Here is a 126,195-nt window from a genome sequence, read left to right on the forward strand (position 1 = left end):
CGTCCGCCTTGAGGCGCAGGACTCTGCCTACTCTGTTAGAACAGGGGAATAATTTCTCCTGAGGTTTGCTTGACGGCCAGGGCACTAGGCAAGATATCCGGATGCTTGATGCCTGAGGTGGGCAGAAGAAACCACTGAGCGGGAGCAAGTTTCCAGAAAAGGGAAGCGGAGGAAAAATTTCCCAGATGTGCCTCGGACAAGCCCTGAGATCTGAATCCTTGACAGAGTCAATGACTTAATGCATGTTTTGCAGCTCCCAGACTCCTTCCATCACCTGTTGTGGTCCTCACAGTTACTCTGTGAGATGGGGAGCTTGGTCCCTGTTTTACAGATTTGAAGACGGAATCCAAGAGGAAGAGCAACTTGCTTAAGGTCATGCAAACAGGGGACTCAGACAATGCCCTCCTAAACCAAACTGGAGACTTCTTCCCCATACTACATATACTCCCTCTCTGGGACCTAGAATCCCGATAAATTACTTAAAAGTACAGGCACGCTAGAACAATCATAAAGGGGTTTCGTGTTTTGTTTGCTATCAGGTAACCACGACATTAGCAAGTTCCCTCATGGAAGCCCAAAGGCCACTGGGAACCAGCAGATCCACTGACCACATCTTCCTTTGGCAAATCCGCCAGGCTCCACAGGGACGGTGGAGGCCCCTGTGCCCGAGTCTCCTGGGCCCCACATCCACAGGCAGGCTCCGGTAGCAGCCTGGTGGGATTCAGTTAACCTGCCCACTCCCCTAGCCCTTTTCAGGGCAGCCAGGATGTGTGAATTCTGCTAGGGGCCCTCTAGGAAGAAGAAAGGCTTCTTCTTAAAAGAACTTCTTTAGAAGCTGAGTTCTAAAAAAGCCCCAAATGTCTTTCACAAGGTGAGGGCTTTTCTCTGCCTAAGAGATCAAGCTTTGGCTGCTGGCGTGGGGTGAGGGCAGGCACACCCTAGGGTCTCCACGGAGGGAGGTGCGGTGGGGTGTCCACGACGTCTTTCCTTCCTGCCAACCACGCACCCCTGCCGCTCCCCACAGGCCGTTTCCTGAACTGTGAAATGGGAACAACAATACCCACTTCAGGGGTGTTTTCCTTTGAGTTTGAAAACCGAGCCTGGCGGATCTTTAGCTTTAGTCTCCTCTAATCCTGTGCCTCCTTTGAAATCGGAATCCACAGTTCTCAGAACATTCAGGTTTGGGCGTGTGGGGTAGGGAGGGGTGGAGAGGGGGCTGGTCACTGGGTTAGAACTTTGCGGAAAGGTTGGAGTTGTCACAGTGACTGTCAGCAGAGGTGTGTGAGAAGCTCAACCGCAGAGCTGTCCTCGCAGGCAGGGCTGGGCTGGGCGAGGAGAGGCTCCTCAGAGAGGTGGTGACGAGGACAGGCTCCGAGGACGAAGGGAAGGAAGAGAGTGGGAGGGAATTTCTTTCTGGCCCCCAAGGGAGCCTGTCTCTGAGGAGGGGAAACACACAGCTGAGCACTCAGTAAGTAGCTCCATGGCACACACGGCGTTCAACATTCTGGTGAGATCGGTAAAAAGAGAAAGGGAAGAGGCCACGTGTATCATGAAACTAAGCCATAAATAATGAAAGTACCAGTTACTCCCGAGGAGTATCTGTTTCTAACTGACTTTTTGTTAGATGGGGCAGGTAGAAGCAAAAACAGCAAGACCAGAGCAGCAGTTATTTCGCGTGCCTCATCATCATCGAACATGAAAGGGTATTTACATGGATGTGTGTGCAGGGCCGAGTGCCCGCTGAGGGCTCGCTATCCTTGAGGTGTGTTTTATGGCTCCGGCTCTTTATTCTACATTCCGTAGGAAGCCTAGTGGCGCCGCAGGACACAGGGACTCTCCTGGCCACTGCTGGGTCCTCCTCCAGCTCTTTATTCTACATTCCGTAGGAAGCCTAGTGGCGCCGCAGGACACAGGGACTCTCCTGGCCACTGCTGGGTCCTCCTCCAGCTCTTTATTCTACATTCCGTAGGAAGCCTAGTGGCGCCGCAGGACACAGGGACTCTCCTGGCCACTGCTGGGTCCTCCTCCAGCCCGCCCTGGGTCATAATTTCCCTTGGGTCTTGGTTCCCACAACTGTCCTAGTCCCTCTGCTCCACACAGATCCAACATGGGGCTCATTCCTTTGGTGTGAATGCCACACCCCACACCATAGCCCGTGACATTAGGTGTGCTGCAAAACATTGCAGGTTCAGTGAGAATGGCACCATCAACATGCGAGCCCAGATGCCAGCCTGCAGCTCGATTCACAACCCCTCTCTTCCCACCCCACCTGGCTCCTCCCTCGGCCCCTCCCACAGCCTCCCATCCTCTTCGCAACTCAGGCCTTCCCTTTGCTCATAGAAAGCTCAATTACAACCCTGCTAAAATGAATGGCTTTATCCTTCAGTAACAAAGAAAGATTTGCAGATCTTTTCACATTTTCAGATTTTTCTCTCCTCTCCCTCCCATCAGTCTCTCTAAAAGCAAGAGCAAAGGGTAGATGTTAGCCAGTTGGTGATTTCCACTGCGCCCTGTCTTCTTAGAATGCAGAGCATAGAAAATAGTATTCGTTGTGTTTCCTTCTTGTTTGTTTGGTTTTTTGGAGGGAGTGCCATGCCTGCATAAGGAGGAAGTTCCCAGGCCAGGGACTGAACCCACACCACAGCTGTAACCAGAGCCACAGCAGCCACCATGCCAGATGCTTAGCACTTTAAGCCACCAGGAAACTTGATTTCAAATGGACTAATTAAGGCTTCAAGAATTTTAAGCTTTGCGGTCATTTGCAAATCCATATACCAGCAGTGATGTGCCCTTGGTTATATCATCCCATCAATCCAAGGGTCTGTTTCCTCACCTGCAAAAAGGAAAGGAAAGTGACGTTGTGAGGGTTAAATGAGACTATACTTCAAAGAGCTATGCACAGTGTTGACACATAAAAAGCTCTTACTAGACATCAGCTTTTGCTGTGCTGTGGATGATGATGAAGATGGAAGACATGAGCAGGGCCAGGAAGATGAAGAGAAATTGTCCAAGTCAGTGAAATAACTTTTTGGTCAAGGAAGGGGAAACACATCAGCCCAGGCAGTGATCTGAATTATTGTAAATCAGGGAGAAGCCAGGTTGTTGGCTTGATTTTTTGGTTTTGCCGCTTATGAGGGCAAGTTTTGCAGACAATATGTTTTCTTGGGAGATTGTTCTTGGAAATATGTTCACCAAGAATGGCAGAGAGTGTCTCCTCTACAAAGACCACTCTTGGCCAACAGTGAGAACAGGAAGTGATGACAACGCTCAGTCCACTGGCCAACTGGAATGGAAGGGGAATTCTTCCACAGATCACTGTAATTCCCCAAACCGAAAACTTGACCAAGTAGCCAGAAGGTTCAAAAGGGGCCTCTGCTTGTCAATCCATGGCGGTCTGGTTGGGTTTCAAGCAGGGTATCAGTATGAGATTTTTCTGCGGCTCAGGCTGGCATGTTGCTTCTGTCCTGACTCAAGGAACTACCCTTGACCTTCTGACTCACCAGCACCTCTTCCTGCAGCTTCTCTATATGAGACTCACCCCCACAAGGGCCAACAAATGATAAAACTCATGAGCGACAGTTATTAAACATGTACGAGGTGTCAAGTGCTGTGTTATTATATCAGCACAACAGCCCTACGAGGTGCCTCCACCTGTTATCCTCTTTTTACAGAGGAGAAGACCAGCCTGGACATTTGGGTGAACTGCCCCAGGTCACATTTTGTGGTAGCAAATGCAGACCCAAGCTCCATGGCTGCAAAGGCCACATTCTTAACTGTTGGACAGTGAGACTGAGCAGATCACAGCTCATGTAATTTAGGGTTAGGATCAGTATCAGTTAACAGTTTAAATAAGTTCATATCTGGTGTGATTTTAAAGGCAGTAAATGGCTACTTAAAACAAGCAAACAACAACTAGAATGTCATCCAAATTTCCTGAAATTCTTTTTTTTTTTTCCTATTTATGGCCACACCTGCAGTATATGGAAGTTCCCAGGCTAGGGGTTGAATCAGAGCTGCAGCTGCGGGCCTACACTACAGCCATAGGAATGTGGGGTCTGAGCCAAGTCTTCGAACTATACCACAGCTCTTGGCAACGCCAGATCCTTAACCCACTGAGCGAGGCCAGGGATCAAAGACACATCTTCATGAATACTAGTTGACTCCCCCAAAATTCTTAAATTTCTTGTCTCTTTATATCAAAGCCTTATGGCTCTATGCAAACATTATCTACAAGGGAAGGGACTTGAACCTATTAAACACGTACTATGTGTCAAGTAACTGTGCCAGGGCTCCTGGGTGATCCTTGGGCTCATGAAAGGGTGAGACCTTCTGCCATAGGCCATGTCTCCACCCCACCCCACCCCACCCCGCTTCACCTTCTCCCCGTGTGATGACTCAGAACCCTCTCCATGTCATTCGTGAGCTGTGTACTCACGCTTCTGGTAATCTGAGAGTATCTGCACCCAGCTATCCCTCTGGCACTCAGTAGCCTCAAAATCAGACCTTTTAAAAATCCAAACTAGATCCTCTCTGATGACTGCATTCTGGTCAGTGTTGGCACCATCTCTCCACCATCCAGGCTAGAAAACTCAGTCTTCAGGGATTCTCCCTTTCACTTGGGAGAAGCAGCTGAGCCCTATAGATTCTGCCTTTGCAATGCTCATTGAACTGCCTCCTCTGCTTCCCACTCCTGTGATTCTTCTCAGGAGCTGTTTATTCCCCACTCTAGCCACCGCCGCCCCCCGTGGCCAGTGCTGACAGGCCCCTGTGTGGCCTCCTACCTCTCTCCACCGCCACCCCACTGCTGCTCTGATCACATCACTTCTGGGAGCTCATGAAGTTTCCCACCATCGAATGCTGTCCTCAAAGCTGTCCACAGGGGTGCTCTAATGTACCCCAGTGCCACCTTCGCTAACTCCCAGACAAGCCCGAGCCCTTCCTGCCCTGACAGCCCATGGTCCCATAAACGCTCCTGAGCTTTGATTAAGACCCTCCCAAAGGCACACTTTCTCCAGGGCCTTGCTGGTGGTTCAAGCTACTCTGTCCCAGGAAAGAACAGAAGGCCTTGGGACAGGACATCTAAGCCTCATTCCAAACCCATTGCTTAGCAGTTGGGAGCTCAGAGAGAAGCCAGCTTTACAGAATGGGACTGAACTGGGGTGGTAGGTAAAATAGGGAATAATGGGAAACAGGATGTTTCGGGTACCAGAAAAATAGTGCTGGAATCTCAGCTCAGCCCATCGCCAACTCCATGGCCATATTCAGCTTATCTGGACTTTACTCTTTACAATTTGATGTTTTGACCTGCAGCAATGAGTACAAGAGGATCTCTTTTAGAGAATTTTGTAAAGATGAGACTTAACAAATGCCAAATGCTGAGTACATGACCCATGACAATGATATTTTTATTGCACTTAATATGCTTCCTGCCCAATAAGCATCACACGCAGTTGCTGTGATCATTGCCCTGCACCCCCTTAAAGCCTCTTCTTGCTTTTTACAGCCACACCTGAGGCATATGGAGGTTCCCAGGCTAGGGGTTGAATTGGAGCTGCAGCTGCTGGCCTACACCACAGCCACAGCAATGCAGGATCCAAGCCGCATCTGCGACCTACACCACAGCTCATGGCAATGCCGGATCCTCAACCCACTGAGCAAGGCCAGGGTTTGACCTGCATCCTCACAGACATATCTGCTGAGCCACAACAGGAACTCCAAAAGCCTTATTTTTCTTTGCTGTGTTTTCTACTTATTTTAAGATTATCTTTCCTTTGACTAAACTTGGAGCTTCTGGAAGAGGGACTTTCTTACTTATCTCTCTGTTGTAGAAGCTAGCGAAGTGCCTAAGCAGAAAGAACTCAGGAATATTGGATTTGGTTAAATTTGAAGAGGAAAAAGGAGCCCAGGGCAGGTGTGGAGGGTGAGGGTATCACTTGAGGCACAGCAGTGGGAGCCTCAGGGACAGCTAGGGGGCAGCCTGGGCACAGCGACAGTGGCCAGGGCCATGGGTTTGCCTCGTGGGGAGGGTAAGATGCAGTGTTGCAGGGCAGTGTGACGTGCATGAAGGGGCTGGCAGGACTGGCCGTCACCCAGGCTTGGGTTCAAATTTGGGTTCTCCTCCTAACTAGGTCCTCGAGCTTCAGTGAACTCATCCAAAGGCCAAACGAAAATAAGCTTTCTAGCTGCGGATGGTTCTGAGCAGATTAATTCTAGGCAGAGTGCCGCGCATAAAGGTTTTCCTCATTGAACGAGATGACTGAGATGTGAGGGAAAACATCGCAAATCCCGTAGAAACCCCACATGACGCCATCCTTTGGGTTGTAGGAAACCCCCCTCCGGGTCCCTCCCATGGGCTCGTAACACCCATGCCAGCTACTGGCACTGACGTTCTACACCATGTGTCATAACCACCTGGGTTCAGTGTGTGCACATGGTGTGGAGGCACACGGGGTGGCGGGATGTGGGGGACACGGGCTGCGTCCACATTACTTAGCATTAGAGTGAGCTGAGAGTCCGACCGTGGTCAGAAGATTGCCAGGTTAACGCTGAAGGAAGCCTCAAATCCAGGCTCTCTCCTTGAGGCCACGTCGTCTCAGAGGTGAAGACGACATGGTTGCAGTTCTTGGATGCTTGCAGTCTAATCCCAGCTTTTGGAGAAGAAATGAACTCACTGATCAATATGATCAGGAGGGAGTATCACATGTCCTTCATGACCAAACATCAAAACCCCCAGTCCCTAAACTCTCGCTGATCAACTGCCTGCCCCATGCCCCCGCCCTTTTCTCCTCCCTGCTAAGCAGAGGAGAGGGCCCGGGCCTGGCAGAAAGCCCTCCCCTTGCCCGTTTCCCCGCATCTCTGTACTTTGAAGAGAGGGGCCCTCCTGCCTGAACTGAGGTTCCAGAATCAAAGCAACTTGAGCCGTGAGATTTGAAAACCCCCTCATCAGAGGCGGCAAGTGTGTGTGTGATCATGTGTGGTGTGGCGGGAGATGCCCTTTCAGCCCAGCCCACATAGTCCAGGGAGGCTGCAGCAGCTCACCGCCCTGAGGGACTGAAAGGGGCAGGAGGGCTGGTCCTGAGCTCCCCTGGGGGAGGGTGTTGGCCCATGGTTTTGTGCTGATCTGTTGACCTGAGAAACAATGAATGTGGGACACCAACTTTGCTTAAGACTCTTCCCTGGGTTACTTTCTGAGGGTTTAACCTGGAAGAAAGGACCAGACTGGAAGAAAGAGGGGCCTCTGGTGCCTACATGGGAGGCCCATTAATAGACTATAGAACCAGAAGCAACCTTGGAGATTTAGTCAACTCACCCTCTCAGCTTACGCGTAAAGAGACTAAGGCCCGGAGGAGGGGCATGCCTACGACCACACAGCCAGCTAACGTGGGGACCCGACTCTCTTAGCGGCAGTTCAACACTCTTTCTCCCACATCAAGACACTGCACAATGCATTACAGCCGTGACGGGAAGTGAGGAGCCCGAGGCAGCCGTGAAACCCCAGACCCTCTTCGCAGATGCCAAGTCCTCCCCTTCCCAGCCTGGAGGAGTGACTTAATGCGTCAGCATCCCTGCAAAGAAGACCCGCGTGTTGTTCACATCTGTGCCTTGGCCAGTCCTGCTTCTCTCCTGTCAAGCATCACGCCCTTCGGGGAATGGGGAATGGGTGCTGCGGCCGTGGGTTGCTATGATGGGCCCAGTATGATGAGTTAACTGAGCAAATGAAAAGTGAAAGAATAAATGAATAAATTGCCTATATTTACTGTTTACAACTTAAACTAATATCCTCCCTAACTCATAAAATGAGTGAGCCTTTAAAAGATAAACAGAAGAAAAAATTTGCATCTGTTCACTCTTATAATGATACATAACTGTTTTCATGTATTCAGATTGTTTTGTATATCCTTAAATATTCCTGTATCCTTGTTCATAAAAGCCCTATATTTTAGTTAAATTTATTCCTAAGTATCTTTCCCAATTAAAAAAATTTCAAAGCCACAGAAAAGATAAAGGAACATCAATTTACCCTTCACTTTGGATTGATCAATTGTCTGCCATATTTGTGTTCTCTCTCCTTTTCTGACAAACCATTTAAAAGTAAGTTGCACAAATCAGATCACTTCATCCCTAAAAGCTTCTGCACGTCCTAAGAACAAGGATGTTCTCCTATATAACCCCAAAAACATTATCACGCCCAAGAAATTTAACGTAAAAAGACACATACTTTTTTTTTAAATGTGATTTAATTTGGAACAGAATGTGTTGAGAGAAAACTGAATGTTTGCAGCCTAGTTCCTTAACCTCACGCTACTTCAACCCAGTTGACCTGAATCAGCAAAGTCCTGATCTTGCATTATGCCCCTCTGAGTTTTGCCACAGCCTCCACCACCTTGTCCCCGCACCCTCGCAGATGCTGAACTTTCCACACGTTAGGCAGAGGGGTTCTAAAGAAACAGGCACAGGGGAGGCTGCAGCCTTTCTCATGCCAGGGCTGGCTTCTAGGCTCCTCAGCCAAGAAGCCTAGAAGTGTGAAATAGTGGTATTAGACTAGCTTTGGAGATGCCTGGGAGCTGCAGGGAGGAAGACAATTCTTGCTGATTTGAAAAAAAAAAAAAAAAATCAGTCTGTTTCTATTCATGGAAGCCTCTTGTTTTCAATCAGATGGAGCAGAGCACCATGCAGATGTATTTTTCACATTTCTTACATGCTCTGCCTTCTGAGGTGGCATTTCTAATTGAGGGTGCTGGCGAAGCACCCGAGTTCCTGTAAATGCCCCCACAGGCTCCCCAGAGCTGGCTGTGCGAAACTACAGCTGAGGGTAAGGGCAGGCACAGTGACACAGAAAGAAGAGAGAACAAATGCACCAAGGAGCACAGCCAACGCTAAATCTGAAAAGAGCCACGAGAAACATCAAACAAGAGGCAGTCACTCACGAAGAGAGAGACCAGCAATTTCAAAAAAAAAAAATTCTCAAAGTTGCCGAAGATACGAAGAAATAATTTGCAACCTCCAGCAGGACCCTTGGAACACTCCTATCTCTGAGCTGCCTTAAAAATGAGAGCTACAGCAAGTTTAGAATAAATCATATCCTGCCTTTGAGGCCGGCGATGCTCAGCAAGGGACTGAGGAACATCTGAGGGTGGACTACTGCTTGCTGCTAGCTTGTCCGCTTGCTGCCCTCAAGTCATCAGTTGCGGTTATTTAAACATATAAGTGGCATCTGGGGAGAGGATACACTTTCTGATAAGAAAAGAAACCTACTTTAAAAAAAAAAAAAAAAAAACTGGCAAAAATTTTCGAGTTTGTAATTCCCAGAGCTGAAAAAGCTGTATCACCAAAGGAAGTGAAGACTCTGTGGTTCCGTATTTGTAAGATGACTAACAATAACAAGAAAAAATGAATGAATTCTCATGCACATTGACAAATACGAAACTTCTACTTTGGCTTCATTCCTAAAAATTGTTTTTATTTGTCCAAATATTTTCCTCAAAAGAAAAAAAAGACAAGTGGGCTGTAAAAATAGATGGTTGGCATCTGTTAGGGTGGAAACTCCTGTAAGGAGTATTTTGTAACTGTCAGAATGAAAACATTAAGTGATGTATGCAAACTAGAAACTTTGCATCAATGCCCATATACTGCAAGTTCACTTTTTAGGTGGATAAGCAAAGATTTTAGAATTTTTAAACATAATAGATCTTTTGAGGGTGGATATCTAGACCGCTGTGTGTTTCTCGGTCACAAGATAGACACTGGCCTCAGGCGCTGAGCGTGTGCTTCTCAAGTTCTCCTCGAGTGCATGAGGGTCAATGTTCTTTTCCTTTTATCTGATGGTGGAAAATGCCATAATGACACATCCAATTATATAATTTGCTGCCTGTTTTTCTGTCTTATACGTATCTGAGATCACACATTTGACTTTCCATGTCCCCATCTGGTCCAAGGAGCGGAAATTCCGAGAAGTCTTATGTGGGGAGTCCCCTGCCCTCCCGCCCCCTCACACTCAAAGGCAAAGGATGAGGTGCCTGCAGCCTGACAAGCTTGGCTCTAAAAAGAGATGCTTTTTATCCAGCACAGTTTCTTACAAACAGGGGGGTATCATTTATTTGGGGTAAAAGACTGCACAGAAGTGGCATAGGAGAAAGCACATTAGAATCGAGCTTCTCGTGCTTTCATGCTTGTAGTTTAATTCCTAATTTGTGGTTGTCGGAACTGAAGTTACTGGGTTTTGAAACCAAATTCCTCTCCTGCTTCTCCATCAATTTCTGGCAATTCGGGAAGAGGGACTTCATTTTGCTAAGCCTTGCATCCTCTGCTTTGGGCAGTCTCTCTACAGCCAAACACAACATCCAGTTACCAGGACAGACTTATGTTCCCACTTCAAACATAGACTCTCTTTGTTAATGTTTATTCTGGCAGTTGGTGACCCTCTTGGAAGTAATTCTGAAGAAAGTCTTCCAGCCAATATGGCCCTTATAAAGCTTACTTGGCTATTAATTCATGGTTAATGGTTTTGTCACTATGTCCTGTCTCCACAATACTGTTTCTTGGGTCTCATTTTTTCTGTCTCTGCACCACCTGCAGCATGGGAGAAGGAGGGCTTGGCCACAGTCAATATTCTAGAAGGTTTGTGGAGCCCCCTATATAGTCTAGGTGGAAGGGGCACCACTGAGGAGGGGTGCTGGCAGTGCCGAGGGGTGCTGAAGGCTACACAACTTTGGGAAGCAAAGATGCTCTCTTCTGTGTGTAGTCAGCTTATAACCCAGGGCAGAGGGGCCCCCATGTGTCAGATCCTCAATTAGGCACTGTGGATACAAGCATTCATGAACTCTTTGCAACAAGCCTATGAGGTATATGAGATTACCAGACCATATCAGAAGAGGAAGGCCAGGCCCAGAGAAGGCTCCCAGGGATGACATGGGGCTGGAACCGTCTTTGCCATACAGCACGGCAGAGGGTGGGTGCTGGGTGCCCTCAGGAGGCCCTGCCAGTACCATGGTTGAAAAGCCACCACCTGTCTTGGGCATCAGGTAAACAAAAGATCTCAACTCTGCTTTTCAAGTTTTTATCTGAGAGACCTCATCACAGTTGCTTAACTTTGACCCTCATCTCTTGCACAAGTAAAGTAGGGGGCAGAAAATCTATTCCACATTTACTCTGTGAAAGCAATTGACTGAGGGGCCCTTCTGCCAGAGGTGCTCAGCCTGTTAGCTGTCTTTTTAGGGCCACACCTGTAGCATATGGAGGTTCTCAGCCTAGGGGTCAAATCAGAGCAGTAGCCTCTGGCCACAGCCACAGCCACAGCCACAGCAATGCTGGATCTGGCCATGTTTTCGGCTTTCACCACAGCTCATGGCAACACCGGATCCTTAACCCACTGAGTGAGGCCAGGGATCGAACTCACGTCCTCATGGATGCTCATCAGACTCCTTTCCACTGAGCCACAACAGGAACTCCCCTGTTAGCTGTGCCCTGCTCCTTCCATCACCCTCCCACCTTAAGTGCCTGAGAGGGAAGGTCGTGCCAGATGCTGCCTGCCTGGCACCCATGCACTCTGCCAGCCTGGGACCTGCGTGCTCTGCCAGCCTGGCTGGAACCATGCCAGGTGCCCTCCCGCCAAGAGGTAGTGTCAGGGGGTGAAGAGGAATGTTTTCTACAGAGCATGATGTGAAAATCTACCAGGCGCTGATTTCCTTTAGCTCTTTTCACCTCAGCTGGAGTGGAATGGCTCCTGAGTAGTGCTTCTTCCCAGGGCCTGGGTTATCCTAAGTCAAAACTGCAGGAGGCCAGATAGCAAAGCATGAAGTTCTATAGCTCCGACTATGGGACCCTTGGAAAATATCCAAAGACTTGAGTGTGTGGCTTAAGAGCCACTTCTCCAAGAATTACTTGCCTGTGTTTCTTCCAGTTATGCTGTGCCAGTCTTTAAAATGAGAAAGAATTCTTACTTTGTGAAGTCTGTTTCTGCCAGGCCCTACGTGAGAGTCTTAACCAACCTTACTGCTAATGTTCACACCACCCCCACGAAGCAGACTTGCTATATCCATCTTAGAGGTTAAGGAACTAAGCAGAAGTGGAAACAGAAAGATTTAGAAAGTGGCCGAAGCAGCTTCAGGTCTGGGGCTACGTGAGCACCTGTAACCTCGTCCTATCCACTTCAGCTTTGCTTCTCACCTCCAAAGACTGCCTCCCCGCTTTACCTCCCTGGCTTGGGCAGAAAATCAAACCCTCTAATCCCAACTCCGGATCTTCACCCAGTGCTCTGAACACTTACGCCCCTCTCCCAGGGACCATTCACGCCTCTCTTGAAAGAGTAACTACGTCCAGAGCGATTGCTCTCTGCCCTCACCTTTCTGAGCTCCAAGTCACCCTTGCCTTCTCTGCTCTGCCACCATCCCTTGGCCCTCCAGCCCTAAGCCTAGTGAGTCAGTTAGCACATTGGCCCCCATTCCTCCCTAGATGCAGCTTAGGGCAGGGAGGTCACTTCATGAAGCTGTGACTCCCCTCGCGGAGCCTCAGAGATGGGCTGGAACCTCCTCTGGGGCACTGGCTCCACCCTGCATCTCCACTGACCTCAGGTGAAGGGCACTAATTCCTGTACTTGCTGCTCAGGTTCTGCTCTCACAGGGACCTGGGCAGGCAGCCAACTGCATTCATGCTGGGAAACCTGGGCCAGCAGGGTCATCAGGAGGAAAAATTTTAAAAAGTAAAATAAAAACCAAACAAAAACACCTTATTTGGCATCTCTCCCATCACTGAAGGTTCAGTAGATGGTAGTTATGATTATTTTCCTGTGTTACTCTTTTCTCTGAAAAATGGGATTTGAGCAACAGTGGAGCCGGCACAGTTGGCCATGATACCGTGTCCTGTGATGGGGTCACAGTAACAACAATGAGCTGTCTCTGGGGACACAGCTGGGAAGCTTTGGGTTCTCAGATGTCTTCATCCCTGACCCCCAGCTCCCTCTTGAACAAAGGTGGGCATCTTCCTCATGGTCCATGTACGTGGAACAAAGAGAAGAGCTCTCTGGACTCTGGATTGGAGACCCTGGCACACAGGCCTCTGCTGCAGGGGCCAGGCCTGCAGCGCCTCCCATGCAAGCCTCTCCCACATAGAAGCCACCTCTCATACATGCAGTGACTTCCCGGCTGGGCCAAACAACATCACAGGTGAAGGGCAAGGCCTCTCAAAAAACCGCCCTCACTTCTGATGCCAACGACAAGCTTCAAGGTCCACAGGCCACCTGCACTTCTGACCAACAGGCTAGAAATTCAGAGATTTCCACAACTCCCTCAGCCTTGATAATTCAATGGATGACTCACAGATCTCAAGAAAACTGTTCATGCATGATTGTACTGTTATTATAAAGGATACAACTCAAGACCAAAGAACCTGGTGTCCTGAATGCAGAGCTTCTGTGTCCACAGGATGTGTCCCCTCCTGTACACCAATGCGCTCACCAACCAGGATGCTCCACTGAGTTTATTGGGGGTTCATTCCACAGGCGTGATTGGCTGAATCACTGGTCATGTGGTTGAGTCAATCTCCGGCCTCCTTCCCTCCCCAGACATTGGGCTGACCTCATGTGGCTCAAAGCCTGATCCTCCGATGGCACTGTTTTCCCTTCCAGAATGGCCAGCCCATATCCTGAAGTATTTAGGGCCCATCAGGAGTCACTTCATTAGCACAAACAACCAGGACCTACCATGAATGGCAAAGTTACTCCCGTCACTGGGGAGATTCCAAGGATCTGGGGCCACCCACTCAGGAACTTGGACAAAGGCCAGCTGGATTCTTTATTAGGCAGGAGTGTGTGTGTCTACATGTGTGAATGTTCACACACATGCACGTGCATGCATCCCCTGTCATCCAGACAAAAAACCCTATCTCCTTAACATGCCATGCAAAGTCCCGGCCCCATTCCTCCTTCCCAGTGCTCCCTCCTGCCACACTGAGCTTCTCACTCTTTCCTGAACGCCAGCCCTTCCACTGCTTCCCAGATGCACGGGTCACCCTCACTGCCTGACTCGAAGCTCCTTCACAGCCAGCATCCACGGCCCTCCCCAGGGACGCTCTCCCCGGTTTCTTTGAGAAGGGCTGATTGTTCAGTCTTCAGTGTAGCCAAAGCCCTCTGACTGTATTTCTGTAATCATAATTAACATTATTGGGAGTGCCCGTCGTGGTGCAGCGGAAACAAATCTGACGGGAACCATGAGGTTGCAGGTTTTATCGCTGGCCTCGCTCAGTGGGTTAAGGATCCGGCATTGCTGTGGCTCTGGTGTAGGCCAGCAGCTACAGTTCTGATTAGACGCCTTAGCCTGGGAACCTCCATATGCCACAGGTGTTGCCCTAAAAAGACCAAAAAAAAAAAAAAAAAAAAAAAAAAGGACAAAAACAAAATGAAACAAAACAAAAAAAATTATTACTTTTCTATTTAATTTAATAGTTTCCCCACTTGACCTTTAAGCCTGTGTATACATTAAGTTCTTTTTTGGCTGAAAGTAATAGAAAAATCTGGCTTAAAGCACAAGGACATTTCTAGTTTACATAAGAAGTCCAGAGGTGGCCGGAGTCGAAGTGTTTCAGCCACTCAGTGATGCAGCTGAGGACCGGGTCCCCTCTGTCCTGCTGCTCTGCCATCCTTGGCGAGCCGTTCATCACTCAATGTGGAAAGATGGCAGCTGCCACATCATGTGCCTTCCCAACAGTCCCAAGCAGGAAGGGAAGGAAAGAACAAACGACTCTGCTCCTACGTTTCTCTCCTCCATCAGGAAGGAAAATGATTTTAAGGAGCCGCCAGCACACTTCCTCTTGGATATTGTTGGTCAACACTGGATGACAAGCTGTCTCCCAGGCCAGTCCCTGGCAAGGGGAATAAACTGCCGCCATGTTGGGGGCCATTCCCAGAGCTGTTGTTTGTTCTCTAAGCACAACTGGAGTTCTTTCAGGAAGGAAGATGGTTGGGACGGCTTGTGGGTGGGAACCTTTGACATGGAATAGATGTAGAATGTGTTCTCAGACAAGAGAAAGGCAGTCAAGATGCGAGGAAAGGAAGGAGGAAAGAAAGAAAGGAAAAAGGAAGCAAGCAATAAGCAAGAGTGGGAAAGGGGAGGAAGGAAACAAGCCCGAAAGAGTTAAACAAAAGTATGCAAGGTTCAAGCATGCAGAAATTTTAAAAATGATTTATGTTACACCTAGACCATGTCATCATGACTGACTATGGCTTAATAGTTTTTAAACTTTCTGAAGCAAGCAAATTTTCTGTCAAACAAATAAAATACTTATTTTTCTTGTGTTCATTCTATGGGTCAGTCTAAGACAAAGATAATCCAGCTTCCATCTGGAGGTGACTTGCACCACATACTTTTCCTGGTTTGCTCTTGGGAAAAATGCTCCTGCCTTTTAGAGTGAGGATAAGCCCTTTCTTCGGAGACTGGCAGGGAGACAAGACAGAATTAAACAACAAGCTTATGCAAATTTAATTTCTTTCAAAGGAGTAATTTCCCCTGCGCCCTCCATGCGTGATGTTCTCGATGAAGTCTCCCTTGGATTCTCTGGCAGTGTTGGTGGAATCTCAGCAGCCAGGCTCTGGAAAGGCTGACGAGCCTTCCTTCCATGGTGCCTGTGCAGCAGGAAGGCCAGGATGAGAGACACACATTAGAAGCTGTGCCCCAGAATGCAAGGCACAAAGGTGCTCCTCCCTGCGATGTCCGAAAGCAGAGAGGGGCTCAGCCAGGCAGTGAGGGTGACGTGCACACGCCTTTCTTGCCTCCCTGCTGCCGGGTGGATCCAAACCAGTTTCAATGGTTTCTAAACGAAACTCACCTGGTGTGTGTGTGGTTTGGCTTCATTCTTAAGGTTTAGGGCTTCCCAAGATCAAACTGAAACCCTTGAACTGGTGCCTCATAAGAGGCTGATCCTTATAAGATATATAATGTGTGCTTCAAACTCACATCACCTGAGACAGGTGGACTCTCACTGCCCAACAGGACCTGCCTCCCAGCCAATGACCCCTGGAATCCGGAGCTAAGACAGCCTCATGCGCAGTGCTGACACAGAATGAAGTGATCTTGGGAGTTTTCCTGAGGCACAGCACGTTAAGGATCCAGCGTGGTTACACTGCAGTGGCTTGGGTTTCATCTTTGGCCTGAGAACTTCCACATGCTACAAGTGCAGCCAAAAAAAAAAAAGGAAGAAGACAGCTCGGACCCCCAAACAAACTCCATTTACTCCTAACCCTGCCCCTTAAACTGATTTCCAATGCAAAGAGATATTGTAAATCCTTTAAATTTATACACAGATGGAATTGTTTCAACTAAATATACATATGTATTTAAATATACAATACAAATGTCCACACATTTTTAACTGTATGTGTATGTGGTTCTGAATCTTGCTTTTTCACTAATGATATATATGACTTGCAGAAATTTCCACATGATCGTATTTCGATCTGCCTCTTTCTGTTTAATAGGTAAAAATATTCCATGGCATATATGTGCTATAGTTTATCTAGTCCTTCATTCAGGAAATAGGAGGTTTCCTATCCACCCCCTCGCCCGGCTTTTTAGGACTGATAAACAATGTTGCGATAAACAGCCTTAGACATAGGTATCTATAGGCAGATAGACGACCACGATGATATAGATACACACAGACACAGACATACTTAAAAACACAAACCCACGGAGTATAGGGACTTGCCTGATAAATGATATATGAATTTTAAATTCGAGAGGAATTACCAACCAAAATTATTGTAGAAATTTACCCTCCCACCAGCACTGCAGGAGACTGCCAGGTAAACCTCACCCAAAATGGACTTTATCCCACTTTATTTGATGCCACTGTTAAATAGATGACTATTTATATTTCATTGTTATTTTGGTTTGCCTGTCTTTAATTATGAGTGTAACTGAAAAAAATCTCTCCCATGTTTGGTGGCTATTTACATTTTATTGACATGAACTGGTTGTTGACATACTATTTTTCTATAGAATTATTCAGTTTTTCTTACTGATGTGACCAAGCTCTTTGTGCAGTAAGGAAAGGAGCCCGTGGTCTTTCATATGTCATCAAATTTCCCCCGTATGTTGTTTAGCTTCAGTTTGTGTATTTTTTCTGTAAATTTTTTTTTAATTTACAAATTAATCAATTATTTTTCTTTATTATTTATGGCCTCTCTTTAAATCAACCATATTTTCTTAGAACTTACAGTTAAAACTAACTTTAATATACTGCACAGCCTGTAAAAGATGACTCATAATCTCAGGGACTCCTCGATGATGTCTCTGTGGTGGGTGGTGGGTGTAAGTGACCTTCTTTCAAGGATGACAGAGCCAAATGCCATCAGCTACTTGTCCTTCCCATTATTTGTAGGTGAAAAGATGACTTTTTGAGGACGCTGAAAGACAGTTAAATAATTATATGAACATTCATGGTAATAGGTGTTGAGTTTCCTAATTTTTTTAAATTGTGAAATTCCTGGGCTGTTACTCTCCTCAATAAAACTACAACTTATCTTATTCATTGGCAGTCTCATTTATTTTCATTTAATTAGAGTAATATTTCTTTTTTTTTTTTCTTTTGTCCTTTTTGGGGCTGCACCTGCGGCACATAGATGTTCCCAGGCTAGGGGTCTAATCAGAGCTATAGCTGCCGGCCTACGCCACAGCCACAGCAACACCAGATCTAAGCCATGTCTGCGACCTACACCACAGCTCATGGCAACACCAGATCCTTAACCCACTGAGTGAGGCCAGGGATCGAACCCGCAACCTCATGGCTCCTAGTCGGATGCATTTCCACTGCGCCACGACGGGAATTCCTAGAGTAATATTTCTTTCGCTGAAATACTTTGAAGGAGTGTTGTACAGGCTGTAGAGGAAATTGCAGCAAAAAAAAAAAAATTAAAGATATTTGGTTGGTGACCGTAGTTATTACATAATTAGAAAAACGTTAGCATGCTTTTTCAATAAAGAGAATTAAAAATATCTGGCCTGAATCCGAAAAATCCCATCACATGTTTTAAAGAACTGAAAGGTACCAGGAATTCTTTCAGCTGAAAGTAACAGAAAACAGGAGTAACAACAGAGTATTTGTTAGTTTGCCAGGGCTGCCATAGCAAAGTATCACAGGCTCAATGGCTTAAACAGCAGAGATTTATTCCCTCACAGTTCTGGAGGCTGGGAGTCCAAGATCAAGGTGATAGCAGGGCTGGTTCCTCTGAGTCCTCTCTCCCTCAGCTGGCCCATGGTCATCCTCTTGCTGTCTTTTCACGTGGTCCTCCCTCTGTGCTTAAGCATCCCTGGGGTCTCTTCCCAGAGGACACTGGTCACATTGTGTTATGACCTACTTTGATGGTGTCATTTTATTTTAACCACCTCTTTAAAGACCTGTCTCCAAACACAGATACACTCTGAGGTACTGGAGGTCAAGCCTTCACCAAGCGAACTTTGTAGGGACACAGTTCAGCTCATAAAAGTATTTAATCATCAAACGACACGAAGTGCAGAGCTAGGGAGCCCAAGGGCTGGTGCGGGAGCACGCCAGTGTTGGAGGCAGTGCCATCCTTCCCTCATCGTTGCAAGACAGCTCCTGCAGCCCCAGGCTCTGGATGTGCAGAGAAAGAAGAAACAAGGAAGCTGCTGCCTGTGTCTTCTGCTCCTTCCAAATGTTAAGAGCTACGATGGCAGCTTCCTGCGGGGCTTCCGCTTCCGCTTCTCCGGCCAGGACTGTACTGCGTAGGCCACTCCTGCATGCCAGAGATGCTGAGTATGCTCACACACGGGTCTACGTGGGACCTGGGAAAGGGAGGTGGAGGACGGGGCTTGGGCAACTCACCGGTGGCTGCCATCAGATTCTTCTCTGCTTCTCTTTCTTTTTGTGTATATCGCGTGGTTCTGGTGCCTTTCCAGAATGGGGCAGGTCATGCTAAAGATTGCTATGGTAGATACATATCCTACATCCAATGGGAGATTTTTCTTCAATTGCTCTCCCCAATGCGGCATCATTTTTTTCCATTTACTTTTCTGTAATTTCAATCCTTATGTAACGAAGATGTATTCATTTTACTTTTTAAAGGAACAATAGATTGTGAAAATTAAATAACGATAGTGTAGAAATTGAACTCCTGTTGTGTAAACAGAGAAGATTTCATTCTTCTATTCTATTCTTTTCCACACTGAGCCCAGGGAAGGCTAAAGGGAATTTAAACTTGGGGCTTCTTCCAAAATCCTGATCGGTGAACATAAATATTTTACCATTCAAAGAAGAAAAGGGAAGGGAAGGAAAGGAAAGGGTTTAGAGACTCCTTGGGTGACTTGATTTTCCTTTACCTGCTATACTCTCTCTCTCTCTCTCAGTCTCATTTTTCATTTTTCTTCAGATATCACGAAGCAGAAAAGAAACTTATCTCACATAGACTCATCCAAGACGAGGAACCCACCCACACACTGAAGGCCATAGGGGAATGTGATTAATCATTTCCCAGAGAGAAACCTCTCTCTTGGGAGAGCCAAGAGAGAGGAGGTTGAATTCTTTGCTCACTTGAGATTTACAAAATAAAATTTGAGAATTGGGGTTTGTAAGACCAAGAGGAGCAGAGAAATAATAAAAGAACAGCCACATAGGATATCCCACCAAGCTGTGTCTTTCACAACCTCTCTGCTCTCCTTTCATGAGCCTGGAAACACAGGTCTCTGGGGAATCTCATCTGGAATGATGGCAGGGAAAAAAGAGGGTTCTAGGAAAAACTGCTACACTCACTGAAGTGTCTCACATTTCCGACCTCAAACTTGCGTGGACAATAAATGGAACTTCCTATAACCCTCCTCCCCAACTCCAAGATTGTGTTAACAAAAGCCAAGCTCTCTTTCGACAGCCCTGCCTACCTCTGGACCACTCAGGTATGCAGGTGGTCTCTCTACTGCTGGCTGCTGATGCTACACCTGGCGCCCAGAGACCTGAAGAGCTTCCCTGGGCCATCTTCCTAGATGCACCATTTCTACTTTCACTTTATAGGTAATTCTGTCCTACCTTGTGGTGGTTCCCCTGACCCCCATTAACACTGTTCCACAAAGGCGTCATTGGAAAGAATTTTGTGACAAAAAATGCAGTGAAAACTCTACACTCATGGTGCTCTTTGATCCTATAAAGAGAAGGACACCTCCTAAGTTGCTGCCAGCTTATTTGATTTTTTGTCCTCTTTCATGTTGCTTCAGGACTCCAAAGTATCAACTAAAAATAAGAGTCTCACACAGAACAAAAGTAAAAATGCCACTTCTGCCTATAATATTGATGCACCCTCCCCCCCCCACACACATCACTCCTCAATGTTGGACATGCTGCAGGACCATGCATGTCACATTCACTAATGGCAGAAACAGAAATGCCATACAGTCCTCATGTTGAATAATTTGGCAGTAGGCATTAAAAAATCTTATGCTTCTGAACACCCATTAATTCTACTTGGAAAAATTTTAATTATATGTTAAAAATGATACACATACTCAAAAATGTGTGTACACAATATTAAACTATTGCTTAAATAGTGAATAATTTCAAACCATTTTAAAAGTCCAAAAATGGACTCATTAAATATTTTAGGGTATTTTCATACAATGGAGCCATACAGCCATTAAAATTTGTTGAAGATGAATGTTTAACAACATTAAAAAATGTCAAGGATATGTTGGAAAATTCATACTACAAAATAAGATTATAGTATTTTTTGTAAAAACTTATACCATGTATATAAATAAAACAAAGACCAGAAAATAACCCTAAAAGCTGTAATGTTATCATTAGCATTCCTAGATTATGGGCAATTTAAAAGTTTTTCTTTTTCTAGAATGCTTACTATATATTTTCTGTATTTATATTATTTATATTTAAAAGAAATTCACTGGATGATCAGTGACAAAATACCTTTTAACATTTTGTTTTCTCCATCAAAATGTTCTCTCCAACATAAAGCCCAAAAGAAAGCAGTGCAATGCTCAATTCTACAGGCTTTACTCAAGCTTGAAGAAGAAACTTCACAGAAATGAAAACCATGTATGTTTCACACACCTGTTGTAAACCAGAGGCTAAAGATAACAAGATAACAGCTCCTGCTGTATTCAAAATAAATTCACAAAAAACAAAAACAACCTCCTCAAAAAAAAAAAAAAAAAACTAACGAAACCCAGCACCATATACCACAAACTATTTCAGTGAGCATTAAATTCCTTTTCCAGTTGATTGTCCAATTCCTCCCCATCACTATTCTTGTAAAATGAATCACTAGATTCATGATCACTCAAGCCAGACAACTTCTACTGATCATTGGTGATACTGAAATCCAAGAATACAGAAATTACGCAAACCTGAGACCAAACCTGCAAAGGACAACAGAGAGGATGTCCTAACACAGGGCACTGCATGTCTAAAGAAGAGGTATTTGAATACATTTACTGTATATGTTTATATACATCATAAAGAATCTTAAAGAAAAAAAAACATGGTTGTAAAGTCTTTTAGTAAATTAAGAGGCAATTCTTACTATATATCATTACATTAATATTAATAAGCTTTTAATTTGGGGACAACTACATTTCACAGAAATAAAAAAAAATCATCTGGTGTTGAAAATGGAAACAACTGATGAAATGATATATTTATTTGACCTGAGTGGGCACTATCCTTGCTCTCTCCCTCTGCACACTCCAGAGCACCAGTATCTCCCAGAGAGGCGATTCTATACTGGTGCCCCAGTTTTTACGTCTGATGCCTCACTTTTTACTGCTGCTGCCTAGAAGACACCTGTCCAGCCACCCCACACCTTGCTCTAGAGGTCAGGGGGGGCTTAAGTTTCTGGGTTGCATGAGACTGTAATAATTGAATGGACAGTTCTTGGCAGACTACTGCTCCCAGGGCACTGCACCGACAGCAGGCTGAAACACATCTCAGTCTTTCCAAGAAAGAGGCCTATTTGCTTGTCCAGAATCTTTGGCCTGATGGGCAGGCTTCCGCTTTGCCACACTTACAGTGGCCTACAGAGCTGCTCCCAGGGAACGGAGGCTGGTGGAGGCAGTCTTCGTGCTCTGCTTCTGCCTTGCCCCAGATCACGAGTACCTTACAGAAAAGAGCCTAGACCATTCTTTGGCACCTTGATTTTTGTGGTTACTGCCAAGGAACATTTCTACATCTCCTGATTCTGGTGACCAGCAGGGTTTATGCTTGAGGTGCCACAGGACTGTAACCAACAGCAAAAGATTTCTTAAACAACAACCATACCCAGAGCACAGCACGAGGCAACAGACCCAGGAGCTCAGTCTTTCCGAAAAGAGACCTATTTGCTAATCATCATAGCTGTAGCCTGACGGGCTTCTAATTAAACACACAACTAAGGGCTGACTATAAACCTCTCCTGAGACCTCAGAGAGTGGACACTGTCTTCAAGATCTCCCTCTGCTACCTGCCAAAGGGCCAGAATTTCTCAGAGGGAAGCTCTTAAACATGTCTGGTGCCCTAGTTTTTATGTCTAGTACCCTGTTTTTTGCAGCTGCCATTCAGGAGATGCCCCTTGATTGTCTCACTCTGGGGGCTGCAGGGCTTGCGTTCTTGTGTCCCATGGGACTGTGAGGTGAATAGGGATGGTTCTCAGGAGCTGTACTCCCAGGGCACTGCACAGAGAGCAAACTGAAACACCATCCCAGGCTTTCAGTGAAAGATGCCTAATTTCTTGCCCTGGAGCTTCAGCCTTAGGGGCAGACTTCCTGTCTGGTACATCTAGAGGCATTTGGGGTGCTCTCAGGGAACACAGGCTGGAGGGTGCCATCTTTTTGCCCTTCCCCGCCTCCCTGTAGCTCACCAGTAACTCCCAGAAAGGAGACTGTACACTCATCTGGAGCCCCAGTTTTTGCAATTGCTCCCCATGGGACAACTCCAGAACAGCTGGCTCTGGGGGCCAGCAGAGCTTGCACTTGTGGTTCCACAGGACTATATATATTTGCCTTCTTTAAAAGCTGATGGCTCTGGGTCTGGCTTCCAATCAGCCTAAATCTAAGTGCTGACTGAGATCCTCCCCTTTGGGACACTGCCTGGTCTTGGCGTACCTTCAACTGCTGGAAGTTATTAAAACATAAAACAGGTTGTTTGGACAATCACAAAGGCTTGATAGACATCTAAAGGCATGACTGAATGATAAGGTTCTCTGACATAAGGCCAACCCTTCAAGACTGGGAGAAGTGGCTGTTTCATCTAATGTATTGAAACTAACACAGAGTCAAGCAAAATAAAGAAACAGAGGAATATATCCCAAGTGAAAGAACAAGATAAAATCTTAGAAAAACACCCCAGTGAAACATAGATAGGTAATTTATTTGATAAAGAATTCAAAGTAATGGTCATAAAATATTTCACCGAATTTGGGAGGAGAATGGATGAACACAGTGAAAACTTTAACAAAGAGAAAACATAAGGAAGTTACAAATAGAAGTCGCAGAACTGAAGAATACAATAATTAAATGAAAAAATACACTAGATGGGTTCAACAACAGAATAGTGAAGTAGAAGAAAGGACCAGTGAACTGAAATATAGGGTAAAGAAACTCACCCAGAGCAGTAAAAAGAAAAAGGAAACACCCTGAAGATAGTTGAAAGGACTTACGGAACGATATCAAGCAGACTAACGTTTGCATTACAGAAGTATCCGAATGAGAGGAGGAAGAAAGGGGCAGAAAATTTCTCTAAAGAACTAATGGTTGACAGCTTTCCTAACCTGGGGAAAGAAGCAGAAATCCAGATCCAGGAAGCTCAGACAGTCCCAAAAAAGATGAACTCAAAGAGATCCAAGACACATTAATAATTAAAAATGTTAAAAACTGAGGCTCTGAGAAACGAAGTGGTCCATACTTCAAGGTTAAGCAACCAGTTAATATCAGAGCCAGGGTCAGAAGCTAAGTCTTCTCATTTCTAAGCAGAGGAGTTCTCACCTCCACCACACTCTCCTACATCACATTTCAGAACAGTGGCACAACTTCTACTCCCTAGAAATGCTTCCCTCTACACTGCTTGGTGCTTGAGGGTCTTGACTTACCTCTGCTGCCCAGAAGAGGAAGTGGAGTGGCTCGGGGCACAAACACACTGCAGGCCAGGGTTGGAGAGTGCTGAGGAGTCTAGTGGGGATAACTTCCCTATACCTTGAGTTACCACTGTCATCATTTCAGCACCTCTGCACTCATTGCTGTGGACAACATTATGAAAAATGGCTTACAACTGTTTGTCATTTTTAAATCCATCTGTTGACGTCCCCTTGTAGATTCTTCAGGACCATTTTCCTATTTCTCTGTGGCCTTAGACCAGGAATTTTTAAAATAATATTAGAGACAGATACGTTATTCTTGTGCTTGGAACAAGTTCCAGAGACTGTATTTTCCAGAGCAGGGAATCAGGAGGGTTGATTTGGCCTAATTGGAGGTAGAGGAACATTATTAGGAGCTGGGATTGGGTTCAGAGCAAGCACGGACGTCCTTGGAGATGCAGCTAAAGGCACTACTAACTTTGTGGCTCCCTTATATACAGGATTTTTAAAAATTACTTTATGGTTATATTGACATAATGACAAAATTCATGTTGGATTTATCATTATAAACTCAGTATTATCACGTTTATTATTTCTTTTACATTTAGAAAAGTAAAATTAACTATTTTTGAGGATCCTGAAAGTAGCATGGATTCCAGGCCCTGTGCCTCCCATGCTTGGTGGAGTTGGCTCTTGTCAGAATTAGATGGGCTGAGGCAAGTCGTGAGTTCCCCAAACCCCTATTTCCTTTTTTCTAAAAGGGGGACCATCAGTGTTCTGCCCATAACTGCTGGGAGGACACAGGAGATAACGCATGGAAAAGGGGTAGCTCCCCCATCCCTCCACTTCCCTCCCTTTCCTGGCCAACTAAGCTTCAGCATTTGTCCTGGATGTCTTCTTTATGAAATTACAGGCAAACCACTGGTTAATGGCATGGCTATTAGCAGAATCCAGTTTTCCTAGACAACAGGGCATTCTTCTCCCTCTGCTGTTGTCAGCATATTTAGAACATCACAAAAACCTTCCTCTGATGGTGTCCACTTCACCCCAAGGGATCCGTATATCCCCATTTTGCACTATCACAAGCTAACTTCCCATCCAGAATAATTCACCTTGAGCATCTTTTAAAAAAAAAAAGATTAGCTAAAAAACAGAGTTGCCCTAACCATTGGAAACGGAGGAGGAATAGACATCCAATCAATGGTTAAAATAACCAAGACTGGTGCATATTCTATAGTATCCCGAACTCCACCTTGTTCAGCTATTCATTTGTCAGGAATAATTGTGAAAGATTTAAAGTGGGGGGATAAAATGGGTGAGTATATGGTGCAAATGATTCTTGTTCATACCAATGCAAATTAATTGTGCCGCTGCTGGAAAACAATTGATCATTGCCTTGTGGAAGAAGGAAGAGTTTTAAGGCCATTTGCAAATTCATTTCAGAGTTGCTTAATCCTCCCTATACGTATACTGGTTCTTAGAATTCCCCATTGAACTGGTTGTAACATCTTACTGGTTTCCCTATTTAATTAGTGAATCCAATAAAATCTTTGACGTGTGCTCATTTTATATTCGTATGAGAGTCTGACTTTACCTTTTTTTGTGAGATTATTCTTGGACACCTTTCATTACAAATGGTGTGATAACTCTTGTCTCCTTTCTACAACCTCATCATCTTCTGACAAAGCCTGAGACAAGGTCTTTAAGTCAGAGGCCCATGATAGGCCTAGATTATCTGATAGAAGAAAAGGATATAAGATAAGATAAATGCTATATGATGAACAACCTCGCTATGAGAAATCTGGAAACAGAATCTCTTGCTTACTGGTTTGAGTTAATCAGATGTGCATACTCTCCTTTGATAAATTTTAAATGTGTGTGTTGTGTTAGGCTGAATTATATGAAAGTTCTATCTAATAGGTTAAAATGATCAAATATTAGCACATTCAAGTCATTCAATCTAGTCTAATACACACGCACATATATGTACACACACACACACACATTTATACAAAGTAAGATCCTAAATGATAAGGAGATTTTCTGGGCTAATTTAGTGAAAAACAGAGAACCACATTTCTTCGTATTTCTCTGGTTTTTTACATTCACATTTCTGAAACTTTCTATGAAATGTCAAGAGGAGAGGCCATGCAGTATTGTAAGAAACATTTCATTCAGGAATTTGAAGACTTTTGAGTCTAACTCTTGCTCTAAAAAGTGTTCATTCCATTGGTAAACATCACCTTAGAAAATTTTTCTTTGAGGCTGAAAGAGCTTTCAGTTTCTCTGGAGTACCATTCTTAAAAATTGTTTTATTAAAGTACAGTTGATTTACAATGTTGTGCCAATTTCTGCTGTACAGCAAAGTTACCCAGCCATGCACATATGTATTCTTTTTCTCACATTATCCTCCGTCATGTTCTATCCCAGGAGATTGGATATAGTTCCCTGTGCTATAGAGCAGAACCTCATTGCTTATCCATTCTAAAGGCAAAAGTTGCATCTACTAAGCCCAAACTTCCCGTCCATCCCACTCCCTTCCCCCTTCCCCTTGGCAGCCACAAGTCTATTCTGTATGTCTGTGAATCTGTTTCTGTTCTGCAGATAAGTTCATTTGTGCCATATTTTAGATTCCACACAGAAGTGATATCATATAATATTTGTCTTTCTAACTTACTTCATTTAGTATGAGAATATCTAGTTGCATCCATGTTGCTGCAAATGGCTTTATTTCATTCTTATTTATGGCTGAGTAGTGTTCCACTGAATGGATCAAGAAGATGTGGTACTACTGTAGCTGAAAACCAGCCTCTGTACACCAGCATCAAATAAGACTTGGAGGCAAGAGTTTGGGGTGAAGTAGAGAGGACAACTTTATTGCTTTGCCAGGCAAAGGAGGCCACAGCAGGCTAATGCCCTAAAAACAGTGTCCTCTCTTGAGAGGGGATAGCAAGGGATTTTTATAGGTTTAGCTTGGAAGACAAAAGGGCTGTTGATAGGGATCAAGGTGCCTGTATTCTTCTCCCTCCAAAGACCACCTCAGAATCATCAAGGCTCAAGTCATGTGTCCAGTGATGGTTTCTGGTGGTCTTTGGGGTTATCTCGCCTTGACCTTCTCTCTGCAGAGAAGATGGCTCATGGAAGGAATGGGGACTTAGGGAGTGTCTCAAAGGAAAAGAAAACACTAGGCATACAATATAACCTTAACTAGAAAGTAATCATTAGTAAAAGAAAGCAATTAAGCAAGGAGGAAATCATTTGTGAAAGGCTAGTTTGAGTAAGTTAGTGGGTCAAGGCAAGTCCTAGCATAATGGAGACTGTTTCAACTAGTTTGTAGCTGTATCAGTATTTCCTCATTTTCAAATCTTGAGGCCTGGGAGGCTAAAGGCTTAAATGAAAAGGTTTTTGCTTGAAAACACAAGGACATAGGCTTGTACGCAGTTCAGTACACATACACCATGGAGTACCACTTTGACGATCTGTTTTTCCTGACAATCTGGAATGAACAGGAAGTAAACAAGTAAGTTGAGTTGAAGCTTGAAATTCTCTGTTTTACTTATGGTTGGTTTGTTTCAGGTTTTGAAGGAAAAAAAAATTCTTGATATGAACTTTTTTTCTCTGACTGATCTCTTTCTACCAAGGCAGGAAACACAAAACCTAAGATTCCTTTTCACCGGGCTTCAAATGATTCTGAGTTTGGCTCTCTTATATTTCCATTTTACAGAACACACTCCCCCACAGAAACCCACACTCTCCCACGTCCAGCATGGTGAGTGGTCCATTCATGAGGATCGTGACTCAGGCACAGGGGGAGGACAAGGCCCTCCTCAGAGTCCCACACGTGCTCTTGGTTCCAGTTGTGGCAAAGATTTGCACTGAGTCATCTCATGTTCTCATCTCGAGCTTGGCGATGCATGTGATCTTCAAGCACAGGCTTTAGGAGAAGGACCGGGATGAAGGAGAGACAAAAAAGGAAAAGGGCTCTCACTTTTTTATGTAATAGCTTAATTGAGATATCATTCATACACCATTAAGATTCAACCTTTTAAACTACTAGATTCAGTGATTTTCGTACATTCAAAGGGTTGTATAGTCATCGCCATTATCTAATTTAGGACATTTTAATTCACAACCCCCCCAAAAAAACCTCTCTTACTCATTAGTAGTCATCCCCTATTTCCCCTCCCTCAGCCCCTGGTAAAACCACTAATCTACTTTCTACACCTATGGACTTGCCTATTCTATATATTTTATATAAATGACTCACACAGTATGGGGTCTTTTTTGTCTGCCTTCTTTCACTGACCATGTGTTCAAGGTTCATCCATGTCGTAGCATGTGTCAGCCCTTCATTCTTGTTATGGCTCAATAATATTTCGTTGTAGGAATATATCACATTCTGTTTATCGGTTTGTCAATTGATGGATATTTGAATTGCTTCCACTCTTGGATATTATGAAAAATGCTACCACCTTGAACATTCATGTACAAGTTTTTATGTAGACATATGTTTTCATTTCTCTTGAGTGTATGTCTAGAAGTGGATCCGGTGTTGCTGTGAGCTGTGGTGTAGGTCGCAGACATGGCTTAGATCTGGCATTGCTGTGGCTCTGGTATAGGCCGGCAGCAACAGCTCCGATTAGACCCCTAGCTTGAGAACCTCCATATGCCGCAGGTGTAGCCCTAAAAAGACAAAAGACAAAAAAAAGGGGGGGTTATTTTTTCTTTATTATTACATTTAAAAAGTTCTATATTTATTCTGAATACAAGTCCCATATAAGACATATGATTTGCAAATATTTTTCCATTATGTGGGTTGTCTTTCCACTTTCTTGATGATGTTTTTCGCAAAACAAAAGTTTTAAAATTTGATCAAGTACACTGTATCTATTTGTTTTGTCACTTGTAATTTGGTCTTGTACCTAGGAAGGCAAGGTTACAAAACTGTATTCCTATAATTAGTTCTAAGAGGGTTAGAGTTTTAGCCCTTACATTAAGGTTTATGACCTACGTGGAGCTAACATTTGTGTGTATAAGGAAGGAGACCAGCTTCATTCTTCAGTGTGTGGACGGCCAGTTCTCCCAACACCATTTGTTGAAAAGATTTCCCCATTAAATTGTCTTGGCACCCTTGCCAAAAGTCAGTTGACCACAAGTGTGGGGGTTGATTTCTGGAGTCAAAAGTCTTTCCATTGATCTGCATGTCCATCTTTGGCCAGTACAACACTAACTTGCTTTCTGCTGCTTTGTAGTAGACTTTTGATATCAGGAAGGATGAGATCCTCCTTCAACTTCATTCTTATTTTACAAGATTGCTCTGGCTCTTCTCTGTCCCTTGATTTCCATATGAGTTTTCTGCCCAAGAAAAGGGGGACAGGCCAGCTGGGACAATTGTAGGCATTGCATTGACTCTGTGGATTAATTTGGGGAGCACTATTGTCCTAACAACAAATATTAGATATCCCAATCCATAAACATGGAATGTCTTTACATTAAGGCAGATCTTCTTTAATGTGTTGTTGTTTTGGGTTTTTGGTTTTTTTTTTTTTTTGATCTTTTTTCCTCTTCTAGGGCTGCTCCCGTGGCACATGGAGGTTCCCAGGCTAGGGGTCTAATCGGAGCTGCAGCCACCGGCCCATGCCACAGCCACAGCAATGTAGGATCCAAGCCACGTCTGCGAACTAAACCACAGCCCACGGCAACGCCAGATCCTTAACCCACTGAGCGAGGCCAGGGATCGAACCCGCAACCTCATGGTTCCTAGTCAGATTTGTTTCTGCTGCACCATGACGGGAACTCCTGAATTAATCCTTTTTATATGTTGCTGGACTCAGTTTATTAGTATTTTGTTGAGGACTTTCCTGTCTATATTCATAAGGGATTTTTAGTCTATAGTTTTGTTTGCTTGTGGTGTTTTAATCAGGTTTTAGTATCAGTACAATGCTAACTTCATAAAGTAAGTTGGAAAGTATTCCCTCCTCTTCTGTATCTTGAAAAAGTTTGTGAGGAATTGGCATTAATTGTGCTGAAAACATTTGGTGGAATTCATCAGTGAAGCCATCACAGTCTGAGATTTTAGTTGTGGGAAGGTTTTGATTACTAATTCAATCTCTTTACTGGTTACATGTCTATTCAGATTTTCTGTTCCTTCTGTCAGTTTTGGTGGTTTGTTTCTAGTGCACACATATAAAAGAAAAAATTTAATTTGAAACATCTTCCCCCCCCCCCTCTTACCTACAAATCTTCCTTGTTAATCAGGTTCACCTCCCTGACAGTGACTGTAGGAAAAATGAGAAAGAAAAAAGACTATCTCTTTACACATTGCAGATGCCTTTAGATTTTACTGCCACATGATTTCCCTTCACATATATGGCTTCCTTCTAGCTACTGTTCCTCCTTTTGAAAATTACTCGATATAAAGAAACTTAAGAGTGTGTGCGGGGGGGGGGGGGTGATGGTGGAGGAGAGACTGCGCCAGGTGATTTGAGTCTATTTTGCTTAGCCACATGGATAAGAAGTGGGCACATCAAATCCCACCAATGGGCCTGGTCCATGTGGGCATCTTAAAGCCCTTACAATGAGAAACTGTCAGCAAAGGTGTGATGATTCATAACTTTAGCAGAATTGAGAACATGAAATTCTATATTTCCTTTCTCCTTAGAATTGTTCAGAAAAAGAGAAACACTGTTTCTTCTATGAAAGGTAGTTACAAGTTTCTTTTCTTTCTTTCTGAATCAAATCTCATATTTATTGATGGAGAACCACTTTCACAAAGAACTAGGTAACAAAATGACAATTCTCATATTAATTCCAAGGTGGTTGAGCAAAGAGGTCTCAATTCTGTTATTATTAGGAGATAAATTGTTTTTCCCTCAATGTACTTTAAAAAACAAAACTAACCACCACCACCACCAACTACCCCTTGAACTTGTGTTCAAACATCAGTGAGAGAAACTATTTTAGAAAGTTAGCATTTTCTCAGTAGGGTGCCCATCTTGGACCTGAGTTGTTTAGTGGTCATATGCAGTGTCTTTTCTTTTGAGGCACCTAACAGCCTTTTCTGCTGGCCCTTTCCTCCAACTCTATCCTATCGTTTCTGCTGATTTTATTTTATTTACCTGGAAGTAAATATCTCATGAAATGAAGAATAGCAGCTTCTACCTGGATCCTGGCTTACGGTTTTGCAGTTAACAGTGCATAACCCTAGGGTAATCATTTAAGCTCAGGTCTATAATTTCTCTTACATTTTCTTATAAGCAGCTGGTCTTTTATCTTTATAAAAATAATACTTGATTACTGATGTCTAAGTCTTTGAATGAAGCTTTCAGATTGATTGCCAGTCTTGCTACTTTGGCATTTCTATGTCCATATTGAAATTTTGCTTATAAAATTATTTTGAAAAAATTTCAGGCTTACAGAAAAGTTGCAGAAATATCACAAAGAATCCCCATATTTCCTTCATCAGCAGTCCCCAGATGTTAACATTTCACCAGATCTGTTTTACCTATGTTAATGTTTTTAAGCAGTGATTTCTAGGGTGGATTATGGGACATGGGGTCTCATTTCATCAAGTGGCAGGCAATCGACCACCAATAAAATGTAAAGCATTAACAAGGCAGCTTCGTTGCTTTTCAAAACTCATCTCCAACTTTCTTAATCAGTTTTATTTTTTTCTTGTTTTCCTTCCTAGTTTTGTTTGCTTCTTGAACTCTGTTTCAGAAAGTCTGAGAACACGCATTCTTGTCCATTTGATAAACATTGCGGGACCTGAAAAAGTCTGCCCTCAATTATTTCACAACTGAAACTGAAGTTTTAGAATGTCAACTTGATATTGTAAGCCACACACAGGAAGCCACGTTTATCATAGAGCGTCTTAGTATTGAATGTAAGCAAGAAATTACTGCTTCTTATAAAATATTCTATAAAGGCTGACACTCATTCATTAGCATGTATAGCTTAACTCAAGTATTAAACAAATTAAAGAGACTTTTATTTTCTACCTGACAATGACAAAGTCATTTTCACAATAGGTAGAATAATAGCAAAACAAAAATATTGGATATGCCATAAAATGCTTTCTAGTTTGAGAGAAACAAGCACATTATTTTGTTGCTGTTGTTCTTTTCCTTTCTCTTCTTTTTGGGCCACACCTGCAGCATATGGAAGTTCCCAGGCCAGGGGTCAAATCAGAGCTGCAGCTGCTGGCCTATGCCACAGCCACAATGAAGGACCCAAACTGGATCTGTGACCTATGCCACAGCTTGTGGCAGTGCCAGATCACTGAGCAAGGCCAGGGATTGAACCCACATCCTCATGGATACTAGTTGTATTCTTAACCCGCTGAGCCATAACAGGAACTCCCAACAAAGACGTTATTTTGACACCATAATTACTCTTTCTTTTCCATTTTCTTTCTTGTTCATGGAACTTGTTTACACAGAATTAGATTATTCAGAATCCTTGGTTCATGACATACTCACCATGGGTCCAATATGTGTCTCCTCTTTTAGTAGTTTGTTCATTTATTTATTTTTAATAATACTAAAAACACTCATGAACCCCCTACTCATCACCCCCAATACACAAGCCAGTACTTTGGCAATAATTTACTTCTAGTGTTACGGTCCTCTCCCAATTTAGACCTCTGCCTCTCCCCACCCTACATGTAGGACTGTAGCCGCCTTCCTGAATTCTTCATCATTCCCTTGCCTTTTTTTCCAGCATGTAGACATTCCTGGGCCAGGGTTCTGTAGCCAGAACCACAGCAGTGACAATGCCAGACCCTTAACCCACATGAGGGAACTCTCTTTTCCTTTCTTTTTAATGCAAATTTGTTTCTTTGCTTCTCTTGATTAGCAGATCAATTTATTTTCTTTAAGGTCCTCCCAGGTTTCACTCAGATATGCCTTTCACATAATGCTTCTGTTCATCAGTGGTGGGGTAAGTGATTCTTCATTTATTCCTATGACTGGCAAGGGCCGAGGAAAAAGCCCATCTCACTGGCCAATAAAACCAGCAAGCCCTTCTGGGAGTTGTCTCGGTCACCACATGTCGGGTCTGCTCAGGACACACAAGGCTTGGGGGGCTCCTCCTCCACTCGTCCTGGAATAGTATCTGTGGGAGCCAAGCGCAGCCATGAGCAACACCGCAGGGTTCCTTTTCAAGGGCTTTTCTGCATGACAGCTGACTTGTGAACTCCTACTGAGGAAGTTTTAAAGAGGCGAGGCTGACTTGGGGGGCTTTTGGCTGTATTATCCATTGAGGTCAATGGAAGCTGGTCCAACGGGAAGGGAGTACCACAGGGTAGTAGAAAGAATACCGGCTTCAGAGCTTAGAGACATGAATTGCAGTTTCAGTTCTGCTACTAACGAGCTGTGTGACCTTGGGCAAATGATTTTTACCTCTCTGGGCCTCAGCTTCCTCTTCTGTAGAAAAAACACTTAAACCAAATAATTCCTAAGGGCCCTTTCAGATGAGGAACCTGGAGAAAGCGTGGTAAGTTAGCTCCTGAGGGTTTCAAGGCTCTTCCTTCACGATTTAGTTGTAGAGTCAACATTCAATCCCTTGAGTTCCAGCAATGTGTCAGGGATAGAGGGACGGTAAAACACTTCCAGCTCCTGGCCCAAGAACTCAGAGTCCTGCCGCACTGGGAGGTATCCTAAGACCTTACTAAACGGAGATTGCTATGGGCAGGCCACCATGTTAAGGCTCTTTTGAATGTAAGCAACACAAGCCCACTCGTACTAACTTCAGCAAAAGAGGAGATTTATTGTAAGGGGTATGGAGTGTTTCATGAATTCATAAGCAGAAATATAACTGGGACTCAGCAAAAGACTGGAGACATTAGCATCAGTGTGACGGGAAACCAGGAGGCCATCTCTCTCCGTCTTTATCTCCAATTTTCCTGTAAGCCTGCTTCAGTCTTCATTTTTCCAGCAGCTGCCATTTGGCAGAAAACAGCTTTGACAATCACACTGTTTTTTTATGGAGGGAGACAAACTCTTTTCCTGTCTCAATTCTGAAGTCCTAGGAAAGCACTGTGATTGGCCCATTTCAGGTCAGCCACTCCCCCCCCCCCCCAGTCCAATCCACTGTGGCCAAGCTGGAGAGAAGCTAGGTTAGAAGGCTATACACAAGTATGGCCTCCAGTTCTTCCACCACAGGATGGGATTGGGCAGACATGCCTGGGAAAGGCATTCTGCTTCCACCTCTGACAGAGGCCCAAGATCAATGCTGGCTGACTCATGTCTCCATACTGGGCTCCGGCCCCAAATACATGCTTTTTGAATAAATGCACACATGAGTATTATCAGTTAAGAGTGAAATTATAGGGAAAGACCAAGAGAACCCCACTTTTGGCTTTAAAGTGAAACGAAAAGCATGTTAGCTCACTTCATTGGAAACGTGATGCTAACACAAACACTGTGCATCAACTTTACCAGGATAAAATAAAGTTTAAAGAGAGAATATTAGCCCAAGAGAGCAAGCCACACAATTCTGAAATCGAAGTTCCTAGAAGGCAGTGAAACTTGACACTAGACACAGTGCACACAGAATCACTATCAATCCATGTGATGGAAAAAAAGGCTGATCACGACTCTTGGGATGAGTGCGAATTTTCTACAAGAAGGCATCAAACAAGAAGGAAGGGGAAAGAGAATGACATCTTCTTTGAGATGGCAGTGACTTAGAGATCTTTGTTAAAGCCCCTCACATCCCTTTAAAAACATGGACACCTTCATACAATTTTTTTTTTTTTTTGGTCTTTTTTAGGGCCTGTGGAATGGATTAGCAGTGAGATCCTGCTGTGTAGCATTAGGAACTATATCTGGTCACTTATGATGGAGCATAATGTGAGAAAAAAGAATGTATACATGTATGTGTAACTGAGTCACCATGCTGTACAGAACACTGTAAACAAGCTATAACGAAAAAAAATAAAAATCATTATATTAAAAAAAAAATACGGACGCTGAAAAAGAATGGCCAAGAGAGACGGGAAGCCCATTTGTAGCTCATCTTCTATTGGTCGTAACATTAAAAAGTCTCTCTTTCTCTCTACATATGTGTGTATATATATATATACATATGTGTATGTGTGTATACATACACAGAGAGAGAAATAAAATATTGCCGCTGCCATATAAGTAAACCAAGGCTATCACAGTCGTCAACAACCACAGCAAAAGGTGGTGAGAGCCCCGAGGAAACTGAGGAAGGAAGCAAAGAACACCTACCGTCAGAGTTCCCGCTGTGGTGCAGTGGGTTAAGAATCTGACTGAAGTGGCTTGGTTTACTGCAGAGGTGTGGGTTTGATCCCCAGCCAGGTACGGTGGGTTAAAGGATCTGGCACACATCGCAGCTGGAGCTTGGAGTCAATCCCTGGCACAGGAACTTCCATATGCCTCCAGTGTGGCCATTTAAAGAAATGAGAAATGTTTCAGCATGAGAATTCCACTTGCATTACGGAAAGACAATATACCCATTCACAAAGCCAACGTGTTTTCCTCTAAAACACTGAATGTGTCCTAAACAAACAAACAAAACACTTCCTGGAGAAGTGCTTTCCTTTTGAAAATGTATTTCTTTTGCTCTGACTGTCACTGGTTGACTAATGATGAGAAACCTTCCACTGGTGAGGTAATTCTAAATCTGATGCTGTCACCAAAGGGGAAAGAAAACTTCTAATTTCTCTCTAAGAGGAAGGAAGCCAGTGCCTAGGACAGACAATCATTTCTTTGAAAGAATACTACCTCTTGATAAGTTGAATTTTTTTAAACTTAAAAATTAATTTTTCAATGCTTAAAAATTAAAACGATTGCTCACATTGATAAAGAGGGTACAATTTAAAGATTACATTTGTTAAAGTAAGCATGGAGAGTAAATTTTATGGAAATACAATTTCTAGGATATTCCTCAGGTCAGCAGAAAGTGTGGGGCAGGTTTTTTGAAAGCAGACTAGAAAATGTTCCATATTTCAAATCTGCGGAGGTTATGTGAATGTCTACATAGAGAAAGTCAGCAATATCTTACACTTTACTGTATGTAATTTTTACTTCATTAATGAAGGCAGAGCAAACTCGTGAGCCAGTTGGTGAGCAGTACAGACAGCTTCTTTTCACATTCCCATCAGCTTCAGCTGTGCCCAGCTCTGCCCCTGGCTCTGAACCAGCCAGGTACTCACCTTAGCTTGGGCAAGTCGCCTGAAGATGCCTGTTAAGCGGTCTATACTGCTCCTACCTCCGCTTTTATGCTGAAGGGGGAATGACTGTTACCCACTCCTGATTCGACTCCTCCTCCTCATTTGCTGGAATTCAGAAGGAGGAACCAATGGGCAGCTGTGCCCCTTGAGCCTCCTTCCTCAGAACAAGATGCTCATGGGAAGCCCGGGTTGGCCGGTGGTCCTCCATGCTGCAAGCCCTGCAGAGACAGCGCTACCATGAACGGAGGGCTCTGACATTGCCTGTGACTCGTTTGGGAAGCTCACACTTGCCTGCAAATGTGAACGATCCCTTTATTTATACAGCACCTCATCCATCTTATTTCTTAACTGGTTCGAGCCTTAGGTGGGAATGAAATGTATCCATCACTAGGCTCCCACAAAGATCTCGACACTTGCCTTACAGGAAAGAACAGATTGAAAGCTCCCCGCTTCTCTGAAACTAAAGCTGGCATGCTTGATTTAAGACTTGCTAAAACTTTGTAGAATTATTATGTAAAAGCGTTGGCTGATTTTATTTGCTAACTTTTAAATACCTTTCATTTTTGAGGAAAATGAAATCCATTATTGTTTTTGAAGTTGGAGAATGCTACTTTATCATACTCCTCTCATGAGACGGCTTTGCGAATTAGATGACGGGCAGACACAGAAGCTAAATGTGGAGCAAAACGTTGGTTTTGCTCCTGGTAAAATTAGATTAAGAGTCTTGGCTTGCACCCAAGGCCCAAATGGTCTTCAAGTTACCACCCACTCACAGGCAGAACAGCTGTAGGCCTCCCCCAGCAAGGGCAGCACCTGGCTCCTTGGGTTTACTTCAGGAGGGGAGGGGACAGGTGCATCCTGTGGCCAGGCCATTTTAAAAAATGTTGAGAGAGAGAAAGAGAGAGAGCACACCAAGGGGAGGTGGAGGAGCAGAGGCCTTTATATGCTGAACCTCATTCATAACGGGAAGCATAAGCAGTTATCCTCACCAGGAGTTAGAGAAGGGGAAAAAGAGGACAGGGAAGAAGCTCTTTCCGATACTTCTGCGAGTTGGGTCGAGGCAGGAGCAGGTGGAGACAGGGAGACGTACGTGGCTTGATGGCCCCTGCAGGTCATGGAAGTGTTACCGCAGGCCAAAACAGAACTAGGCTTTGTCCGAGGGACCCTTCCTGACAGTGTGCAAAATGTGAGAGCCCAGCAAAAGTTGCAAACAGTTATTTGAAAAGACTGTGCATGCATTTAAAACTCACCTCTCCAACAAATACTCTGCCACCAGCACTATGACCTCATCAAAAGAGGTTATGAGCCCAGATCCTGCCTCAGGCCTGGGCACCAGCAAACATTATGGGACTGGAGACTCAACATCTCTCTATGTATGGGACTGGTGACTGTCCCTCTCTTCCTCTTTTCTTCCCCTTTCCTGTCGCATAACCTGGTGCTTCTTGGATTTGAGGGATTTTCCTTGTTGCTTGCCCATTGCATCAAAATTGGTAGTTAAGAAGCTTCATTCAAATAAGCGTTAGAATTCTTCCGGCAATTTACTGAGCACTTACTATGTGCTATTCCAGGTGCTAGGTATGCTACACTAAACAAAGGAAAACAAACAGCAAAACACCTGTTTATATTCTAGTGGAAGGAGCCAGCAGTGAACAAGTTATCAATCTGGGGGATAATTTTGCTTGTAGGTATTTGCCTTTTACATGCTTTCAGATAAACTAGCACATTCATTAACATTTTCAGATACTCATTGAGACAGTTCTTCAAGAAATGATTATTGTGAGACGGCATGAGTGACAAGTCACAGACAACATCATAGATACACACACAATTGATTTTCTGACCATTCAGGCTGTGCAACAAGCACTTTCATTTTTTTTTATGCCACACCTGTGGCATGGGGGAGCTCCCGGGCCAGGGACTGAACCTGTGCCAGAGCAGCAACCCAAACTGCTGCAGTGACAATGCCAGATCCTTAACCTGCTGCACCACAAGGGAACTCCAAACACTTTCATTTTAAAGCTTACTATATTGTAGGAAGTATATTATAAACACAAGCCGATTCCTTTTTAGTGATGGATAATAAAACTTGAACCCACATCTCAGCTTTGTTTTAACCAGATAGCCAAAAACAAATAGTAGAAGATTTGGGCCTTTTTTTTTCTTCCAAATAAAGACAAGTTGGAGGGAAGAGGTTTCAAGCTTACTCTTTAACTAAGTCACTTTACTGAGCTGTGCCCAGTGATAATTTTTTCTTGGAGCCCACATGCTCAGACTGCCTACACCTTTGCCCACAGTGGCTCTTCGTAAACAACGATTTATTTATTGTGTAATTCAAAGAAGAGACACTTTCATCAGATCGCAGCTTGTTTTCAGTATGTACACTTAGAGACTCAGAATGGGAGGAGCCTGAGGCCCCGTGAAGTCCAATCGTGCCTGTAACATAGCTGAGAGATGCTCACCTACACGCTGGCTGCAAGTCCTCAGTAAGCCCATGCACTTCTGAGAAGGAACAATTATTCCATTGTTGTCCAGATGTAATTGTCAGAAAGTTCCTTCATACGCTGTTATTAGAATCAATCTCCATGCAGCTTCAACACCTGGATTAACTCGGAGCCTGTGTCCTCTGGAGGATACAGGCCCTTCTTAAATGCGGCACGAGTTGCAAATTGCTCCTGTTGGAGATTTCCTTCTTTCTGCATATGGTTTTAACTTTTAGGATCATTTCCAACATGTAGAAGTTGAAAGATTTCATATATAGTCCAGATTTCTAGCTATTCTTCATAACCTACAGCATCTAGTAACCCCAGGCCTTCAACAACCTAGGAGAAACCGATAAATTCCTAGAGACATACAGTCTCCCAAGACTGAATCATGAAGACACAGAAAATCTGAATAGACCTAGTATTAGTAACAAAATTAAACAGGTAATTTAAAAAGCTCCCAATAAACCAAATTACAGGCTCAGATGACTTCACAGGTAGTCTAACCAAACATTTAAAGAAGGCATAGTACTTATTCTTCCTAAATTATTCAAAAAAGTTGAAAAGGAAGAAACATCTCCAAGCTCGTTTTATGAGGCCAGAATTGCATAAAAACCAGGCAGACACCACACACACACACACAATTACAAGCTGACATCCCTGATGGACATATATGCAATAATTCTCAACAAAAAGCAAACCAAAATCAACAGTGTATCTATATTTCTCTGCCAGTATCACATTGGGTTTCTTTTGTTTGTTTTTGCTTTTTGTCTTTTTAGGGCCACTCCAGTGGCATATGGAGGTTCCCAGGCTAGGGGTCTAATCGGAGCTGTAGCTGCCAGCCTACGCCACAGCCACAGCAATGTGGGATCCGAGCCGCGTCTGTGACCTACACCACAGCTCATGACAACGCCAGATCCTTAACCCACTGAGCAAGGCCAGGGATCAAACCCACGTCCTCATGGATACTAGTCGGGTTTGTTAACCATTGAGCCACGACAGGAACTCCCACTATCACATTGTTTTGATTAGCGTAGTTTTGCAGTAAATTTTGAAATCAGGAAGTATGAGTTCTCCAACTTTGTTTTAGTTCTTCAAGATCTTTTGGCTATTGGGGGCTCCTATGAATTTGAGGGTCAATTTTTCCATTTCTGCAGAAAAGGTTACTGGATTTTATTGAATCTGTAGATTGCTAGGGGTAGTAGTAACATCCCAATAATATTAAATCATCCAACAGATAAACACAGGAAGGCTTTCCACTTATTTTTGTCTCCTTTAATTTCTTTAAGCAATATTTTATAGTTTTCAGTGTAAAGTTTTTAATTTCCTTGGTTAAATTTATTCCTAGGTATTTATTGTTCTAAATGCCACTATAAATGAAATTAATTTTTAAATTTACTTTTTTGATTGTTTATCACTGCTCTATAGAAACACGACTGAATTTCTGTGTGTTGCTCTTGCAACCTACAACTTTACTGGACTTTTTTCCTTGTGTGTTCTTTAGGATCATGTCCTTTGCAAATACAGATAGTATTTTCCTTCTTCCTTTCCAATTTGGATGCTCTTTATGCTTTTTTCTTGTCTAATTGCTCTGGCTATGACTTTCAGTACAATGCTGAAGAGCAAGAGTAAAAATAGGCATGCTTGTCTTGTTTCTGATCTTAGGGGGAAGCTTAGTCTTTCCCAATTAAGTCATATGCTAAGTTTTCCCCATGCTTTTCATCACGTTTAAAGAGTTCTCTTTGATTCCTAGCTTCTTAGTAATGTTTTAACCATGAAAATACGCTGAATTCTGTTAAAAGCCTTTTTTGCATCAACCTAGAAGATCGAGTTTCCCCTTCCGTTAGTGTAATCAGTTACACTGATTGCCTGAACCACTTCTGCATCCTCAGCATAACTCACTCTTGGTCGTGGTGTACTGTCCTCTCAACATGACACTGGATTCCATTGGATAGTGTTTTGTTGAGAATTTTTGCATCTATGTTCACAAATGATATTGGTGCATAATATCCTTGTAATACGGTCTTCTGACTTTGATATCAGGGCAATTCTGGCCTCACGGAGTGAATTAGGAAGCATTCTTTCCTCTTCTATTTTTTTGAAAAGTTTATAAAAGATTGGTTATTAATTATTCTTTAAATATTTGGTCAAATTCACTAGTAAAGCCATCTGGTCCGGACATTTCATTGTTTGTACAAAGACTTGTACATAAATATTTGTGACAGCTTTATATGTCATAGCCATAACCTAAAAAACCCTATATGCCCAACAACAGGTAAATGGATAAACAAATTGTGGTATATCCATATAGTTGCACAGTACTCAATGATAAAAAAGAAATCAATATTTATATATGCAAAATATGGATGAGTTTCAAAATAACTATGCAAAGTGAAGGCAGACAGACAAAAAGTGTACAATCCCACTATTCCATTTATATAAAATTATACAAAATACAAACTAATCTTTAATGACAGAAAGCAGGTCAGTGGTTGCTTGGGCAGAAAAGGGAAGGAGAGAGAAACTGCTAAAAGGTTCATGAGGAAACATCTGGGGATGATGGATAATTTATTTACTCACTTGATTGTGGCTATGGCCTTAAAGGCAAAACAAGAAATTATACAGTTCAAGCATGAATTTACTGTATATCAATTACACATGTCAATAAAGTTGTAAAAATGGGTATGTAAGTTGAGAATTGATATTTGAGTCTGCACGCAATAGATGAGTCACCGGAAGGTTTTGAGAGAAAGGTGATGCCCATGATGATACACGTAAAATTATAACTGCATTGATGAAACATATCTATGGAAAATATTTTAAAATATTACTCCCTAGAATGAACTATGTGGTACCAGTTAAGAGTCAGAGACATCAGAATGAACTCATGCTTAGCTTAATAAGACATACATGGATAGATACATACATGTGTGAAGAAAAGGAAGGAAGGAAGGGAAGGAGGAAGGACCTTACTTACAGAAGAATGACAGTTATGCAGACACTTGGCCCTCCAGGAGGTACAGCTTTATCTTGCCTCCTGCCCCAGCTTCCTGCTGTGTGTGGGCTCCGCTTGATGACTTGCTTCCTAAGAGAGGAATAAAGATGAGGAAGGGGTAACTTCACAGTCCGGATACCTGGAAAACACTACGGTCACGTGGCCAAGACCGTCGTGTCTGGTAAGACACACAGACAGCTCGGAACCCTCGTATGATACCATGTGAATGGCAGTTCACCTTTGTGGTCTTCCTTCTGAAAACCTATAACCACAGTCTAGCCATGAGCAAACCCAAATTGAGGAACATTTCTACAAACAGCTGACCAATAATCCTCAAAACTTTCAGGGTTATCAAAAACAAAGAAAGCCTGAACAATTCTCGCAGGCCAGAGAGATGACTAAATGTAACAGTGAGATCCTTGATGGGATTCTGGAACGGAGAAAAGCTATTAGTGGAAAATTAGTGAAATCTGGATAGAGAGTGGAGTTCAGCTAACAGCAACGCTCCAGTGTCTGTTTCCTAGTTGTGACAAATGTACTGTCATTTATATGACGTTAATAATGGGGAAAAATTAGACAGAGAAATACTATATGATATCACTTCTACATGGGATCTAAAACATACAATAGCGTACAATCTCATACAGTGATTATAACAGAAAAGAAGCAGATTCACAGATGTAGAGAACAAACTAGTGTGAGTAATGAGAGAGGGAAAGAGAAGGGGCAATATAAGATTGGGGGGTTAGGAGGTACAAACTGCTAGGTATAAAATAAGCTAAAAGGATCTACTGTACAACATGGGGAACAGAGCTAATGTCTTATAATAACTATACATGGAGTATAATCTTTAAAAATTGTGAATCACTATATTTCACACCCATAACATAGAGTATCGTACATTACACATCAATAAAAAGACAGATTGATAGATAGATAGGTAAAAACAATGGGGAAAGACGCGACAACTTTCAGCTCTATCTTTGCAACTTTTTTTTTTTTTTTTTGGTCTTTTGTCTTTTTAGGGCTGCACCTGAGGCATATGGAGGTTCCCAGGCTAGGGGTCGAATCAGAGCTATAGCTGCCAGCCACAGCCACAGCCATAGCAACACAGGATCCAAGCCATGTCTGTGACCTACACCACAGCTCACAGCAATGCCAGATCCTTAACCCACTGAGAGAGGCCAAGGATTGAACCCGTGTCCTCATGGATTCTAGTTGGGTTCATTAACCATTGAGCCACGACGGGAACTCTCAACAACTTTTTAATAAATCTAAACATATTCTAAAATAAAATGATTATTTTAAAAAGTATTACCCACTTTATTCTGATCTTTAGGCAGACTATTATGAACCAAAACAAACAAAAAACATTAAAAACTGTGGCCAAGATCAACCTTTGTCCATCTCAAAGTGATTTCTCATGAGAAAAGAAGAGAAAGTCCTCCTTCCCCCAATCTAACACTTGCTCTGGGTGTTACCAACAAAATTCTCAAAGTTGTATAGCTTAAATCTGAGGTCTCAGGATTCCCAACCTGATAAATGAAGTTTCGTTAAGGGAATGATGACTGGGCTGGCAGGGATCTAGTGAACTTGTTGAAGGTCCCCAAAGATGCAAATTACACTGCTGGCTTCTTCCAGTTGGAGAGAGAAGCCCCAGCAGAAAAGTCCTGGGAGAGTTCCTGCCGAGGCTCAGCGGTAATGAACCTGAGTAGTACCCATGAGAATGCGGGTTTGATTCCTGGCCTCGCTCAGTGGGTTAAGGATCCAGCATTGCTGTGGCTCCAATTTGACCCCGAGCCTGGGAACCTCCATGTGTCACAGGTAAGCACTCCCTTGTATTTTGGGACATAATGGGGGAGACAGTAATGTCATTACAAAGCCAAATACAAACGTTTTTAGACTGACATTGTTCTGGTCTGTACTGTATGCAAGTTGTGCATCGATGAATCAGGCCAAGCTTTGCCTCAGACTTCCCTGCTCCCTTCCAGGGGTACTGCCTGTGTGAGAGGTGAAGGAGAAACACACCCTGACTTCCTGTGAGCTGAGCACACCTTGTGTTGCAGTTGCTCCTGTGTTAGTTGTTGGGTGTGCAGATCTGAAGCTGAAGCCCTGCATAGAAAGATCACACAGGTGTGACATAGATGGTGAAAAAACAAACAAACAAACAAAAAAAAAAAACCACAGGCCAGAAGGCACAGAGAAGGGGCCAGTCTTGAAACACTACGCGGCTCTGTGTGACACTGTCTTGTCTGGGGTGGAGGCAGGTGGTCTCCTGCAAACCAAGACGTGGTCATTAAGGAAATACAAACGTCCGGTTGTGGATAAGAAGGAAAATGATCCTGGTCTTGTCTAGTTTGAGCAGCACCTTCTATATGACGGTCTTTCCATCATTCGCAGAGTCTTAACAACCAATGACTAATCAAAACAGTGATGTCCACATTAACAAACTGGCCAACAGCGTGTGGAACAACGACGCCATCATGTCATATGAGGCGGGCTTTCCCACTCACGGTAAGTGAGATTTCTCTTGGGACATTCCATTCTCTGAGGAAACCCCCTTCTCCCTCCAGCCCCTACCCAGACGCTTTTTAATGTCTTCAGATCTAGTTCAATTTCCGTTTTACATAAAAGGGGCGGGGCAAACAAAACTAAACTACATGGAGGTCTTTGGTAGGAAGAGCCGGAAGCAGCAGTTCGCAGAGGAGGGTATTTCTCTAAGGAGGTGGCCGCACCTGGGGCCTCCCTTTGCCATCTTCTCTGACGTCTTCACTTCAGGCTGTCCCCTGCCCCAAAGGCATTTGAAGAGGCAGAAGTGTGCCTCTGGGCAGCTGGGTGTGCAGGTGCTGCAAATGCAGATGGATGGAATCCGCTGACCAGGGACATTTAGGGACCTTCCCATTCTCCACTAGATTACAGGGCCTGTGGTCACTTGGAAAAGGGTTTTATGAAGGTTGGGACACCATGAAAACAGTCCTATAGAGAAGGCAACTTAGTACGTCCGTGCCCAGGTGAGTTAGGGTAAAATGCAAGGCTCATCTTGGATCTTATACCAGACATGTCAAATACAGATGAAAAAGACAATTATTCTACTGAATCTAAAAATACGTTAGTTGTTCAGATTTCGTCAGCTGTTTTGGGCTATAATCACCATTCATGAAAAGTTTTTTTGTGTGTCTTTTGTCTTTTTAGGGCTGCACTGGCAGCATGTGGAGGTTTCCAGGCTAGGGATCTAATCAGAGCTGCAGCCACGGGCCTGCGCCAGAACCACAGCAACACAGGATCCAAGCCGCATCTTCAATGTATACCACAGCTCACAGCAACGCCGGATCATTAACCCACTGAGCAACCTCATGGTTCCTAGTTGGATTCATTTCCAATGCGCCACGATGGGAACTTCTGTTTTGTTTTTTGTTTTTTGGGTTTTTTTTTTTTCACCATGGAAAGTTTTAAAGGACCTGTCTGCTGTCTTAGGTAGAGCCTCCCTTGGCAGAGGCAGGCAAGTGTGCAGGTGGAATCAAACCATTCCAGACAAGAAACAGAATCCCAGCCAACCTGCAAGATGGTGTTCAGAAACCAGGAATGGTTCCCTCACCCAAGCTCGAAGACCAACATGCTGCCAAAGGCAGAATGACAGAAAGTACCCGGCACAGCCAAACACAGCTGTGGCCGCAAATCAGGAGGAAGAGAAAGGGTACAGCAATACGTGAGGGCCCCACGAGAAATCTCTCGCTCTGTCCGTGTGTCTTTCTGTCTTTGTCTCTGTCACAGTGTATATCATATCAGCTTCAAAAACAAAGCCCAATGGGGCTTGGGTCACTCCTAGATCGCAGCCATCCCACATGGAAATTGCATTGCTCTAGGAAAGGCAGGCTGGATAGACAGGGTGACTTCTCTGTGAACCTCACAGCTGGATAAATGCAACAATGTCCCAGTTGTGTTTTCTCTCCTTAATTAGCAAACGTTTGACTGCTTCCCCACAAAGTAGGTGCTGACTACTGAGACTGATGGGAACTTGTCCTTGTGCTCATGAAGCTTACAATTTTGGAAATGAGGTATACTGACAATACACAGGAGTAGACGTAAGCTGACCACAGTGTCACCTTCCCTCAATCTTTGGGAAACAAGGCTCTGTCTTATCTCCCTCTTTGCCTGATACGCTGCTCCATAATCTGCCTGACCGCACCACGTCTCTGCCAACCCTGCTGGGAACCCACATCCACAGGATCTATTCACTCGCAACCACATGCCTGCTAGTGTCTCCCCATTCACCTCCTCCCAGCCTCTCCACCCTGTCTCTGGCCGGCTGACCTACCTGGATATTCATTCCTCTTGCTGTTTTTCTGACTCCACACTCTCCAGATACCTGTGCTCTGAGATCTAAGGTCCCCAAACCTCTTAAATAGAAGAAGGAAAACAAGTTCATAATCAGAATACTGCTCGGAGGGCTGGAAATTGGTGGTCTTTCAAAGGGCGAGGTCATCGAAGGGCCCATCCCCACAGTCCTGCTGCGCTGCATGGCTTCAAGCAGCCCACTGGACACCCATGTCTTCCAGGACGGCTCTGGAGAAGCAGAGAAAAGGTTTCAGGCTTTTGCATCAGTAGTTACAGCCTCCACCTTTTTTCTTCTTTCCACAATTCCATCAGGTTCTAGCTTCTTTTACTTTCAGTCACACTTTGGCTAGATTAGTGCTTCATCTTAACTTCTTGCTCTTAATTTGCTCTTGTTTGACAGCGTGGCCCGAGACTTCTGCAGGGGCTGATACTATCTATATTAGTGCAGACTTAACTGGTTGTCAAGTGAGAGAAAGAGAGAGGGGAACGGTGACATAGAGAAAGAAATCTCATCCCTACAAGATCTCATCCCTGTGGCCTCACTGCACACAGGATAGTGGCAGGAAGTGCCTTTGTTCTTGGAGGGCTGGAGACATTGCTCATTATCATGCCTGAGGGAATGCCACTGGCATATAGTCACAGAGGCCAGGGTACTGCTAAACACCCTGCAATGCACAGGACAGCTCCACAGCAACAACAACAACAACAAGAATCTAGTCCCAAATGTCAACAGTGCTGAGGTTGAGACACTCGGGATTACAGCTACATTCTAAAGGCCAAGGAAAACTACTTCACTTCGCACTAGAGTTACCTTAATTCTCTGAATTATCAGCAACACCCCTAATGACTGGGCTGTCTCTACCAGTTGAACTTCTGCTTGTGGGCCTTTACACAGTCCCACCTTAAAGTTCAAAGTGATTACTCACTAAAGGCATCACTGACTGGTTATCCTTAACCACATGCGTATGGTCCCAGTTGGCCCACACTGACTAGTAACCATTCCTCCCTGTGCACACAGGAAAGCCTTATTTGTTTGGGAGTTGCTGCCAAAATGCATTGTGCTGGCTGTGCAGAGACAGCAAAACAGAAGAAAGGAAAGTAGAAGTAGAAATCTGATGTGGAGTGAAATCCCACCAGGCTGATGATGCCTTACCAACTTCACGAATACGAAAGAATGCAAGTGAATAGATTCTACTTTAACCACGAAGCCTGCCAGCTGTGTCTAGGAGCCGTCCTCCTTCTCTTCCTTCCATAGTCAGGAGCTATAAAGAATAAAAGGAGGAAGACAAGAAAGAGCTTGGAATGAGCATGTCACCTGCTCAGCATGGCGGCTGAACCTGAAAATCTCTGAGGTGGCGCTATGAAAATGAAAAGAGAAAACCAGGACACGTCAAAATGGATCAGACTATGTCTCTTCATTTTCTTTATTCACAGAATCACAAGACATGACAGACTGATAATTGTGATGCAGGGAAGTGGGGTCAGGTTCAAGGACAGGGCGGAGGGAAGTGCGGGCAGAGAGTATCTTGTGGAACTTTCTCTGGCACACACACACAGAGCAGGAAATAATTAAATCTGACTCTTCTGACTCCTGGTGCTAATGGTCTCACTTGTTCACGTTTTACAAAAAAGCAGAATGTGAAATGAACTCTGGGCTTGTGAATCTTGCAGGGCCACATTCTGAATGCAGGCCGACTCTGGCTGCTAGGGCACAGCCACAGCTGGTGCTGAGCTTAGGAGAGACTGTTTTGCAGATGATCTGAGCTAGAAAAATCCATTTATAAGAAATGAATAAGACAAAAGAAATGCTTCAAGTGGATCGCAGAAGAAAAATGGGTATGGATCTTCCATTTATGGGCAAATACTAACTTATGAATTGGCTGCATTCTCAAAAGTTCATCTGACTACTGAAAGCAACAATAGCACAAGTACAAGAGGGAAATAACAGTGGTTCACTGACTGCAGCATAGGACCTTTGAAAATTCACAGTCCAAAGGTTTAAGGAGGAAAAAAATGGTTAATGGTTCAGAAAAACTGATCATCTTCCCCAGTATCACTCTGTGATTTAAGAACAGAGGTTGGTCTTGGGGTTCCCCAGGCAGTCCACTAACCGCACGCTGTGGGCCAGAAGCAGCTAGGCAGTAAAGCAGTGATGGTGGAGGCAGAGGAGGAGGAGGTGGGCTGCCCAGGTGACTTGGAGGGGGAGGGAAAAGAGGAAGTAAAGACGGTAGGGAAGGAACACCTCCCCAGAACCAAAGGGTATGACGGGTGCTTTCTGGTCTGGCTCTGCTCTTACCTACCAGGAACAATGTGGGTGAACACTGGGGGGGGGGGGTGCTTCCTACACGTGGGGCTTTGGTACCTGCTGTTGCCCAGAAGACATCAACAAGGAGGAAAATGACCGAAATGGATTCTGCCAGCTCTTTTCAAAATGTCACCCTTCCTCACAGTCTTGCTGCTGTTTTCTCAGCCTCTGGAACTTGTTAATTTATTCTACAAATATTTGCTGAATACCTATTTTGCGCCGGGCACTGTCCCTAGCCATGTGGCTATAGCATCGAATGAGACAGACAGGGTCCTTTCCCTCTGAAGGTGGCGTTCTTGTGAGACAGATAAAAAATAAGCCAATAAATAGAATAATGTCCAATAATGTTAAGTGCTATGAAGAAAACAATGCAGAGTAATATGATAGTGACTGGAAGGCCTCCTTTCAATTGGGCGGTCAGGAAAAGCCTCTTTGACAAGGTGACATGTGGGCTGAGACCTGCAAGAGTCAGCTTGGTAAAGAGCCAGGGACTGAGATGGCTAGGTACAGCGCACCGCCCACACAAAGGTTCAAGCGCAAGATCGAGTGATCCAGCGACCAAGGGTGGCAGGTTCAAGGAACACGCAGAAAGCCTGTGTGGCTGCGACTGAAGAGGAAGGCGGAGCAGATGACGTGAGGTCGTGGGGTGAGCCCGGCCGTATCAGAATGATGCGTTTGTTCACTTAAACAATTACCAAGCGCCCACTACGAACAGGGCACGCTGAGGACATGAAAATGAAACAGCGAAAGCCCTACTTCAAGGATTCTGTCCACGAGAAGGAGTCAATGAGGGTGACAGACTACTGACACAATTCTGCTACAGGTTAGACAGTACTCCATCCAGGCAGAACCCCAATGCAGACACTGCCATGCTGCTTAGCAAGGAAAGGGGCTTTCCAGAAGCAGCTCCGTCAACACTCCCAGGCACCTACCAGAGCCAGTTTATAATCAGAAGGGGGCACACTAGACGTCCACAGTCACGGTATGAGGGCTGAGTCCGGACAGCTGCTCTGCCAGGTTGGGGAGGTTAGGTCATCCCAGAGATGAGTCACCGAGCCCACCTTTCTCCACCGGCGAGCCTTCTCGGTCTTCGTGGGTGGGGCAGGGCCGCAGGAATCCCCCCACCCTGCCTAAATCGGTCGCACTCAGAAAACCCAGGCAGGGGAGCCGCAAGACCAGGCTCCGGGGTTAGCACCTGATTCACCCAGGCAGTCAAGGCAGGGCGGCGACTGCTGGTAACAGGCCCCCGGCCGCCCCGGGGAAAGGCCTCCGGGAGTTTTGGTGACCCCGACGGGGGTGAGGGGGCGGCTCGCGACACGCCCCGCTGGGTAGGGGCTGCGCCTGCGTGACCACCGGCGCCGCCCTGCCTCCGAGCCCATCGGGCGGCCGCGGCCGGGGCGGGGGCGCGGGCGCGCGTGCGCCGAGGAGCCGCGGTCCCGGCCCTGCCTCCCGGCCCGGCCCCCAGGCCCCGCGTCTGCCAGCCCCGGGGGGTCGCGGGCGGGCGCCCGGCTGGCTGGGGGAGGGGGCGCGCGGCCGCGTCCCGCCCGCCGGGGCTCGGGTGCCTCTGCCCGGCGGCCGGGAAGGCGGGGGCGGCGGGCGGGAGCGTGGGAGCGGGGGCCGGAGCGGAAGGGCCGCGGGGCCCGGGCGTCCCCGGCGGTCCCGGCCCTTGGCGTTGTTTCCGCGGCGGGCGCGGCCGCCCTCCCCGCCGCCGCCTGCGCCTCCCCGCCCCGCGCCGACATGCCCTCAGTGCGCCTGCCGCCGCCGCGCCCGCGCTGCTAGACCGTGCGGCCGCCATGGGCAATGGGATGAACAAGGTAACGCGACTCCCCTTCGGGCCCCTCGGCCTCCGCCGCCCGGCCTCCCCGCGCGGGGCTCTGCCGGCCGGCAGCCCGCCGCGTCCCGTCCGCGCCCGGACCCCGCAAGGGCGGGGTCGCCGCGTCTGGCTGTGTCGCCGAGGCCCCTCCCGGCCCCTCGGCTTCCGGCCGAGCGGCGCTTGCGGCTGAGAACCAGCCTTGCCCTTTACCAGCGTCGAGCCGGCTGAGCTCAGAAGGGCTGTGGTTTCTCCCTTCTGTCCCCTCCCCTTCACCCCCAAACTCGGCTCTTGAAGCATCACCACCCACATTACCAAACTGCAGCAGATGAGTGTCTTCCGTAATTTCCTCTTCCCAGGTTTTTTTTTGTTTTTTTACCATGTGCACAGATAACTTTTTCTCGTGCACAGAAAACTTGGCCGAAGCCTAAATCCTGAGGTGCTTTTAATTACCTGGGGGTGGGGCGAGAGAACAGATCCAGAGCTGACTTATATCAGGTTATGTGGCTTCTTCAGCAAGGCGACCTGTCGGCTGGCCGCTTGTGCAGACTGTGCCTTCTAGAAAATCCGGTTGCTCTCTTTCCTTTGGCTCTGCAGAGCCCCAGACCCTTCTTCCCAGGCTGTGGGATCGTCTGGGTCTCCTGTCAGTGTACCAGTACCAGATTCCAGCTCTTGCAGTTGAGAGTTGCCTGGGGTGTGTTTATGTCGTACACAAGGTTGGGGGTTTTGCGATCTGGTGCCGCCGGCTTGAAGAGAAGACTTTCAACTCTTGAAAAAAAGCCCTTAGCAAAACCAGGGCCTCCTCTCAAGCCCTTGAAATGGTACTGAATCAGAGATTAGTTTCTGGTCTTCTGTTTCTCTTCCCCCTCTTTTCCCCTCGCCCCGCTTCTGAATGCGTTTCTGCTTTCCTGTTTGATGGGTTAAAGCTGATTTGTCCCGGCGCTGGGGTCCACAGAGGCGTGGGTCTTTCAGCTGGAGTGTTCTGTTGGCAGTGGAGCAAGGTAGAAAAGGTGCAGCAGGGGGAATCCTTGAACCTGCTTAACTCTTTACCTGCCCGCATCAAGTTCAGTCCTGGGGGCAGGGATCAAGTTTGTTGAGACTGTCTCTCTCGGATAAATAATTGCATCGAGCCCCCATTAGCCACGGGAATCCATTAGCACCGGGAACTTCTGCTTTTCACCTGAAAACAATAAAGGGGCTTCCACGGGTTTGTGGGCTCTGTTTGCCATTAACTGTGGCCTTACCTTAGCTTTCCTTTGGCTCTTTGTAGTCTACAGTTTTTTTCCACTGGAGCTGTTTACACTCCACCTCTTTCAGCACTTAACTCGTAGTTAAGTGAAAACTGAAAACTCAGAGAATATAGTTAGGAATGCATATCATTGCCTAAATGTTCAAAATTAGTTTCAGGCTTTTAAACAAAAGCAGGCATATTCATATCATGATTTTTATCTTTCAAAGAAAGTAGTACATTTCTTGATGATTCTATTATCATAACCATCTTGTGTCGTAAATAGAGCCACTGTCTCCAATGTGGACATGGAGTCATGTACAGACAGATGGAGACGCCACCACATCAGCAAACGTTTATCGTGTACTTACTGTGGCAGGTACTGCACGGGTCAAGGGAGCAGTGGGGGAGTGCAGTGGTAAACACAGACGGAGGCCTTTCTCAAAACCTATAGTCTTGACCAGCAGTTGCCCATATATGTAAAGTTTTTCTCGTAGCCACATTCAAAGTAAAAAGAAACTAATGTTCATAGTACATTTTATTTAACTGAAATATATTGAGAATATTGTCGTCTCAACATTTAGCCAATAGATAACTTATAGAATGGTTTGTATATATTTTTTACTAAGTCTTGGAAGTCTGATCTATGTCTTTTGCTTAAATCACATCTCATTTGGAACTAGCCACATTTTAAATACTCGATTGCCATTGAGGCTAGTGGCTGCTGTATTATACAACACCCGCTATGTGTGTGTGTGTGTGTGTGTGTGTGTGTGTGTTTGTGAAGAGAGAAGACAAATACAAGGTGGGGAGGAGTGGAGGCCTCAGAGGATAAAGTAGGCAGTTTCTTGAGTGTCAGGGAACTAGATGTCATGAGCCTGGAAGTGGCGTTCAGTCCAAGCCAGGGATGGTGCTGGAACGAAGATGGTTAGGCTGAGATCTGAAGAATCGCTACAAGTTACAAGGTTATTTCGTGGCAAAGTAGATTGCTGGAAGCCAACAATTAAAAGCCTTAATTAGAATGTGTTCATGGATTAGTGTGTGACTTGGAACTCGTCTTTGTATTTCCCCATCTGTGTGTAAAAAAATGCTTGATTTGCAGACTTAGTGGAATTAGCGTACGATACTAGCCATAGAAATTCTTTTCTAAGAACATTTATAGATAGAAATGTACAATGCCTTTGAAACCGAAAATTTACTTTGCAGTGTGTGTGCCCTGAGGTGCCTTGGACAAGATTTCTTTCCAGTCCCACGGAAGCCTATCGTCCTTAGCAAAAGAAAACTTGTGAACTAAACCATGCAGATTCTGTTCTGACTGCTTTGAATGCAGCGGTTCTGTTTCTGTTTTGTGTCCTCGTGCAGGATCCGCTCATCCACACATCCTAGTCTTTCTGTGTGGCAGAACCTCACACCTGTCTCAGTTATGTGTTGCCCGGAAAGGGTGAGGGGAAGAGGCTGTGTGTCTGTCTGGCCAGTTAGAGACGAGGAAGCAGAAGGAAGAGAACCCAGCAGTTGTTATCCAGTATTTTTTGAGCCTCATATCATGTGCCTGCAGTTTATAAAATCTAAGCCTCATGATAACCCTAGGAGCTCAGTCTGTCTTATCTTACTTCCCATGCAGATTAGGGAATGGGGACTCAGATTAAGTAACACGACTAAGGTCCTAAGGCTGAAAGTGGCAGAATTGGTTTTTTTTTTTTTTTAAGATTTTTATTTTTTCTATTAGAGTTGATTTGCAATGTTCTGTCCATTTCTGCTGTACAGCAAAACGACCCAGTCATACACATATATACATATATTGTTTTTCTCACATTAAGAATTCCCAAAGATGCTGGAAAATAACCTGAAAAAGCTCCCCAGAGTCCCAAATTTGTTGTGCAGTAGGAAAATCTCTCATCCTTCAGTTTGATGTAAATAAAGAGGAGTGGGGAAGGTCAGGCAGCTACAGCTATCTTTTCATCGTATTCTGTGCAGTTTCCAAACATCCTCTGAACTGGCCCCATTTATAGTCACCACTCAGCTTGTGGTGAGCCAGGGCCTCTTTGGAGCAAAGCATCGGATTCCCCACCACAACCCCATGAAGTCGATGCTGCCACATTCCTCTGCACTTTACGGGTGACCTGGCCAGAGTCACCCTTTGGTGAGTGGCAGAGCCTAGACTCAAACCCAAGGGGTCTGGCTCTTAGTTTCTTGCAGACTGCCCCACTGTGCTGCTAAAGGCCAGTCTGGCAAGTGTCTCTAGGACGGTTAGTTTAAACTAAATAGGCTGCTGCAGACAAATGTGTTTCTGGGAAGCCTTTGAAGATTCCTAGTTAAGTTGAAGTTCTCTCAAGGGTCTGACCCCAAAATCTTTTGGGGGAGGGCCTATAAAGAAAAGTCCTCATTGTCCTCTTACTAGTCTTAAGTACAGTAATGCCCCATTAAAAACAAAAATCTAATCTCTCTGGCCAAGCATTATGTTAGAGAAGTTTGCATGTTTTATCTTGATCAGCCTGAACTAGTGATCTAGTGGACTGAAGTGGTAGCATTCTAGGGCAGGCGGTGAGGGCCCAGGGTTGGTTCACTTCATCCGGCCCACACCTGCCCGGTCTCGTGACCTGTTCCTTCTTCAGGGCCCTGTGTCACCTAAAAGCCCTCTACTGGGTGGAAATGGATGCTGCCCCAGTATTTTCTGGGAAACTTGCGAATGGCAACCATGTCAACGAGAAGCAAACACTTCAATTGGTGTACTACTTTTCCATGAGAAGGCCACTGTTGTGAAAGAAAGCAGGGCAGGGCTGTCAGAAAGCCTGATTGTGGGTGTCTATTGCTCTGCTCCTGCATGGGTGTGACCTTAAATGGATTACTTAATGTTTTTGAGCATCCCTTTCTTTATCACCTTTGATTCCTAGGTGGTATGTTCATCTAGCCTCCTTATTTGCTCTAAAATGAGTGTAATGGTACTTCTCCCTGTTACTACCCAGATTCTTGGGAGCAGCAAATGAGAATGTATTAGATGACATTTTTGCAAACTGTTAAGTACAGATATGCACGGCTCTTAGCATTCTTGGGTTTTTCCCATCAACAGTGACAGTGATGACAGCTCCCTTGGGCACAGCTGACTCCTGCTTAGGGTGACTCTTCTCCCCTTAGGGAGATAAGGAAGTACAAGTGAGAAGTCCAAGGGCAGAGGGCAAGGGGCATGTGCCACCCTGAGCACAGATCATGCCTCAGCCTCTACACTGTTGACATTTGGGCCTGGGTCATTCTTTGCTGTGGGCCCTCATGGGGTTCTGAGCATCATCACCCTGGGCCTCCACCAGCGAGATGCCAGTGTGCCCTCATTGTGATGCCCTCATTGTGATGACCAGAAATGTCTCCGGGCACTGCCTGATGTTCCCTGTGGGATAGAATACCCTTACTGAGAACCACTGACCTGGGATCTCCACTCAGAATCTCCTGGGGTCTGTGGGATATAGAGCTGAAACATTATCCAAAAGGTGGAATAAAGCTGAGGTGGCAGAGGAGCGCTGTTTTAATACGGTGAGGGGCTGGAAGGCCAGCATCCCTGTGCTGTCTGATGCTGCTGTTTCCGCAATGGCCACATTAGCCTGGCCGCCTTCATGTTCATTCCTGTCTTCATTCACCCGTTCATCAAATGAGTTTATTGAACACCTGCTATAGTCAAGGCATTGCGCTGGGCCCTGTAGTGGGAAATACCGTGAAAGACAAGAAGACCCTGACACCCAGATTGGCACAGGCACCCCCAGAGGAGCCCTGCGGGAGATGAGCACACCTCGAGTGGCACAGCTGTGCAGCTGCAGCCGTGGGGCTGATGGACAGATGGCCTGTGCTGGTGGATTCTGTTTTCTCTCCCCTACTCCTCCCCATGAATATTTTCTCTTTTCATCATTCCCTTTTATTTCACCTTGAAGAAACAGATGCTGAAGGCAGTGCTGTGTGTGCACACGAGAGTATTCTCAGATTCTTCCTCTCTGAAATGCAAACTGGTTAAGTCTATGGCCAATGGCATTAAGAATGTCCGTGACATTTAAACCTTCAGGGAATCCACCAAAGCTCTCCCTGTCACCCCTGGCTTTGAAGCCCAGAAAGTCCTTGCTGACTTAGGAAGAATCGAGATCCGCCGCTCTGTGACCTTCTGCTGTGACTTAATCAGGAGTTTTGTCTTACATCTGTTTAGGTGGGGCTCTTAGATTCCAAGGCATCCTGGAGCAGTAAGAGAAATGTTTAAAAAATAAACTCAGAATGTTTCCTGTCCTAGAGGCAGTATTATTTTGTGCCTAAGTGCTTTTTTGTGGTGAAGGGTTCGATTTTGTCTGTTTCTGTGTAGACAGTGTTAGCGCAGTGTGGGTGTGAAGGATCCGGATCAGGAGGCTCCATCAGTCCTGATGGCAGAGGATTTCTGCAGGGGATGGGCCTTCATCCTCCCGGATGAAAACAAGGATCATTTTGAACAGCAGAGGGTCCCAGAGCGTTTTCCTCTGTGGTGCCTTCTGTGTTTCATCCCTGTTTATTCAGCGATCATCTCCTCGTGTGCCCATCTCTGTGCCTGGCTTTTGGGACACAGCAAGGAACAAGACAGACACAACTCCTGCTTCAAGGTCAATCAAAAAAGTAAGCAAACAAAGTAATTTTAGGTGCTGCTCAGTGCGATGAAGAAGATGAAACGGTACGTGACAGAGGGTGCCAGGGAGCTTGGGGATCGGGGAAGACCTCACCTCACATGCGACCCAAGTGACAAGCAGCCCCGGGTGAATGTTGGGGGCGTGAAGATCCTCAGCAGAGCAAAGCCCAGCAATAGCTGGGACCAGTTCTTTACTTATTCTTTCAGAGCCACAGGACACTCCCAAGTTGCACTTCCCACCTTTTCTCTTGATCTGACCTTCCTTCTCGCCAAGTGGTGAGGCCTTCATGCACAGCCCCACCCTGCCCCGCCGACCCCCGTGTCCTTACTCCTGGCTTGAGTTCGGACTCCCACGGATTCAGAGGTCAGCCACTTTCCAATAGAGGCACGCTCTGCTCTTCCTTGGCCTCCTCCGGGAGCCGGCTCCCTGCTGGAAAGTTATTTTAGTTCATCCTGTTTCACTTGCCCTTTCTCTGTACTTAGGGATTACCAGCAAGAATAGTATCGGGGAAGTCAATAGGTCAAACTTTTTGAGTTTTAAGCTTGAATTATGAGGCTGACCGGTACAGAAGTTTGAATATTTACAGGACTCTTTATTCTCCTTGAAAACAAAAATGCATTTTCTCTCCTTGCCAGTGGCCAGTCCTCCAGACTTCGAAGATCTTGCTTTTACCTCTGTGTGTGGAAGAAGTTACAGAAGCTGGGGTTGAGCAAATTGCTTTCTGTTTCCAGCCCTTAAAACTGTAGCTTTTACTCTCCTGGTCTGGAAGATGGACCTCAAAGTTTACTGACACAACTCTGTTCCCAGTTTAGAGTTTAAAATATTTTAATGTATATAAAATGTACATCTTACATGATTTTTTTTTTTTTTTTTTTTTTTTTTTTTGCCTTTTAGGGCTGCACCTGTGACATACGGAGGTTCCCAGGCTAGGGGTTGAGTTGTAGCTACAGCTGCCAGCCTTCACCACAGCCACAGCAACGCAGGATCTGAGCTGCATCTGTGACGTACACCACAGCTCACGGCAACACCAGATCCCTAACCCACTGAGCAAGGCCAGGGATCCAACCTGCAACCTCATGGTTTCTGGTTGGATTCGTTTCTGCTGCACCACGACGGGAACTCCAGATTTTTTTGTAAGTTACCTCCTTGATTTTGAAAGTTCAGACCACTGTCTGAGCCTGTGCCCTGCCCTGGGGTCTCTTCTTGGTGCCTTTCTCCTTCAGCACCAGCCCCAGGCCCAGTGGCTCAGTGTCACTGGCCTTGAATAGAAACCTTCTCAGAGCAGATGTGGACAGAGCTTGATCTCAAGCCTCACTTGCCATGGTTCTCCATCGCTTCCTTTCTTGGCTCCTTCTCACCTGGCTCACATTGTCTGCTCGTTCACTGACTCATGAAGAAACATGTCTCGAGTATCTGCCAATCAAGGAAGAACCGCTCAAGTCTCGAGAACACATATTCGCAAGTGTGTGTGTTCCACTGGCCCTGCTGCCCCTGCTGCAAGAGGAGGAACCCTGGCTTGTCTTTGGATCCTGGTCTGGAGCAGCGGCAGAGACGTGGCACACTTGTGTCCCCTGTCCCTATGGTAGCAGGAAGGCAAATGGGAGTAGGAGGCAAGCTGACGTTCACAGTTTATGTCCCAAGAGCTGGCTTCTGCTTCTCACCAAGTCTCCAAAGTGGGGGTGGGGACTCCCTAAGCAGAGAAGAGGGGTTCAGAGGCTAGGAAACAAAGTAACTACCAGTTACAGGGTGTATAAATTTTGAACACACCTGTAGGATGAAGGACCCTAAAGAAAGCATCTCTGTCTTGTTTAGAGGGACTGTTGGGAGCAGACAAAGGTGCTAGTCCAAGGAGGACCAGTAGGGTTCCTGGGGAAATAGGGGCCATCCAGCTGGACTGGAGCTTCATGAGACGTGGGGATCCTTTAGAAAGAAGTAGGAAGCCCTGTTGAGACTTTCAGTTCATTTTCAGTTTTGGCCTTCATTTTCTTGGGAATGTTCGCCACAGAACATTTTGGTCTAGGAAATGACCCAATGAGAATATGACCTTAGAAAATCAGTTTGATGAGACCGCTAAGCTTAGTGGCTGCTGTTCTAGCTTGTGTGTGAACTGAGATTCTGGGCTGGGCAGAGGGAGTGGTGCTGGTGGGAGCAGGCTCCACGGTTTTCATTCTGGGTGACTGGCAGGTGACACCATCAGGGCGCAGGAGGACTTGAATGGGGTGGAGGTAACAGTCTGTTTGAGGTAGGAGGGTGTGGGGAGTAGAAATCGTGCTGGAAGTGGTTCCAAAGGGTGGGCTTGGGAATCTTAAATCATGGTTCGTGAGCAATAGAGCACAGGGATGGCCTAAGCTCATGCCCTCGATTCATTTTATTTAAAAATAATATGAATGTATTTGCTTACGTTTAGTAGAGAAAGAAGTAGAAGTACAAAGGAAAAAAGCAAAAATGGGCCGTGATCTTTCCCCCGAATAACCCCACTTGACCTCCTTAAAAAACTAGATTGAAGTAATGAGTGGTGGTCCCTGGCCCTCCCAACTCCCAGTGTCCCTCACAGAAGTGGGCACAGGAAGGATGGCGCTCCTTTGTTTTCACCTGGACGTTTCCAAGACGTAGTAGACAGAAGTGCACTCGAGGATCTCCTTCCTCCAGCAGTCCCACACACCTGACATCTCAGTGGCGCTTGACCTGAGCGCCCTGAGCCCCTGCAGGCTCCTCTGCGCCTCATCTCCACCTCCTGCTTGCTCGCTTGCTCCCGGAGACACTGGCCTTCTTCCTCAGGGCTGGCTGCTTCCGCTGCTCCCTGCCCGTCCTTGCCTTTCTCCTCGCCCAGTTCTTTTGGACATCGGGTCCCTTGTCCCTGCTGGCTCAGAGTCTGTGGGGACCCCAGAAGGGCCACATCACCTCCTCCTCTTTCTTTAGGCAAGCAGCTCAGCAGGGAAGCAGAATGTCGGCAGGGCTGTCTCCCTCTCTCTTGGTCACACCTGTGTCCCAGTACCCCTGGGCAACAGGAACGCAGCAAATCATTCAGCCACTGTAATACATCCTATGACTTTGGGGAAGCAAGCGTGCTCCGTGACTATGTTGTCATCCATTGTCACTGTCATCTCTGTGAATGGGGAGGCTTTTGTAGCCAGTGCTATGAAAGAAAAATTATTTTGACACATTAAAAATGGCAAGGAAGGAGTTCCTGTTGTGGCGCAGTGGTTAACGAATCCGACGAGGAACCATGAGGTTGCGGGTTCGGTCCCTGCCCTTGCTCAGTGGGTTAACGATCCGGCGTTGCCGTGAGCTGTGGTGTAGGTTGCAGACGCGGCTCGGATCCCGCGTTGCTGTGGCTCTGGCGTAGGCCGGCTCCGATTCGACCCCTAGCCTGGGAACCTCCATATGCCGCGGGAGCGGCCCAAGAAATAGCAACAACAGCAACAACAACAACAGCAACAACAAAGACAAAAAGACCAAAAAATAAAAAAATAAAATTAAAAAAAATTTTAAAAAAAATGGCAAGGAAGACTTTATTCAGCACCATCGCAAGCAAGAGATGGAATTCCACTCCCAGTACATCAGGGGCAGGTGTGGAGGTGGTGGAAGATCCCAGGCAGGACTTGAGTAGATGCCAAGGGTGGAGGAAGAGGAGCTGGTCTGATACCAAGAGTAGGCGGGTGCATGACAACCGGCTTAGCAGGATTCTCTGCTGGGTCTGCCGGCCAAGGACCAGGCTGAGGAGATGACTTGAAGGGGCCTGAGCAAAGTGCAGTCAGGAAGCAGGCCTATCTGCAATAAGCCAAGAGAGCCGGGGGATGATTTTGCCCTTGGGAATGTAGTCCAGGGAGGAGGGAACCTGGAGAGTGGGCAATGACAACCGGAAACGCCCCGTGCAGCAGGCGCTGCCAGAGGAGGCCTGCTGGAGCCTCGCCAGACAGACCTGCCTTGTTCTTAGGTTTTCAAACAGGAATGATGAAGTGTCCACCCTTCCCCCCAGCAGGATCCCATGGACAGATTACGTTTCCAGAAAGCCTGTCATGTGTTTTGGCTCCTTGGCAGTAGAGGCTGGGTTTTCCTCTGAGGGACTCTTGTACCTTTCCCAGTTGCAGAGCTGACCCTGCCTCCATGCTGTGACTTCGGTCAGGGACGTAAGTGGCCTTTTGGACGTTCTCCAAGCTAGTTTTGCCTCCCTGGGGATTGAGTCAGCCAGAGGGATCCCAGATCCCCGAGCCCAGATCATTCTGAGTGTTAGCTTTTGTCCAGGAGTGATCAGTGATAGTGTCTTTTCACTCTCACAAGGGTCCCAGTGCAGCCGATTACTTCTGTGGCCCCGAACACTGGACCCAGTGCTGCTGTGTCCAGTAGATCCCCGCAGTGGCTTGCAAAGGTGCCATTCATTTTTAGCCGGCAGTCAGGAAGCTGCTTGCGAAGGCTGTTACTGTCTGCTGCCGCCAGCTTTCTTAGTGGGAGTGGACAGGATTAGGAAGGTAAAGCAGATGGGGCTGAGGGGTGTAGCCGGGGGTTGCAGTGAAGTGTCACCAAGGGCAGTGTGCTGTGTGCGCTCGGAAATCAGCTCAGGTGGTGTCGCCTCCAAAGAGCGTCCACATTTGGATTTCAGAGTCTCCATACAGAGTACTGGGGATAAGAAGTGGCTTCGTATTTTGCTAAGTCGGGGTGTTTATGAGAACTGCAGTCCCTTGTTCTCATTTCAGATCTACCGAGTCATTTTGTAAGGGGCCTGGGGCTAGGGCTGCTCCAGAAGTCTGCACTTTCAACAGTCTGGTGATTCTAATGAATGGTCTGGTTTGGGAACCGCTGCCTTAGAAGAAGTGGGTGTTCTTGAACAGATGGATGCTTTTATTAACTTGGGCATTTAGACAGTTCATCCATTCATGTCACAACTCTTTATTGAGTGGTTGGGGCTAGGGCTGAGTCCCCAGCTAATCAGAAGGGAGAGACCCCCGCCTTGTCACGCCTGTGACAGCATCACGAATAGGGGAGCAGAGAGGACAGTGGGTGCTGAAGTGGGGGCCCACCGCAGGTGCAGGGCTCCAGACAGGCCTCCCCAGGGTGTGAGGCAGAGCTGGGGTCTGAGGGGTAGGGAGCACAGGAGTGGAGCTGCCTGGCCGTGGAACAGCAGGTGCCAAGGCTTCAGATGGCAGAAGGCAGGTTTGCTGGTGCCGTGAGAGAGGTGGGGGGGGTGTGGCGGGGAGCAGGCAGGAGGGCTGGAGGGGGCGTTGCCACTTGGTCTGGGGCTGGAATCAATGCTGGGGAAGACTGCGGGGCTGGAAGTACGGGGGCCACGTGGCACCCATGTAAGGCCTGTGAGCTGATGGGCACCAACATGCAGCCAGCCGTCCATTTGGGGAGGTGGGCGTGGTGGGCACAGGCCTGGGCCAGGCGCGGTCAGCCTCACATCTCGTCTCTGTCTCCCCCTAGATCCTGCCTGGCCTGTATATCGGCAACTTCAAAGGTGAGTTTTCTTTTTTGTATTATTGTGGTAAAACATACAAACTATAAACATGCCAGTTTCACCTTTTTAAGAGCGCACTTCAGTGGCTCTAGGTCCACACTATTGGGCAGCCGTCACTACCATCCATCCACAGAACCCTTTCATTTTCCCAGCTGAACCCCCACCCGCACCCCTAGAAACCACCGTCTTGCTTTCTGCTGTGAACCTGACTGCTCAAGGGATCTCGTGCGCGGTGTTAGTCCTTTGGTGTCTGAGCGCCGTGTCCTCAAGGTCCATCCGTGTTGTAGCCAGTGTCGGGAATTCCTTCCTTTTTAAGACTGAATAACAGTCCACTGTGTGGAGGGACCACGTTGTATTTTTCCATCTTCAGTGGGTGGATACTTGAGTTGCTTCCACCAATGGTGAGTTCACTTTTTCAGAGATCAGCTTCAGTCTCTCATGCATGATGGGGTCAAGGTGTAGACTCAGTCCATGCAAAGTCTGGTCTGGACGTGACCCCTTGTGTCCAGACCCCTTGGCCAATAGTTGGCAGAGTGGTGTAGAGCCCTGCAGGTTCCACCTTGACCTCTGACCTTCATTTTAACTCCACACGCTTGCTGTTTTATTATCAAAAGAAGATGGCTAAAAGGAACATTTAGCAGCCGTGTAACTTGTATATCATCTTTTATCATTTTTGTTTTCTGGTTGGTTTTTTGGTTTTGTTTGGTTGGTTGGTTGGTTTTTTCTTAGGGCCGCACCCACAGCATGTGGAGGTTCCCAGGCTAGGGGTCAAATCCAAGATGTAGCTGCCTACACCACAGCCACAGTAATGCAGGATCCGAGCCGCATCTGCGACCTGCACCACAGCTCACGGAAATGCCGGATCCTTAACCCCCTGAGCAAGGCTACGGACTGAACTCACATCCTCATGGATCCTAGTCGGGTTTGTTTGTGCTGAGCCATGATGGGAACTCCTTGTTTTCTAGTTTTTAATAAATTTTCAGAAACCTATTTTTTTTCAATGAAAATAAGTGGCAGTTTCATATCTAGCAGGTTATTCTCATCCCATGTTGACTTTTCTTCTTAAGACATTTCTCTGCGGCTTGTTCAGTATTTATCCATATGTTGTGAGCTATTGACTTTATTTTTAGCTCATTTGTCTCAAAATGCTTTGTAGTCACAGAGGGGAGCAGAAACCCACGGAGCCAAGTCCGTGTTGGGGGTGGGGGTGGGGGGTTGGTCCCCACACCATGAGGCGCCCGAGCCTGTGTGAGCGAGAGCCGGCTCCCTCCATGTGCTTCACTCACAGACCTGCTGGATAAGAGCAGGAAAGGGTCCCAGCCCCGTCCAGCAGCTCCCCCCTGGACAAGCCAGAATACACACCTGTCTGTTTGCTGGTTGTTGCTTGCATGTGTGAGTTCAGGTTCACACTGATTGTTAGAAGCAATCTTCGTGACTTCTCTACTTGATACGCATTTCCTCTCCCCCTGGGCTCTGAGGACAGCTAACAGGCCTCAGAGAATTCAGCTGCTCATTGCTGCTAGAACATGCTAAAAATAGTCCCGGACTTCCTAAATTAGTAAGGTTTGTAGTTCTGAAAAAGCAGCAAGCTCTGTGGCAGGTGGGCAGGTGGTGCTGGATACATTGACATCTTTGTGCTGATTTGTGTTATCGCAGTAACAGCTTTCGTGGGGAGAGGGAAATGTCTTTATGTCTGAGACTAGAACAGAATCGAGAATAAGTTCTTGGAGGTAGAATTACTAGGTGAAGGTTTTTACAAATCAAAAATTGTAATAAATATCAACCAAATTCAATCCTCTGCCACCAGTTTCTGAGAGTTTTGTCTTTACTCATAGATGGCTGCTTTCTTTTAGAAGGAAGGAAATATTGGAGACTCTTTGTACTAAAATCTGTACCTGTTTTCTGAATATTCAGGGAAATAGGAATCCCTCGTATCCTGTGTCCTGCTTTGTGGTTTGCCTGCTGGAAGGTTCCATCCATGGCCACCCAGGTCCCTCCTCGCCCTGATGGCTGATGTTTATTTGTTGCTTTCAGTTATTCTGATGTTAGTGTGTGGTTATGTCTTATCCTCTCATTCTTTTACCACACATTTATTAAATACTCATGAGGTCTGAGGCTTATCAAAAACAAAAAGGGTGGCCCTGTGCATGGACAGGAGCCGGAGAGGAGCCTCCTGTGTGTGTAGGTGCCTGTGAATGAACTCATTCACTCCACAGACTTGTTGCAGATGCCTGGCGTGGACGTGCATCCTGTCCCTCAGTGGTCCGGAGCCCAGGGAGCAGGTCTGGCAGAGTGGAGCAAAGCTATGAGGCAGGCCCATCTTGGAATCTGGTCACAATCAGAGCCCACACTATGGCAAGCTGCCCCCGGACATGCCCCACAGCCTGGGCGGGAGGGGCAGTAAGGCAGCCTGTGGTGTGGCCGACACGCCTCAGTGCTTCAGCCAATGCCAGGCCCTCCTTGCCACCCCCCGGGAAATGGGAACCGCACCCCTACTTGGGGCTGTTGTGGGAAGGCAGAAGATGCTCCTGGAGCAGCCACAGCTGCCAGGTGGGTAGGGGACACTGATCAGCCTCAGTCAGAACTCGGGGAAACCCATGGTGAGAGTCCTGACTTCCAGCAAGTGGATCCTGCTGTCCACTTATCTGGACCATGTGTCCATGATGATGTCTCATCCAGTAAATTACAAACAATAGTGCTCACTCTAACACAGCACCCAACGTAAAAATATAAAGAAAATCAATGAAAAATTGTTTGACTTTCTGGGCGACCTTTATTTTTTACATGGTGTTGATGGGTATTGTTACCCAGATGACGGTCTCAGTCTGTTGGATGAATAGTCTCTGTCCCATCTCCTCCCTCCCCTCCTTCCTTCCAGGGTGATACTTTACATGTAACTCTGCAACTTCCTTTTTTTCCTTTTAACTTTGCGATGAAGCACAAATAGTCTTCCAACACCTGGTGATTTTTCCACCTAGAGAAAAACCCGCAAAATAAACCCAGCTTCTGGAGCCCAGTCTTTGACAGGAGCTCTTAGTCAAGGAGCCTGAAGTTAGCTCTTCCCAGACACCAGGAGGGGCAGCAAGAGTGGAAGCTCTAAGAGCAGCCCTCTCTTCAGGGAGATGGTGGGGTTTGCTGCTTCGTTGTAAGTTGGCACATGCAGAGGTGCATGTGAGCTTTGTCTTCCTCTGTCTAGTTTCACTAAAGCATGATAACCTCCAGCTCCATCCTCCTTGTTGCAAATGGTAGAATTTCATTCTTTTTTATTGCTCATATTCTGCTGTTCATATATACCACATCTTCTTTATCCATTCATCTGCTGGTGGACACTTGGGTTGCCTCCATACCTTGGCATCGTAGATGATGCTGCTGTGTTATTACTTATATGTGAAATCTAAAAGAAAAAAGAAAAAAGAAAAAGAAAGAAATGAACTAGTGAATGTAACACAACAGAAACAGACTGGCAGATGTGGAGAACAAACTAGTGGTTACCAGTGGGAAGAGGGAGGGAGGAGGGGCAAGAAAGGAGTAAGAGATTAAGAGATACAAACTACTGTGTTTACAATAAGTAACAAGGATGCATTGTACAGCGTGAGAAATATAGCCATTATTTTGTGATAACTTTAAGTGAGGTAGAAGCTATAGACATACCAAACCACTATATTGTACACCTGAAACTAATATAATATTGTAACTCAGCTAAACTTCAATTAAAAAAAGCAGTGGATGTGAGCTTCCAGAAGGAGTGCTTATTGTGTGAAGAAGTCCATGAGATCCTTGAGTGGAGGAAGCCGGTTCGGCACTAGATGCCAGTGATGAACGTGGGGACGTACTTGGGTCTCAGAGCCTTTTTTGTTGTTGTTGTTGTTGTTGTTGTTGTCTTTTTAGGGTCGCACCCGCAGCACATGGTGGTTCCCAGACTAGGGGTCAAATCGGAACTGCGGCTGCTGGCTTAGACCACAGCCACAGCAACGCAGGATCCAAGCCATGTCTGTGACCTACACCACAGTTCATGGCAATGTCAGATCTTTAACCCACCAGGCGAGGTCAGGTATCAAATCTACGTCCTTATGGGTGCTCATCAGATTCATTTCCGCTTAGCCACAATGGGAACTCCCTGGTCTCAGAGCTTTTGTCCTGTGTCCACCTATGAGAATGGCCGTGGTCCCAGCTGTAGTTCCCAGTTGTTCAGATGAGGCCAGGGTGTCAGCATGGATCTATGGAGGCTGTCAGCCTAGCCTCGGAGAACCAGGTGACTCTGAAGTAAGCCTGTGTTGGGAAACATTCAGTCAGTGGAGATCAAAGCCCACATCTCAAGCCTTGGGACCTAATCTAGTCCAGATGACATTAATAATAATGACGGTAACAGTAATGTTTACTTCCAGCCAGCCGGGCACTGTTCGAAGCAGTTTACATCGTCTGATACTTCCAGCGACACTTTGAGGCGATGCTCTTACTGTTTTCCCACTTTGCAGGCAAGGAAAGTGAGGCACAGAAGTACTTGCCCAGAGTCAACACCAATAAAAGGCAAAGCCAGATTTGATAAAGAAGGGGACAAATAGGAACTGCCTCATTGTGGCCCCTGCCTCAGGCTGGAAATGTACCCGCTTAAGTGTCGGACCCACTAGCAGAAAATGTGTAACTCAAGAAGTTGTGATAATGAAACATAATCTTTAACTCTAGGGTCCTTAAATCAAGTTTGCAGTGGGAAGTACAACCACAAAGCAGACTGGAATCTCTTGCTCGTCACTCAGCAGGTTCTCAACTCGGGAGGCGAAAGTTGTTTGGGAAGTGATTCAAAACATGACTTGGGGTTCAGGGAGAGCAGGAGGAATCAGGTCCCTTTAAAACAGAGACCCCTTCCTCACTCTCTTCCCGCATGGCCTTGCTCTTGCGTGAGTCAGAGTGTTAGAAAGGCACCACCAAAGAAGTTCTTCCCTGCCACGTACCTGTTTCTCAGAAGCGCTTAGGCTGATGTTTACCTTCCAGTGCTTCCGTACGTTTTTGTTGATTTTACTTGGAGGCAATTCTGCTTGACTTTGCTGGACGAGCTCTGGCATTTCCCACATCTTAGGACTGGTCATCCCTGTTCATTTGCTGTATCAGTGTAAGACCTGGAGCACTAATCCCCTTTCTAAGGAAGCACGTGACTGTCACTGTGCCCTTTAAGGAAGGTATCTTTCAGGAATGCACCTGCTACCACGGTGAGGCTCTCCCAGTGATGCGCTGGGCAGAGGATGTGTCACTGCAAAGGAGAAGACTCAGTCAGCGTTTCTGTTTCACTGCTCCCACTGTGTGAAGGTGACAGTTGGCTTCTTCAGAAACCATGTGAGGCCTGGTGGGGGGTAAACAAAGGGAGGCAGCAAAACTGGGCAAGAGGCCAGGGACAGAGACAAGGAAAGAACATGGGTGGCTGTTTTACTTGTTAATGCAATTTGGGATGAATTTTGTGAATAGTATTTCTTTAATTTTTCTTCATTACCAAAGTACTGTATGTACATCAGTTAAAATAAAGGTTTAAAAAACCCAAATGGGGTAGAAATGTGTTAAAGAGAGTATAAATTTCCCCAAAGCCCATGTCCTGAGTATCCCGAGTCAGCTTATGTTCCTCTAGATTTTTTTCCATGTGAATTCCAAACTGAACATTCCCATTGATTGTATTAATACTGATTTGATGCATTTGTGATTGCAAGTGGCCATGAGTTGTTTTCTGGCTCAGAAAGGGCATTAACCTGCTGTGGTGGGAGAGGGACACCGTGGCTCCAGGTCATTCTGGAAAGGCCATTCTCCAGAGGCTCTCCATGTGGGTTGAAGTGGCCAGGGAGTCTGCATTTCCAGCATACTCATGGATGGTGCCATGCTGCTGCTTGGCCGACTTCACTTTGGACAGCAGAAGACTAAGTTCTCCTAAGATTTCATGCTCAGGGTGAGCTGGCATGAAACTTGTAGCTTGTGCACACACACGTGTAAGTGAGCTGCAGACCCCACAGCCAGTCTTTCAGCTGCATTCACACTCTTTAGCCTGGCATCAATAACCTGTAGTCCTGAAGAGTCAGTGTCATCAGCCAGCAGCGCTGGCCGAGCATTTGTGCACTGAAATGGGTGGACAGAGCCTGCGCTTAGAAAGACTGATCCCAAGTGGGCATGTGCTTGCAGACGGTTTTCTCGTTTGAGATACCAAGGGTTGTTGTATTAAAAAACATGATTTTATTCCCAAACCACTTTCTTGTTGTCTGTCTTAATCTGTGTTACCTTTATGGGGTGATGAAAATGCTGTCACGTTAGGTTATGGTCATGGTTAAACAATTCTGAATACACTAAAGCCATTGAATGGTACACTTTAAAAGGGTGATGTTCTATGGTATGTAAATTATCTCAGTAACGCTGTTCTAAAAAAGGAAGAACGTATGTTTAAACAAATACTAATCTTTAAAATTCAAGGGCTGGCTAGCGTCAGAATCCGGAAAGACCCTTCTAGAGTGTCCTGTGCTTCACTCTGCCCTCCTCTCCCCAGTTCAGGGCCCCACATCGCCTGGGCACCAAGAGCTCCAGCTTGAGCTTGTTTCACTGCTTGTCTAAAAGATACATACTGGGCATGTTGGAAAGGTGCATTTTGGTGAGAAGGTGGGGGCTGCTGGCTGTGGGACCCTAAATGATTGCGGTTCCTGCCTAATTTAAAGCTTAGATAGTTGGGGGACAGGGGCGGCTGGACTCAGTCCCCGTGTGATGCGGAGGCTGAGTAAGGCGTTGGAGCCATGCAGAGTCTTAAAATAAAACCAACATTTTAGCAGTTCTTTAAAAGTGCTACGTATCGCAGAATGTTTAGGACAGTGTTTCTCAGTTTCTGCTTCCTAAAAATGCAGATTCCTGCCATAGACCTGAACTAAGTTGGAACCCAGGAACCTGCCTTTAAAAAAAACAGCCCGAGTAGTTCATAGGCATGTTAACTTCTGCAGCCACCTATGTTGAATATACACATGGAAACTGTAAAGAAGAAAAAAGAAAATACTTGTAATTCCATTTCTTCAAGATTATCACTGTTTGGCCTAATTTCCCCACTGTGTGTGCTTGTCTTTGTTGTTTTTACAAATTGAATTTCTATTTAGAGTTTGGTAGCCGCTCCCACCTCCACCACCACCCCACAGCCCACTTAATATTGTATCCTGAGTACTTTGCCATGTCATAAGTATTCTGCAGAAACAACATAATTAAGCATCTGACTTTCAGTCCATTTTTAAAAACCTTGTCCCAGGCCAGGACAAGGGCGTAGGAGGAGTGGACCTCCTTATTTCTTGCTGGACCCTGTTTTGTAGATTAGCAGAGGCTTCCAGCTGGGGCTTTATTGCATCCTTCCTCTACAAGTAGGAGCATTAGAGAGAATGCAATTTTGGTGTCTCCTTAGTTTCGCATGCATATAATATAATAGCCAACTGATAACTTCTGTACTATTTGTTTGGAATTTCCAGAAAATGTTCCATTTTTAGTTTTGCCATAAAGTGTATGTAGATGTTATAAACCACAGCCTCATTTGCATCTGGCCCCATTCCCTGCTGTTTGACATTAGGGTTGAGTCACCTGGCAGATTTCTGTTTCTTATATGGAAAGTTGTTTTTGTATTTAATTTTAACTTAGATTACTAATCATTAAGAAGCAGTTTAAAAATATTTTAAATGTCTTTTTTGTTACATGTTTCATGTAAAAGACTAAACTAGGAATCTGCAACTTAAGTGTCAACTACAAAATGATTTCATAGGTTCACTTCCTTTAAACAGCAAAAATCATGACTATGATGTTTATCAGTCTTAATACAGTTCAAGTTTTATATGACCACTTTGTATCAAAAGATGTGCCAGTCAGAAATAAACTTAATTATCTGCAGAATACCTAAAAGCAATAACCCTAAATTCCATAGGTCTAGATTATTCTGGTGTAGTCAGTTATAAAGTTTTAAGAAAGAAATATACAATTCATTTTGTGGGTTTTTTTCCTGGGTTAAACTTTAGGAGTAATTCACTTGCGGAAAATATTAACTGCCCTCCTCTTTCTTCCATGACAGACGCCAGAGATGCCGAGCAGCTGAGCAAGAACAAGGTGACACACATTCTGTCTGTGCACGACAGCGCCAGGCCAATGCTGGAGGTGAGAGCGCAGAGTCGAGCATGTGTCTGCCCCGTGTCCCTGGGTCTAGCAGGCGCTGGCGATGCAGCGTGTCCTCTGCCTGGAGTGGCAGGAGGGCGCCTTCTTTTTCTCATTGTCCTCCTACTGCCAGCTTAGCTTCCATGGCTAAATGCCAGTGAACAAGCTGATGCTGCATTTCCCTTCAGATTTTAAGGACATTCAAAACCCATTTTTTTTTTCCTTTCAAAATTATCTCTTGTTTTAGAATCCAGAAGAATTCATGCTGCTCAGTTCTTGATTTTTTTTTTCCCATTCGCATTTAGGAATAAAAGTCAATGGGAAGTCCGTTTTCCCTGGAGGTTTCTCAGGGCTTCTCTGTTCGGAGACTGTGCTGTTGCATTTGGGGGTTTAAAGTAAACAGTGTATCTGCCTGACATCTTCAATTTTGCTCTAATGGATGGTTTGAGCTGTTGGCTGGGAGCAAAATTTATTTCTGTTTATTGCCTTGACAGAGCCCAAGGTGCCTCCTTTTAGAAGATAATGCAAGTGCAGTTGTGATGTGTATGTGTTTTTCTGTCTTAGGGTGGGTATTAAGAGGGAGGGGTAACTTGTTCTTAAAGAAATAATCCTAGTGCGAGGTGTTTTCACTTAAATTAATGTTGGATAAGAGTAGGTAATATATTTTTACTTCAAACTTATCTCCTGTCACTTGGCCATTGGAGCTGCCAGGTTCAGTCAGTGTCGGACAGATGGGAACGCAGAAGAAGTGACTCTCCCGCCACCCCAGCACAGGTGACCTCAGGGGAAGCAAACCTCTGTTCTTTGCTCCAGGTGTTCAGGCTCGCACTTCCCTCTGTTGTTTTAGCTCGTGCTTTTTGATAAGGTGCTGTCGCGTGGGCTGCAGCGTGATTTAGTGAAAACAGCCACAACACGACACCATTTTTTGGAGCCTAACCATTCCCTTGAAAATAACTACTCCATTTTTCAACTCTCAACAGTGGTTTATATCAAACATATAGCTGAGCTATGGCCTAGATGATAAGTTACACTGGTCATGATTGACTTCCTCTTATATCACAAGATGAGGCCTGAGGTTTCCTTTCTTTTAATAAGTTGCATCGCTGCGCTCCCCACCCCAGCCCTCAGGCAGCCTCCCCACATCGTGCCCCCTTCAGCACAGCTCGTTGTCACATGAGAACATGGCCCTTCAATCTGTTCAAACTGTCGCTTCTGTCCAGATACACACCCTTCAAGTTCTGGAATAAAAGAGCCCTAGCCCTCATCTGTCCTGCGTCCACACTTTACCCCAGAAGCAGCGGCGGGAGGGGAGCAGTGGGACTGTAACCCCGGTGAAAAGCCATCATTTGTGTGAAAGCCTCAGAGCTCTGAGCAAACTGTGTCCCCGTCAGTGATACAGCACGTGTCCCTTTTTATTCCCTATAAGAAAAAAAGAAAGCTCGTGCCTTTTCCCGTGGGACTGCTTTTATTTGGCAATATCCTGTTTCAGTCTTTGGGTGCTGTCATTACCTTGCTCAATAAGAAGTACTTTCCTATGATTTCATATTTATTAAGGGTTAGACCTCTGTTTTATAGCCTAACATAGTTTATTTTTTAATGATTTTTATTTTTCCATTGCAGTTGGTTTACAGTGTTCTGTCAATTTTCTACTGCACAGCAAAGTGCACACATATAGCTTCTTTTTCTCACATTATCCTCCATCATGTTCCATCACAAGTGACCAGATATGCTTCCCTATGCCAGACAGCGGGCTCTCATTGCCTATCAACTCCAAATGCAATAGTTTGCATTTATTAGCCCCAGATTCCCAGTCCACCCCACTTCTCCCCATCCCCTTTGGCGGCCACAACTCTATTCTCCAAGTCCATGAGTTTCTTTTCTGTGGAAAGATTCTTTTGTTCCATATGTTAGATTCCAGATAGAAGTGATATCATATGGTATTTGTCTTTCTCTTTCTGACTTACTTCACTTGGTATGAGAGTCTCTAGTTCTATCCATGTTGCTGAACTATTTTGTTATTTTTTTATGGCTGAGTAGTATTCCACTGTGTTTATATACCACATCTGAATCCATTCATCTGTCAATGGACATTTAGGTCATTTCCACATCTCAGCTATTGTGAATAGTGTGGCAGTAAACATACAGGTGCATGTATCTTTTTCAAGGAAAGTTTTGTCTGGATATGTGCCCAGGAGTGGGATTGCTGAATCATATGGTAGTTCTATATTTAGTTTTCTGAGGTATCTCCATGCTGTTTTCCATAGTGGTTGTACCAGCTTACATTCCCACCAACAGTGTAGGAGGGTTCCCTTTTCTCCACACTCCCTCCAGCATTTGTTATTTGTTGACTTATTAATGATGGCCATTCTGACTGGTGTGAGGTGGTACCTCATGGTAGTTTTGATTTGCATTTCTCTAATAATCAGTGATGTTGAGCATTTTTTCATGTGCTTATTGGCCATCCATATATCTTCTTTTGAAAAATGTCTATTCAGGTCTTTGCCCATTTTTCATTTGGGTCATTGGTTTTTTTGCTGTTGAGTTGTATAAATTATATATTTTAAAGATGAAGCCCTTATCAGTTACATCTTTGAAACTATTTTCTCTCATTCTGTAAGTTGTCCTTTTTTTTTTTTTTTTTTTTTTTAATGGTTTCCTTTGCTGTGCAAAAGCTTGTTAGTTTGATTAGGTCCCACTGGTTTGTTTTTGCTTTTATTTCTGTTGCCTTGGGAGACTGACCTGAGAAAACATTTGTACGGTTGATGTCAGAGAATGTTTTGCATATGTTCTCTTCTAGGGGTTTGATGGTGTCTTGTCTTAACGTGTAAGGCTTTAAGCCATTTTGAGTTTCTCTTTGTGCTTGGTGCGAGGGTGTGGCATAACATAGTTCAGTGTTGCTCCCTTTATTCATTTTTAACTTCACAAGTAATTCATGAATGCATTCGTATTTTAAGAATTAAAATGAGGAGTTCCTGTCGTGGCGCAGTGGTTAACGAATCTGACTAGGAACCATGAGGTTGCGGGTTCGATCCCTGGCCTTGCTCAGTGGGTTAAGGATCTGGCGTTGCCGTGAGCTGTGGTGTAGGTCGCAGACGCGGCTTGGATCCCGTGTTGCTGTGGCTCTGGCGTAGGCCGGTGACTATAGCTCCAATTCGACCTGGAGCTGGGAACCTCCATATGCCGTGGGTGTGGGCCTAGGAAAGCAAAAAGACAAAAAAAAAAAAAAAAAAAGAGAGAGAGAGAGAGAGAATTAAAGTGATAGATTTTCTGATTACACCAGTGGGAAAAACTGAGACACCAAAAGTTCTTTGAACCAGCATCTTCCCTTAAGTGATTAGAGTGGAGGAAGTTCACCAGAAGTTCCAGACCTTTTTCAGCCCTCTGCCTGGTCTGTAGAGGCAGTTGGCTCTCTTAAATTCCAAACTCAGTTCCAGAAGCATAATTTCACCCAGCCTGGGAGGAGTCGGGGGAACTATTTGTTTGGAGTCAGTGTGGGATTAGTGGGTGGATTTTATCTTCCAGCAGCCCCGATCCTGGGAGAGATGGAGGCAGGGATGGAGAGGAGAGGGCAGATCATGTACAGGCCCAGCGACCCACCCGGTGAAGGGTCCTGATAAAGAGCGAAAGGCAAGGGGTAGGAGGCCAGAGAGCTGGGACCCGCTTCCCTTTCAGAGCCTTTCGAAGCCACCCCCGTCTATCGAACAGCCCCCAACATTCTCTAGGCAGCCCTGGGCTGGGCTGGACTGAAAGTAGGGAGGGGTTACTGTCTGCAGCCGAAAGGTCCCAGTCCCATCACATCCATGTGGGAGTTCTGTGAGCCTTGCTGCTGTCCAGGACACCACGGATGCTTCTTTGGTGGATGGAAACAAGGTTTGCTTATTCTCTGAACCCTGGACCAAGGTGGTTAGTGGAAGGAAAGGGAAGAAAGCCCAAGGGTCCAATCGCCGTCTCTTCAGAAGAGTGTCTGAGAGTCAGATCTTCCAGAATAAAGAGTCTCAGAGTCTTGGCAGAAACTTGGGAACCTAACCTTCATACTCATCAGGTCAGCGCTCAGCTAACATCTGAGATGCTGAGGGGCTCTGGCTCCATTTCTATGCCTGTTGCTCTTTGTTTGACGTGGAAGATCCCAGTCAAACGGGGTCCTAGAGGTCACTCTCCTGACTCCATCACTGTGTGGACAGGAAGCTGAAGTTCAGACATGAAGGGACTCCCACGATCCCACAGCTGGTTTAGATAGCTTGATGGAAACCTGGATCTTCCTTCCCAGGCCAGAGATTTTCCCAGAATGCTTCACCACCTTGGACCTCTCCTACTGTGACTGATGCTTCTGAGTTTGCTAGCAGCATTGGCAGACACTGACATGTCCGCTTCGGGAAGGTTGTGCCATTTGTGCCCTTACTGGCAGTGTATCAAAATGCCTGTTTGCCCATCGCATCACCAGTGTGGAGTTTTGCTCTTCGTTACTTTTATTTATTTTTTTTTTAATTTTATTTTTTTATTTTCCCACTGTACAGCAAGGGGGTCAGGTTATCCTTACATGTATACATTACAATTACAGTTTTTCCCCCACCATTTCTTCTGTTGCAACATGAGTATCTAGACATAGTTCTCAATGCTATTCAGCGGGATCGTTACTTTTTAATTAGCAATGTTTTTGTTTTGTTTCATTCACTGTGAATGCCCTCTTCACACTGCTGAGTCTCCGGTCCAGGCAGGGCTTCCGTCTGAAGGCAGGGAATTGGTTTGCTCTTAAGCTTCTGCAGGATGCCCGTCCCCAGGACCGGTGCTGGAGATGAAGTGAGTGGAGTCAGTATCTGCTATGGTGAAGCCCTCAGTGTATAAATGAGATGCTTGTGGAGGCCATTTATGCATATTAATAGTTACAGTCCAGTGGAAGGAGAACCTGGGCTCTGTAGGAATAACTCAGAAACCAGGGTCCCCCTCTGCCATGTGAGTCTGGGGGCGTTTGGCCAGGCCTTTGGGCCGCTCGCACCAGGAGGAGGTTGGTGGAGGCCAAGTCCCACCTGCCAGTGGGGCCCTGACTCCCTGAGATCATGCCAGTCCCTCTCCTCCGCCACGGACCCTGTGAGCCCAGCCAGGCAAGGAGCAGCGTCCTGGTTCCTTCGAAGCCCACCCAGACCTGGCCGCACACTCAGGTCACCAGAGAGTGGCAGAGCCATGGGGAGAAACCATGGCCACGTAGATTAATTTCTCAAGTAGAAATCAAGCCCATATGTGTAAGTCTAACATTTAAGGGGGAAAAGTCCCATGTTGCGGACTGGGTGGGGAGTCGCTTCTGTTTGCTGTAGTGTTTCCTTATTTGTGAGCTGTGTCTTCAGTGACTACCGCTTGCTCTAGATCGAGGGTGGTGAGAACTCCTGTCGCAAAGACGGTGCTTTTTCAGAGCAGAAGCCCTGTGTTGTTTGTAGGTGCTGAGGAAGTAATATTGAGCAATGAAAGGTTTCTGCCTCCCCGTGAAAAAAGAAACAGAGCTCTATCTTTCCAATGTAAAAATTTCAGAGTTTGTTTCGTTTTTCATGTTGGGCATTTAACCAGAACACCTGCAGGAAACAAAACTATTTTTCACTATCAACAAAAATGCTTTAAAAAGTGTTCTCATTCCTTCACTGGGCTAAACCACAAATAATTTAATTTTTAAATGATTTGTATTTTAATATTAAATAGAAAAAATACTTTATATGCATAGATTCAAATCAGGGTCTGGTATGTAGGCTGATAGGTTTTTTGAGCTTGAGTCCAGCTTGGATATTCTTCCCATTATAAGTTGTGACTTTCATATTTTGAACCACTTCAGCTTTTGCTTTTGTTTTTAAGAATAGGCTGTTTTCACAGGCTGGCACTTATTCCTAGTGATTCTCTTTTATATTTCCTTTAAAACTGAAGACAGTTTCTGAGTTATCTGGGCTCAGAATTTCGTTTAAAACTAAAGACAGTTTCTGAGGTTCAGAATTCCGTTTTGTTAGTCTTGTTTGTAACTGGCCTCCTCTCCGCTTCTCCTGCTTCAGATACTTCCTGCTGTCCATGTCTGAACACACCGTGTCCACCTGCAGGAGACGCCCAGTCTACGGGCACGGCGGTACTGAGAGGCTAAGGGGTTCCTGGAGGCACGGCGGTCCCCTGCTGCGTGTCTGTCCGGCGGCCCACCCCATTTCTCACCCTCCAAAGTTTTAGCGGCTCCCCAGGTGTAAGACAAGCCCAATCCAAGGTGTGATGTGGCATCTGAAGTCCACAGCCACCTCTCCCTTCTACCCTTCTCTCGCTGCAGGCGCGCCTGCGACCCCCCTCAGAGCTCAGCCCAGAGCCTGTCTCGAGGAGGGTACTCCCAGTGCCCTCCAACCTCAGGGCTTCTTCTCTTTTTCTGTAATAGTTGTATACTGAACTCTGTTGGGTCCTGAACTGTGCACGCTTGACAGGCTCTGCAGGTCATCAAATGGCCGTCTAACCTTCTCACTGCCTCTGCCCGTCTTGTAAGCTGCTCTCAGGCAGGTGCTGCCGGATTTCTTCAGGCTCCCCAGCACTCAGCCTGGGCCTCGTTCTGCGATGCTCCCGACAGCTAAGAACCACGAGTCTCAGCTCCACTCCCACATGAGAAGTCAGGTCTTTGGCCATTTGTGGCTCACTTCACGAGGTGAAGGAAGAGCAGTGTGGAGAATGACGCTCCGATCACCGGTGATCTGTGAGGCCAAGGCTGTTAGTGCCGCGTAGCCTCACCTGTGTCCCTCCCACTGCCAGGGAGACTGGGTGGGGCGGACGCTACTGGGCAGAGCTGTAGTGGCCTCTAGGGGAGAATCACCTCTTTCTTTGTTCCTACAACCAAGTGACACTTCTCTGACTTTCTGAATGGCCTCTCAGTGGTCCTTCAGCTACCTTTGGTCTGCACTGGAAGCTCGGTCCTATAAGGACAGTACAGTTTAAGACGCAGACAGTGGATAATCCGTTAAGAGAAGACTTGCCACAGCCAAGGCAGTTTGAGGGAGGGACAGAGTTGGCTGAGACATTGTCTCAGATTTCAGGGAGGTTGAGGCCAGATCTTGAAAAGCTGAGAGGACTTGCAAGGTACTGGGGCCCATGTTCTAACTCTCGAGGGTTAACTTATCCTCTTCTGGAGCCTTTGCAGACAGACTAGCTCTGCCTTCAGTTCTCAGGACCCCCAGGCCCCTCTGGTCCATGATGCAAGACAGTCAAGGAGCTATTGGCCATATTTCCTCTGGCACAAGGACAGTAATTGCTGAAAACCCCACGCCTTGTCCTGCACACACAGGTGTGGGCAAGGAGGGCCTCTGCAGCTCTGTTCATAATGCAGAAAATTGGAGCCAAACCCTGGTTCAGCAGAAGGATATCCGTTGTTATACATCCCTATTACAGAGATACTCTGGGGAATTCTCTTGTGGTGCAGCAGGTTAAGGCTCTGGTCTTGTCACTGCCATGGCTTGGGTCACTGCTGTGGTGCAGGTTTGATACCTGGCCTGGGAGTTTTCACATGCTGTGGACACAGCCAAAAATGAAAGAAATACTCTGCAGAAATTCAAAAGAAGAGAAAGATTATTTGTGTGCCCAGGAAAAGGTTACTTGTTAAGCAAAAGAGGCAAGTTGTAGAGTAATACCCACAGGATCAAACCGCTGATGTACAGTTTCATGTCAACGGTGTATTTCTGTAGGTGCGTGTGGAGCATGGATACACACGGATAAGGGTTCGAAAGGACCATCTCCCACTCCTAAGAGTGGTGACGAGGAGAAGGATGGGAGAAAGTGGTGGGAAGAATGCTCACTTTTCTTTCTATTTTCTGCAATAGGGGTATCTTCATAGTATCTTTTTGAATGAAGAGAGGTAGGGGAGGAAGGTAGGCAGGTGGCCACACTCTTGGCGTCAGTGGTGGGGACAGGTAAGAGTCCATTTGGATGTCCAGGTCTGGCTGGAATGGGTTCTGTGTTTTCCCTGGATTCACGTGTGACTGTGTGACCTTAGACGTGCTACATGCTTGTTGTCCATGGTCATGGACACAGAAGGAGAAGTTAGCCCATGGCACACCTTTCAGCCTATTCGTTTCCAATGTCAGTTATGTTTTACTTCTGCTTGTTTCAGTTAAATGGAGTTTATGTCCTTTTGTTAGGATTCACAGATGCCCCAGTGATGCAGCTTGAGGCACTGGGTAAGATTTCCTAAAGGGATTGGACGTAGTTTCCAGTGCGGATGAGTTATTTATTTATTTATTTATTTATTTATTGGCGTTACAAAAAAACACACTGTCGTAATTGCTGGAGGTCTGCTGTCCAGGCCTTTGAAAAAAAATCATCCTTTTCCCTGGGACAGTTCTCAGGCTGACAGTTGTCCCAGCTCTCTGCAAAGTCTTTGATGCCGCCCAAGTGTCGGTGGCACCTACTCTGCCAGCTTTCATGTGTGGAGGTAAATTTGTTTGAAGCCGACCCGAGACTTAAATAGAAATGACTCAAATAGAAATGATGATGGTAGGTATCGAAAACTGTCTAGTAATCGCTCTTTCTCGAGTCCAGCTGCGTCTGGGTTCCCTGAGTGAGTGTGGGCAGCCAAGTGCGAAGAAGGCAGCTCCATCTGGCTGCTGGCCCCTGTGACACACAGAGTTCTAAAGCCAGGATTCCAGCACCGATGGCCTAGAGGGGCTGAGATCGCCGCGAGCCACCTCGGCCCGGGGGAGAGCGGTGCATCCAGGTGGAGGAGGTCGGTGGGCCTTTCGCCTGGCTCTCTGAGCTCCCTGCACTTCAGCTGTGCACTTTCTCTCTGGCTCGCACACTCCCTGACCAGCCTCTGCACATAACGGGAGACTTATGCCAAACACTCTTCTTCCTAGACCTTTCCTCTAGGTCAAGTCCCAGTTTCTTGAGCTGAGCGTTTCCCCACGAGCTGCCCTCCGTCCCTCTTCTCAGATGCCCCTGCGGGGTCAGGTACTGAGCGTGTGTTCTCCCAGCTTGGATCCCTCCCAGTCCTCAGTGGGGAATGTGCCAATGGCAAGATCTGCCAGGACTTCCAAACCAAGGTCTTGGGAATAGCGTGTGACACGTGGTCTCCCTCTCTGCTCCGTTGCAGTGGCAGTAGGTGTTGACACGCTGCTGCAAGATTGCTGTCACGTGGCCTGGGTGGTAGCCCGACTGTTTACACTGGACCCTTTTGCCCTGGGCTGGGGGGCGGGGAGGTCTGTGAAGAGGGGGTGGGGTGGCCTTGCAGGACTGGTAGGTCTGGTTCAGTGGGGAGGTGTGTCTCCAGTGGCACCAGCCCTTCCGGGAGGTCAGGAAGAGGGAAATGAGCCCTGGGACCGTGGACATGTGTGGATGTTGGCTGACTGAAGAGTGGAGACGGTGGTCAGCGTGGGGGTGGGTGTGGGTGGTGCTGTCTTCAGTTCTCCTTTTGGCTCACTTGGGACTTACTCCTTCAGATTCAGCAAACATTGATTGGACCTACTTTATAGCAGGGGTTGGGAAAAATACAAAGAGAAGGAGGATGTGGCCCACACGAAGAAGAGGCAGGCATGGAAATCCTTAAATGGTGCAGCGTTTCAAATGCCTGACAGAGCTGAGGGCCCTGGGGCACCAGGAGAAAATGGCCATCCCTGAGGTCAGCCAGGCCTCACCACAGAGCCAATACCGTGGAATGACCATCACAGAGAAGAGGATAGTGAGAAGGGGCAGCTGGCGAGGGGCAGCTGGAGAGGTGGGAACCACGCCTGCAAAGCAACAGACTCTAGGTCTGCCGGAGCCAGGCTGGGAGTGGAAGCTCAGGGAAGATTAGGAAAGCTTTTTTTTTTTTTCTTTTTAGAGCTGCACCCACAGCATATGGAGGTTCCCAGGCTAGGGGTCGAATTGGAGCTGCAGCTGCCAGCCTCTGCCACAGCCACAACAACGCCAAATCCAAGCTCTATCTGCGACCTATGGTGCAGCTCACGCTAACGCTGGATCCTTAACCCAGTGCGGGAGGCCAGGGATCAAACCAGAGTCCTCACAGACCCTATGTCAGGTTCATAACTCACTGAGCTGCAGCAGGACTCCAGGGAGCTTTTGTTCATCACACAGAGGAGTCTGGGCTCCATCTTGTGTGGAGCAGAGACTCAGCAGAGATGTACGGCCAGAGTCAGGTGACACATTCAGCGTTCTCTTCCCGGGTGTTGGCTGGAAGGCGGGGATGGAGTGAGGGAGATGGGTTCCGAGGAGACTGCTGGGAAGCTGTCACAGTGATCCTGCTCTGAAATCGTGAGCGTTTGGACTGGGGATAGGGTTTTTTTTTTTCTAGACACATGGGAGAGTCATTTTCATAAAGTGGCACCAAAAGGTAGAAAATCAAAGGATGGGAAGAGATTCTACAGCAAAAATCAAAAGCAACAGGCTTCAACCTGCAGTCAGAAAACTGAGGGAGAAGTTCAAGGGGGTTGGTTGGTTAAGACCCAAAGCAGAGTTAAACGGCTCTATGGGTGCTGTTGTTGTTTTTAGCCACAAGAAAGATGATGATTTAAATGTACCCTGGTGTACCAAAGCCGAGTTTAGGCAAATTTGCCATTTTCAGGTGTTCCTATAACTCATCACCTGCTAGGCGCTGCAGGTGGACCCTGCGTCTGCCACACCTGCGAGGGGAGCAGCCCGACCTGGTTTAAAAGCTTGGGGGTGAAGTAACGACAGCAGAGAGTGTCATCACCTCATGCAGCTGCTCTTGGAGGGTTCCCCACCCCCCCGAGGGGGGGGGGGCTCCCGGGACCTGTGGAGGCCTCGCATGTGTGCCGGGCAGAGGTTGGCGTCAGGCCCCAGGACGGGATCAAGAGCTTCTCTCTCTCCCTTCAGTCGTCACCACAACTAGCGCAGATGTCATTTCAGCATCTGCATCTTGGCAGAGTTCTTCAGCCCTCTGCCACCTTTTCTGAGGGAAAAACCAGCGAATGCGCGGTGAGGGGAAGCCTGCAGTCTGAGTGGGAGCCGCCTTCTCTTGAGACCAGCGGTGGGCATGCTTGTTTGGTGCCCAGACTTTTTCCCAACTGAAGGAAGATCACCCACGAGGCTCCTTCAGCCGGAACCACTGCCAGAGCCAGAGGAGGAGAGACTGTTCCGCCGTTGTTCACCTGGGGGCAGAGGGGCACCTCCCTGACCTCATGTGACCACCTGAGGGGTCTCGGTCTCAGAAAGCAGAGCTGAGCCCAGACCTTGGCTTGAGCCTCCTGGTTTTGGGAGATATTCCTAACCAGAGCGGTTTGGAGGTCATTCCACACAGTGCTGGCCTTTGGAACAGCCGGGGCCTAGCGATGATGGAGCTGGTCCTGCCCGAATTAACTGACCTGTGTCCACGAGACCAGCCCACAGCATCCAAGTGGAAGATAACTCCCCACGCTCGCCCCGTGAATTCCGTGCCCCAGCTCAGAGCTGACAAAGTAAGGTTTGCCTTTTCTACCCTGGGTTCCTGTAGCATGAGACTTGCCGACTTTTCTGCTGGAGCCCCTCCTGCTGTGCTCCTGCCCTTGCAGTGGCATCACGGCCAGTGGCTTCAGCCCGTGGGCTGAGGACCCGCCCACCCCCAACTGACCTCTGGCCTCCCCGCACCTCTCTTCCCTCTGTGCTCATTGCGAGAGGATGCAGCTGTCAGAATAAAAATAGCACATCAGATGGCTCACAGCGCCAGCGGTGGGGGAGGGAGGGCTTGAAGCGTTGCCCTTCAAGGAAGGCCTGGGACACGAAAACGCCCTCCCGTGCTGTGTTTGGGGGTTGGACGCCCACACTCTGTGTGGCAGTGACCCTTGAGCCAGGGACATGCAGGGCGGTCTGACCACATCCCACCTTCCTCCCCCTCTCACGTCCAGGAGAAGCAGAGAAGCGGGTGTCGTGGCCTCTGCTCCGCTCCACCCCAAGCCCCAGGTGCTTTCTCACTGTGCTGAGCTCAAGGCCCATCTTGTGAGGCTCACGCACTGGCCTTCCCCTTTGCGTGTCCTGACCCTGACCCTGACCCCCACCACCACCCCCGATGCAGGACCAGCCAGCTCCCAGGCACTGTCTTGCCCTGGGTCAGTGTTTGCTTCATTCTCGAAACAGATCACTTCCAGGGTCTGATCCCTTTTGAAGGATATGATGTTAGCCCCAAGGGACTTTGAATGCTGTTCGGAAAAACTTCTCAGTGTTAAGAATTATGCCCATACCTGAGGGCAGGTGAAAACCCGCAGCTTTGCTGCTTACCTGCAGGAAGGTCTCATCCCATCCTAAGCGAGGGAGCCTGGACTTGTTTGCTTAGGTACCTTCAAAAGGGCCACAGACAACCTTCCAAGCAGTGCTGTGCTCCTCCCCGAGGCGAGGGCCGTGTTTAAGAAGAGAGCCCGCACCTTCCTGCCCAGGAGGTGAGGGTGAGCCAGCAGAGTGAAGCGTGAGCACGGCCCCAGGCTCCCAGGCATCATCTCTGCAACTTGGTCGTTGCTGGAAATAACACAGCCCCGTTCCTTTATGGACCCTGTTCCTTTATCAGCAACTCCAATCGCTCCGTGTTTCACAGAGCTCATGTGATCTCCTTGTTTAAAAAAGTCCTGTGTTAGAAGGAGATTCCTCCATCCCTCTGTCCTCAGAGTAAGGGAGGGAGCTGAGGGCAGTGATGCGTTACAATCGTGGGATCCCAAGGCTGCTCAACATCTCCCGTGCCTGGAAGAAAAGCAGGATGTGTGATTTGTCAAATGAGCCCAAGTCATCACAATGACTTTGGGAAGTCGCTCTCACCAGTGCTCAGCACACTTTCCATCCAGGGCCTGGCTCTTGGGTCCTGAGGTTGGGCATCCCTCTGCCCTCGTCCCACCCAGTGTGTGAAAGGAGCCCGGGCAACACGCAAATGAGTAGGCAAGGCTGTGTCCCATCGCACCCAGGCCGCAGTTGGTCACCCCTGGTCTTTGTGGCCAGGTGGTGGGGTGCCTGAGCCAGCATCTTCCAGGAGCCTGTGTTGAGTCCAAAGCTTGAGAACATTGAATCCCCAATTTAATGCAGTCCTGAACATTTCTGAGCATCTGGCTTACCTCCACCTCAGTGACGGTTTTCCATTGTTGGCAAGACCGACACGACTGGCCGCTATTGGTGAGCACCCCGCTAAGACCACTTAGGGCATGGAGTAAACTCCAGGTGGAGGTGTCGCCCTTTAGGGGTGCTTGGCCTGGCCTGTCTGCACCAGGCCACGCTTGGGACAACTATGGGGGCTTCTGCCCCAGCCCCCCAGGCACAGTACCCTCAGGACGCATTGGAATTTCAGATGCTAAATGTGGCTCTCCGTTCATCCACTTAGTAACCATTTATTGGTGATCTCTCAAGAGAGAGGGGCTGGGGTACGGAGTGGAAGGTGACTGGGATCCAGGCGTTGGAGGGAGTTGGGCTCTAAGGGGAGAGACTGACCACCCACAACCAGGTCCTCCTCCCCCGCCCCACCCCAGGCCTGTCGGGGGCCCTTGCGTGCTGGAGTCAGCCAGGCAGCAGGCACAGGGTCAGGCAAGGCTTTCTGACGGCCCGGAGGGCTCCGGAAGGAGTGGAGGGAGCACAGGAGCCCTGGTCAGGGCTGCACGGGAAAGTGTGGGACTCCGGGGAGCTGGGGAGGGGGTTGGGTCAGAACTGCAGGGCTTCAGAGGGGGTCTTTCATTACTTCTTCACTTTGCAGTCGGATCTGTCACCACCTGAGATGGGTGGTCGGGGCAACATCCCCCTTTGTGGAACCCGTGCGATACCAGCTTCATTCGCTGGGATTCTGCACACAGGTGTTCAGCATTGACGCCCAGTTGGGTAACTGTAGAACTGCTCAGTTTGGGGAGATTTTGGCGAAACTGCTGTTTCCATGAGTGACGTTGACACATCGGCCGGTCCTCAGGCAGAACTCGGGTTGCAGAAGAGGGTTGGGTGCTGGGCTGGCGTGGCCCACCGCGCTGGCCTGAGGAAATCTGACAAGCTGACCGTGCCCACTTGAGCAAAAGTAGTTGGAGCAAAAATAAGCATTCGGGCTCTCCATCTGTTGACCTGACGAGTCAAATGTATGTCGTTTTTTGACTAACCTGAAAGAAGCCGCCAGGTGCTAGTGGGGTCTCATTTGCATTTTTTTCTCACAAAATCTAACTGAGGGCTAAATCTTGTCTCTCCACTCTGACCTTCCCACCCCTCCCCACCCCATCAAGCACCGCAGAGTTCTTGGAAGGTGTTATTTGTGGTAGTGCTTCCTAAATTTAGCTGGTGCAGGAAGAATCAGTGGCCAATGGGTATGTTAAGAAAATGCATCTTCTGTTTAGAGCCTGGACCTGAGATGTCTCTTATGTGACACACCTAGAGGCCTTCATTTATCTTCTTTAGTGATTTTCTACAGTATCTTCTTCGAGAGATTTGTTGAGGTAAAAATAACTAAAAAGAGAGCCATCGGGACCTCCCCCTGGACTGTCCTTGATTTTGTGTTTAGTGCCCCTTTCCAGCGCCTCGTCCGCAGGCGTATGTCGGCTTTTCCAGATGTACTCTTTCTATGGATATAATGTTATATCGTACTTTTTCCCTTTAAAACATTATTGGCAGGAGTCCCCATTGTGGCTCAGTGGTTAATGAACCTGACTAGGATCCACGAAGATGCGGGTTCGATCCCTGGCCTCGCTAGGTAGGTTGGGGATCCGGCATTGCCTTGCGTGTGGTGTAGCTCACAGAGGCGGTTTGGATCCCGCGTGACTGTGGCTGTGGTGTAGGCCGGTGGCCACAGCTCTGATTCGACCCCTAGCCTGGAAACCTCCATATGCCACGGGGGCAGCCCTGAAAAGCAAAACAAACAAACAGCAAACAAAGAAAAGGTTATTGGCTGTGTGAAAATTCTCGAATGGAGGAGAAATGATGACCAGCAGGCCTGTGCCGAGCTCGGGCCTGGCGTCCGCGTCCACACGCCGGGGCGTCGCTGCCCCCTTTTCTCTGGAGCGCGGCTCGGGCTTAGACCCAGTGCAGCGCGGCCACTCCTGGCCCCTCCGCCCAAAAGCGACCGCGGTCAGCAGCTGCCATCTGCTGGCTCCGTGACCGTCAAGAGTGTGGCCAGACTGATTTTTCAGAGGTTACCCACCTTTAGGTTTACGCAAAAGTGCGCAAGTTGTCAAACTCGTGGAGACCGAGGGTGGGAGGGAGGCTCCTGGCACGGGGGCGGGGGGTTGAGTGGGGACAGAGCGTCCGCTGGGGAGGACGAAGATGCCCTGCAGATGGACATGAGGATGTGAGTGCGTCCGTCCCAGCCAGTGAGCTGTAAACTGAAAAATGGTGAAAATGGTCCGCTTTTGCTGCATATATTTCACCACACAAACAAGTGCCGAGAGTGAATGTCTCCAGGGGGAGAGAGGTTTTTAATTTAGTGCAGAAGCTGTGCTCTCGCTTCTGATCAGACATGGGACAGTTCAAATTGTATTTTTTTTTCAATTTTGTGTTTCTTTTCTGGGGTCGGTTTTGGGGAATGTGGTGAAATTAGTTCTTGTGGGGTCTTAGCTCATTTTCTCAACCCTGGGTGGGTGTGTGATGGCTCGTGAGCATCAGTGCGCTGTGGGGCCTGAGTCAGCACAGCCCCCAGCACCCCCACACGTGCGTGTCAAAGGAAGCGGGTCTCTGTGGGGCCTCCCGTGCACCCGTGTTGCTGCTGCACCCAGCAGGACGTGTGAGAAGCCAGGCTTTCTCGTCACGTCACTCTGGTGGCTCTCCCGGTCCTGGCCCCTTGGTGAGCTCCGTCCCTCCGATGTTTCCTCTTGGGTTGCGAACAGGCAGAAGAGCATTATTTGCTATAACAGTCCTTGCCAGCCTTCCTGAGAGGAGAGAGCAGACAGAATACAGGGCTTGCTCTTTCTTGTGAAAAGTAGGATGTCAACTAGCTTCTTCAGAAGACTCTTACTTATGACGTTTCAGAAAGAGAACAGTGCGATTTAGAAATTGTACTTGAAACAAGCGAGAGTTTGATGGCGTTACTAGTCCTGAAATCAGCGTCTTGGCCCTGCTTTTCAAGTACTTGCCTATGTATCGTTTTAAGTGTGATCTTTGGTTTCAGGCCCAAAGAAAAGCAAGAACCTTACTTTTGGTGGTTACTATGCTTGTTGAAACAGAAAACTGAAAAGTATTAGAACTTTTGAGACTATGGACGTAGAAAGCGCTAACCTTTTGTTCAAGAAGAACCTCTGGAATACTTTCTAATCTTTCTTCTCAGTCAGGTGACTACTGCTTCTTTCAAAACCTAACACAAAACTTCATCCAGAAAGCCGTCCTCGGCAGATCCCACCTAACTCTCACTTCCTTCGCGTGTTTCCTAGTTGTTTTCCTGCGTTATGTCACACTAAGCGATGTGCCACTTGGTGTTGTAAATACTCTGTGTGCACATTGTCTGCCTCTTTCCTCCCTTGGGTCCCCATTGCATCGGTATTGGCGCCGTTCAAAATGTCATGTGGTCCAAAGAAATCAATTTCTCTTTCTCTGTCCCGCATAGAAATCATGACCCTCTGCACTGAGCGTGCTTTTTGCTTCCGTGCCCTCCTGGGCCAGCTCCCTAAATTGCGATCTATACATTTTATGTTGATTGGCTTTCCACCAATCACTTTTTTGAAATATCATGGAAACACTGAATTTTTATGTTTTTAGTAAGAATTTTATTTCAAAGAAGATAACTGCTTTTAAGGTTTTTTTTTTTTTTTTAAATATTAGAGGTAACATGAAGGAAGAAATACCACATGGTAAATGCTGCAGTAATGGAAACATTGCCGCTATTTTTATTACTTATGAGTTTCATAGACTGTTCTAGAATTTTGTCCCATAAGATGTTGTTTCTTTTTTTGCTAAAGTTTCACAATTTAGCTAACATACCCTGTCCCTCATCTCTGTCCCACACTACAGAAAATGCTCCAAGTAGATAAAGGACATATTCCGTATCGTATCAAAATGTTCCGTTCCTTTAATACTGGGGTAAATTGAAGTCTGTCCAGCTTTCTTGTAGCACTGAGGCCCTTCACACAGCCGTCACTCCTGCCGCTTTCTGAATTAGTAATTAACTGAATTGTACACGTGTGCAGCATCGGAACCCTTTTTTCAGGCATCTTACGTTCTGCAGCCTGTGGCCTCCAAGAGAGAGGCTTTTTGTCTTTATTAATGACTAAGCCAGGATAAATAGAAGTTCTTGGTGGTGAGCAACTGAACCCTTGCGACCGTTTTGACTCCTTTCTTTACTGTATTTGCATAGTTTGTTCCCTTCTTATGGTAGATCACAGTGAGCTGCTGCTTAGCGCGTGGGGCTGGAGTGGATGGCGGGAGGCCCACACCCGCAGTGCGTGTGCAGCTTGCTCTTTGAGCAGCGTGGCCCTGGTTTTCGTGGTTGCCAGAATAAGACATAGGCACGTCACCTTATCTTTCTTGCCTTGTACTGTTCGTGTAGTGTGATCTTCGGGTTAATTGATTTTCTCCTTGTTCTCATGTCATTGGATGGGCATTTAGTGAGTGCCTGCTGTATGCTAGGCTTGATTCCAGGGGAGGTTGTTAATTACTGTTATTCTGCCCCTGGGAGAACAAGATCTTACATTTTCGGAGTCCTTCCTTTGCTGTGGGGTCCACAGACTTGGAGCCAGGAGCTGCCTGTTCCCCCTTGGACGCTTCACAGATGGAAAGCTGCAGCTGCTGCCCACCCTTACCAACCGGTGGGGGCGGGGGACCCCGCACAACTGAAGGTTGCCCCCTTGTCCTCTGAGGGCATGGCAAGAGGGTTCCCCTTGGCCGTCTTCTCCCAGTTTGCTCTTGCAGCTTGGGGCTGGCCCCTTTTGCTTCTGCCTCAGGCCCCACAGAGGAGAAAGGGGCCTGTTCGGAGCAGGCCCAGAGGCAGAGTGCTTCCCACCACACCACCGCTGGCGTTTATGCCGGATGCCGTCTGTATGCCAGGCCCCGCTTAGCCTCCCCTCTGGCCATTCTCTTCCTTCTCCATTTTTTCTCTTTCCTCCCAACCTGTGGGCTGGGCTGATCAGATTCTGCTAGAACTGAGTGGCTGTGAGTCAGAACGTGTGGCAGGCATTCTCATCCTGCATTAGAGGGACCCGCCTCAGCATCACTGATGCTCTGAGGTTGCTCAGACCGACATCGCAGTGGAAGGGAAAGTGGAACCCCAAGAAGCCTCCCCACGGTCTGGAAGGACTGCTCCGAAGGAAATGGGGGGAAGTGGGTGGGAGGCAGGCATTTCACAAGCTTCTGGGCCTGATCCACAGCCAACTCTCACTTAAGAGGAAGAGAGTCAGTGAGTCATTTCAATGGCAGGTGTCTGAGGGGGTCGTGGTGCATCTATACCAGCAAGCCTGTTGGGCCTCGATGGAAGGAAGGTGTGAAATGACGCCTTTTAACAGTGCCGTTTCCTCTCCTTTAGACCAGAGCTCTGAAACCTCCCTGGGTTTGGAGGTGCTTGGGAGCTTCAGGCAGCCACCTCCCTCTTCCCAGCAGAGAACGGTGCCAAGGCGAAGGCTGCCGCCTTGGTTCCTTCTTCCAGCAGCCAACCCTGGGAAAGTGCCCCTTTCTCTTCTTCCAGACCCAAAGGAGACTTTGTTGGAAGATGTTATGATTGACTCCAAACTGGGAAAAGAAATGAAGTAATCAGGACAAATATTTTTTTCTGACCTGTCAAAACCAGGAGACCGGAAGGGAAATTGTGTCACTCGGGTCTTGGTTGCAGAGAGCAGATTCCACTCTGAGCCACTTCAGCAGGAAGGGGCTTGTTGAGAGACAGTTGAGAGCTTGTGGTCTCCTCAGAAGAGCTGGGGAAGCAGGCTTTCAGCTGAAGCTCCAGGAACAGCACCCAAACCACAACACACATCTGCCCCTGCGATCGCTGCCACGTCCAGCCCAGCGCGGCCCACCTCTGCCACCACCTGCACCTGCCCCCCAGGTGCTCGTATCCATCTGACTCTCCCCATGTCCTGTTTCCAAATCTGCCTCAAGTAGGTGTGTCAGATGCCGAAACCAGGTCTTAAGTCTACACCCTGGCAGCAAAGCAGGCTGAGGAACATGGTAGCTCCTCTGCTGGAAAGTGGGCTTGACGGTGTGGAGAAGGACACAGCTCTCCTGCAAGACTGCCCTTGCAAATCCAGCCCAGAAAGGCCTAATGATAGGATTGACAGTAAAGGGTTAACGACCAGCTGCAAGATAATTTCAAAAGATTCTAGAGGACAAGTTACTTTATGACTTCTGCTGGGTGACTTGTGGTGGTCCGTATCACGATTCTGCATATTTCTCCTTCATTTACTCTCTCAGGTTGGTTATGTTTCTGGCTTCTGATGTGTTTCCCTCCATTAATTACCTACAACACGGTGGCTAGACTCTATTAGATTAGGCTATCAAGAGAGAAAGGTTTAAAAGTGGTTCAGCTTGAAGCCTTCATGAAGCCACATTCTTTTGCAAAGGTTGCTGAGATTTTTTAGATTTTGTATTTTTACTTATAGAAGACCCTTTGAACTATATTTTAAATCTCTCCAAAGAAGTATCAACCAAGCTTTTAATAAAACTTCAGTTTAGCCTGATTTTTGTATCATGAATTTACATTCACATTTTTAGATTTATATTGTGAACTAAATGAAGTTCCTTTTTTTTCAGATTGGATCCTTTTTTTTCAGATTGGATTCTTTTTAAAAAATTTTTATTAGTTTGTATGCACATTTTTACTCTTCTGAACATCAAGCAAAAATAAATCAAATTGTTTCCAGTGTGTGAAGCTCCTGTCATTGCATCATGAAACTGCAACGCTCCTCATCTGTCACATACCGTGTCATCACAGCTAGGTTTTACTGTCATTGCTTCCTTTTTGACCATTCAGAATCCTAAATGAAATAGATTTTAAAAGTGGCCTATGGGAACAACCATCTAAGATGATGGCTTTGAAACTTGTGGACCCTTACTGGGAAATCCTGATGACTTCACTAGTCTGATACACGCTGGCTCACCTACAAGCTGTTTTCAAACTAGAGCACGAGTGTCTGTGTGCAGGGTCATGGAAAATAACCAGGAACCCTAATTAAAGAGTTTTTCCCCAGTTCCTTGGCAACAAAAGATGAGTGAAAAACTTCTCCTTTTTATTTTTTTTATTTTTTGACCTGAGTAAATAGTTCCTTTAAATATTTTGAGTATCATCTTTTTATTTTATTTTTTGTCATTCTACAGGGGGTTAAATACCTGTGCATTCCGGCATCGGATTCACCCTCTCAAAACCTGTAAGTTGCTTACTGGTGTATTATTTGGACATGTTAAGAATGAATGACTGTGAAGCCGTCAGAACAGAGGGGCCTTGATACCGAGCACAGCTGCCCCCCTGCAGGAGGGCGGGGGCCCCACCGAGGTCTGTGCCCCTGCAGCTTCCACTGAGCAGCACCGTGCCGTGCGTGTGGGGTGTGTGAGAAGTCTAATTCCATAAAGGATGCCTCAAACCAAATCTTCATCAGGTTCACCCTTTCTCTGGAAGCCTTTGCATTTTGTCCCGTAGAAATAGTATATGAGCCACACATGTAATCTTAAATCTTCTGGGAGCCACATTAATAAAGTAAGAAAGAAACAGGTGGCAAGATTTTAGTAACATGTTTTATTTAACCTGATATACCCAAAAGACTCTCAATTCAGCATGTGTTCAGTACGTAAAACATGAGGCGTTTTGCGTCTTTGGGGGATACCGAGTCTTCAGAATCTGGCGTGCTTTTACACTGACAGCACGTCTCCCCTGGGACCAGCTTCGTTTCAAGAGCTCTGCAGCTTCACGTGGCTAGTGGCCACCCATAGGGACCTGCACTTGGAAAGCTTGTTGGAGTTGAGAGATGAGTTTTTTCTAGTTAAGAAAGTCCTGCCCTCTGTTCCCCACAGCTGAGTACATCTCCGATGCCACTTTAGCTCTGTTGTCCACTCCAAGAGAGAGTCATAATTGCTGTCCCTTCCAGAGCCTCACAGTTGTATGAGACCCGTGAGACTGGGCTTTGGAGAAAGGGGGGCAGGGCTCAGCGTGGAGCCCCAGCAGGGTTACAGCTGTGCCACCGCACTCAGTGACTTGGAAGGACCGTGATGTGGAGGAGACGAAAGTTTCCCTGAGCCCGGATTTGAACTGTGTCGGCGGCTGAGAGGCCCAGAAGTGCTCCCAGAAACCCAGCCTCTGCATCTCAGGCTCACCTTGGCAGCTAGTTTAGCTCAGACACAGTGACCCTTCTGGCATTATGTGTGACTGCATTTCCTCAGGGAAGCTGGAAGCCATGGTATTCCCGAGTTTGGGAATCCACAGGCTTGTCGAGATTGATCCTTCATGATTCCCAAGCCCGACTGCCTACAAGTCTTGCATGTCAGGAGTACAGCCCACATAGCCTTGTGTTAGGACCCTGTGTGCCCAGCCCGTCTGAAAGCTGTGGAAGGCTGGACCTGACTACAGCCTTGGCTTTTCACGGTGGGAGAGCGAGAAATCACAGGTTGTGCAATACTTTTGTGAGATCTACCTGTTTGGGAGAGAGGGGAGGCTCCTGTTGGATGGACCAATGTGGGGAGTGGACAGGGGTGGAAGCAGGTGCAGGAGGTGTAGCATCAGAGCAGGCAAGGGCAGGGGCTGGACTCAGGCACATGGGTCCGGCCCGAGCCCCGTGTTTCCACTCTACCTCTTATTTCGCAGAAAAAGCCAGTCCTTATGATTGAGGTGGTGGAGGAGAGGTTGTACAGGATCGCTAGGAAGACAGTGGTGGCCGAGGTCTGGAAGGGGAAGAAGTGCCAGAGAACGTCCTTGGTTACCAGTCGTGTCGAGAAACAGAAGTGGTTGGAGGGCTTGTGTGTACGGAAGGAAGTGAGCCACGGCCTTTCTCTCGAGACCACAGCGATCTTCTGCCCGTGTTTTGGTGGCTATTTTTAGAAGAGTTGCTTTGCTCTTATCTCAAACTGAGATTCTAACATGCTATTGAGCGTGTCAGTACCTGCTTGGACCATGACTCTTGGAAGAATTCGACTGAAACACCCCTGGGCACCTGTAGTCCGAGCAGATGCCATTGTGCTGCAGCTGCCCCAGGATCCTTGAGCTTTGCCTGGACAGGGTCCCTGACTCACCTCGCGCGCGAAGACAGCGCTGAGCGGCCCCCCGTGCTGTACCGCTGGCCATAGACCCAGACGTTCGGCGTCTCAGGTGCAAAACCAGCTTCGTCTGCTCTGGATGGCTCTTCAGTTGTTACATCTGAAAATGCTGCCCTGGGGATCTGGGGAGATGGGACCATGCGTGTAGAAGTGTTCTTCCCGACTCCTGAGCCTTTGACTCTAAGGGTGTTTCTCCTCCAGGTGCATGCAATGTGGAAACGATAGCTTTGGGGCTGGGGAGGCTCCCTCCAGCTGCTGGGAAGATGGGACGAGGGAGCAGCAGCTGCTCCCCTGACTTCCAGCATCTCCCGCCTCAGCTCAAGTCTTCTGGCAAAACCAGCCCAAACACAGTCAGCCTGGGGCCAGAGGACCAACTCATAAGATTTGAATTCATTCGCTTCTGTCCCAAATATGTACAGAAGTCTTGTCGAGAGGTACAATTGGCCCTTTTTAACCCTTTACCTGTGTCCAGATGAGAGTGTGGCCCAGAGTGGGTGTCACAGTGCCTGAGCTTGGGGCTCGTGACAGCAGGAGCCAGGGAGTGGCCGTCGCTGCTGTTTCGAGGGAAGGCCCCTGGCAGCCCAACCTTGGCTTCTCTTGGAAAAGGCTGTCAAGACCGTAACACCTCAAAAGGCAAACTCATACTCACGGGCATATGTGTTTCCCCTTGGGGAAACTAACTGTTGATCGTTAGTAAGAGCAAAGCTTATAGATAAGTAAGGCTTTGGGCACGTACAAGTCCATAGGTCTGTACATGTTTCCTGCTTTATTGAAGTTTTAAGGAGACCGTGTGGCAACTAGGTTGGAGTTTGAACGCACTTCATATGTTAAGAGGCAGCCTGTGCAAGAGCTTGTTCTCTTTACCCGTTCCAAGTGTTGGAAAGCTCTTCGTGCCTTTCAATGAGCAGGGGAGCGAGGGACACTCTTCATGGGCAGGCAGGACAGCCGAGCCTGTGAGCCTCACTTTGGGTACTGCCTGTGCTTATTACTCCGCCCGCAGTGGGAGCGCAGGAAGGCTGACACGCACCTTCGGTTTCTGTATTGTCATCGATGTAGGTGGTCAGAGGCCCTCTGGTCTGGCCGCTTTCACCTCCTGGTGCCCAAGAGTTCCTGTGTTTAATGGCAAAATGAACTCTGGACAACTGTGCTGCTTATTCTTTTAAATTTAGGTACAGATTTAAAAATCACTTCCAACTTTGGATATAATCTTTCCCCGCAAACCCCTGTGCCACCAGGAGTTCTTGCTGATTGTGCTTAGTAAGAGAGCTGTGACCTTTGGAGACCGGCTGCAGACTCTTCAGAAAGGTCAGCTTTCTGTCTGGGCTGCACCTCTCACAAACTCCCCTCTGATCTTCCAGGAACTTAAAATGCAGAAACCTGGTCTGAGACAAGAGTCACACATTAGAATTCTAGCTTGGTTCCCCAACCCGCTGCCTTGCACAGTCAGGAAATGTGAAAGTTCAAGTTCCCATAGCAGCGCTAACCCCACAGGCCCTGGGCTGGCGTGTTCTGCGTGGTTTGCGCCATCAGAGGGTCCTGGGCTTCGTATCCAGTGCACACACCTTCCGAGGTGGCCAGTGTGTGGTGGCTGAGTAACCTGAGGCTTTGGGGATGTTTGCTTTTGCTTTCTTTCTCTGTGCTTCCTCAGGCAAGTCATTTTCACCTCACTTCTCATCTGTAAAATATCTCCCTCACGATTTCTGTAGCAGAAGGTGAGATAGTAGTGAAAGTGTGCTTACGGACGCTAAGGGTCCTGAAAGCCTAGCTTCTGTTTTCTGCCTGTTCAAGAAAAAAGTGTTACTGTGTCTTGCGAGCGAGGGCTGGGGGTGCTACAGCCTGTTTGTTCATTCTGACTTGTGCGTGTTTATCGCTCGGATTGGTGTGGGTTGTCTTTCGGGCTCCTCTGGGGAGCCGGCAGCATCTTTCCGCAGAGTCTTTGTGACAGGACTGAGCGCCGAGCAGGGTCTCAGCTTCCTGAGGGCTCTGTGGGGAGAGGGGCCCAGCGCTGCTGCAGAGAGCTTGTGTCTAGACCTCAGCACCCGGCCTCGCTCCCTCCCGTCTTACTGCGTATTCACTTTAGGTGAGCTCAGTCTCCTGTACGTCAGCTCGCTCTCTCTCATTTACATTTTTCTTTGTTGTCATTATTAAAAAGCAGTTTTGCAAGATCAGAGCTAAGTGGGCCCTGGCGTGCTGTGTCCTGCTTCCCTGGAGCTGCACACGCATGACTCCGGAGGACCCTGCAGAGGTGAGAGATGCTTGGAAAGGGCTCTTTTTAGAAGGCTTCTCTCATTCAACATAAAAGCCCATTTGTTAGGCCTCGACTCTGCGGGCCTTGCTCTCTCGGTGTGGAACAGCTCTCTGAAAAATGACGTTGCAGTAGGTTGTCAAGAGGGTTTTGTTTTTTCTTGTTTGTTTTTAAAATGACCTTATCTGGCAAAATGGAAAATGCAGAACGCACATTCCCCCCAATTTTTCTTCGAGTGTTGCCAGTGCAGGAAGTGTAAACGCTGGGGAAGCCTCGGCTTAGATGTGAGCTGTCCCGTGTGTGGAAGGCAGGGCCAGGTCTGCTCCAGGGAGAGGTCTCCTTCCTGCCCACCTCTGGGTGCGATGAGAGCTGCACCGTTTGTGTAGGGCCTGGGGGCCTGGGCTGGCTCTGCCCTGGAGGAAGCTGCCCACCCTCCCGCTCCTGTGCCCAGAGAGAACGCTCCACCCACTGGCTTTTCTTTTTAAAGCATTTTTGTTTGTTTGTTTGTTTTGTCTCTTTACCATTTCTTGGGCTCCCACGGCATATGGAGGTTCCCAGGCTAGGGGTCGAATCGGAGCTGTAGCCGCCAGCCTACACTGCAGCTCACGGCAACGCCAGATCCTTAACCCACTGAGCGAGGCCAGGGATGGAACCTGCAACCTCATGGTTCCTAGTCGGATTCGCTAACCACTGCGCCACAACGGGAGCTCCTGAAGCGTTGTTTTTGAGGACGAAAACCCGCAGGGCGCTGCCTTTCCTGGTGATTTCCCCTTTGCATCCCTGTACATACGCAGTGTACACGTGCTCACACGCACACACTCACGTTCATGCTCTTCGAGCCGGAGGAGAAGCAGCCTGGATCCTCTGGCGCTGCTGGCTGTGGGGTGAGCCCAGCTGCCCCGCAAGGTGCTGGGCCGGATCTCCCACCCGCAGAGCCCCTCCCGGCAGGACAGGACTGCCTCCGGCCCTGCAGTGGGAACCTCAGCCTCCACTTGGAGTGGAAAGAATCGCTCAGACCCTCCAAAGGAGCATCGTCCAGTATATGGTTTTGCTGGATCTGTCCAGCATCCTTTCTGAAGATGAGGAAAGCCTGGCTGGCTCTGCTCTCGGCCTCTGGATGGAGAGGGAGGGGTTGGAACACACTCGTCAGTGAGGAGGAGCGGGAAGAGGACAGTGGCAGCTGCGGGCTGTTTATTGACCCCACAGAGAGCGGCTCTGGGCCCGGCCCAGGGTGTTTTCTGCCGCTGTCGGCCTCTGGACGCGTGAGTAGGCGTGCTTCCCTCTGGAAGAGCCGGCTGGCTCTCCTCCGCCAGAATCTGCCCGCGTGTCTCTGTACGGAAGCAAAGGCGCAGAGCCGGGGTCAGGAGTGGGGACCGGTGCTCACTGAGACAGCTTCGTCTGTGCTTCTGCTTCGTGTCCAGGGTTGAGCAACTCGAGGACCGTAGTCCCGGGTATTTCCCTCTGTGGAGGAGGGATGCGACGACCAGGCTCTGCTTAGGTCATGAGCTTCCCTGGAAATAACCCACCCCAGCAGCGCTGGGCGCCTGCCCCCTGGCTTTCTTTGGAAGAGGCGCTTCTAGGAATGTGTCTGGCTTGGCCCCGTGCCCAGCCGTGTCCGTGAGTCAAGTTTCATAGCAGGGCTCTGGGCGGGCCCTTTGTCAGAATCGTTACAGTCCTGGGCCAGGGCTGCGGCCCTTGTCCCAACACGGCGATGGCCAGGAGCCCTCTGCGCTTTTGTCCCAGACTTAGCGCTCAATGCAGACAGAGCCGAAAGGGGGAAGGCTGGGCAGGAACCTCCCCGCAGCTTTCTTGCCTGTGGGCCTCTTCGCACGCTCCCTCTAGGCTCTGGCAAGTTTGAATGTCACCCTGCTGACCACACCCCCTCCCCCGGTCTTCTACTCTGAGATGTGGCAAGACTGACTATTGAACCCAGCGCCACAGCAATTTAGAACCTGGGTTTCATCGTGCCTGTGGTTTGGGACATGCAGGTGTAAAAGGAGGACTTCAGAAGCTGTTCCCACTCTGAGGTTTCAGTCAAGAGACTCAGCTATCATCTTCGGTGACCTCCCCAGCACCAGCACAAGCCCGCCCCCCTGCAGTGGCTTATGCAGCATGTTCTGAGGCCATTCCCGTGCCCGCAGTCGGGCCATTGTCACTCATTTCTGGATTCATTCTTCCTTTCCTTCCCTCCTGCCTTGACCAGAAAGAGAGCCACAAAGGACAGGCAAGAGCACAGGCTCCAGGGGTGAAGAGGGCCCCTGGGGACCCCGTGGATGCCCCAGTGTGGCATCTATAGCCAGAGATGTATGCACTCCAGCCATGCCCCTCAGCCACTAGCCTATGGTTGGGGTGAGCTGGGCTCTGGGCACAGTCCTGGCCCTGGACCTGCTGTCAAATCCACCCTCACTCTGGCCTATCCGCCCTCTGCAGTGTCATCCCAGGAAACCACAAGGCAGATGACAGGCAGGCAGCCTGTAGCCACTCCTTAGCCACATGAGGGGCTCAGTGTCTGGAAGCTGCTGCACCCGTCGATCTCAGGTGGATGGTATTTGGCTCTAAGGAGCAGCGTATCTGATTGGCGGTATTTTCAGTTAGAGAGACAATGACCTCCTTCACTCACTGTCCCAGAGGCCTGCCCCCTTCCCCTCAAACCACTTGTCACCCGTGCTGGTATGTTCCCTTCAGTGGGAAGGGAAACTTTTCCTGGAGCCCCACCCTGCAGCCGCCCCTTTCCTTCTCCGTGGCCAGAACCGGAGGGAGGATGGGTCGCCCTCAGGGTCTGGCTGCCCACTGCTCCAGCAGCACTGGCGTGGCTGAGCACGTGCGCCACAGCTTCAGCACGTCCAGAGCAGCAGAGGTCGCTGCCAGCTCCGGGTTTTGCGGGAGAAACAGGACAGAAGCTCCCAGCCCTGAAGCTTCCCTTGGGCCCACGGCACGCTGCTCTGGGCCGGCTTCTGGACGGCCTCGCCCTCCCCTCCGCCTGGCCTCCTCGGCTTCTGCGTCACAGCCCTGCTCTGGCCCCGTCAGATTTCAGGGTCACAGCAGGGATCTTTCCTTGCCTGTTTTGCGCCACGTCGCGTTGGGGGTGCAGTTGCAATGCCCCGCATCACTTTAAAGTTTACATTGTCCCGAGCGTCCACAGGCACACCTTGCCCTGCTGTGTAACCTGGCCCTGGGGGAGAGTCTGGGGTCTGTGTGTGGGACCCCTCAACCTCCATGAGTGGCGGTGTCGGCCTTGGGGGTGCCGCCTGCCTCTCGCAGAGTCCCAGCTGGGCACCCCCCTTAGCCGACAGCTGGCTGCCTTTCTTACGGCCATGAACCCCGGTCATTCCGTTCATTCACCCTGTCACCCTTTGTGAGACGGCAGACCTAGTTTGTGCGGCTGGGAACTGTGTTTGCTCATCTCTGAACCGCTCCTGCAGGTAATCTGTCCTCTGGCACCATTGCTAATTGGGCCATGGGCAACCTTAGCTGCCTGGCTGCCTGGTAGGCCACTCAAAGCTAGGGACCTCGACAAGACAGGCACACACTCTGTGGACCCCTCCAAGCATTTACACTTAAGCAACTCCCCACCCCCCACCCCGTCTAGAACACAGCTGGGTGTGAACAGGGGCGGGAGAATGCTCACAGTTCCTCGTCAGACTTCAGAGTCTGCACTGCACCTGGTGTGAGTTCCTTCGTCCCACTTTGTGAGTGACGCTCCCCAGGCCACACCCAGTGGCGGAGCAGGATTAGAGCCCTGGCAGGCAGGACCTGCCCACCTTGAGGGAGAGCAGGTGGAGTGGGGATAGTGAGGTTTTCAGACGTCAGAAGTGGGGCCCCATACTGGGGGCACCTCTGTATCTGGGGGCTGTGATGCCCATGGCTGCTTAGCTGGTCACTGTGCTGCTGGGTGTTGAGAGGCCCAGACTGAGTGGGGCTCAGCAGGCCTGGCCTGCCAACAAGTCAGTGGCATCTGTATGTTTCAGGGGCTCCTTGCTCTCGGAGAACTGAAAATCCCAGCCGAGCCACCTCCCGGGCCTCAGCACCGTGGGTCGGATTCAAACCAAGGCCGATCTGGCCCCAGACAGTGACCGGGGTCTGAAGCTGTGGCCTCAGGACCTTTTCCAGAAACCTCAAGCGGATTTTTCTTTTCATCATTCGTTGAGTAAACTAGAAAGCTGTCACTTCTCTCTTTTCTCTCCCCCAGGACAAGACATTTCAAGGAAAGCATCCAGTTCATCCACGAGTGCCGACTCAGGGGCGAGGGCTGCCTGGTGCACTGGTACGTGTGCTGAGCGTGCTCTCTGTGTGCAAGCCTAGCCCCACCCCATCGCCAGCACCTGCCTGCCCGCCCAGCTGCTCACTAGTCCTTGCTTTGCTGAAAGAGAACCAGACATTTTTCTTCCCTTTTCACCTAGGATTTTCATTTTCTCAGGTTTCTGCAGGGACTGTCAGGGTTACTGGACAACAGAAACTCCTTTTCCAGCCTGCTCCTGACATTCGTCAGAACACAGGCCCAGCTCAGTGGCCTTTCCAAGCACTGTTTCTTTCTGGAGAGTTTCGATTGCATATGTGGGTGTTTAGCATTGCATTGCCGTCACACCAAAGTGACCATTTCTTCTCTGTTTACAGATTGGGGCTTTTAGGTGTTTGGGGCGTACACTTTGAATAGGTTCTTAGCTTATGGGCAGCCACCCCTGCAGTCCCCTCCACTCTGCAGTGTGTTTACACACACTGAGCACACACGTGGCACAGAGAAAGCTCTGCCAACGCCCTTAATGCTGGACGGCGCCCCACGCCTGATGCACAGCCGGCACGCAGGTCCTGTGGGCCCTCATTTCATCACTGCTAGTGCGCCTGCTGATAACCAAGCCCATAAAGAGAGCAGACCAGTGCTCCCCATGATGACCAGTGCATGTAGGGAACCAGCAGCTGGCGCTCTGGAGAAACCTGCTGTCCTTGAAGTCCCCTCTCTCTTGAACGAGGTTTGCGCGGAGTTTACTGAGAGCTTAGCAGTCATCTGCGTTACCCCCAAGAAGCCGCTCCTGCAGTGGAAGCTCCCTGGAGGTGCGAGGGCTGCTTAGGGAGCGTTGCTGCCCTGGCAGAGGGGACAGGGGTCCGCCGCGTGGCGCCCTGTGGAGCCTCGTGGAAACCGCAGCTGGTTCCGAGGCAGTTGAAAAGACGGCATTGGATACTTCGATGGCTTTACTTCAAAGTATCCGATGGTTCTGCTCTGTTATACACTTCTTGAAATAGTGCGATTCTTCATTTTACTTGTAGAAAGAGCATGCAATAGGCACAGATTGCAGGCTTTGTGACCCTCGCTCACTTTGGCTTTGAAGCGCTTTGAGGGGCAGGCAGAGTCTCACGGGCTCTGGAGTCCTGTGCCTGGTGAGGTAGGGCCACCCGGGTGCAGCCCAAGAGGATTTTTTTTTTTTTTGAGGCTCTCTCAGTATTTCTGGTACTCACCCCAAGGAAAGAACCACTACCTGAGAGTGGTTTTACTGTTATTATTTATATTTGAATATGAGCAGGCCTGATATTCTAGGAATTCGTATTTCATGCAGTTGTATAAATCTGAAGATAGGCTTTTCTAAAAATGAGAAATTTTCTAAACTTCCCCATCATAAACCGTTGCTGAGCACTCCAAGTCTGACGCAGCACAACCTCTCTGTGACCGCTTTAATTTGCATGTGCATTTAAAATTTGTCCCCTTACTCAGCCTGCTAGAGAAAATTGACCGTTATTGCCTGCAATGTCCCCTGACCCTGCCCCTCAGAACATGTGGAATGTGCCCACTCGGCTCGGCCTAGGCGTGTAAGGCACACAGCATCTTTGGTAAGGGCTTCTGAAATGAATGAGTTTCTTAAGTGATAGACTTGGTCCTTATAGATCTAAGAAAACCAGACTTTAAAAATGTGAAGCCTCAAAAGTTGCGGGTTATAAATGGGCTTATTGCTTAGATCCTGGACCACTCAAGTTCCCTCGATGGGCGTTAGTTGTTTTATTTGTCCGAGGGAGATGGCGAGTCTCTGAAGAGGGGCTCAGAAGCGTCAAACAGAGTGTCCAGAGCCATAGCCAGTAGAAAACCCTTACAAAACCGAGGCCAGCAGAGGTAAAGAAAGCCTAAGCTTCTGGTGTCGCGAAGCAGAGAGAGGCTGCTATGTTCTGAGTCCGCCCCCGGCCCCACACTGGCTTGCTGCCCACTCACAGTCCAAGGCAGGAGGGCTCCCGAATGCGCCCTCCCAGTGCCCTGACCCTCCCGTGCTGCGTGGCTCTCGACCCTGCAGCCTCGCCGGCGTCTCTAGGAGCGTCACTCTGGTGGTTGCCTACGTCATGACGGTCACGGACCTCGGCTGGGAGGATGCCCTGCACACCGTGCGGGCAGGCAGGTCCTGCGCCAACCCCAACCTGGGCTTCCAGAGGCAGCTCCAGGAGTTTGAGGAGCACCACGTCCATCAGGTAACCATGGTGAAGGGCTTGGCAGTGGCAGCGGCAGCCCCTGGCAGAGGCCCGGTCTTTCTGTGCACGCCCAGAACCGTGCCTGCCGGGGGAGGCCCTGGGGCTGCCTGGTCTGGGACCCTTCATGCCCACTGCTTCCATCGCCGTCCCCGTTCTCCGGGTTCACCTGCTGCTGCAGAGCGTCCCTCCCCCTCGGTAGCTTCAGTTCCTCTGCCTTGGGTCAGGCTTGCGTTGATGTGCTCAGGCCCAAACCTGGAAGAAGCAATTACTTCTCTTCCTTGACCCCAACTGGCCGGCCTTGGAGCTGACTGCCCGATGCCCACTGGTTCCCTGTTCAGAGCGGCAAAACCCATGCCACCTGGCCACAGGGAGCAGTCTGGGTGATGCAGCATGTGACATCCTGGTTTGTCCACTTCCCCAGTACCGGCAATGGCTGAAGGAGGAGTACGGAGAGAGCCCCTTGCGGGATGCAGAAGAAGCCAGAAGCATCCTGGGTAAATACAAAGAGCAGGGGCGCGCTGAGCCCCAGCCTGGCGCCGGGCGCTGGGGTGGCCTCTCGGCCCTGCCTCCTCTGGCCCACGGCGGCTACACCACAGAGACCTAGCCAGGCCCCGGCCAGTCTTCCTGCCAGCTGCCCTGGTTGCCGGCTGCACGCAAGGACTGGAAGGGGTGTCCAGGTGGATCCAGGCCCCTCCCGAGACCCCACTAGCCCTGCCACCACCCACGCTGCCCCCGCCCCAGCTTCTGCACTGTCTGGATGCTGCTGCCTTTCCTGCCTGTGGGCGAGCCGGAGCGCATGTACACATGTGGGTGAGCGTGTCTGTGCGTGAGTGGGAGCTCTGGATGTTCATGCTGCGGGAAGCATCACGAGGTCCACGCTGCCAGGACAGGTCCTGCTGCCCTTCCCTCGTCCATGATCCCCTGGGAAGGCACTTGGAGTTGACCTTGGAAAAGCTATTCAGCCAAAGAAGCCTGTGCCTGTGAGCAGACAGCAAGGAGAACTCGGGGTGCCCGCTCCGCCCCCTGAGGGTGGTTCCAGGGCTCTGGGGCGGGGTGGGGGTTGCATGTCCCTGGGCGATGAGGATGGGGCCTCCTCGATTCTGACGAGCCGCCATCCCCCTCGAGCCTGCCCTGCCCAGCCCTTGGCGTCCGAGTCCTCCCTGCATGTGTCCTCCTCACCGAGCACACTGGCTGCGGGGAGAGCAGCCCAGACGCCCCCCACCCCCCGTCCAGCTTCCCCCGCTTCCGGCCTCCTGCTCCCCTCATTCTTCTGGGGCCTCTGCACGAAGTTCGCATGTACCCTTGGGATTTGGGAAGCAAGAGCGGTCCTTAGACACCGTCATAGTTTGCGTCTAAGCATACATTTAGAAATGCCTGAGCACTTCCTACACGCCTTTGTGATTGCTGTGGATTTGGTATTTGATCTCAGCTACCTCATTAAAGCGTTTTTGAAAAGGTGTTTTTCATTGTTCCAAGTGCCTCTGCCTCACAGTTGAAACATTCCATCGCAGTTGCTTTTGAAGCCAAAGGGAAAAGGGTCATGTTCACTGGGCTGCGGGAGCGCTTTCCGGTGGGTAAATCTGACATCAGGCCAAGCTGGCCAGCCCGGCAAGACGTGCAGTTTGCAGCTTGGGCTTTGCGCCTCGCTCCACGCCGCCCCTGCCGCTCGTGGGGAGCAGTCCCGTGGTCCAGCCCTTTGTACTGACTCGGACGGTTTAAGCACGCAGAGCTGCAAGAATGAAAAAGCGTTCTTGGCCTCTCCCTAAAAAGATGTTGCAACACAGTTTCTCCGAATTCCACCACAAAAAGCCCCCTGAATAAGAAGAGCAGCTTTCCCTGTGTGTGGAGGGTGGACACAGGTGAGCTTCTGGGAGGCTGGGATGCCCTGATGCCACACACACACTCGCGCAGGCCCCCATGGATGGGAGGGCGGTGTGGGTGTGGATCTACCCACCTGCACCCAAGACAATTGCCTCTAAAGTGATTCTTTCCTTAAACCCCAAAGTGTAACTATGCTAACAGAAAAAGGAGTTAGGAATCAGCTGGATGCATGTGTAAGTGAAGGTGGGTGGTCCCACATCTTGCAATGTTGCTTTAATACTTGTCACCAGTGACGTTCTTTCTTCATAGCCACCCCGGGGATTCTGGAGCACTGGGCCTTTCTCAGAAGACCTCTTGCATGTACCCGAACTTTCTGAAATACTGCAAAGCCACAGAGTTGAGGCTGGTGCTGCCAAGAAGAAAAGCAACCAGAGTTCCTATTAAGTGTCCAGAAGTGCTTTGTGAACTTGCCTGCTTTCGTTGAAACAATACGTGTGCAATTGTGTTGTTCTGTGTTGGGCCGTGTACTCCCTCCTTGGCAAGAGAACAGTCTCTACCTAATCCCGCTGCGTTGGCTCCTTTTTTGCCCTTAACTCTGCTGCTCCCAGGGCAGCTCAGGGCCCTGCTGTCCCGTCCAGGGCCCATGCAAGGTCATGGTCACTGCTTCTGAGGGCCCTGCTCCCTGGGAACTGTCTCCTGGGGTCTGTGGCCTTCACCACATGTGCCCCTGTTTGTTGGTAAAGGGCAGCTGGCCACTGCTGGCCCACGGCCACCTTTTCCTTAGCTGGGCGGGGACCCCACAAGGCATGTGGGAGGCTGCCCCTGGCAGGGGGGCTGCTGTGTTTTAAGGCCACTGTCTTCATCCAGAAGGAGGGGTGGTGACAGCAGGAGACACAACCACAGTCCCCAGGAAAGGAAGTGGACCCCCACAAACAGAGGGCAGCCAGGGGACCCAGGCGCTCCAGGACACCCTGTGCGGGTCCCGGGCCCTCTCCTTATTTTGTGTTCTGCTTCAATTTGAAGGACACTACTGATGGGAGGAGCAATTTAAGTCAATCTCCCAGCATTTTCTTGTCTAAACCTAGCGGAGGAAGAAGGAAATTTCCCTTTTTACTTGAAGGATGGGTTTGACTAAACTAAAGGAGCTGACATGTGTGGGCTCCTTCACTGAAGGTGGCTTGGCCTGCGTTCTGAGTCTGATGCCTGGATACTCCTGGCAGGGGCGAGACAGGGCTGGGTATGGGGTGAAGAGGGCACCCTCTGTGGGGAAGCGGCCCCTGACAAGGTGTGGGATGACAGCACGGATCCCCGTTGGGATTCAACTGCTTATCCTGACCCAACAGGCCTGCCTGGGATCGAGGTGCCGGGCCAGGCCTCAAGCCCCGACATGTCCCCCAGGCCCATGTGAGGAGGTGCCAGAACAGTGGCTGAGCCCCGGGCAGAGCCTCGGAGGACCCCAGTGGTGCGCAGGGCAGGAGGCACCGGTGCTGGGGAAATAGGTTTTCTGGCTACGGCTCAGCCCCATGGGGTCCCTCTCCCATGGCCCAATGTCCCAGCACCGGCGACAAGCCCTGGTAATTGTCTGGTGTTCTGAGGTCACAAAGTGTCACCTTAGGAACCCGCAGAGAAGACATTCACCTGAGGCTCAGAGAGCGCTGTTTTGCTTGAACCTGGGTCTTTCGACCCCAAACCAGTGGAGAGGGTGAGAGGGAGGGCGGTACCCCGGGCTTTGCTCTTAGGCCCCTCGCACTGTGCCTGGCTGTCTAACCAGAAGCTCCTGTTCACCTGCTCCCCGCAGTCTCGCCAGCGGTTGTTTGGGGCTGTTGTGGCTGGCGGGCCAGTCCTCCATTGCTGAAAGCTCACGGACCTGTTTCACTTAGGCTGGTGGTGACCTTGCTTAGATGTCAGAGCCAGAGGCCCCCTCTGTGTTCCTGTCCAGGCCAGGTGTTGGGGCCACACGGTGAACTCTCCCCGCCCCAAGGGCCCTACCTTGTCAGCGGAGGAGGCCTTGTTCCCAGCAGTTTTCTGAGGCTGCCCCTGCTGAGGTTTCCTTTGAACACAGGTCTGTCCAGCCTGGCCTCAGAACTCGGCCCCCGTGGAGGAGGCTGCACCGCCGCTGTCCATTTGTCATCGGCTGGTTTGCTTGACGAGTGCTTATTTGTCCCAGCAGGCACTGTGGGACTCAGGGTGGACACACAGACCTGCCTCTGATTCTCAGAAAGACGAGCCTGGAGGACTGTCAGTTGGGACACTGGCCGTTACAGGGCGGGCCACCGGCACTGTTGCGGGTGCTCCTGGTGCGGTGGGGGGAGGGGAGGGGAGCAACGGCCGCAGCGGGGGCCGAGGGAGCCCAGGTGCTGGATTGGAGGCCTAAAGCACGCGTGCCGGGGTGACCTGGCCCCGTGGGCAGAGGATCCGGGCAGAGGCCAGCATGTGTGTGGAACTGGCATCTGGTGTGACTGGAGCAGGCGCAGGGGCTGGGCGGTGATGAGAAGTCCAGACACAGCTGTGGAAACAGGTGGAGGCCCAGGGTTTCACCATCTCCTTGGTGCCTTCGGCCCAGTAACTGAATCACTTCTGACACTGGCCCTGGAGCTGACCAGGCTCAGAGGGACAGGGCCCCAGTCATGGAGCCATGCAAGCAGTGTGGACGCCGTTGTGGAGAGGGCTGGCTGACCATGCGGAGGACACAGGTGCCGTGATGGATGGGGGTGTCGGGAGGCAGCAGTGACGCCGGCCGGGTGGGAGACGGCGGCCCCGGTGCGGAGATGCCGACGGCCGGGGGGCCCAGGGGCTCAGGGGCAGCTACGGACAGAGCGGTAACTCCCCTGGGGCCCATCCCTGAGGGGCTTGTCCTTTTGTGTCAGCCTCTTCTGTGCAGGCTGTAGGCTCTACCAGTCGAGGGTCAGCTGAGGGGGCTGCTTCCTGAGGCCTCCCCGGGGTCAGACTCACACGTGAGGCGCTCAAAGTGGTCCATGCACCGGAACTGACTCCCAGAAAGCAGACCACTGACGATTGTTATTCACATAAAATATCTAGTTTCTGAAGTTGCTGTGAAATAAAGCCCTGGCTTTGTGAAGACCAGTTTCATGCCCGGACCAGGCTGCTGTCTTTTACGATCAGACTCTTGGAAGCCAGCAGGCTGTAACCCCACTCACACAGTGTTGAGTGTCAATCGTATCTCAACAAAGCTGGGGAAAAAGAGTAAAGCAGCTTCTGAATTGGTCCTGAGGCATTTGCCTGGGCTCCTGGACGTGGGGCTGAGACCTGGGGGCGGGGTGTCCTCATGGAGTGTCCGAGAGGCTTGCTGCTGTCTCCAGAGCCTCCCGTTCCTGAAGTCCCTGTCCCAGTAGCCGGCAGGCCTCCCTGGCACATGCTCCCCCTGGTTCTCTGGTTAACTCTGGCTTAACTCTCATCCTTTGTTAACCTTGGACTTCTCCCTGGGGGTGGCTTTCCACGAGTGGCTTTTTTTTCCTGGGATATGCTGGTTCTCTCATTTCTATCTCAGTAGGGAAACCCACTTCCAGCTTCTAGGGCTGCTTCCTGTGGCTGGGGCACAGAGACAGCTTCCGAATTCTGGTGAATGGGGTGTGTGTGTGTGTGTGTGTGTGTGTGTGTGTGTGTGTGCGCGCGCGCGCGCGCGCGCGCGCGCTTGTGTTTTAAAATTTTATTTTAGAGAAACCCTTAGCCTTCGGGGAGTCACACATGCTGAGCCCAAGCCCCTTGGACGGCAGAACCTGGACACAGGGAAAGTCAGAGCTGCTCCCATGGAGCCGCCCTGCACACCAGCCTCTAGTCTTGAAAATAGGGAACACACTAGGACTCAAAATCCCGAGCTCCTACTCTAGGTGACCCCTCCCATCCTGACTCTGAGTTATTAATAATTTTATCAAGAATGTGCTTTCAACACGCTTGTATTTATAGATGTACTTAACAAGAAATCACCAAGGCTTCTGAGGGAAGTTCCTCTTCCCTTTCCTTTTTATTGCCCAGAGAGAGGGAGAAACTGAAGAAAAAAAGGGGGGCCTTTGACTCGTCCCTGGAGGCTTGAGACTGTCACCGTCCCTTCTGAGGATGTACTGGGGTCTCCTTAGGCCCCAGCCCACCAGCTGCCAGGTGCTTGAATTTGGTGACACCGGCTGCCTTTCATGGGGACACTTTGCTCTCTTGTCTTCCCCCCAGCTAGAGGTTTTGAGATCCAGAGCTGCAACACCAGGACGTGATTATTTCAGAATTAGTGTCCTGGTCTGCAGGTTAGGCCCAGCCCCCATGGGTCCAGCCGACTCAAGGCCGCGGGCCTGGTCTGGGCTCCATCAAGAGAAAAGTCCACGTCTGAGCACCCAAAGGCCTGGGTTATGTCAGCTGCAGACAAACTGTCCATCATGAGGAGCTAGTTCACAGTTCATTTTCCTGAAGCTGCTGTTTCAGTTATGAGAGGTGGTCTGAATGGCTCCATCAGCCGGTGGCTGAGCGCCTGGGGCCACCCGGTTCTGATCCAGGTGGCCCGGCTCTGGGGGGCAGGGGGCAGGTTTAGTAGGAGACGTGGGATGGGAGCGGCCTGAGAACGGCCTTTATGCCGAGGCCTGTTTAGGTAAACCAGATGGGGTCGGGGCACCGACCCTGGGGTGAGCAGTCCCTTCCAGTGGCTGGGACGGGTTTGGGAAACAACGCTGATCGTGCCACGCGAGGACTGGGCAGCTCGATCCAAAGAGGCCTGTCAGCTCCTGGGACTCAGAGCCCAGCCGTGGGCACACGTGTGAGCTAGAGCGGCGTGTGATGGGACGTGGACATGTTTGGCCCTCACCCCACCTCCGCCCTCCGAGTCCCCCGCCCCAGACGTAGCCAGACAGGGCCAGACCAGCCCAAACAGGAACCGTGCTTTCTGGCAAGCGGGCCTGGCCCTGTCAGTCGGCTCTGGGTTTCCCCAGGTGCTGGTGGGGAGGCCTTTTTGGAAAATAAAAATCAAAAAGCTCCACATGCGCACCAGAGAAATGTCACCTTCTGCTTTGCAAAGGGTGTGCCCTTCGTGGCAAGAAGCCAGGGTGGCCGAGCTTCCTCAGAAGGGCGTCCAGGAGGCGGGCCGAGTGTTGGGCCAGACGGGGGTGTGAGAGGGAGGGCCAGCACTCCTTCTGGGGCCCTCGGGACTCTCCGGAGATCAGGTGCATCTCAGGTGTGCTGGGGAGATGGCCCGTCCCTGCCTGGTACCCCAGGGCCTGCTCTCTGCTCGGCTCGCAACCTCCCCAGGAGCGGCAGGTGGGCCGAGGTGGACTCGGAGGGGCATGAGCGGCTGAAGCGGCCTGTCGGAAGTCAGCTCTGATCCCAGCTCTTCAGAATCCCAGGGGAGTCCCGGAGGAGGCAGCCCACTCGTGGGGACCGGCCTGAAAGGAACCGCCATAGAAGAGATGAGCCAGGTGGACGCGCCCTGTCGTGGCCGGAGGCCCCACCACCAGCCACCCTGGGTGGCATCTTATGGCCTCGGAAGCCCCTCCTCCCCCGGGGTGGGGACAAGGCAGGCAGCCTCCAGAGGCAGCCGTCGCTGAGCAGTTCATGCACTGTTTCCTTGCAATCACGTCTCCTCAACAGCCTTGTAGGATCGGTTTTCCTATTGTCCCCAGTTTTCAGATGCAGAAACCAAATTCTAGAGGACTTGAGTGCCTCCCCCTCTTAGGCCAGAGGGTGGCTGAGTGACACCTGGAGCCTGAGCAGCCCGATCCAGCCGTGCTGAGGTCACCCCCTCCCTTCCAAAAGCCGGCGTCCCTGAGGGTGTCTGCCGACGGGCCCGGGGGGCCACGTGGAGCTCTTTCCCGAAGCCCTCGTGGGGAGAATCAGGAGGAGCACAGGCGTGGCACAACAGGAAGCCCCTGCTTCTGTCACCAAAGCCCCTTGCGTGGAAGCTGTGTCTGCCACACGCGCCTCTCCCAGGCCTTCCTGGTCCGGCCTGCAGCGGCGGGCAGCAACCTGGACTGGCCGTGGACCCCAGGAGGCCCTTGGCAGGAACACAGAATTGGCCTGGGGAGGGGCTAGAGGCTGGCATCCTGAGTAGACAGTGTTCTGTCCTTGGTGTGGTGTCACTATGTGAGCTGAGGGGCTCCCGTGGGGGGTTTGCAAAAAGCACGGGGATTTGCTCTTCTTCAACCCAAATACCTCGGTGGAGACATCCATCAAGGGCAGAGGCAGGGGAGCAACAGGGGCTGTTGGAGGAGCCGACAGCCTCCTTCCAAGCCCTGGGGTGGGGAGATGGGGTCACCAGAGCCGGGTGAGATCTGGGTTCAGGGCCAGTAGGACCTGGACGGGATGGGTCCTCACAAGGGCAGGGAGGCTGGGGGTGGGAAGAAAGGTCTCTCCTGGGTCCTGTCCTGTCTCCCCAGGCCCGATGGGAAGCTGGCCAGGAGGGGATTCTGTCCTCCGTGGGCCGCAGGGGACGCAGCGGCGTGACTCCCTTCCTGCGTGCAGCCCTGGCCCTCAGCATGGGTGGGGCGGAGACTGTGGTCGGATAGAGGAAGTGCCACCGGCTTCCACGAAGCATCTGAGTGTCACCACACTGATGCCAGAAGTGGGTCTGCTCACTGTACCCCAGAAGCGCTATCCACCGGGAGGGTGGCCTCAGACTCACTGGTTCCATCTTTAAAAAGCATCCATGCCTGCCAGCGTGCCTCCCCACCTACTTTCCCGTGGCCTATCTGAGAAAGGACACCCTCCAAGGAAACACATCAGGGTCGGGTGGCCTCTGGCACCTGCCATGAACTGTGCCTGCCCATCCATCAGGGGCTGGGAGGACAGCCGGTGTGTGAGCCTCAGCCACGCCAAGGTGCCCAGCTAGTGCAGACCACCCAGAGGGAAGGGAGGAGTTAGGCTTGGTGGCCCTGACTTCAACAGATTTTTTTTTTTTTTTTGGTCTTTTTTTGCCTTTTCTGGGGCCACTCCCGCGGCATATGGAGGTTCCCAGGCTAGGGGTCTAATCAGAGCTGTAGCTGCCGGCCTACACCACAGCCACAGCAATACCAGATTGGAGCCGTGTCTGTGACCTACACCACAGCTCACGGCAACGCCGGATCCTTAACCCCCTGAGCAAGGCCAGGGATCGAACCTGCAATCTCATGGTTCCTAGTCAGATTCGTTTCCACTGCGCCACGACGGGAACTCTGACAGATTTTTAGTGGAGGAGAGAGGGCAGTCACGCTGGAAAGGTCTGTGAACAAATGCTGAGCATAAAAGCATAGACACTTCCCCAAGGACCCCCCCCCACACACAATGGCAGGTGCTCTGGCTGGGGAGGGAGACCACGGAGGGATTGTCAAGGGCACCCAGGCCGGTATGGGAGGGAAGGTGCGCTTGGAAGCAGGGAAGTGTGACGGGCCTGTGGGAGCGGCCTAGCCCTGGCTGGGCTGGGCAGGATGGGCCAGAGGCAGGAAGCAGAGCAGATCGGAGGACGCAGGCATCCCCGCCTGACTGGACCCTCCCCCAAGGAATGTGCCAGGTGAGGTGACTCCAGGTCTGTCATCATCACTGTGAAGTGGTGGCCAGCTGTGCTGGTTTGCGTGCTCCAGACGCAGAAACACAGTCATGTGCCAAAGGTTGCTGCTGGGTAGCACCTGTGATGCGAGGTGGGGCAGCTGTGGGCCAGAGGGGCTGTGAGGCTGCAGGGCAGTACCACTCCAGTGCCCCAAAAGAATGGCTGGCGTGGTATTCACCCTGGGACAGCCTGGCCGCCCTCCAGGGTCGCCAGGTGCCAATGCGCGACCCTGCAGAGTACTTCCGCAAAAAGTGCGTCACCCAGATCCTGGTGCTGAACTTTGATGCGAAGTGGGATAGCTATGAACCTCTCCCAATGTCATCCTTCTAACACTTTTCCTATTTGCTTAATGTGAAAGAAATTCTTCAAAATTAAAATAAAGCAGAAGTGGTTTATGATCAATGATGAGTGAAGACAGCCTGACAAACCTGACTTAAAGAGAAGTCCAGTTCTGACAAAACCATTGACAAATTTTCAGGAGTTAAGGCTTTCAAACAAATTATAATTATTCAATAACGTGACAGACCAACATATAGGTATATTTATTATCGCCATTTTTCAAAATAAACTTTGTCGAATTGGTAAGTATTAGTCCATGACTCTTCTTCTTTTTCCTGTGATATTTATTTTTGTTCTTATTTATTTATTGGCGTAATAATAAATATAAAATTCAATAAGAACACTTTTACAGCCGGTGTTTCTTTTCTCTCTCTTATTCTTTTTTGTTTCATTCCGTGACCGTTACTGGCTGTCACATATGCTGTGTGTGGACCTGAGCTCACAAGGAAATCCTGAGGCCCTGAAGCCCACCCTGTGGCCATGGGTGCCCCAGCCCCACTCCACCCCACCAAAGTTTTCTCATGTTTCCTAACACCTGAGACTTGGCCAGTTTGTTTCAATTTCATTCTCTGTAGAGACGCAAGTGAAAAGACAATGAAAATTCTCTAACTTCGCACGTTCATGTTTTCTGTCCTTTTCTTCACGAGAATTCTCAATTACTGTGACTGCTTTTGAGGACCCTGGATGAGGAAGCTGACCTGTGCCTCCTGCGCAGTGTTCTTCTGTGGGTGTCCCTTCCATTAAAGGTTCATATACAAAAGTCTACATTTCACGAGAGGTGCAAAGGCTGAAGTGTCCCCTTCCTCTTGTCTGCACATTCCCGTCAGTGCGTGTTTAAACTGCCGTCTCTCCCAGTTCATTTCAGAGGCTCCGATTTATAACGGCTCCAAGTATCTCCAGCTTATTGAGACTATTTCCTCTATTGCAAAATCGTAACACCGCTTTTGGTGATGGGACTTAACTGTGAAGTTTCGATGACTCTTAGTCCTAAAGTATGCCCTTCCTCTGTGCAGAATGTCACCAAGTACACTTCTTTCTTTCTTTTTTTAATCAAAGTACTGTTGATTTATAATATTGTGTTCATCTCAAGTGTACAGCAAAATGATTCAGTTATATACATATATGTGTGTTTTTCAGATTATTTTCCATAGTAGGTTATTACACGCACTGAGTATAGTTCCCTATGCTGCACAGTAAGCCTTTGTTGCTTACCAAGTGTATTTTTTTTTCCCACTGTACAGCAAGGGGGTCAGGTTATCCTTACATGTATACATTACAATTACAGCTTTTCCCCCACCCTTTCTTCTGTTGCAACATGAGTATCTAGACATAGTTCTCAATGCTATTCAGCAGGATCTCCTTGTAAATCTATTCTAAGTTGTGTCTGATAAGCCCAAGCTCCCGATCCCTCCCACTCCCTCCCCCTCCCATCAGGCAACCACAAGTCTCTTCTCCAAGTCCATGATTTTCTTTTCTGAGGAGATGTTCATTTGTGCTGGATATTAGATTCCAGTTATAAGTGATATCATATGGTATTTGTCTTTGTCTTTCTGGCTCATTTCACTCAGTATGAGAGTCTCTAGTTCCATCCATGTTGCTACAAATGGCATCATGTCATCCTTTTTTATGGCTGAGTAGTATTCCATTGTGTATATATACCACCTCTTCCGAATCCAATCATCTGTCGATGGACATTTGCGTTGTTTCCATGTCCTGGCTCTTGTGAATAGTGCTGCAATGAACATGCGGGTGCATGTGTCTCTTTTAAGTAGAGCTTTGTCCGGATAGATGCCCAAGAGTAGGATTGCGGGGTCATATGGAAGTTCTATGTATAGATTTCTAAGGTATCTCCAAACTGTTCTCCATAGTGGCTGTACCAGTTTACATTCCCACCAGCATTGCAGGAGGGTTCCCTTTTCTCCACAGCCCCTCCAGCACTTGTTATTTGTGGATTTATTAATGATGGCCATTCTGACTGGTGTGAGGTGGTATCTCATGGTAGTTTTGATTTGCATTTCTCTTATAATCAGCGATGTTGAGCATTTTTTCATGTGTTTGTTGGCCATCTGTATATCTTCTTTGGAGAAATGTCTATTCAGGTCTTTTGCCCATTTTTCCATTGATTGATTGGTTTTTTTGCTGTTGAGTTGTATAAGTTGCTTATATATTCTAGAGATTAAGCCCTTGTCAGTTGCATCATTTGAAACTATTTTCTCCCATTCTGTAAGTTGTCTTTTTGTTTTCTTTTTGGTTTCCTTTGCTGTGCAAAAGCTTTTCAGTTTGATGAGGTCCCATGGGTTTATTTTTGCTCTAATTTCTATTGCTTTGGGAGACTGACCTGAGAAAATATTCATGATGTTGATGTCAGAGAGTGTTTTGCCTATGTTTTCTTCTAGGAGTTTGATGGTGTCCTGTCGTATATTTTAGTCTTTCAGCCATTTGGAGTTTATTTTTGTGCATGGTGTGAGGGTGTATTCTAGTTTCATTGCTTTGCATGCAGCTGTCCAGGTTTCCCAGCAATGCTTGCTGAATAGACTTTCTTTTTCCCATGTTATGTTCTTGCCTCCCTTGTCAAAGATTAATTGACCATAGGTGTCAGGATTTATTTCCGGATTCTCTATTCTGTTCCATTGGTCTGTCTGTCTGTTTTGGTACCAATACCACACTGTTTTGATGACTATGGCTTTGTAGTATTTCTTGAAGTCTGGGAGAGTTATGCCTCCTGCTTGGTTTTTGTTTCTCAGAATTGCTTTGGCAATTCTGGGCCTTTTGTTGTTCCATATAAATGTTTGGATTGTTTGTTCTAGTTCTGTGAAAAGTGTCCTGGGTAATTTGATAGGGATTGCATTGAATCTGTAGATTGCTTTGGGTAGTATGGCCATTTTTACAACATTGATTTTCCCAATCCAGGAACATGGAATATCTTTCCATTTCTTTACATCTTCTTTGATTTCTTTGATTAAAGTTTTATAGTTCTCGGCATATAGGTCCTTCACCTCCTTCGTCAGGTGTATTCCGAGGTATTTGATTTTGTGAGGTACAATTTTAAAAGGTATCGTATTTTTGTATTCCTTTTCTAATGTTTCATTGCTGGTATACAGAAATGCAACTGACTTCTGAATGTTAATCTTATATCCTGCTACTTTGCTGAATTTATTAATCAGTTCAAGTAGTTTTGGGGTTGAGTCCTTAGGGTTTTCTAGGTATAGTATCATGTCATCTGCATACAGTGACAGTTTGATCTCTTCTCTTCCTATATGGATGCCTTTTATTTCTTTTGTTTGTCTAATTGCTGTGGCTAAGACTTCCAAAACTATGTTGAAGAGCAGTGGTGAGAGTGGGCATCCCTGTCTTGTTCCAGATTTGAGTGAGAAGGCTTTCAGTTTTTCCCCATTGAGGATTATATTTGCTGTGGGTTTATCATAAATGGCTTTGATTATATTCAGGAATGTTCCTTCTATACCCACTTTGGCGAGGGTCTTGATCATGAATGGATGTTGAACTTTGTCAAATGCTTTTTCTGCATCTGAGATGATCATACGATTTTTGACTTTTTTTTTGTTAATGTGGTGTATGATGCTGATTGATTTGCGTATGTTGAACCATCCTTGTGAACCTGGGATGAACCCAACCTGGTCATGGTACCAAGTGCATTTTTAAGGTGGGGGTACCAGCCTCGGCCAGTGGACCCTCGGCACACAGCAGGTGAGCCGGTCCTGCCCCACTGTGAGCTAGCCCTGCTTTGCCCAGGGCCCTGCATCCTTTGGGGTGTTCTCCACCCCTCAGGCCAGCACGCATTGCTACAGGGCCCCTGGAGGCCCCTCTGCTAACAGAGGCCTTCCTCCACAGCCACCCAGCCTTTGTTTCTGAGGCTTTCTTTAAAAATAAATACGTAAAAGTCAAATGTTTAGGGAATTGAATCTTAGCCTCTTAAATTTATTTTTTATCAAGGCCTCACCACTAGCATCCTAATCTTGTTTTATTTTCTTCCTAAGTTAAAAAATAAAAAATCATGCTGACACGTCTGTTTCCTTTTTCTATATTTCAGTCAGTCCGTCGAAGCTGTCACACCGTGCACACAGCCACAGGCAAGGCCCCAGCCCCTGCCCGTGTGCCCACGTGTTTGCTCCAGAGGACGCAGGCTGCCGCTGCCCCGCCCCTTCTGCAGCCCCGACCAGAGTCCAGGGCACTTTTCCCGCCCCACCTCCCTTCCCCCCCCCCCCCCGCCCCCGTCTCCCTTCCTGGGCTTTGGGATAAACGTTTAACTCAACTCCTTACAACAGCACTGACCTCACGCTTGTCGCCTTTCACTCAGATCCATGCTCTTGCTATCTGATGGCCTGTGCTGTTTCCTGGATTTCTTCATTCACTGCCTTTCTCATAATTTATATTCATTTCTCAGAAGAGTTCGATGCTGACTGTTTGCTGTGAAACTAGCTCTGGACAAAGTTCACAGTACCAGTTGAAACAGTTGCTTAAAGCAGCTTTTCTTCTAGAGATTCACAGCTTCTGGTACTGGAATCCCACACCTGTCTACCAAACACACGGGCTGACATGGGTACCCTGAATGCGGCACCCAGGAGCCAGCGTGCCGACATCAGGGCTCCTGTGGACTCCTGATTGGGTCCGACGCACTTCTGCTACATTACAGCATCTGGATGTAGGAATATCTGCTCTATTTTCCACCTTTCCTACAGATTTCCTGGAGAAAGGGCTAGACGCTCTAGATTTTCCATCCAAAAGCTTCCTGGGATCATGAAAACTTATTTCTCCCCCAAAATAAAAGAAGTTTACAGTGGCATTCAGAAAACAATTTTTCTTTGGTCAATACTGTAGTGCTTCCCAAGGAGTTTCCCTGAATAGAGAAGCTTCGTTTACATTAATTCATTTTCCCAACAAAACTAGGGGATCACAGGCACCTGCACTAGCTGCTCAGCAGCAGAACCAGACCTGAAGTCAGACCTCACTCTCAGTCTACTGCTCTTTGCTCTACAGCATATTGGAAGCAACGGACAACCAGTCCTCTGTGAGAGCAAAACGGAGATAACCTGCCAAAATGATTGAGAAACATAGGTCGAGGCCGTGTTGCCATGTAACCTCATGGGTTCCTGATGGATTGAGCTATGAATTAGTAAAGGGGAATTGAATAGAAGAGACCTGAGTTACCAGTGCTGTGAGAGACCAGCTCAGTCTCCACATGACACATTGACACAGGGAAGTGTCTGCGCGCAAGGGCTCTGGATCTGAAGTCTTCTTTGAAGCCTGCGGCCTTGAACTGGTTGTGTCTGGGATCCGCTGAAGAAGTCTAGACAAGCCAGTGCATAGCATCTAGAGAGAGAACATCAGAAGAGAAGCCCGAGGCAGAAGCCACAGGCAGGAGGCGATGGGGCAAGTGGCCCAGGAACTGAGCAGACAGGGAGGAGGGACTTTGGTCCGGGCTGGCATGGACTGTCGAGTGACGCCCTGCATAGGTTCCTGGGGAGCTAAGGTCTGCAGCTGGATGGGCCGGGTGCTGCCACATGTTCTCACACACACAGTTCTGGACAGATGACAGCTGTTCAGCCTAACACCAAATCATCTGACGTACATTAGCATACTTTTAACCTACAGTCTTATAGTCTTATAAGTTCACTCTTGTCTGGAATTTTTTGCTCCAAAACCTAAAAAAAAAAAAGCTCTCAAGTCCACAGGTAAGAATTGACTTTTTCGGGGTTCCCATTGTGGCTCAGTGGAAACAAATCTGACTAGTATCCATGAGGATGCAGGTTAGATCCCTGTCCTTGCTCAGGGGGTTAAGGATCCAGCGTTGCCGTGAGTTGTGGTGTAGGTCACAGACGTGGCTCAGATCCCATGTTGCTGTGGCTGTGGTGTAAGCTGGCAGCTGAAGCTCCAATTCTACCCCTAGCCTGGGAAACTCCATATGCTGCAGATGCGGCCCTAAAAATCAAAAAAAAAAAAAAAGAAGTTTTTCAACAGAAAAGCTTCAGTAGGAAACAATGGAGCAATTGAAAAGTAGTTGCAATCTTATGGTTACCATAGGGGAGAGCGTGGGGGGAAGGAACACATCACTGCATAAAATGGATGATTCACAAGGACCTACTGTATAGCTGGGGAAAACCTTCTCAATAGTTCAGAATAACCTCCATGGGAAGAAGAATGGAGATAGATAGATAGATACGTGAAACTGATTCACGTTGCTGTACACCTGAAACTAAGTCAACAGCTACTGTGCTCCAACTAAATTTTTAGAAGGAAAAAGAAAAAATAACCTTTCTAAAGAAGCAATGAGTAAATATTTTAATAAGTAATGATTAACTATAGTGGTGAATATATCTCTGACTCTCTTAGCTAGAAAAATTTAGTCAAGTTGTTGAATCGATACCCCCACCCTTCAGCTCTGGTTTCTATAAGTTTAAAACTCGAAGGTTAGAAAGCAGGGAACCACGATGTTCTTTGGAAGTAAAAGAAAACTGGGGAGTTCCCGTCGTGGCGCAGTGGTTAACGAATCCGACTAGGAACCATGAGGTTGCGGGTTCGGTCCCTGCCCTTGCCCAGGGGGTTAAGGATCCGGCGTTGCCGTGAGCTGTGGTGTAGGTTGCAGACGCGGCTCGGATCCTGCGTTGCTGTGGCTCTTGGCATAGGCCGGTGGCTACAGCTCCGATTCGACCCCTAGCCTGGGAACCTCCATATGCCGCGGGAGTGGCCCAAGAAATAGCAACAACAACAACAACAGACAAAAGACAAAAGACAAAAAGACAAAAAAAAAAAAAAAGAAAAGAAAACTGGGTATTTTGGAAAGTTGCCTTTGCACTGCTCAGGGAGTAAGGATTTTTGTCCCAGCCACATGCTTCTCACTCTAATCATGGCACTTGACAACTGTCAATGATTGGAAAGAAGATTTTCAAAATTACTTCTAAAGTTTGCATTTATATATTTGTTAAAAAGAGGTAAGCAAAAAAAAAAAAAAAAACAACTTTGGATATTCTCTAGCGATGTCACCTTTTTCTCATTTCCTTATTTTAGGAGATACTTAATTTTAACATGTTTGTTGCCTGGATCTTGCCCGGCATAACATCGCAATAAAATTGTGTGCATGTCACAGAATATGCATGAGACAAACACGGTCTGTCCTTCAGTGCCTATCGTCACAGCCGATCAGCAAAAATCAAAGTGAACGTTCTACGTGGCATTTTCTAGGAAATTGGCAGGATTTAATCGGTAGATCCCCATCCTTACCACCTTCAGCCCCACTTTGGAAGTTGGGCCTGATCAAAATTATTTATTATTTTGGTTATTTTTTCCTGGAGCGTTGGCAGGCGTTGTTAGGCAAACCATCTTCCTGGCCGCCTTCAGGGCTCCAGTTCTCAGTTTACTAGACCTTAAAATGGGGATAGAATTTCTCAGAATTTCAATGTTTTGTAACATATCAGATGTAGAGTCATTAAAAGAGGAAAGCCTCTTTGTGTGTGTGTGACCTTTAGGGGTAATTTTAATGATTGAAATGATCTCTTCTTTTCCACGTACCCACAGTTTCCAGCTAAAGGAGGTGGGGGTGAATTAACTACCAACAGCTTCTTTCACCCAAAACTTTGCCAGAATGAGGTCTTGGGGTAACTGACCCCATAACCTCAAAGCCCCAATTTCTAACCCAGTTTCTCTTCTTGCTTTTCTTAGATCGATTAGAGCTGCAGATTCTAGAATTTTCAGGTGCTGGCTCACTTAGGGCTGTAGTGTATTGGACCAAGGCATTAGTTAGTTATTTTTTAACTGTTGTCTTTCTAGGGCTGCACCTGCAGCATATGGAGGTTCCCAGACTAGGGGTCCAACCAGAGCTGTAGCTGCCGGCCTACACCACAGCCACAGCAGCGCCAGATCTGAGCTGATCCTTAACCCACTGAGCAAGGCCAGGAACCCGCATCCTCATGGATACTAGTCAGTTTCGTTACCACTGAGCCACAACGGGAACTCCCAAGTTGTTATTTAAAACTTGACCAGGGAAAGCTCTTCCACCCAGGACAGGTTATGAATCTCTGGAAAGGACTAGGCCTCCAGGTAAGAGAAATTTCCATTCTCCAAGAAGACAGGTGCTGTCCCATTTACCAAAAAAAGAGGCCCCAGAATTTCTTTGAATAGCAACAACAGCTGTTATTTCACCAAAGGGGATAGACTTTTTTTTTTTTTTTCTGTTTTTTTAAACCATGGCAGAGGTTTGAGTCAGCCATGGGGGATTCTGGGGGGTTTCAAGCCTTTCTCGCCTTTGCATCTCATGTGGCACCAGGCGTGTTTCACTGCAAACTATTTTACACGGAGACAGAAAACACAGACTGTTTCACAGGACAGTCCCCGCCGATTGCCTGTCTTCTTCCTGGCCAGGTTGGACATGGGTGACCATGCGTACACGCTATTTTCCACAGAAGATACACCAACACTAACCAAGCTGCCCGTGGAGCTGCCTCAGGTGCTAACAGACGTTGCAGCTGTCGCCCCAACAAAAACACTGCGGGCTTTGCCCTAACGGTCCTTGGGGCCCACAGACTGTGGGGCATCTGACCTCTGTCATTAGGAGACTACTGCCCGGTGTCAAAGGAAGGTGCTGAGGTCAGGTGGACCTGCTGTGATTCCTCCCTCTGCAGTACATTTACCCTCCTATTGGTTTTTTTAAATTTTTTTAAAAATATCTTTATTGAGGTCAAATTTACATAACCAACAAATCCACCATCTGAAGTGTACAATTCAACAAGTTAAGCTGTGCAGCTGTCACCAGGAAGCAGACTCAGAACATTGCCGTCACCCAGCACCCATCACGCCCACGTGCAGCCTGGCCCAACCCCACACGACAACCACGGACGCAATTTCTTTCTCTACGCCTTGCAGGTATTATTTCATATACATGGGGCCACACAGTGTCCTCTGGGTCTGGTGTCCTTCCTGGCCTTCTCCAAAGTTTCTGAGGGCCATCCGCGGGGTAGCAGGTATTGCTGTTGCTTTCCTCTTTTTTTTTTTTTTTTTTAATTAGAGTTAAGGATCACAGGTTGTCCTCCCCTGGGGTGGCTTATGGGATGTCTAGAGGCATTTTGGCTGTCACGCTAGGATGGTGGCTACTACTGGCATCTGGTGGATAGAGGCCAGTGATGCTGCTGAACTTCCACTGCAGCAAATGATTATCTGGCCCCAGACGTCCATGGTGCCGAGACGGAGAATCCCCGGGCTGGGCTTCCTGAAATTCCTTGTTATCGTCAGGGGACATGTTTAAAGCCAAGTGTTTCATGGTGGGCAGCTGCCCTTTGGCTGTACTCCATATCACTGAATTGGGGTTCTGTGTGTCCAAATGATACGCATGTTTAAAATATAAACCAGGGAGTTCCAATTGCGGCTCAGCAGTAACAAACCCAACCAGCATCCATGAAGACACGGGTTCGATCCCTGGCCTTGCTCAGTGAGTTAAGGATCCAGTGTTGCCATGAGCTGTGGTGTAGGTCGCAGATAGGGCTTGAATCCCACATTGCTGTGGCTGTGGTGTAGGCCAGCAGCTGCAGCTCTGATTGGACCCTTAGCCTGGAAACTTCCCTATGTCTCAGGTGTGGCCCTAAAAAGCAAAATAAAATAAAATAAAAATATAAATCCAGGAGTTCCCGTCGTGGCGCAGTGGTTAAGGAATCTGACTAGGAACCATGAAGTTGCGGGTTCGGTCCCTGCCCTTGCCCAGGGGGTTAAGGATCCGGCATTGCCGTGAGCTGTGGTGTAGGTTGCAGACGCGGCTCGGATCCTGCGTTGCTGTGGCTCTGGCGTAGGCTGGTGGCTACAGCTCCGATTCAACCCCTGGCCTGGGAACCTCCATATGCCGCGGAAGCGGCCCAAGAAATAGCAACAACAACAACAACAACAACAAAAAGACAAAAAGACAAAAAAAAAAAATCCATTTGGGAAACCAATAATCTTTTTTACCATTTGGGAAGATTTGGGAATCTTCTAAAATACTTCTCAGTAGGTTCCACCAGGGAGAAAGAAGAGGGGGAGAGGTGTATACAATTCTTGTTTCCTGGTTGAGATCTCGGTATAAACTGGTTTGGGAAATTTAGAAAAGTAGCAAATGATGTGGCTTATACAGCCTAAGTTCCAGGAGCTGTAGGAGTCATTAGAAGGCTTCTAATAAAGGATTTAATAGAAGACATTAAGTTCATTTAGCAACAAATTGCATGGTAATCTTTGTGGTGTGGGGTCCAATGTTACATGCTCTGTTTATATTTTCCACTTCTGCTCCAGAATTTTGAATCTACTGTTATTTTTAACATTAATAAATAAAGTTTATATGGGTAAGGAGTAAAAGAAATATATCTTTTAAAAAACCCCAACCGGGAGTTCCCATCGTGGCGCAGTGGTTGACGAATCTGACTAGGAACCATGAGGTTGCAGGTTCGATCCCTGCCCTTGCTCAGTGGGTTGACGATCCGGCGTTGCCGTGAGCTGTGGTGTAGGTCGCAGACGCGGCTCGGATCCTGCATTGCTGTGGCTCTGGCGTAGGCTGGCAGCTACAGCTCTGATTTGACCCCTAGCCTGGGAACCTCCATATGCCGCGGGAGCGGCCCAAGAAATAGCAAAAAGACAAAAAAAAAAAAAAAAAAAAAAAAAAAAAAAAAACCCCAACCGAAGAGTTCCCTTTGCGGCTCAGTGGTTAACAAATCTGACTAGGACTCATGAGGATGTGTGTTCGATCCCTGGCCTCGCTCAGTGGCTTAAGGTTCCAGCTTTGCTGTGAGCTGTGGTGTAGGTCGCAGACAGACCTGGCTCAGATTCGCATTTCTGTGGCTATGGCGTAGGCTATTGGCTGTAGCTCTGATTTGACCCCAGACCTGGGAACTTCCGTATGCCACAGGTGGCCCTAAAGGAAAAAAACAAAGACACCAAACTAAAGAAATTTTATCACCCAGTGTAAAGCCCTTCTTGGGAAAAAGAATAAATCAGCCAGAATTAAAACATTTTGTTTCATCTGAGACCTAGGACAGCTGACTGCTCAATTTTTTTCTCTGGTGTTGTTGAAAGTCAAGAGGTGGAACTCTGTCTCTTGGTTCTTTTAAGCTTTGTGTGATGATAAATAAGACACTTCTCCGCAGCTTAAAAACATCGGAGGAGACCAAAGTGCTGTGAGTCAGGAAACCAACCTCGGCAGAGGGTGCCTTTGGGGATTTGACAAATAAATAGCATTTCAGCTGCCGCGTTGAATTCTTGCTCTGACCACTCATTCGTCCCAGCCCTGGGAGGTGGGGGCGCCGGGGGCAGGACAAGGTTGCTGGCTGGGAGGGAGCTGCGACAGGGTCTCCCGGCAGTTCCCCTGCGCTCTGATACCCTGTAACACCCGTGGGTCTCAGCAGCACCTCCTGCCTAGGCTAACAGTAAAGCACATCAGAAATACACAGAAATACCTGGTGGGAGTAAACTGAGAGCAAGTGCATAGACGTGCACATATGCTCACATATAGCACACAGGCAGAAGGCATGCACACGTGTGCATACACACGGGCACCCGTGAATGCAGTGCATGCATGTACAGCCATACTGCACATAGGATGCACAGCATATACACACAACACGCATGTGCAGGGCACTCACAGGTGCAGGCGCCTTCCTCAGAATTACGGCAATGCTTTGGAGACCTTAGATCATCGCTGCCAGTAATTCTGTGTCCGCGTCACAGCTGAGGCCACTGGACTCAGAGAGGTTAAATAACTGGATCCAGACCACACAGCTGGGAGGGTGAGATGGAAGTTTTCTCTACATCCAAATTCCAAAGAGAGAAGCAGTAGAACAAAAGATCTTGCCTTTAAAAAGCTGTAACTCCAACATAAAGACCAGTGGCTGTGGGCCTGGTGGGGCAATGAGTAGACAACACAGGGGCCGTGAAAACACTGAGTCATGTTGTCATGTAGATACACTATGCGTTCGTCCAAACCCACAGAGGGCACAGCACCAAGAGTGAAGCCTGACACGAAGGATGGGTGAGGAGGACGCTGTAACTGGGTGTCATGTAGGTTCATGGATCGTGACATGTACCACACGCATGGTGGGGAAGCTTATGGTGGGGGAAGCTGTGTGTGTGTGTGAGTGTGGGGGGGGGATGGGCAAGGGGAATACATGGGAAATCTCTGTACCTTTCTCTCAATTTTGTTTCAAACCTAAAACTGCTCTAAAAAAAAGAAAGTCTGCTAAAAAAAAAAAAAAAAGATTTACCACCACACTTAAGGGTTCCAGCTCAGTTGTTTCAACACCCTTTACAGATGATTTGACTTGGTCGATCCAATGCCTGGATTTGAAGCTCAGGAATATGGCAAACCTCAATCTGTCCATCTGCCTCTCTCTCTTAAAATAAAAGCAGCTTGGAATTCCCATGTGGCTCAGTGGGTTACGAACTCAGCTAGTATCCATGAGGATGTGGGTTCGATCCCTGGCCTTAGTCAGTGGGTCAAAGGATCTGGCCTTGCCATGGTGTAGGTTGCAGACGTGGCTCGGATCTGCAGTTGCTATGGCTGTGGTGTAGGCCGGCAGCTGCAGCTCCTATTTAATCCCTAGCCTGGAAACCTCCATATGCCGAAGGTATGGCCCTAAAAAGCAAAAAAAAGAAGCAAGTTTTTTTTTCTGAAGATAAAAATGACATATGCTAATTACTGAAATAGAATATATGTATATGAAACTTTTTTTGGTCTTCTTTTTTTTTGCCATTTCTAGGGCCACTCCCACAGCATATGGAGGTTCCCAGGCTAGGGGTCTAATCAGAGCTGTAGCTACTGGCCTACCCCAGAGCCACAGCAACTCGCGATCCGAGCCTCGTCTGCAACCTACACCACAGCTCACGGCAACGCCGGATCCTTAACCCCCTGGGCAAAGGCAGGGATCGAACCCACACCTCATGGTTCCCGGTCGGATTCGTTAACCACTGAGCCACAACGGGAACTCCTATGAAACATTCTTTTAAAGTAAAAATTTCTTCACCTCTTCATCTAGAGATAAGCAGTCTGAACATCCTCACCTGTCCCTCCCGGCGTCTTTCTGGGCAGGTTAGACGGGTGGTGATAGAGCTGCTTGCTAGGCTTTTGCACCAGAGATGGTTCAGTGCAGAGGATGTGGCGGAGCAGGCTTTTTCCTCAGCAGATGGGCTGACATTCTGCGTCACTACATTGAATCCTACACTGCCTTTGAATTAGAACGGCCACACTGATTCATGATCTGCTCAGTCTGTATTCTCTGCCTTTTGAAGTCCTCTCGTGAGGGTGGGGCAAGACGAAGAGGCCTCAGAAGCCCACACTGGTGCAAAAGATGCCTTTGAGAAAGAAATCAACCAACCCCGGGTACATGGAACAATCCTCTGGAAGTCAAGACCTTTCAGTTGCGGACTACCTGAAATTCCAGCACTGTCTTTAACCTAAAGTCTTCAAACCTAGTGTGTCTGATAGAGACTGGATGTGGACTAATGCAGAAGCGCTGTCATGGGTCGAAGGGTCTGCAGACTTAAACACCCTCCGGAAATGTCAGATGGAATCTCCCGTCATACGGCCAACAGAGCAGTGGACTGTGGCTTTCCACGCCATCCCTTCGTCTCTCTCCATCCGTCTCGCTCTCCTTCCATCTCCCTTTCCCTCCATCTCTCTCTCCCTGGATACGAGGAGAGCTCAGTGGAGTCTCCTCTGCGTTCTCCCCTGAAAAATAAAACCAGTGTAGGGATAAGTACTTTGATGTTCCGTGGCAGAGAGGGGACCATTCTGAGAACTATCTTTGTGTTCACCTTCTGCGCAATTGACCGATGGACAAAGCTCCCAGAACCTTGGAGAGAAGCAGCTGTTGTTTGTCCTTCTTCCGATTTCCTTTCAAGAATGTGGCCCTTCTTCCATTGTGGGGACACTCTGATCCCTGGAAAATGCAAGAGGCCTAAAAATCTCCGAGTTCAGGAGACTCCCAGCTCAGTAGGAAACTGCTTCTGTTCAGAGCTTCCCCCGCAAACCTGTGCGCCCCTAGACAGAGCTGCTCTGTCTGGACAGCAGCCTTCCCCGGTACCCACTTCCTCTTCTCAAGCCTCCCTTCTGAGATCTCCTTCTCACTCCTAGGTCTTCTTTGGAAGCCTTTTATTTTGTAAATAAGAGGATTTCGAACACTAGTGGACGTCACTTCTGGATGCTGAGATATCCTGCTGGGCTTCCAGGTTCCAACACCATCTCCTGCAACACGGAGCACCAGCCTCTCTGAGAGCATTTTCCAGTCCTCATACTGCTGCTCTTAGGTCCTGCGAGGGCAGACCAGGTCCTAGTCTGCCCCTCCCCACGCTGCGGTCATGGTGCCCCGGAGAGGGTCTGGGCCAGGGCTGGGCGGCAGCTGCAAAGTTGGCACGTTCATTCAGGGTGAGGTCCCCCCGGCCCCAGAGACGAGGCCCATTTGGAAGCACAGGATCATCTGGAAGGTCTGCCTGACTTTTGCCGTAGGAGGCCCCGTGGCCTCCTGCTTCTGGTGGCTGACCGCTCGGGCTGGCCTGTGCCCTCTCAGAGCTTGTCTCAGAGGAAGACATCGAGCGCCCTCTCCTGCAGGACTCAGCTCCCTCCCAGAGCCCCCCCTCTTCCTCCAGGCACATGCTCTGTGGCACCCTCAGAACTTCATCCTGCAGAAGCCTTTTCGCATACGACCTGTCACTCTGTAGTGTGCAGGGTGTGGCACACACGTGTGTGTCAGGGAGAGCCCCGTGATGCTGCGGTGGCGTCTTACCCAGCTCAGCACCCGGCTTCCTATGAGCCGTCTGGCCTCAGCTACCGAACGAATCACTGCTGAGCGGGGCGGGGCGTTTGGGTGATTCTAAGCCAGGGCGCTCCAGGCTTTTACGTGGTCACTGGGCAAGATCATCAGCTGACACTTTAGGGTAAAATGTGTTTCCGGTGTGAGGCTCGATGTCAGTGGCAGAGGGTGGAAATCCACCATATTAGGTGGACTGAGCTCCTGTACAAACTGCCACAGGCAGGGCTGCTTCAACAGCAAGCGTTTACTTCTCACGGTCCAGAGGCCAAGGTCAAGGCACTGGTGGCATGAGGCCTCATGAAGCCCCTTCCTGGTTCACACACAGCTGCTTTCCCAGTGTCCTCACGTGGCCAGAGGGACAAGGGAGCTCTCGGGGTCCCTTCTGGGGGGCGCTAGTCCCATTTGTGTGGGCTCCCTCCTCCTGACCTGATCACCTCCCAAAGGCCCCACCTCTCAGCACCATTACCTTGGGGTTAGGGTTCCCGCAGGAGTTCCACAGGGACAGAGACATTCAGTCTGCAGCATCTACATGTCAAACAGCCCTTCTGAGAAACTCAAATGTGGACCTGACTTCTTGTTCGATTAGTACTGGCGTTTTGAACCTAGGCAGGCAGCCGAGAGAGAGCTTTGCGCTCAGAGGTGAATTCTTCTTGCTCCCTATCACCATCTTCCATTCATGGTTTCTTGCTGCTGGTTCTTTGGGAGGCCGTCAACACCAGAAGATTCTAACCCCAGACTCACTTAGCTGACCTGGCAGTGCCCGTGGCGGTCCTAGCTAGCACCCTCCTCAAGGATCAGGGCGCTGGACAGCTCACCGTCCCTCCCTGGGCTACGCACACTGGCTCGCCGCATTTTTTAAACTTTAGATAAAAGTGAAGAGAAACAGAAGTTCTGCTATATCCTTTTGGACAAGTTGTCATCCTTGCTGACTGAGAAGGCCCTGCAAGTCCCCGACCCTAGAGCCGTGCCGGGTATGTGGCTGGCTTAGTGAGGGAGAGGAGAGAATCGGACCAAAGTCACCTTTGGGAATCAGAGAGTGACATGGTGGTGGTAGTGCCTCCAGCTCTGAGCCTCCTGGCCTGTCTTCCAGAGACTGGAGCTCCCGCTGGTCTGGGGGAGGGGGAGCTAGGGTCGCGGGCAGCTTCCTGGACTCCCACACCTGTGCCCCATTGGGTCTGAACAATTGCACTAGGATTCACAGAGGGTCGTGGAGGGGCTTGCATCCAGTTTGGGGCCTTCAGACACGCAGAGTTCTCTGAGAGAGCCTGGCTTAGAGTTTCCCAGCTCAGGATCAAGATAGAGAAGTGGTAGAGCTCAGAGCAGCAGGCACCATAGGCATAGCAACAGCAGCAG

General features: G+C 48.2%; 1 protein-coding gene and 2 long non-coding RNA genes across 33 annotated transcripts; 2 read left to right on the forward strand and 1 right to left on the reverse strand.

Annotated features, from left to right (window-relative positions):
• Positions 1-14,413: 14,413 nt before the first annotated feature.
• Positions 14,414-51,167, reverse strand: LOC106508466 (uncharacterized). 13 transcript variants are annotated; one of them, XR_002346218.2, is made up of 5 exons: positions 50,642-51,167; positions 47,227-47,335; positions 46,054-46,301; positions 41,721-41,828; positions 26,351-27,992 (listed from the first exon to the last, which is right to left on the reverse strand). It is a non-coding gene; the product is annotated as an uncharacterized LOC106508466 (long non-coding RNA). The 13 variants fall into 13 exon arrangements; XR_014809140.1 differs by lacking the exons at positions 47,227-47,335; positions 50,642-51,167 and adding exons at positions 30,293-30,336; positions 49,311-49,689; XR_014809137.1 differs by lacking the exons at positions 47,227-47,335; positions 50,642-51,167 and adding exons at positions 38,720-39,079; positions 49,311-49,689.
• Positions 49,825-102,783, forward strand: DUSP22 (dual specificity phosphatase 22). Of its 19 annotated transcripts, none has more exons than XM_084966849.1 (10): positions 50,153-50,192; positions 61,463-61,496; positions 69,553-69,635; positions 89,787-89,836; positions 91,264-92,146; positions 98,147-98,221; positions 100,230-100,401; positions 100,823-100,895; positions 102,122-102,260; positions 102,532-102,783. In XM_084966849.1, the coding sequence occupies exons 5-9, from the start codon at positions 92,124-92,126 to the stop codon at positions 102,220-102,222; spliced, it is 444 nt and encodes a 147-aa protein (XP_084822975.1). In that variant the 5' UTR covers positions 50,153-50,192; positions 61,463-61,496; positions 69,553-69,635; positions 89,787-89,836; positions 91,264-92,123; the 3' UTR covers positions 102,223-102,260; positions 102,532-102,783. The 19 variants fall into 19 exon arrangements, 18 of the variants coding, with proteins under 18 accessions (XP_084822969.1, XP_084822975.1, XP_084822976.1 ...); XM_084966850.1 differs by lacking the exon at positions 102,532-102,783 and adding an exon at positions 93,865-93,957 and having other exon boundaries at positions 101,913-102,209; XM_084966852.1 differs by lacking the exon at positions 102,532-102,783 and adding an exon at positions 93,868-93,957 and having other exon boundaries at positions 101,913-102,209.
• On the forward strand, positions 51,122-59,539 carry LOC146401118 (uncharacterized). The gene is made up of 3 exons (XR_014809145.1): positions 51,122-56,840; positions 56,959-57,045; positions 59,331-59,539. It is a non-coding gene; the product is annotated as an uncharacterized LOC146401118 (long non-coding RNA).
• Positions 102,784-126,195: the final 23,412 nt, after the last annotated feature.

This window comes from Sus scrofa, chromosome 7 (genome assembly GCF_054392235.1).
Source record: "Sus scrofa isolate SSC_HxYL_T2T_F1_AM1 chromosome 7, Sscrofa_HxYL_maternal_Yorkshire_Landrace_v2.0, whole genome shotgun sequence".
In the NCBI taxonomy this organism is placed as follows: Eukaryota; Metazoa; Chordata; class Mammalia; order Artiodactyla; family Suidae; genus Sus; species Sus scrofa.

Coding starts and splice junctions, on each gene's coding strand:
- DUSP22 (XM_084966843.1), top strand. CDS start 50,172: ATGGGCAATGGGATGAACAAG. Junction 50,193..61,462: donor TGGGCAATGGGATGAACAAG/GTAACGCGACTC, acceptor GTCTCCCCCTAG/ATCCTGCCTGGCCTGTATAT. Junction 89,837..98,146: donor GATTCACCCTCTCAAAACCT/GTAAGTTGCTTA, acceptor TCTCTCCCCCAG/GACAAGACATTTCAAGGAAA.